At 33.2% G+C, this 140815-nt stretch overlaps 18 protein-coding genes and 1 pseudogene across 30 annotated transcripts; 10 read left to right on the top strand and 9 right to left on the bottom strand.

Annotated features, from left to right (window-relative positions):
- Positions 1-365: 365 nt before the first annotated feature.
- Positions 366-3274, top strand: LOC25481900 (endonuclease V). Its single transcript, XM_013610308.3, has 8 exons — positions 366-492; positions 576-819; positions 1015-1077; positions 1158-1197; positions 1700-1764; positions 1930-2046; positions 2238-2366; positions 2922-3274. Exons 1-8 carry the CDS (start codon positions 431-433, stop codon positions 2979-2981), a joined length of 780 nt encoding a protein of 259 aa, XP_013465762.1. The 5' UTR covers positions 366-430; the 3' UTR covers positions 2982-3274.
- A 3457-nt stretch (positions 3275-6731) lies between these two features.
- LOC25481899 (glucan endo-1,3-beta-glucosidase 5) lies at positions 6732-10271 on the bottom strand. Its single transcript, XM_013610307.3, has 2 exons — positions 9595-10271; positions 6732-7930 (listed from the first exon to the last, which is right to left on the bottom strand). The coding sequence occupies exons 1-2, from the start codon at positions 9933-9935 to the stop codon at positions 6841-6843; spliced, it is 1431 nt and encodes a 476-aa protein (XP_013465761.1). The 5' UTR covers positions 9936-10271; the 3' UTR covers positions 6732-6840.
- Positions 10272-14777: 4506 nt separating this feature from the next.
- On the top strand, positions 14778-16237 carry LOC25481898 (uncharacterized). The gene is made up of 3 exons (XM_039826915.1): positions 14778-14858; positions 14964-15184; positions 15640-16237. The coding sequence occupies exons 1-3, from the start codon at positions 14778-14780 to the stop codon at positions 15908-15910; spliced, it is 573 nt and encodes a 190-aa protein (XP_039682849.1). The 3' UTR covers positions 15911-16237.
- A 5770-nt stretch (positions 16238-22007) lies between these two features.
- LOC25481896 (protein starmaker) lies at positions 22008-27439 on the top strand. Of its 2 annotated transcripts, none has more exons than XM_024775227.2 (3): positions 22008-22168; positions 22354-22716; positions 24686-27439. In XM_024775227.2, exons 2-3 carry the CDS (start codon positions 22382-22384, stop codon positions 27066-27068), a joined length of 2718 nt encoding a protein of 905 aa, XP_024630995.1. In that variant the 5' UTR covers positions 22008-22168; positions 22354-22381; the 3' UTR covers positions 27069-27439. The 2 variants fall into 2 exon arrangements, with proteins under 2 accessions (XP_024630995.1, XP_013465758.2); XM_013610304.3 differs by having other exon boundaries at positions 22015-22173.
- A 1008-nt stretch (positions 27440-28447) lies between these two features.
- LOC25481895 (uncharacterized) lies at positions 28448-32436 on the bottom strand. 8 transcript variants are annotated; one of them, XM_024780409.2, is made up of 8 exons: positions 32280-32436; positions 32005-32116; positions 31001-31237; positions 30230-30338; positions 29682-29727; positions 29320-29405; positions 29087-29145; positions 28448-28843 (listed from the first exon to the last, which is right to left on the bottom strand). In XM_024780409.2, exons 1-8 carry the CDS (start codon positions 32281-32283, stop codon positions 28684-28686), a joined length of 813 nt encoding a protein of 270 aa, XP_024636177.1. In that variant the 5' UTR covers positions 32284-32436; the 3' UTR covers positions 28448-28683. The 8 variants fall into 8 exon arrangements, with proteins under 8 accessions (XP_024636177.1, XP_024636183.1, XP_013465756.1 ...); XM_024780415.2 differs by having other exon boundaries at positions 31001-31233; XM_013610302.3 differs by having other exon boundaries at positions 32032-32116.
- A 648-nt stretch (positions 32437-33084) lies between these two features.
- LOC25481894 (ribosomal RNA small subunit methyltransferase H) lies at positions 33085-36917 on the bottom strand. 2 transcript variants are annotated; one of them, XM_039831890.1, is made up of 5 exons: positions 36646-36917; positions 35476-35718; positions 35145-35213; positions 34487-34679; positions 33085-33688 (listed from the first exon to the last, which is right to left on the bottom strand). In XM_039831890.1, exons 1-5 carry the CDS (start codon positions 36826-36828, stop codon positions 33276-33278), a joined length of 1101 nt encoding a protein of 366 aa, XP_039687824.1. In that variant the 5' UTR covers positions 36829-36917; the 3' UTR covers positions 33085-33275. The 2 variants fall into 2 exon arrangements, with proteins under 2 accessions (XP_039687824.1, XP_013465755.1); XM_013610301.3 differs by having other exon boundaries at positions 36493-36916.
- Positions 36918-42866: 5949 nt separating this feature from the next.
- Positions 42867-44876, bottom strand: LOC112419296 (uncharacterized). Its single transcript, XM_024776754.1, has one exon. It carries the CDS (start codon positions 44874-44876, stop codon positions 42867-42869), a length of 2010 nt encoding a protein of 669 aa, XP_024632522.1.
- A 1192-nt stretch (positions 44877-46068) lies between these two features.
- LOC25481893 (guanine nucleotide-binding protein subunit gamma 2-like) lies at positions 46069-47223 on the top strand (annotated as a pseudogene).
- Positions 47224-47740: 517 nt separating this feature from the next.
- LOC25481892 (ubiquitin carboxyl-terminal hydrolase 26) lies at positions 47741-58542 on the bottom strand. Of its 2 annotated transcripts, none has more exons than XM_024775225.2 (14): positions 58454-58542; positions 57531-57631; positions 56854-57450; positions 55647-55902; positions 54221-54957; positions 53935-54043; positions 53190-53368; positions 51895-52179; positions 51615-51813; positions 51251-51322; positions 50911-51141; positions 49462-49725; positions 48197-48344; positions 47741-48115 (listed from the first exon to the last, which is right to left on the bottom strand). In XM_024775225.2, exons 2-14 carry the CDS (start codon positions 57608-57610, stop codon positions 48021-48023), a joined length of 3252 nt encoding a protein of 1083 aa, XP_024630993.1. In that variant the 5' UTR covers positions 57611-57631; positions 58454-58542; the 3' UTR covers positions 47741-48020. The 2 variants fall into 2 exon arrangements, with proteins under 2 accessions (XP_024630993.1, XP_013465750.2); XM_013610296.3 differs by having other exon boundaries at positions 57531-57602; positions 58454-58535.
- Positions 58543-60569: 2027 nt separating this feature from the next.
- Positions 60570-70820, top strand: LOC25481891 (pre-mRNA-splicing factor ATP-dependent RNA helicase DEAH1). 3 transcript variants are annotated; one of them, XM_024775222.2, is made up of 21 exons: positions 60570-60706; positions 61693-61797; positions 61912-62039; positions 62160-62372; positions 62487-62558; positions 62931-63017; positions 63511-63544; positions 63662-63716; positions 64293-64352; positions 64527-64598; positions 65013-65076; positions 66288-66367; positions 66818-66885; positions 66997-67054; positions 67255-67312; positions 67388-67462; positions 68244-68331; positions 68413-68513; positions 69539-69601; positions 69695-69746; positions 70503-70820. In XM_024775222.2, exons 4-21 carry the CDS (start codon positions 62190-62192, stop codon positions 70565-70567), a joined length of 1335 nt encoding a protein of 444 aa, XP_024630990.1. In that variant the 5' UTR covers positions 60570-60706; positions 61693-61797; positions 61912-62039; positions 62160-62189; the 3' UTR covers positions 70568-70820. The 3 variants fall into 3 exon arrangements, with proteins under 3 accessions (XP_024630990.1, XP_039687812.1, XP_024630992.1); XM_039831878.1 differs by having other exon boundaries at positions 61912-62372; XM_024775224.2 differs by lacking the exons at positions 60570-60706; positions 61693-61797; positions 61912-62039 and having other exon boundaries at positions 62242-62420.
- A 4565-nt stretch (positions 70821-75385) lies between these two features.
- On the bottom strand, positions 75386-78363 carry LOC25481890 (pentatricopeptide repeat-containing protein At5g24830). Its single transcript, XM_013610293.3, has 4 exons — positions 78202-78363; positions 77923-78112; positions 76982-77152; positions 75386-76872 (listed from the first exon to the last, which is right to left on the bottom strand). The coding sequence occupies exons 2-4, from the start codon at positions 78081-78083 to the stop codon at positions 75435-75437; spliced, it is 1770 nt and encodes a 589-aa protein (XP_013465747.1). The 5' UTR covers positions 78084-78112; positions 78202-78363; the 3' UTR covers positions 75386-75434.
- An 895-nt stretch (positions 78364-79258) lies between these two features.
- Positions 79259-85207, bottom strand: LOC25481889 (uncharacterized protein At2g24330). Its single transcript, XM_013610291.3, has 5 exons — positions 84669-85207; positions 82865-83009; positions 82120-82229; positions 80570-80993; positions 79259-80015 (listed from the first exon to the last, which is right to left on the bottom strand). The coding sequence occupies exons 1-5, from the start codon at positions 84951-84953 to the stop codon at positions 79567-79569; spliced, it is 1413 nt and encodes a 470-aa protein (XP_013465745.1). The 5' UTR covers positions 84954-85207; the 3' UTR covers positions 79259-79566.
- A 6689-nt stretch (positions 85208-91896) lies between these two features.
- Positions 91897-95781, bottom strand: LOC25481888 (putative RNA methyltransferase At5g10620). The gene is made up of 7 exons (XM_024774516.2): positions 95556-95781; positions 95440-95474; positions 95116-95258; positions 94719-94785; positions 94317-94394; positions 92616-92761; positions 91897-92219 (listed from the first exon to the last, which is right to left on the bottom strand). Exons 1-7 carry the CDS (start codon positions 95620-95622, stop codon positions 92180-92182), a joined length of 576 nt encoding a protein of 191 aa, XP_024630284.1. The 5' UTR covers positions 95623-95781; the 3' UTR covers positions 91897-92179.
- A 1114-nt stretch (positions 95782-96895) lies between these two features.
- Positions 96896-101304, bottom strand: LOC25481886 (probable plastid-lipid-associated protein 8, chloroplastic). The gene is made up of 4 exons (XM_013610288.3): positions 101040-101304; positions 99163-99286; positions 98081-98260; positions 96896-97375 (listed from the first exon to the last, which is right to left on the bottom strand). The coding sequence occupies exons 1-4, from the start codon at positions 101250-101252 to the stop codon at positions 97188-97190; spliced, it is 705 nt and encodes a 234-aa protein (XP_013465742.1). The 5' UTR covers positions 101253-101304; the 3' UTR covers positions 96896-97187.
- A 5662-nt stretch (positions 101305-106966) lies between these two features.
- On the top strand, positions 106967-112391 carry LOC25481884 (glycosyltransferase BC10). Its single transcript, XM_013610285.3, has 11 exons — positions 106967-107313; positions 108513-108986; positions 109226-109324; positions 110295-110395; positions 110489-110560; positions 110699-110789; positions 110927-111007; positions 111169-111231; positions 111316-111438; positions 111642-111680; positions 111811-112391. Exons 2-11 carry the CDS (start codon positions 108585-108587, stop codon positions 111937-111939), a joined length of 1200 nt encoding a protein of 399 aa, XP_013465739.1. The 5' UTR covers positions 106967-107313; positions 108513-108584; the 3' UTR covers positions 111940-112391.
- A 3220-nt stretch (positions 112392-115611) lies between these two features.
- Positions 115612-120328, top strand: LOC112419293 (selenoprotein H). The gene is made up of 5 exons (XM_024776751.1): positions 115612-115627; positions 115726-115873; positions 116813-116912; positions 117942-118003; positions 120241-120328. The coding sequence occupies exons 1-5, from the start codon at positions 115612-115614 to the stop codon at positions 120326-120328; spliced, it is 414 nt and encodes a 137-aa protein (XP_024632519.1).
- Positions 120329-123974: 3646 nt separating this feature from the next.
- LOC25481883 (fasciclin-like arabinogalactan protein 3) lies at positions 123975-124866 on the top strand. Its single transcript, XM_013610284.3, has one exon. The coding sequence runs from the start codon at positions 124024-124026 to the stop codon at positions 124828-124830; it is 807 nt and encodes a 268-aa protein (XP_013465738.1). The 5' UTR covers positions 123975-124023; the 3' UTR covers positions 124831-124866.
- Positions 124867-132092: 7226 nt separating this feature from the next.
- On the top strand, positions 132093-132956 carry LOC25481882 (fasciclin-like arabinogalactan protein 3). Its single transcript, XM_013610283.2, has one exon. The coding sequence runs from the start codon at positions 132093-132095 to the stop codon at positions 132954-132956; it is 864 nt and encodes a 287-aa protein (XP_013465737.2).
- A 6204-nt stretch (positions 132957-139160) lies between these two features.
- LOC25481881 (fasciclin-like arabinogalactan protein 3) lies at positions 139161-140024 on the top strand. The gene has a single exon (XM_024776734.2). It carries the CDS (start codon positions 139161-139163, stop codon positions 140022-140024), a length of 864 nt encoding a protein of 287 aa, XP_024632502.2.
- Positions 140025-140815: the final 791 nt, after the last annotated feature.

The following is a 140815-nucleotide window of genomic DNA, read 5'->3' as shown; positions in this document are numbered from 1 at the left end:
AAATATCATCTTTTTTTTTTGTGGTGGATGAGTTTGAACCCCGGACTTGCATATATTATGAATTTGTCTTTATCAACTAAGTTAAGCTTACGAGGACATCTTATTATAATATATAATATGTGCATTGTGTTTGATGTCCATAATAAATAATATAAAATGATGCAATTATCCAAATGTATCCAATTATATTTAATTATTTTTTAATCACACAAAATGTTCGAGTTAGTATTATGATAAAAATAATATATAACATTTGTGAATTTTTTTCATCTTAAAACCATATAATTTTTTTATAATAGTTTTTTTAAATAATATAAAATAACTGCATAATTACCTTTCAAAGTCCTCTATTTTGGACAAATTTTTCAAGAGATATATCGTCATAGAAATCATTATTTGTGTTAGGTGTATCTTCATTTGAAGCAAAGCAATGGAACAAAACGAAGAAGAACCATCAACTTCATCGCAACAAGATCAACAAAACTGGATAACGTAACCACATTTCTAAATTTCAAACTTTATAAGTAACATTTATTTCATATTCATCACCAATCTATTTTCCCTTTTATTTTCAGCGAGCAAGATAATCTAAAAGAAAAACTAATAACAGAAGATAATTTCACATGGAAATTACCATCATCATCACAAGAATTAAGATACGTTGGTGGCGTTGATATAAGCTTCTCAAAACATTATCCATCATTAGCGTGTGGTACTCTTGTAGTCTTGGATTTTCAAACTCTCCAAATTCTTTATCAGGATTTCTCTTTCGTCACTCTTCGTGTTCCTTATGTCCCTGGCTTCCTTGCCTTTCGAGAGGTTCTATTCTACTTTTCTCTATTTTCATTTTTCTTTTTATTATCCACTTAATATATATGTTTACTTAAAATTAAATTAAATGTTACTTGATGAACTTATAGCTGATATATATTTTGTAGTGGATAAGGTAGCAGATGGATTTTGCAGTGTTTGTTTAATTAACCTGTTATAGTTTGATTGCATCTACGATTGTAGGCTCCGGTTCTTCTAGATATTCTAGAGAAAATGAAAAGGAGTGGCAGTCCTTTCTACCCTCAGGTAATTGTCATAAGAGTTTGATGCATTGTAACTGATGTTTTCATCATCTGATAATAAGGTTATTCTCATGTTGTTGACAGTTGTTAATGGTTGATGGAAATCGAATACTTCATCCCCGAGGCAAGTGTGTTCTGTATAGAAACATTTTGCACAGAGTTGTGCACTGTTTATCAATTTAAGTGATTCATGATTTTTTTCTTTTCGTTCAACTTAGCTTTAATGTTAGGAGCCATGTTTTTTGTTGCTGTACTGTTAGAACAAAACATTTCAGAATTTATAGAATGGCTGGCTGTTATTTCAATTTTTGATCAACATTGAATATAGCAATTGATGTTTAATGTAACTGAAAATGCTGTGAACACTGATTTCACCCGCGATAAAAAATTACCCCGATTGATCAATGCCATTTCAGGCAATACTAGGTAGTTTATACATTTCAGCCAAAGTACTTTTTATCACTCAATTTCCGATATTAAAACTTCTTATTCAGCATAACTATCCTTTGAAAGTTGAAGTCGTTTTAGGTTCTTTACATATATTCATAATTGTTGTGACAATTTTTTTTTAACATGCTAATCCGCGTGTTTGACAAGTTTTGGCTTGCAACCTTTAACTTTTGCAGGTTTTGGACTAGCTTGTCACATTGGAGTTAAAGCCAATCTTCCAACTATCGGGATTGGAAAGAATGTTAGTTTAATCTCACTAATCTATTTTGGAAAGACTCATGTCACTATATAGATTCTCACATCCTTTTTCTTCAATTTAGAGATTTGATTCTATCTGATGTTTTTGTAGTTAAGAATTAAGAAGTACTGAGTAGATATCTAAGTTCTTAAGCCGTATATTTTGCAGTTGCATCATGTGGATGGTCTCCATCAATCTAGAGTGAGAAATCTTCTAGAAGCCAAAGAAAACTCTTCTAAACACTTTATTACTTTGACAGGTTGCTCTGGGCGTACATGGGGAGCGGTAAGAATTTGAATTAACGGCACTTGTCCTTATTTGAAAATAGTATGTGCCATACTCATAAAAAAGCAAGTTATAAAGCTTGAACTTTAGCTGCCAAAATCTAGTTCCATGTGTTTGTGCACTTTTTTTATTGATATATTGATTCAGCATGCTTAGTTTTTTTTCATCCCTTCTTTCCAAACCGCTATCAGGCCATGAAATCTACGCAGGGATCCATAAAGCCAATATACATATCAATCGGCCACAGGATATCACTCCAGACTGCCATTGCGATTGTTCAGATGACTTGCAAGTATCGTGTCCCTGAGCCAATTAGGCAGGTAAAACAATTTTTCATTTGAAAGAATTTGATATCTACTTTATTACACATACATCTACCATCACATTCACAGCTTATCAGTTATATTTCAAGAAAAGCGTGAACCAGAACACAAAATAGAAAACGCCTTTTTTTTCACTTTTAATCCTCTATCTTTTATTAAGGTAGTATTGAGTATTGACTCCTCTCTTGTTCAGAAGTTGTTTGTTGCCAATTTATTGTAAAATGCCACTTTTGTATTTTGGGACTCATGCAGCCTTAGGTCATATTGTCTGGAGATATAGTGGTATTCGTCGTACTTGTTCTCCTTCACTTAGTAACTGAGCTCAAAATATTTATTGCAAAGTATCATGTTAATGCTCCGTCAAATTTATCTGTATCTCATTTATAATTAATCCTTGTTAGATGTTACGAAGGTTTAGGTGTTGATAGCTAGATTGATTTACCACAATTACTGGTTTTTCATCAAGTAATTGTTCCATAACATTTTTTTTCTCTAATAAAAAGGCCTATGAACCACTGCCACGTTTTCAATTTTTCGTTACTTGAACTTCAGGCTGATATAAGATCCAGAGACTACATTCGAAAGTATGAAATGAATGCTGAACTGAAGTAATTTAACTGATATGGTACACTTCTATCAACACCTAAAATGATGCTAACACTTACTGCATGCTACTATGGATTAAAGAAGACATTTTATAGTATTTATTGTTTATGTTGTCAAAGCAATGTAGAATTTCAAGTACAGAGATGTAAGCAAATAAACTCAAGATTATGAATATGCTTGTCATATCATATATTTGATGTCAACGAATGTATTATAATACCGGATACAATCTAAATCCATAACTTGTATTTGTACAGCCTTTTCATCAGAGATTAATGTAGTATACTTGCAGTACTGAATCTACGGTAATATATATTCACATGGAAGAGTATTCAATTGATTTTAGGAGTTTGTTGTTGAGTCAAACTCTGTTCATTGATGTTCTCTACCTTAATTTCATTACTCACTTCATTGATGCACTATACATGTATTTCAACTTGTCTTTCGTTTCTTCCAACTTCTCTTCCATTTCATTCACTTTCTTTGCCAATGCCTACTTATTATCTTCATATTTTTCCAATTTACTCTCAGCATCTGCAATGAGGTTCTTAATATTGTCTGTCTCCACTTTTAGTTTATCGCAATCTTTCAGAGTGAATCATGCATGATTTACGTAACATAGTTAGCCTAGTGCTGAGCATTTCACATCCACATTCATAATCTTGATTTCCAAGTCACTTTCTCTGATTTGGCTAAGTTTCTTTGTTTCAAAGTATAACACGACTGCACAAATTAACTCCAACAATGATGAACGGAGCTCCGCCGACTTTGACAAAAAATTCTTAACAATATCTCCATATTTTTTCAAAAAAAAAAAACGTTGGTATACGTTTCAACGAGATTGTGTTTTAGAATCAACCTCATCACCGTTGTCATTTCTCACCATGGCAACAATTTCCTCAGCGTTATTTGAGGGTGGATTAGAAAACATAGTGTCCAACTTGATTTGAACATTCCGACAAATATGATTATCCTGATAGATTAAATCTGAACAAGATATACACATTTATTATCAACTATAATTTAAATATGAAAATCGTTGAGACACAATATGACAATCTGTTCAACTTGATTTTGCTCATCAATTATAATATACACATACTGGGCAATCTAGATATGCTTATCCTGATAAATTAAATAGTTGATTTTGCTTATAATTTAATCTACAAGTATGATAATCTGAACATGTAAAATTTGTTCTATAATAACAGTCATGAATTTTGTATAACAAATGGAAGTTTGTTAAGGTTTAACAGTACAAAAACTGTATAATTAAAGTGATAGATGGATAATTAGTAAAAGTTATTTATATAGTTAAGGTCATCATGGTAAGCCTAAGTAATTAAAATTACAATACAATATCCTATCCTATAATTCTAAACAGAAGAAGGAATCCATCACTCTGTTGCAATTTCAATTTTTTTCTCGTTTTGGCTTCTTTTTCTTTGGTACAGGAGCTTACATTACATAAGCCTTATGCCTTTATAAATGATGAATTATTGGTTAGAAGTTAGTGTTGTTTGGTTGGTTGTGAAGGTGGTTGAAGGGAACTTGGATGACTCATTTGTATGAGAAATTTTAACAATATTCATCAATAATAGTAGTAGTATGCACTAGTGTCCAAGGTTCTTAGACTCGCGAGTCCACATAGATTCGAAAAGAGTCTGTAGACTTAACTAGAAACCTTTATTGAGATGCTTAACTATCATTTTAAAAGGTAAATTTGAAGGTAGTAGTAGGAATTAATCTTCATTTTCAACAAATTTATTGCTGTGACACATTTATCTTATAAAACTAGATAAAAGTAATACAATACATGAGACACTATCACCTTTACTTTGCCATTTATATTATCACTGCACATATCTTTTCTATTCTCAAGGGTTTTTGATGGACAAGTTAGGTTGAGTTATATGTGACTCGAATCCGACCTTAACATTAGTTGGAACGAATTTTAGATTCAAATTCGATCCTAAATTATATCAAACTTGATGAGGTATGAGTCCAATAAAAACGAAATAATTCCAAGACAATACCAAATAGATTGATGTCAAGACAAGTCATCAATACATAAACATTTTTTAGAAAAGGAATTAATCATAAGACAACAACATAATTCTAAGAATCACACATTTTCATTAGCATAGTATTCCACTTGGCTTAATATAGCATAATATTCTATTAGTATACACAGCAAATTTTCAGAAATTGGTAATATTGGTTGGCTTAAATGAGACTGTTTTTCTATCAAGATCAAATCCAATCAATTTGGTATAATTTGAATTTGTTGTGTTGTTCAGATTATCAGAGGACACCATCATATCATATATTCCAAGATCAAAATTCAAAAAACACCAAAATAATTAGGAGTAGTAGCAAAATTGATTTACAAAATAATTCCCAGTTTGCATCATCAAATAAGGATTTATCATTTTTTTTTTATGCTAGTTGGCAAGATAGTGTCTATCTGTGGCATAAACTAGAAGATATATAACCAAAATGTTACATACGATGGAGTCGTAAAGAAGCAACATAAAATCAGATTTAACACGAGACATTTGAAATATCAACAATTTATCTCTGCAAACGGTGGCTTGTATCCAAATGAATATGTTGAATAAGAGTCATTCTTATTTGGCATTGAAAGGCGACAATTAGCATTGCATTGGAGATTTTTGATGAAGAAAAAAAACTTCTTAGAGCATCCCTAATATGAAACTCTCCATTTTGATTTTTATGTAGTTCTACATGTACAAATCATTTTGTTTCAGATTGAACCTAAAGACTCCTTTATTTGGGAAACTTACGAATTGGAGAAAAAGAAAATCACGATTGTTGTCTAATGACTATGCTCGAACACCCACACCCTCCAAAGCAAATACTTAACTTTACCTCAGGAACACTCTAGGACAAGAGTATAGTATAAGAGAGAGAAAAATCATATACAAACTTAAAATGTTTTCGACCTGTGCATTTTGCAACACATAATTAGAGCCTATATATAGTATTGGTCTCGCTTTTCCTTTACAATTTTTAGCGATGTGAGACTTCTTCAACCTATATCTTTTCAATCTAACACCAATTTGATAAAGTATAATATGCATCTTTCATAGCTACGTAGTTGTGTGGGAGAGATAACGAGAAACCTAAGAGATACAAACTTATTTTGATCTTTATAAACTTTGTTTTAATTCATTTTTACTGAAAAATGTTTCATTCTTTCTACATATATATATGGTTAACTTAACAATGATAATCTTCTCGTAGTTATGTTACTTGGAATTTTTTTAAAAGCCTTTTGAATCAAGGAGGATTTTCGTCTTGAAAACGGTGTGTCTTCACACGTCTCAACCATATTTTTATTTTATAGATAGTATTTTTTAGTATTGTGATTTGTGTTATAGATTTATTGCATGTGATTAAAGATTTTTTTTTTGTTGTGGTCAGGGTTTGAACCCGAGACCTTGCATATATTATGCGTTGTCCCTACAAACTGAGCTATGCTCACGAAGGACGATTGTTTGTGACTTGTGGAGTTGGTGGACAATAATATTTTCTGATAATCTCAAGGATTTATTCACTAAAATCTGAATTCCAAAATAAAACTCTTCCCGTGATTTAAGGGAATGTTGCCAACAATTATTTTAAGTTGCTACATTTGCATGTGATACTAGAAATCTGAATTCCAGATTTTAAGGAAATTTTGTCAATTATTATTGAACACGCCAATAATCTTCTGCTGTCTTCAACATGTAGTTTTCCTTTGGCAGATACATCCAATTTGTTAAATATGATAATCAAAATAAATACAGTTTACTTTATCCAAAAATGAATTAAAAATCCAGAATCTTTATAGTATTTAAGATTACAAAAAAGCAACAACCAAAAAAGCAAACAGTACTATTCTAAGAGACCCAATTTTTCTTGCAGAATCAGTTTGGATCATGATTTGGAATGTGCAATCCTGAGTTGAAGGATCTCTGTCAGTGACCGTGGAAAGACCGGGAAATTTGCAAGCGCCATCAACCTGATCATTCACCTGATAGTAGCTATTAAACGCATATGAGATGTTACCGCGGATATCTAAACCACCACATGAAGTTCCATAGCCAAGACTAGTGCAATCTGCATTTTGGCAAGCATAAGACACACTCGGTGCAACTTGATCACTGTTCAGGTTCGCTGAGGGTTTCAAAATACACCACTTCTTGGGCAAATGTGCTACTCCGGTAGCACCTACTAGTCCGTTGGTTCTTGATCCAATGGTGAGTTGGTATTTCGGTCGTCCATCGTAGTAAAACAATCCCCAATGACGTTCAAAGTTGCCCGGTTGAATGCTTTTGTTGTCTTCATCTACTAAACTAAACAAGTATGCATCCATAGGACCAGGTCTCAATGGAGTCCCCTTTCCGGCAATAAATCGAGTCATGAAACCTTGGTTAAAACGTTGCGCGAGTTGAAGATTTCCGTTTCTGTCTCCGTCTGTAGGCCAACCGATCTCTCCAACAATTATGGGCATGTTACCAAAACCATTCTTATTCAACGCCCATACTAGAGTATCATAGTTAGCATCAAAGACATTGTCGTAGATCTTCCCGTTGTCGTTTAAAGGATCACTAAAACCGTTGAAAAATGCATAGTCAACTGGAAAATTGGGATCTTCATAGAGACTAATAAAAGGATAAATGTTCACTGTAAATGGAGCATTGTTCTGACTCAAAAACTTGACAATCTGAACCATGAGATCATGGATGTCTGTCCTAAAGTCGCCATCGGAAGGGTTACCTGATGAGCTCTGATACACATCAGCATTTGAAGGGACGGTGACTTTGATTGAACTTCCCAAACCAGCTTTTATAAGAGCGTTTTGGATATTTACAAGAGCTGGAAGTGTTGTGGCTTCAAAGGTACCGTTGTAAGTTGACAAGAAAGGTTCGTTTCCAACAGCAATGTACCTTGAAAAAAATTGCATGAAATAAAATTAAAGAAAAATATAGACAACTGCAACATTGAAATACATATGAATAGTCATTTGTTTAACAGTTAAGGAAATGCCATCAGTCCTAGCAGGTCAAGAAATGGAAAACATAGCAAGAGCAGACACAACGCATCACATCACAACCGCATTTGCTCGTATTTTACCGCATTATAAAAAGGTTTCCAGTATTACCGCAACTTAAAACCATGCAGTCAGCCCCCTAAAAATTGCAAAGACATAACAACCTGTAGACTTTACACATGCAACAGAGTAAATAATCATATATTTTATCTTACCAGCTAAGTATGAACTTTGAAAATATGTTTTACTTTCAGTCCTCGTTTAATTAAAACACTGACAATAGGTTGATACTTGTACAAGTGGACAAGGATTTAGGCTCATATCTGAATTTCACCCTTTTGCAGCTAAATTAATCAATTTAATCCACTGAATTCAGTTCAAGCAAGAACGCAAAGATACAATGTTGCCAAAAAAATAGTTGAAAGAATCTTATGTTGCCAAATATTCTTCTATGATTTGTAGATGAAGAATCAAGGGGCATGTCCTTTTTGGCAGAGATTATAACTATAATGTCATTCATAAAAAAGCAAATAGAAAAACCAGCAGGATATATAAATCCTAGTTAATGATTCCAAACACCTTGCAATGGACTCAGCTAAGCATTCCAAAGGAACACCGAGTAATTTCCATACATTGGAAGTATCTTCCTAATTGCAAAATGCTATATTTCTAAAATTGCTCAATACCATTACTCCTCAAAAGGATTGAATCACATAAAACAGTCTTTTGTGCAACAAACTTGCCAAACTCACAGCAAGACAAACATAACGATATTTTCACCGCGTCAAATGCAGAAGAGAGAGGAGCAACTATTTTAAATCTTACATGAACCATCCTATAAAAAGTTCCTGCAAAAACTTTCTAACTGAATGCTTATAACAGCGTAAAATGTAAATTTTCCCTATCCTTCCAATAAAATACTCTCCTCCCTTGTGGACCAAACAGAAAGAGGGTTATCTTTCCTCTCCTTCCAACTCTTCTTCTAAACCAAACAAAAAATCTAATAAAATCCCTTTACTTGCATCTATTTGATGTGTTGAAGATTATTGACATTAATAGAATGTGTTTGTGCCTGTCTATGTGATTGTAACTGCAGAACCTATTACTTTACTTGTATATAGATGGTTAAATATGATTTTACTTACGGAAGGGCCCTTGTAATTTGGTTGGCCGTCAAGAATCGTTACAACCAGGAATCAAACTCAGGTTCTCTTGAACGATTCGTCTTTGGTGAAACTAATTAACAACTCGAGCTCAATCCCTTGGTTAAATATGTCTTCACTTTTCTTACTATAAAATTTTTAAATTTTCAAGTTAGTCCCTACATAAATTTTGTCTAATTTTAATCCCTATTTTGCTTTTGTAGGGACTAAAAACACTCATTTTATGTAAAAAGTTTTACTTTTTATGGTAAACCACTATAATTTCTCACCTCTCCTAATTTGAAACAATCATAACAACCAAAATGCAGAATAAACAACAGAATCACTCTATACAAGAATCAAAATCTAAACCAAAGATTAAAAACTCAACACAAATGAAACAAAAGAGTTTACCAACCTGATATCTACACCACCAGATGAAACATGAGCTGAAACATTCTTAGCAACCCATTTTTCAGCAGCTTGACGACTATTAGCCATAGTATAAAGCAAATCATTTGGTATACCAACCATAACTTGAATCCCAGATTTCTTTAAAGCATCAAGAATATTTGGATCAGCATCAAAAAGCTTAACTTTTTGAATACCATTATCTTTTAACATTTTCACTACTGTAGATGGTGGTAATGGATGTGTTGACTGTGTTCCCCAGTTAACTCCAATTCCACCCACTTCCAACACTGATGTAGCAAATAACATCATAAGAACAAAATATATCCTGAATTTTTTACCCTCCATCAAGAATTCAAAGACCAAGTTGAAAAAATCAAAACTTTACTAACTTTGAATCAAAATGAAGCTAAAAAAATGGTTTTTTTTTTTTTGTATTACTTGTGAAGATAATAACTGGGTGAAGCATGTGAAGTAAAAGACTGAAATGGAAATTTTTATGAAGAAAGAAAGTTGAAGAAGAGTTGGAAAGGGTATCTGAAAAGGCAGAGAAAAGATAAACAGATCTCTTTGGATGGCAGAGAGGGACTTTTATATTTCAGGGAACTTTTGAGGTGATACTGATGAAGCATACATAGAGACAGAAAAGGTAATTGGTGAATGAAGTAGGCAGGCATTATTGAATGATGAGAGAGAATCTTTTTATTGTTAATTTTTTATTTTTTCTTTGGATAAAATACTTACACTCTAAGTCGTTCTTATAGACAAATATCTATATTTTAGATTTATTATAAAATCGCATATATCATTTAATAAATAAATTTAAAATATTAATTTTTATATATAATAATGATCGAATAATTTGAAATTTGACTCCCTTAATAAAAAGATTAAGTGCATTTTTAATAACTAATAAGTATGTTAAGGATATTGTTTAAGGAACCTATAATAAGAATTTTTTTTTAAAATATAAGTCAAACATATATAAAAATTATAAATATACAATTTCCAATGTAAAAGTTGCTACGTTTTGATGCTTAAAACAATGTTCTAAAATCATTTGTTAGTATTTCAAAAGATTAATTATGATGGGCCAAAAGTGCATCAAATACAAGGGAAATGTTACGATCTTGATAAACCTTTGTAGTCCGATTCATCTTTAGCTTTATATATAAGGGAAATGTTAAAGAAAAACAAGTGTGCAGACAAGCATTCTCAGGCTAATGGCACCAACCATGCTGCTTATTCTAGAAAAAATATAAGAAATCCCACTTGTCATGGGGGAGTCATTTACATGTACAATATAATAATACAAAAATGTTTATGTTTATTATAGTGTTTTTTTCAAGTTTTTTTTTTTATTATAGCGCGTTCTTAGAAACAAACATTTAGACCAAGAACTTAGCTCAAAAGGGATTATAAATTTATAATTTCATTTCTTACCAACAGCAGTTGTTTTATCAGATTTCCTTTCGAGTATAGATGGATGGATCTATAATTCCAGAAGTAATTTCTAGTTTCTATCATCAATAATATCAAAATCAATTAAGTGTTTGTTTGGATTTAAATTAGAAATCAGGTCACATTAAAATATCGCATCCCAAAACGGCGGAATCGTGAAAATTGTGAAGCTGCTATTTGAAGCTTTTTGATGGACGTGTGTTTATAAAAAAAAAAAAATGTGTATAAATCCACCCTAGTTAACTTCAATGAATTTTAAAATATTTTGAAATATATATAATACAGTTAATGGTGGATCAGTGGTCCAGATGCTATAGTGAGAAAGTCTTGGTTGGACACATACCCAAACACTTCAATTTTGAACGCATACTTACATAAAAACTAACAAAATTAAACAAAAAGTATTTAGTCACATCAATTGATATATTATAATTTTATATTTCTTTAATTTTTTCTTGGTTTTGTGCGTGCGCCTAAAATTGAAGTGTTGGGTATGTGCCCAACTAGAAAATCTTTCATAGATACAATCACAAATAAATATTGTTTAGACCCTCTCTCACATGAAATGAAAAAAAAAATTAAGAAAAAATATTAGTCAAATCAATTAACATTATTCAATTTTATTCTCTTTTCTTTTTCTTTTAATTTTGTGTGTGTGCCCAAACATATTGATTTAGATTTGTGTCGAAGCAAGTATGTCTCTATGTTCAACCAAGACTTTCTCCGCATTTGCCAAATAAGTACACAATGGTCTTTAGTTCACTTGAGATGTCAACTGATTCATTGGTCCAACCAATATTTGATTTTTGTTCATTGCTTTTACTATTTCTTTCTTTTTTATTAACAAATTGATTGATATGCTGTAATGACAAGTATGTTTATTACTCCCTCCGTTTCATAATACTTCCTCTATTCCTTTTCTTTTGATGTTTTAGAACTTTAATTATATACCAAAACTTTTGATGTTTTAGTGAATTTATTTTAATGAATAATTTTGTTTCACAATACTTGTTACTTTTAAGTTTCAATGCAACATTAGTTATTGCAGAGAGAGAAAAATAGAATAAAATAATAAATGGTTAATGCTATTATAGAAAACACACATATAATTTCATCAAAAATAACAAAATTTATTTGATTTCTTGATTACTGTGATTTTTTTTAAATGGAAATGTATTTTAAAACGGATCGAGTAATTAATAATATTAAAGAACGATAAGAGGAACAAAAGAAAGATCACGAGAAGCTTGATGGCATACTTTTGAATTCTATGATATCAGAATAGACTTGCTAGCTACGTGGATACAGAGTCATATTCTTAACGTTTAAGACTTTTAAGTTGTTTTCCAACGCATCACTGTCCCATTGTTTTGTTCAGCTTATCCAATATCCGAACAAAAAGTGTCTTTGCTCTAATCCATAACCCCCCACATTGGGTTGTATTTCCAGCACATCCACATGCTCTTTTTTCCTCTCCCACTTGGTGTGTGTAGGGGTGTATCAAATTGATGATTTGGTTCAGTTTTTTTTTTATAAAGAAAAAAAAAACTATCAAATGAATAGGAGTTTGGTTTCGGTTGATTTTACATCTATTTCTAACTAAATCCGATTTCCAAATCAAACAACGTTAATGGGGTGGATCGGGGGTGGGTTTAAGCATTTCCGCCCCCGTTCCCAAACTATATTGGGAGTAAAATTGAACATCCAACCCACCCTCAATGAGGATGGGTCTCCTGGCCCCGCCCCTATCTCCATCCGCGAAAACTCTATTTTTTACAAAATATTTAAAAAATGCATATTTTTTTATTTTTTCATAACAACAAAAAACAATAATTATATTAATAATTAAATATCTAATAAACTTTTTTCAAAAGAGAAAAATAATTATAATAAATATGTTTCTAGAGAGTAATAATATATTAAAATAGGTTGGTACTTATGAAAATAAGATTATAAAATTTAATAAAGTAAATTTCAAAAAGCGGATGCGAGGCAAGGGTGGGTGCGGGGCGGGGCGGGGCGGGTGTAAGCATCCCCTGCCCCCCGTACTAAAAATTTCAATTTCCCCCACACCCGCACCTGCACCTGGTTAAATCGGCCTTTCCCCGTTAAATTCAGGGCGGGGACGGGGCGGGTTTTGTTACATGTCTATATATGGAAATGAATCTGATTTGTGAAAGTGTGACTTATATGTCACATATTGTGTAGAAGAGTGGAGGTTGAACACTTAATAAGTAAAGAAGCTCATAAATTCTTTGTTTTAAGGTTTTTAGTAAAAGTGGTGTCTCTCACTTGTCTAATGTGGACGTCCCCCAAACAAAATCTTCTCAATTATTTTTCGAATAAACCTTCGTTTGAGTCCCTGAAAGTGTACCACGCTATTAGACATGTCCCTGGATCAAGAAAAGCTATTAAAAAGACCTCAAATACTTTTGGTCACGAGTTCAAATTTGATCTCCACAAAATTAAATATTTTGTTAAAAGAAAAAATTTAAAAGGCCTCGTTAATTTTTTGTTTCAAGTCTCTTAATCTGTTGGGTCAGTTTTTTATAAAGTATTTTTTAGTGTTCCTTGATTGGTCGTAAGGGTGGTTGAATGGGTATGACTTGGATGACTCATTGCACTTGTGTTTCTATCCAAAAAAAGCTTTATTATTGTATAAAACTTTCGCAATACATTTATATATTAAAAGATTTTGATGCATTGATGCATTCTATTTATTAATAATTGATTATTATTATTATTATTATTATTATTATTAATTTGAAATATGAAAAGAAAAAAATGGTGAATGTAACCACAATTCGCATCCAAATTCATGGTTGAATTTATTGTATCATTGGTGTCAAAATTGAGGCAAATAGGATGACTTCTTGATATTATTTGCATAAATATCGGTGATTGCTAGCTGCTACCATCTAAACAAAGTTAACTCACCCGAATTCTACGGTCCACTAATCATCAAATCTTTATGCATCTCGTGCAATGAAACTAGCCAGACAAAAAGAAGTAATATGAGAGAGAGGTGAACAATTATTTCCACAACCATATCATCTTCCCCTCCTCTCGCTTTAAGTCTACAAATTTCAAGTATGTAACTAGTTATTATTGTGAATTTCATTGTTTCAACGTTGCTTATATGTTGTTAAATGTTAATTACTACTATTTGTAATTTGAAATGTGTTTAATGCAGAGCATATATAATGGTGGCCACGGTGAAACAAATGGGTTCCATTGTGACAGTGTGCGGCGTCGTGTCTTTTGTTTTAGGGGTTATTGCAGAAAATAAGAAGGTAACGAACACAAGAATGTGAAATGGAATCATAAGTAATAATATATTTGATCATTTAAATGAAGAGATTTTTTTGAGAAGCCTTTAAAAGATGAGATGATATATTTGTTTGATTTGTTTTTGCTTTCTCAATGTAACATCAAAATAAAAAAATTTCCATATGTGTAGAGAAATAACTTATATAAATGATGTTGTTGATTTCGTTCATATCATGTTGTGGAGAAATTCTCACGCATTTGATGCAGTTACATGATTAACCATCATATGCATATTACACACGTTATTCAATCTTAATCTAATGAACCGTTTTAGCAAATGTGTGATCACACATTTGAGGCCGACATTTTATTTTTCAATAACAAAATAATTATGTAAGAACACCGTACGACCAGCCTGGTCAAATATCACTAGCCAAAAACAAGCATATGCAGCACAAGATGGTATCTCAATATGAAGTCATTAGACACTATAAATATCATGTTTGTAATTGTGACCTGATTGATTTCATTCTAAACCATGTATTTGATTTCTAATATTTATGCATTGATAACAAACATTGATTATAATTACATATGCATTCATATGTATACATATATATAAAATTATATTTTATGTTGTGACAGCCTGCAGCTGGAACACCAGTACCTAGTAATGATCGTGTCTCTGTGACATGTCGGTATCCATCTGATCCAACTGTTGTATTGGGGGTTCTTTCAACAGTTTTTCTTATTGTATCCACCGTGGTTGGGTATATGTCTCTGTTTTACCCTTATAAAGGAAAGATTGTTCCACAAGGAGCTATGTTAAAACACTTTTGTTTCTCAGCATTCTTCAATGTTGCATTGTATGTTTCTTCACCCTTTGTTTTTCAAATTTTTATTAAATTTTCAGCTACTAAATCTCAATAAACAAATTTAATTTTACCATTATTTTTTTTGAAATATAAGATTCAATTTATACTATGATCATAATTATAAGTTGGTTCTTATGGTATTATTTCAAAATAAATTTTTTGATTCTGTTATCCATTATGAAAGGTTGTAATTGTTACAATATTTATTAGCAAAACTAAAATCATGAATCCCATTTTACAATAAATTTATGAGCAGTATTCAATAATAATCTTTTTAAAATTAGTATTAATAAAGAAAACATTAATTAATAATCATCATTCTACACCTGTTGTGACTGAATTTGAACATCGTCCCTTGAGATTACATTTGTGAAATGATATTTACTTTAGGTATCTAAATTATTCTCATTTCGGATATATTATGTGAAATGTTCTATTTACTTTAGGTTTACTACTGGATTAGCTGCAATGTTCCTAATATGGCCAACAATCACAGAACAGTTGCACCTTACACGCAACGTGCATCGCGATATCAACTACACATGCCCTACAGCTAAAACCGGACTCTTTGGAGGTGGTGCATTTTTATCTCTTGATTCATCTCTGCTTTGGTTGATTGCACTTATGCTAGCTAATAATGTTCGGGAGGATTATTTTGAAGAACTAGAAGGAAATAAGGGCGGGTCTCATGTTGATGTTGAAGTGGATGTAATGTAAGCGCCTCAAGTCTGTTGCTATAGTAGGAGAAGAACCAATATGTTACATCGATACTTTTGTGATTTACTTTAAATGGTGTTGAGCAATTATGTGAAGATATGAATGTAAAATATTTTAAATGGATGTTCTCTAAGAATACTTATTGCATGGTTGACCCAAGAATAAGGTCACTAATTTTTTTGTCTTAGGCTTTACCTAGACAAGAAGCTTAGGGTTAATAGAGATAGTGATCAAAAGAAGGTTCACATCACATTTATTTACATAGGATCATCTTTGGTTTATTGTGCTTAACCTTATTGCACTAATTTATAGTTGTACATGTTTCAAGAAAGGGTTCCTTAGTTGTGAATATATTATGTTTCTTAAATCTTCGGTTTATTTATCACAAAGGCATCCACAGTGAAGAAATTTATTTTTGATACTTAAGTGGATCATACTTATACACATCACTCATTTATATTTTTTTTAATAGTAGTACTTAATAAACAATTAATCTCTCCAACCCAACACCTCAGATAAATTTCTTAAACGAGATTCAATTATCATTGATTAATAACTCTATATCATTACATTTCATTTTTTTTAATATTAAAGATGTGTGAGTGATCGTTATCGTGTGCGGTCAAAATAATTTAGAAAATACAGTACAAGGTATTTAACCTTGGTCATGATCTATGAGTTAACAATAACCAAATTAAGAGTGACAAAAAGAAATAGGCTTAATTGAACTTTTGATCCCCCAACTTATTTGTTGTTTTTAACTTTAAATTTTTCCCATTTGGTCCCTCAAATCACCTCCGTTAGTAGAAGACCGCTGGATCAAATAAGACTGCTGTATCTTAAGGTGAACCACCAACACTTAATTATTTTACACTTCTCCATCTTGTTCTTTTCTCCTCTTTATCATCATCTTCGTACACATCCATCACATTCATCCTCTTAAAAGGAATCTACCTTATATGCGAAAGAAATTGGTACAAGGAATCTACTTTATTCAGCACAATAACCTAATTTCCGAGACATGCTACATACCTGAAACATGTCTTAGAAATTAGGGTTTTTCTTGGTTTGTGTGCTGAACAAAGTAGATTCCTTGTACCCACATGATTTATTCCTTGTTTATTTTATGGTCGAGTATAGGTGGTTGGACTAAAACTGTCATTTATGTGCGTTTCTGGAGTTGGAAATAGGGAGATATGACTAAAACTGCAAAAAAATATATAGTTTAGGGACGATTTTATTTGACTAAAAAGGTAGGATCATTTACGTGAGTTTGTCAAAATACGAAGACCAAAAGTGTAATTAAGGTTTTTTTTTTTTTTTTTTTTTTTTTTTTTTTTTATCACGTAGAGTTTGAATCCATGCTCTTGCACAATGCAATGTTTCTAGACCGAATTATGCTCACGAGAATAATTTTATATTTTTTTAATATGGATTGTTTTAAGAAAATTGTCCATTATATTTGGACCTAAAGGAAATAAACATTCTTTCATTTTGTCCTTCAAGATACATTGATTTGTTTTAATTTACTTATACTTATCAACGCTAAATATAAAAAAAGCTTAAATATGATAATCATCTATGTAATTTGGGCCAGTTTTGATTTTCGTTCCTGTAAAAGAAAAACTTTGAAATACATCCCTATAAATTTTTTTTGTTTGAAAATGGTCGCTGACCCCACTTCATGTCTGACTTGGCATGTTATTCGCCACGTGGCGCTGACATGGTAGTCCACGTAATTAAAAAAATAAAAAATAAAATTTTGAATTTTTTTTTTTAATTTAAAAAATCTGAAAAAACTTTGAAAATTAAATTTTTGACCAAAAAACTATTAAAATTAAAAAAATTGTGAAAATTAAATTTTCGAAAAATAGATTTTTTTGAATTTGAAAATTATATATTAAAATTTTTTCGAAAATAATGACAATTATATTTTCAAAATTTATAAATTTAAAATTTTTGAAAATAAATTATAATTTTAAAAAAATAATCTAATTTCTTGTTCTTTTAAGAAAATTTTAATCTTAAAAAAAAAATTATTAATTTTTTTCAGAAATTTCTGAATATATATTATTTTGCAAAAAAATTAATTTTATTTTGAAAATTATACAAAAAATAAATCAGAAAATTATTTTAATATTTTAAAATTTATTTTCAGATTTTTTAAATTGTTTTTAATTTTAAAAACAACTTTCATAATTTTAATTTTTTTTTTAAAAAATAATATTATGTGGCACGTCACGTGAGAAAAGTTGCACAGTCAGCAACTGCTACGTGGTCAAAACCATGCCAAATCAGCTGAATAGTGGGGTCAGAGACCTTTTTCAAACAATTTTTTTTTTTTTACAGGAATGTATTTCAAGTTTTTTTTTTTACAGGGACGAAAATCAAAACTGAACTAAATTATAGGGACGATTATCATATTTAAACCTAAAAAAAAAAAATAAACTATTGGAATTGGAACACCTCATCCACGTCACCGATCCATGTGAAACATTTCAATCCATGTAAACCGTCGATTAAAACAAACCAACGGTCCCAAACACCCTTCCAACCATCACACGGATTGACTCATTTACCCACTGTGTTTTTTCTTCTTTCAAAGAAACACATTGCTTACCCCATAAATTTGACCATCTATAAAAACCATACCCATACATAATAACTTCATCATATTCACACAAAAATTACCAAAGTGTTTGAAAAAGCCAATTTATCTTAGATAAGATATGTTGTCTTTGTACCATCAGCTTAAGAATCTCCTTTTTTGCATCAATTGTATGGATAATCTTTTTCCAATGGTTTGTTCCATATCCGGGTTGAAGAAGGGTTGAGTGGACAAGTCATTGGAGGCAATTATCCATTCAATTTATGCAATATAAAGTCCCAAAGGTCATTTTGGAAACATCTTTTCAAGCCATTTATAAGAATCACAGTGTTAATATTCATTTTGATATTTGAGAAAATGAAAACCAATGAGAGAAGTTAATACTCTAGGATCGACTTTGGATCCACTCGCTTTGTACATATTGCTATTTTTTTTTGACAAAAACAAAACAATATTTATTCATTCATTCAAATCGCTATATTACATCAGATATAAACATCGCTAAAAACGTAAAGGGTGAATCTGTGAATAAACTCACATCACCCAAGTTAATCTGTGAATCACTAAAAACAGCAAAATGCCTACAAATAATATGATAAAACCTGTCACCGAAATTCACATGCTTTCGGATCTTCAACGTTGACGCCCAAATCATTGGTTGAATTTGTAATTGATTGATGCCGATCTTTCAATAGGAAATAAACGAACACCACGACAAGACGCGAAATCAAACGTCGCACAAGACGACGAACAACACAACGCCGCACTTAGACGACGAAATCACAAAAAAATACAAAAGAAAAAACTTGATATATGTGAAAACCACTTATTTAGATTGAAAGAAAAGGGGGAAAAGATGGAGAGGGGTGATTCTAGGTCAAAAAATGACCTAAAACCACCATTCCTTGATGAACGAAAGAGAAAGGAAGTTTAGAAAGAAGTTTGAGTTTCTCTCACTAGAAAACTAAGGCCGGCTGAAGAGATTGTACATATTGCTCTTACATCCTATTGCTGTGGTTAATGAAATTAATTATACTAGTTTTTTTGTGATGCACCTTTAGTGTTATATTTGTTCTTTTAAAATATGGTAAAAGTCCACTTTTGATCCATTTTTAAAAGGTTTATATTAGATTGTTCGTAATAAGTAAGGTGACATTTCACATGGGAAAGGTCATAGGAAAGTTTTTTTGAACCATTGGATTGAAAGGAAACAATGATCTTACTATAAGTTGTCTACACTATATATTTTTTCTCATTGTCATTAACCTCTCAATGTCATTCACTTGCTTCTTTCTGCTTCCATTCCTACCATACGACCCAGACAATAAAATCATCTTAAAGGGTAAGATCAGACCTTCAAAACATGAATTTATTGAATGAATCTAAAACATGAATTTTTGCTTATATTTGTGACCGAAGAGTGTATACATTTAGCCTAAGACCTTGGTAACATCAATATAGTTGAACATTTTTATAATTGGTTTAATTAATATTTTTTATTCCTTGACCATGATACTTTTTGTTCTATATTCTTAATCTTAAAGATGTCTTAGCCGTAGCAAAAGTTAACACATTTAATTAGATGGATTTGAAAATCCTCTAACCCTCATGTTCCTCCTTATGTTACAAGGCCATCATTATTTGTAATAGGGTCATTGCACTTGGTTTTAACTTTTATGTTCTCTCCATAACATGAAGGAGTTTGACGGAAAGAATGTGAGCTCATCAAAATTCAAATTCCTTCAAAGTATGGAAGTGACTATTGAAATTGTTTGTATTTAGAGGTTCAGATTCTTTTGATGTTAAATTGTTTTTTTGTGCGTTGTTTTTTGGGTTCCCACTTCCCACTTTTGGTCGTTGAAGTAATAATTCAACACATTTTTTGTTTGGGTTTTTTGAGCCAATGCAAATGCACAAAAGTGACATGTGCATATCGTAATTATCTACAATGCATTGTCTACTCATATCTTATCTTATATTATCTTATTATTATGGTGATTGTTCATGTAGTCCCGCTAAAATGCAATTTTTTTATCGGAAACAAGTATTCGATAATGTATTTTGACAGTTTTGAGCATATAAGAAAGGTAGAAGAGCAATCATCTATTGTTATTTGTTACAATTTTACCGTTCAACAGAGACGGTTCAAACTTGATATATATAAAAAAAGGATATTTCCTAAAAAAAAATACTCAATCCATTTCAAAACAAGTGTCGTTTTAGTAAAAAAAAAATTGTTTTAAAATGAATGTCACTTTCAGTTTCCAATGAAATAATAACTTTTTATTTTCAATTGTACCATTCAATTAATACTACGTTACACTACTTCCAAAACATTATTTTTTTCTTTAATAAAAAACAAACTAATAGTTGATTATGATAATTTGGTAAAATTGTTATTACATTTGAGTACTTTATTCCATTCTTTAATATGCGTGTAATTGGCTAAAACGACATTCATTTTGAAACGGAGAGAATATATTATATTTTTGGTCCTTTAAGTTATTTTTAAGTTTTCTTTTTCGGTACCTTGAATTTGTTCCGTTTTATTTTTATCCCTTAAATTTTGTTTCAATTTTTCCATTTAATATGAGAGTGCTCAAATATTTTTTATTTAAGCTTGTGACCATAAAAGAATTTTCCTACCCTCCCTCACTATCTCTCGCGGTCCTGACGTTCTTTTTAACAAAGCTAAAATAAAAGAGAAAAGGGGAAATAAAAGAAACCAAAAGAGAGCTACTCTCTCAAATAAGTTTCAGCTGCATTATTCTGAAAGTCCTCCCCTCTACTCTCAGCACCAATATAATTTAAAATTTATATTTTTCATCACAAAACAAAAATAATTTTAATTTCTTAAAAAATGACAAGAGAATTTTCTTAGTCACAAATGTTGCTAAGTTAATTGTTAGTATGTTAATATTTTTTTCCTCTTTGTCAATACTTAAACCTTAGACTTTTAATTTTTTCAACTTTTTAATTTATTAGTTCAAACCAGTTAAGTTACTCAACTTATAACAAAGAGAACATGTTGTCGCAATTTTTTTTTTTTTTTTAAAGAATGTTGTCGTGACTCTTTTTAAAATGAGTGTTTAATGAATATATTTTGTTAGTCCGAATTAAATTTTCTCCGACATTTAATAAGAATCTATTTTTCTATATTACACCATTAAAATAGACTGAAGTGATCTGATTTGACATAATACATGATTGTTATTAGATGAAAGTTCAAAATTATAAATATACTAATTTAGTTTGTTACACTTTTTAAATAATAAAAAAACAGATATGTGTATATTCATATCGTGTTTGTTACATTTACTCTATCTATTTATATTTATTACATGTATTATTTGTATTGAAAATTAAGAGTATTTTTTAAAAAAGAAAAAATCAAACAAAAAAAACTAAGATATTTTCTTTATTATAGAGTGTATATATACATACAGAATGTATAAATGTATAATTGTATGTGGTGTATTAACCAAAATAGCGGTGCAAATAGTATTATCCCCAAAGTAATATCTGAATCGGCAGTCGTGAAATATCAACATTGTCGCTATCGGAATCACTGCTTCATTTCTAGCCTCTTCATTTCAGCGTTATAATCGCTTTCCGAACGGATTATTCTCCTCTCTTCTTTCTTTTCTACGGTAAGGTAATTTTTTTTATCTCTTCATTTCCGTTCTTATAATTAGGGTTTCTGATTTTGTTCCTTTCGTGTTCTACGTTTGAATAACAACAAACTCGCTCTTAAATTTGCATCAGATTTCTATATAAGATCTATGATTTTCTGTTGAAATTAAGGTTTCTGATATACTTTTTTTGGGGTTTTCAGTTGCAGTGTTTGATTTGTTGCGAACAATATGTACAACGGAATAGGGTTACAAACCCCAAGAGGGTCAGGTACCAATGGGTACATTCAAAGCAACAAATTCTTCGTGAAGCCGAGAACTTCGAAGGTTGCTGAGAATATGAAGGGGTTTGAGGGAGATCAGGGTACTGCTGGTGTTAGTAGAAAGGCTAACAAAGAGATTCTTGAGCATGATCGAAAGCGTCAGATTCAGCTGAAGCTTGTTATTCTTGAAGATAAGCTGATTGATCAGGGTTATACTGAGGCTGAGATTGCGGAGAAGCTTGAGGAGGCGAGGAATAACTTGGAGGCTGCAGCTGACGAAAACGACGGATCCAATATGGATAAGTGAGTGTTTTGGATTTTGATAGTTGTGCTAGGATTGTTTACTGATCATTTATTGTTTTAGTTGATGTGTGAGTATGAGTGATGATTTTATCTTTAAGCTGTTTGTTGAATTGTCGATGCTCTCTATGAATTGTTCTTTAGCATGATATTCTTTTTGTCATATGAAGCACGGACACCAAACACCTTGATACCAATAATAATTTAAGAAAATTAAATTTCGATGTAATCACATTTGTCGGTGTCGTGTACATGACACACTTTCAATGAGAAGTGTGGGTGCTACAGAGTGTTTATCTGTGGGTTTAAGTGGTTAGTTTCATGTTAAGCTGTTTATGAATTGCATAAATTAATGAATTAATTGTTTGCACGGGACTCTGTTTATAACAAAAAATAAAAATTAGCATGTTGGATTAATGCTGCTTGAATTTGTATTTTTTAGACTGGTTGTTGTGTGTGATTTAGAGGCTGAATGCAATTAGACATAGTTTCAGGGGGTAATGTTAAGGGCCCATTTGGTTAGGCTTGAAAAAAGTGATTTTAAGGTTGTTTAAAAATGTGTTTTTTTTTTTGGGATTTGTATAAAGAATAAGTTTTTCTTTTTGTTTGATTACTACCCATTTTTTAAGAATCAACTCTAAGTAGCTTCCTCTTCCTGAGGGTATGTTTCGATGGAGGGTTTAGGGTGGGAGGGCTTACTTTTCCTTTTTAAATTAGGGACACGATTTTTTTTTTTAAATCAACTAAGTCTGATTGAACTATTATATGATCATAAATCATATTGACTTAGCCTTCCCAAACAGAGCTTAAAATAATCATAAAACCTTTTTTTCTTTTCTTAGAAGATTCCAAATATTCTAAATACTTATACACAATAATTTTAAAATGACTTTTTTTTTTCATGAAAAAATATCTGAAATATACATGTTCTCATTGCCTGCAGTTACTGATCATTGATTGTTTTAGTTGATGTGTGAGTGATAATTTGATCTTTTAGCTGTTTGTTGAATTGGGGATGCTCTCTATGAATTATTGGTTAGCACGGACACAAACACGGACACTGAACACCTTGATACCAATAATAATTTAAAAAAATTAAAATTCAATGTAATTACATGTGTCAGTGTCGTGTACATGACATGCCTTCAATGCGAAGTGTGGATGCTACAGGGTTTTTGTCTGTTGGTTTGAATTAAGTGGTTAGTTTCATGTTAGGGGCGGTTTATGAATTGCATAAATAAATTAATTAACTATTTGCACAGGACTCCGTTGATAAAAAAAAAAGATTAGCATGTTGGAGTACTGCTGTTTCAATTTGTAATTTTTAGACTGGTTGTGTGTGATTTAGAAGCTGGATGCAATTAGACATAGTTTCACGGGGTAATGGTAAGGGCCCATTTGGTTAAGCTTTTAAAAAAGTGATTTTAAGGTTGTTTAAAAACGTGTTTTTTTCAGGGATTTGTGTAAAGAATAAGTTTATCTTTTTGTTTGATTACCACCCATTTTTTAAGTATCAACTTTAAGTAGTTTCCTGAGGGTATGTATGGTTTTGGGTGGGAGGGCTTACTTTTTTCAAAAAGAAATTAGGGACACTAAAATGTTTTTTTAAATCTACTAAGTCTGATTGAACTATTATATGATTAATCATGAAGTTCTTTTAAATTTTTTTTAAATATCAAATATATGTTTAAGATATTGACTTGGCCTTCCTGAACAGAGCTTAAAACACTCATAAAACCTGTTTTTTTTTCTTTCTTTTTCAGATTCCAATATATTCTAAATACTTATGCACAATAATTTTAGAATGACTTTTTTTTTTCATGAAAAAAATATATCTGTAATATATACAGATTCTCATTGCTTATAAATGCAGTTACAGAAAGGCTTACACTCATAACTATTGTTTTTGTGAATTGTGTTTCCAAAGTTAATACCTAAGTATCACTAACAAAAACTTATGTGGATTTTTCAGGATTTCTGATACACAGAGTCACCAAATTGCTGCTAGAAAGGAAAAACAGATGGAAACATTGAAAGCTGCTCTTGGCATAATATCTGAAGCTGATGAATTAAATACAGATGGGAATGATGAAGGGGCTGGAAATGAAGGGAAAGATGTTTCTTTTGCTGATGCAAAACATATTTTGAAACCTGAACATTCCTTTTTGGACAGAGATTTCAGTCGGAAGAAACAACTGGAGGAAGTTCAAAAAGAAGAAACTACTAAGAAAAAGAGTGTTAAAGACACAAAGCGCCACAAGAAGGGTGGAACTCCCAAGAGAAAGTACAAGGATGATTCATCTGATTCAGATAGCAGTACGGATGATGAGAAAACAGGCAGAAGGAAGAACAGTAGAGTGAGTACCGACAGTAGTGATGAATCTGATTCTGATAGTGATGCTAAGAGGAAGGTCAAGGCTAAAAAGAAGCAGAGCACATCTAAGCACCGCAAGAAAAGCAGGGTGGATGACAGTGATGATACTGATTTTTCTTCTGATAGTGAGGATAGCAAGAGTGCAAGAAAAAGTAATAAAAAACCAGTAAAGGCTAGTAAGAGGCATGATTCAGATGGAGATTCTGATCATCATGAAGGCGTGCCCAGGCGTAGGACTAGTGAAGTGAAGAGGCACGCAAAGACGAGCAAACGTCATGATTCTGAAGAGGAATCTGATGCTGATAGTGAGAAAGAGAAACATGGAAGACTTGAGAAGCAGAAAACAAGGAGGTACGGTTCTATTGATGAGGACTCTGGTAGAGGCAGTGTTAGAAATGCTTCAGGACAAGACAAACATGTTAAAAGGCGGACATACTATTCCTCTGATGAGAGTAGCAGTGATAGTGAAACTGGCAGCAGTGATAGTGATCACAGGTATGGAAGAACTAAAAAAGTTGGGTCTGTAGCGAAGAGAGGCGAGCCAAAGGAGGAAATAAATGACAGAGGTAATGCTGCAGGAAAAGGGAAAAATAGTGCTAAGGTTGATGGATTGGATTCTTTAAGAAAATCATATGGGAGAGACTATAAAGAGGGTCCAGATTCTAGAAGTCAAACAATGGCTAAGGGTGAAAAGAAAATTGATGAAGATAGAGATAGAGATAGGGAGACTGTCAACTTTGCTAAGCATGATGGACAAGATAGGAAGTTTGGTAAAACAGAGTCTGAGTCAAAATCTCGAATTTATCAAAATGAAAATGAAGAAAGAGATGGTTATTCTAAATCAGCTAGGATCAGAGGGAATGATAATGAAACTTCTGATCAGAGAGGCAGAAATTATAACAGGGATGTTGAATCACAATCTGTTGGACGAATTGATCGGAATAGGGAGGATTATGAAACAAGAAGGAAGGGAAGAAATGATAATGATTATAAAAGGGATCAGGATAACCATGAAGAAAAAAAACATGGAAGGAATGAAGATGATTCAAGAGATGGAAAGCATAAAAGGGACGAGGAAGATCGCCGGGAGAAGAAAAGCTTAAGAGATGAAGATGTTCGTGGAGAGAGAAGGCATGGAAAGGATGAAGATTATCCTACAGGAAGAAAGCACTTGAGGGATGAAGATGATCACGGAGAAAGAAAGATCAGAAGGATTGAGGATGAACATGCAGAAAGGAAGTCACTGAGGGATGGGGATGATTATGGAGAAAGAAAGAACTTAAGGGATGATGTTGGCAGTAGAGAAAGAAAGAACTCTCTGGATGGCGATGTCCGTGGAGAGAAAAGAAGCTCTAGGGATGGGGATGATTATGGAGAAAGGAAGAACTTAAGGGATGGCAATGGCCGTGGAGAGAAAAGGAGCTCTAGGGATGGGGATGATTACGGAGAAAGAAAGAACTTAAGGGATGAGGGTGGCAGAGGAGAAAGAAAGAACTCTCAGGATGGCGATGGCCGACGAGAGAAGAGCTCTAGGGATGGGGATGATCTTAGAGAAACAAAGACTAGAAGGATTGAGGATGATCGTACAGGAAGAAAGACCTTGAGGGATGAAGATGATTTTGGAGAAAGAAAGCACTCAAGGGATGAGGGTCGTCATAGAGAAGCACAAAACAAAAGGGATGGGGATGGCAGTGTAGAAATAAAGAACTCTAGGTATGAGGATGATCGCAAAGAAAGGAAGAACTCAAGGGAAGAGGATGATCGCAAAGTAAGAAGGAACTCAAGGGAAGATGATGATCACAGAGAGAGAAAGAGCTCAAGGGATGAGGATGTTCGTGGGGAAAGAAAGTACAGAGGGGACGATGATTATCATGGAGAGAGAAAGCGCAGCAGAAGGGATGATGATGATGGTCATGGAGAAAGAAGGCATTATAGAAGGGATGATGATGATCGTGGAGAAAGAAAGCACAGAAGGGAGTAGGAAGAGCGGGAAAATAAAGGCTGTAAGAGGGATAGTCATGTGGATTACTCCCAGAAAACCAAATACCATGTTTCCAGTTCAAAGGAGAAGCATGAAAACCAAATACTGTGGTCCAGGAATTGAGCATGCTTGTTTACTACTTTAGCCTTTGAATGTGGACGTGAGTATTGTTTGTTGTCTTATGTTTCTGCTGTTTAAAGCATGTAATTTTGTGTTTGAACTATTATTCATGTTTGCTTAGATTTCAAGTTGAGTTCCAACTGGTCAATTTTGTTGGTGTGTTGCCTATTAAGAAAGTGTTAAATGTTCCAAGACTGGATATATTGATCCTGCTATTTTCATGAATGACAGTAGACATTTTTGCTTGATGAGATGAAAAGTCAAGTAAAGGCCACCATAGTAGGATGGCGGTAATTCATAAATTTCATAATGACAGATTTCTGCAACTCAAGCAATCAGTTTTTTTTGTATTTTTGAATCAAAAGTCCTGTTTAGTAGCTGTTCTACAGGAATGATAGAGGACTGTGACAGTGAATCAAAATAATGGGCTGAACCTAGTTGTTTTCTGCTGAGAATGAAAAAAAAAAAAAAAAACTGATTGGGTTCAAATATGAATATTGAAAACTGCTTGTTACTTTTTGTTTGAAATACCATTTGTTTGTTCGTGTAGACGGTAGCTATCAACTTCAGGCCTGAATTGTACTTCTGGTTAAATGAAAACTTGAATGTGATACAGATTTTCCTCATAGCATTAATTTACTTTGATCCTGATTTTGATTCTCATTTGGAATTTCAATTTCACCTCTGATTTAGGAAATATTGAATAAATATATTGAGAATAACATATTTCAAATCATATTTAATAGAGATTACTAAATTTGTACAACATTTTAAGCATAAATGATTAAAATAATTATTTAGAAGGTAAGGATCATAATAAATTTTGAGCAATTTTTAAAAGTCATGTATACTTGAGTTTTTTTGTTCATAACCCTCCCAATATCACTTGAAGGCCACTGCTGCTAGCTACCTTTGCTAGCCCCTGTCCGGAACATACAAGTGTATCCTGATTAAAAATAATGTAGACATATATCAAGCTAAAATATGTTGTATGTTTCCTGATTTCATAATATTATTATTGATTAAAAAATATTTAAATGATAAAGTTACAAAATAAAATTTTAAACTTTAGAGAGTAATAATATATGTCTTTCTTCAAGCATGCCTTCTCACTTATCCAAAACAGGTGAGTTTAAAGATGGTATATAATCAATTTAGACCAATAACTTTTTACATAAAACGACATTTTTCAATACTGCAAAATTTCTGAAACTATTTTATATATTATTTTTTATATTTCACCATGAATAGCTCACGTGTTGCACTGTTAACAGTTTTTTTCTTTGCCATGTACATATAAAGGTAGGCTGCAAAGCTCAGATAACACTTATAAGTTTATAATAATGTAATTCCTTACCAAACTAAAAATCAATTTATTGTAACCAAAAAAATAAGATACTTGCAGAAGAGACATTACATTGACAGTCTTAACACAAACTTCCTAAAACCAAATGCTTGTACTTAATCATTTTCTTCTCTCCCTATTTCATAAACATCAAAAGGTTCTCCCTCCCTCTGTTGTCTCTACTACAAAATTTCCTTCACTAGAAGACTGGTTTAGATGATACGTTTGCTTTTGAACCCATTCATCATAACCTTGTACCATCTGTTGAAGTAGAAGTGGCACGAGCTTGTCCACCAAAGCTTGCATCATTCTGCACATAGCCACATTTTCTATATTATAATATCTGATTCTAAGTTGCATAGAATCATATAATATCACAAGGAAAAAACTACAGCATCGAAAGTTAAAAGAAAATATTTGTTCTCAGACAAACCATTCAATCAAATTTGGTAAGAGTTAGTTGTAATGTAATCTTCCGTTTTCAATGTAATGTCATTCAGTTGATCAGTTTTTACATTGAGTTAGCTGTAAGATTATGAACTAAATAACTCACATGTTTCCAGGACCTTCAACAGCTGAAATAGGCATTACAGTGAATGGTCGTGTGTAGATCTGCAAAACAGAATATTTTTTAGATGTAAGAAAAATGATAAGTACAGTAATATTAAAAAATGTTTACATTATATGCAGATAAGAAATTGAAATAGCAAGGATCAAGCAGGAATCAAATATGAATGTGAAAACTGACAATATATGCTATATTTTTAGTTTGAGTATAAGAGTAACCTCAAGTGTGAGATTCAACTTCACATCAACTTCCAAAAATGATTCAATATCAGCGTCACTCCATGTCATGTGATTTACCATAAATGCTGCAAATCCATAGAAATGATTAATAAACATTGCTGCGACACGGGAAAATGTGGTTGGTAGGAAAGACCCCACAAAAAGTGGACTTAGATATCTTAAGCAACGTCTCAAGTTCGAGCCTTGTGGATGGAAAAAAAATTTGATTGGGAAGAAAGACCCCACTAAAAGTGGTCAGACAAGCTCCCCAACAGAGATTAGTCATCAGCAAAGTTGATGGATGCTTTGCGCGAATAATATGGTATCAAAATAAATAAAAACTATGCACACAAAGCAGATACCTGAAAAGTGGTCGTTTAGCTCTTCCACAATTTCTGAACCCTCAAACTGCAAAAAAAAATATAGTGAAGTATTCGAAAATGAAATGGGATAAGTGGCTAAGAATGTTGCAAAGATGCATGTTCAATAAAACTGAAGTTTATATCACGTTTATCGAATCTTAGGGCCTTAGTTAAACAAATATGCATGTTTTAGGAAAATTGATATATTGATGCATTGAAGAAATTTAAGTCTTCATTTTAAGAAAAGGAAATCAACAATTCTTCAAATCAAAATGGTAATATATGTTTATTTGATTTAAGATTTAAGCTCATTATATGTGTTACAGCATGAAAAAGACATGCTTTGTAATCAGGTGACTTCATGGGAGAAGAGTATATATTGAATGTGATTCCATTTTCAAGAATGATGATTAAGATTTAATACACAGGGATGAGTTGCATGCATGTCAATGCATCTCATCGTGTGTGCGCATATGTGTGTTTCATTCCATCTGTTGCTCTACCGAAAGGAAAAAAATTAAAGCTGTAAAATCCTGTAAAGGGAACACCTTACAAGAAATCATTTCAACCAAGCAATCTTCATCAGTTGAGGTAACACGCAGATCTATGAAAGGAGAAACTTCAAACTTCAAAAGTTTAAGTTTTGGAAGTTCACACCTGCATATACAATAAGTAATTATTTCTATTTCAGATTCAAACTTCTTCCACAGCACAAGAACAATAAGATAGTTATTAATTGCTAGAGTTCATAATATATATAGTATATTCAGAAAAGAAGTTTTTGTTGTCTAAACTCTATAAGCCAATCCAAATAAGCCTTACATAATCAATTGTCACAATTGATTATGTAAGGCTTATTTGGATTGGCTTATATAAGCTTATCTACAACCATAAGCACTTGTGAAAATAGTTTAAGCTTATCTACTTCATTTGTTCACATAAACTCTCCAAGATTGCTTATGAAAATAACTTATAACTTACATGAAATAGTTTGACTTTATTTTATCTTTGGTTAAAAAAATAGCTTATACATAAGCACTTCGCTATAAGCGCTTCATTTAGTTGCTTACTCATACAGGGCCATAGTCACACATTCCAAATATAAGGAATAGTATTTTCGACCAATTTTGTATATGGTGAAACTGAGTTTATCTGCTGAACTATTTCATCTTCAGTACTGACTATAGAAATAGAATTATATATATACAGCCAATTGTAAACTATTCCTGAACATCACTTTACTTTAATTTCAATATTTAGATGAGTGAAACTATTTGCATTCTCCAAACCACCAGAAAAGAATTAAAGATGTGTCAGACCTGTATGTGTTAGCATCAAGAGATTGAAATGATTGTAAGACCTTTGTGTTCAACACTGCTGCAATTCCACTAGGCTGGCTTAGAAATTCACTGATGTGGTATTCCTTTCCTCCAAGAACATCATCATCATCATATGTTGGTAGTTTAACTCTTTCCTTTTTGGCAGCAAACAAATTTGCTTTCTTTGCATTTGAATCCGAGGAAGTCACCGCCTTCACCTTGATGTCCATTTTCTTACTAAAATAAATGAATCAAATTTATGAACAAAAGTAACAACTCATAGAAAAGATCAAAGTTCACAAGATTTGAGACCTACAATCCAACAGGAAAAAAATGGAAGAAAAAAAAGATACTTCAATCATTTCAGATAGAGCAGAAACAAAGGTGCTACATAGTACACAATTAGTTCTCAATTTAGCAAATAAATCATGTATATCCAAGTAAAAATGTCTTTGAAAAAGCACACACAAAAAGTGTTAAAAGAAGTTCTCATCATTGGATAAATAATCATGAATACAAATATCTGAAAACAGGAGACGAAGTGAAAAGAAAGTGACAAATTTGTCCCTAAAAGTGAGTATAGTCCCATGACAGACAGTAGCTTAATTAGTGAACTAAGAGACACAGAAGGCGTTGTAAGAAGGAGGTCCAAGGTTCAAACCTAGGACACTAGCATAATCACTAACTTACTAATATTTGTCTATCAAAAAACTAAAAGCAAATACGATTATGCTTTAGATCCTGCTTGGATAAACAACTTAATTTACAGCGTATATCATAAGTTCTTATCATATATATAAGCACTTGTTACAAGCTATTTCCATAATAAAAGATAAAATAAACTGATATTGTTTTCGTATAAGCTATTTTCATAAGCACTATGAAGCATTGACACGGACACGGCACAAAAATATGAAGGAAAAAAATGTAAATTTGCATATCTTATCTATACTGCTACCAAATTGGTGAAGGTAAAAGTTGTTATGTGTGTGTAATATGCATACCAATGTAATGAAGGTAAGTGAACAAACCAGTGGGTGAAATTTTGGAAGGAATGTGTGGCCCAGAATTGTTGTCCATGTCCATACCATTTGTTACACAAAAGGATTGCTTTTGCTGCAAAAAGAAAGAACCAAACTATTAATGGAACATAAAAATCAGCTCCAATAACTGTGAAATCTTGAAATTATGGAATATTTTTTAGTTAGTAATGATAATAATTTGATTGCAGAGCTAGTGGAAAAGTGAAGGGAAAAAAAAACATTGGTTACATAATCACCCATCAATCAATGAATCTGTGTGGTAAGGGAGACAGACAAAAAAGAGTTGAGAGTTGATCTTATCTCTTAAATGCCACTGTCACTCACAACTCCCCCTAACTGTCACAACAAGTGTGTGTGTATATGTTTCCTTTGACAGTAAAAAAACAAAACAAATACAGGTTGTTTGCTAACCACTCACTAGTATGCATGGTTATTCGCATGCTAACCTGTTGAAAATTTGTCTCTTTAATCCATATATTTAGACATAGATAAATAAATAAATAAATGACAGAGATTTCCTTTATTAATTGTTTTTAATCTTAATCATCACTGTTTTTTTAGTATAATATTTTTATGATTTTATTTAAAATTTATTATTTAAAAAATACAGACAAATTATTTGTTTGAATTTTGAAAATTTAGACAAATTATTTAGTAAAAAGGTAAATATTAAGTCAATTGACAGTGTGACATAAATTCATTAGTAATTCTTAATTTTTCAAACCAATTTAAATAAGCTGACTTTCAAAAATCAAATGAGTACAAATGACATTTTCATTGACCAAATTGTCTATTTATGTTTAAAAAGTTGCATTTACTCAAGTTAAAAATTCTTTAAAATGTTGCAACCTTATGTGCAAGTCATTCAAAGATGAGTTGTGTTATTTGAGCAACAAAATACCGACACCTTAAGTGATATCGTGTATATTTATCTCTATATCTCTCGGACATTTCTAATATATAAAAAAATACACATATATCTCTCTTAAAAAAAAATACACATACCTCTCTCTTACTTTTCATGTATTTAAAAAATACACATAAAAACCAAAAAAACGTCATACTTGACATCAAATATGACATCAATTTTTTTATTTCAATATCGTTTTTCTTCAAAAACCTAGAACTTTTCTACTGATGAGTGAATATAATTTCTAAAGCAAAGATACGGACAAGTTTATGAATACACATATTTCTAAGAGCTCTACTCCAAACAGCAATCTTATGAATCTTCAAAGCTTTTGAATAACCCTGAGCTTTGCACTTCTACTTCTGCGGTTCAAGTTCTCTTCATCTTCTGATGGCGTGATTGGTCTTTTTGTGAGAATAATTCCATTTGATCCAGGCATTACTTGTCTTATCCAAGCTTCTTTTTCTTTGATTTCATCAATCATCTTCCTAAGATCACTATTGCAACTCTCCCCTTCTCCCATGTCTTCATTTCCTTTAATTATATTAAGAAATGTCTGCTTCACAATTCTGTCCTCCAAACTGTGAAAGGATATGACAGCAAGCCTTCCACCAGGTGCAAGACAGTCAAAACAAGAATAGAGAGAATCCTCAAGAGTCTTCAGTTCATCATTGACAGCGATTCTCAATGCTTGAAATACCCGGGTTGCTGTTTTTATCCAACCTTGTCTCCCCCCTGTTACAGTGTAATCAAAATTTGCATGTTAATAATTACAGTTCGCAACTTTCCATGAAAAACTTTGTGGCCTGAGGCCTGAGTCAAAGCTCACGACACGAATCGTTCATATGCCAGAAAACATGTAGGTCAAGAATGGCTTTGAAAAGAAAATAACATGTTAGATCGTGTAATCTACTAGATGATAAAAAATCCACTTAATCTTGATCTATTATTAGTTTCAGTTTTAGTTGCCATTGTCCACTACTTGCATAAAATATTTTATACTTCAAATGAGAATCCAACTACTACATTTCTCAAATGCAAAATATGGTATCAGAGCTTGGTAAAGTAAACAACCAAAGGTATATCAGAGCTTGTTTCAAGGAGTAAAGATCAACATGAAGTTGAGAAATGCAGACAATATCCCCTTGGTAGTCATAGTCAAAAGAGTGTGTCTTCCTCAAAAAATTTCTTGTTTGAACCACCTTTGAAATCGAATTTGTTCTTGGTCTGTAAAGTCATCGTCATAGCACAAGCCCAACTATGGTATAGTTATGGTCTTCGAGAATTGGGGACAATAGTACCAGGTAGGAATTTTCATTAGGAGAAAATGTAGTAAACATTTGTGGGATCTGGAGTAGCATTTGAATATGAAGGGATAGTTACGGTGGAGGGGGGAAAATTTTACCATGTGATACCATATTATGAATTTGAAAATTGTAGTTCGATCATTAATGGCATATGCATGAGAAATGATGCTTATAGTCCTAGAAAAAAAATAGAGCTGCAATAGAAAACTGGAGAAGGACAACAGACCTTTCATTCCAGGAGTCACACGCTGAATGAGATCCAGCAAGTCGGTAGTGGAATGTAATCCACCTTCTAAACGGGCTAGGACAATTTTCTTCTGCAGAGTACGCCAATTACTCTCTTCCCCATAATCCCTTAGGATACGGCCCACTTCAGTATCTGGCCAAGAATTTAATATGTCTTCTGCTTTAAGGCTTGCCTGTCATAGGCCTGTCCATCAGTTTAATAGGAAAGATAAATCATGTATTACTCTGCAGTAAGCAGGCGAAAAAATATGATGCAACGCGTAACTTATTTACTTAAATAATCAATCACTCAAAAATATTACAATGAGGTGCAAAAGGAAATAGGCATATCTCATTAGCGTGAAAGTTCGAAGATTAGAATTTAGACAGAAGCACAAGTCAGGCTATATATCCACAAAACTGTATTATAGAAATAGCAATACATGTCTTCAGTTGGAGTTGGACCATTCAAATTAAGAAAAGAGACTACAAAATAAAGCACCATACAATGCTACAACATTTACATGATGCCAACACTTTTTACTCCTAGTAATCGATCAGAAAGCACTTATTCTACAGATAAATAATTTACAAGGATATCTATTCTTTCTCCAAAGAGCGTAAATTTTCATTGAACTCCTAAATGCATTAAAGTCTACCTGAGGATCCATGCGCATATCAAGGGGTCCATCACCAAGCACACTGAACCCTCTTTGAGGATCATCCACCTAAAACAAAAAACATATACGGAACAAACAATAAGAAAACTTCACGTCATTCAAGACATGATGAAAGATTCAACTCAACCACAAATTCCAGCACCATAAGATAAGACATAATCATGGTTTTGAACTACATTCTACAGCCACAAAACATAGCATTTCAACACGTCTTTAAGAAAAAAATATAACTGCGATATATAACCATGAATATGACACAACACAAGAAAGCAAGTCAGTGTATGTTCCTATATAAAGCAGGGAAATGAACCTGCATAGATGACATGCCCAGGTCCATCAAGATGCCATCAATAGACGCAGCCCCTAAGTGCTCCTCGCCCGTTCCTCTAAGCACAGATTTGATGTGCCTAAAATTCCTTAACACAGTAAACACTTTCACACTAGACTCCCTATCGTCCAAAACTGAACTGATGCGGGATTGAGCCGTGTCACGCCCCACAGGGTCCACATCCATCCCAACAAAATACTTCAACTCCGGATGACCTCTAATCACCTATTCCATTCAACCATTCAATAGCAAGAAATAACAGAGAAAGATGAGCTTTGTGCATAAGCACCACTAATAAAAAAAAATCTAACATGCATCGAAATCAACATTTTTACATAGTATTTGGTTGAAGAGAAATAGAGACGAGGAGAGTAATAATTTTAAATCTTTATTGTGTGATTCAATTTCTTGAAGGGAATGGGAGAGTCAAAATCCTCTTATAATGACATGAAAATTTATAAGGATATACAAAGTATATTTTTTTATGGTCTTAATCCCCCAGTTTCTAGGGCCCCTAGTAATTTGGGGATTGGGTGGGGATGGAAATGAAGTCTAGCCAATAATTGTTTCAGCTAGGAATCAAAGTCAGATACTCCAGATGGATTCGACTTTAACTGAAGTTCATCAACCACTTGATTAACAAAGTACATTAAGTTTAAGAATTATGCAATGTAAAACTCTAAAATCAGATTTCACCATTTTAGCTATATAATATTCTGTTGATTGGATAATTGTGTTTTACAATGTGAATGCATAGAACTTAAGACATGTTTGTATAAACAACTTAATTTGGAGCTTATAGCATAAGCAGGTATGTATAAACTATTTCTATAATAAAAGATAAAATAAGTTGAAAACAACTTAAGAACATATGATAAGCTATTTTGACAAGTTATCTTAGGTCCCGTTTGGATTAGGCTTATTTTGAGCAAAACAGCTTATCTCTTCTACTTTTCTATAATTAAAAATTTCTACTGATGATTAGTTTATGAAACTAACATTTGTAGAGTGACCAGCAGCACCAAGAGTACAATCAACAAAAGAAGTTAAGGAACAATTTGAGAAAACATCTAAGACTTGAGAAAGCATAACAGGAACATGAAGATGAGAGTTATTGTTGTAAAGCTCAATAATTGTCTCCTGGTCGAGTTCTTTGTCAGAACGCGTTCTTCTCTTTTCCTTGGCAAGTGCTGCTTCTGTTTTCTTGGTCTTTGTGATTCTGGAAGAAGCAGTGGTGAGGGTTCTGAGATTAGAAGAAGGAGAGAGGATGTGGTGAATGAGTTTAGGTTTGGATGAAGAGAATAACAGTGACGATATCTTAGAAATCGTTGCCATTTCGTTTTTCCAGACCTAAACTCGCTGTGGTAGTAACAAACACTTTCTCATTTCTCTCTAACCCCAACCCAACCCAGAAGAGAAGAGGTTTCATTCATTTGTGCTTCTATTTATTTTTATTTTTTCATTTTTAATTTAATTTCATAATATTTTTTATTTTTTATTTTTCTCTGTATCATAACAAAAAAATCATAAAAGTTAACAATTAAACACAAATTTAGGAGTGGTAAAATGGGTCAACCCTTCTTGTTATGTCTTCATTATTAAATCGTTCAAAGAATATGGCAGAGTAACTAGAGGTATATGATTGAAAATTTTGACACCACTCTTTTCTATGAGATGTTTGTTGTTCATGCACCAGGTTGCTCAACTTGAAAAGGAAAAAAAATGCCCATTGGATCTTACATTTTGTGAAAAAGAAATGATATATGTACATCCACTTTTTGACAATTTTTGACAACTTTCTCTCTCATACTTACATTATATTCTTAATTTCTCTCTTTCTTTTTCTCTCTATTGTTTTGGACCAATAGGAAGAGAGTAAATAAAAGTTGCGATCAAAGTTGTTAGATATGGTTGTACAAATATCATAACTCTTTGTGAAATTTGTAGCAAAAAAATACCTATTAAAACATGCATTGTGAGATATTTTCACTATCCGAAGTTAGCTTCGGATAAATGAGGGGCTTTCCAACAAAAACGGAGGCTTGTAGAGAAGTTACCTTTCCATGACATGCTGGTTAGTTAGCCCATCAATGTTGTTTTCAAAATTTATCAATTAAAATTTCACACCTTTAACCTCATTTCTAAAGTTTTGAATTGCAGACTCAAAATATCTCAAGATCTTTTTAACCGTTTGTTGAGATGTAAGGTGCGACATATTCATCGTCTAGATGAATTATGCGCCAAATTCTTTTGCATAGTGTGGTCATAATTTACTTTTGTCTAGTCATATTTTTTATTTTGTTCTCAACTTTACCTCTTATGCCTTGTTGGTAGATTAAAGGTTTGTTGACTCTTGTAGTAATAGTTAGTTTTTTTCAGTTTTGGGCTTGCCCCATTTTCTTGAAGAAAAAAAATAATCCATGATATTAAGTTTTTAATTTTAATGCTTAACAAAAACATCAAATGAATGATAATGTTAAGACAAATCAATATATACATTGTTGATAAATTTCATACTAAATATTTTTTTTCTCAAGGTAAATGTGTTGCCTGCCCCGACTAAATTATTGTTATGTTCTCTAAAATTTGGTGATTCACAATTTTAAGCCTCCCATCGGTGACCTAAAACTATTCAGCCCTTACCAAATACTGGAGATCATCAAAGAGAAAAGAAACAAACATATATAAGAGAAAGATTATGGTTTTTCAAAGACTTTGTTGGGAGAATCACCTTTACCTAATGCATCTCCAATTGCCAATCAATTAATTAACGTCCAAAGCTTAAAAATGGTGCCTCTAGTACCCTTGGCAAGCAACACTTAAAGGAGCAGTAGCATAGCATTAATAAAGTAATAAGTACTTAAATACTCGTTTATTATAATCATATTTGTTAAACCACCCGTCATGTGTCCATGATGGATTTTATCATTAGATATCTGCGGGCACGTTTCTTTTTTGCGATCTCTATGTACGCCTCTACAACCTTTCAATCCTGCGGTGCACCTAAATTATCCTCTAGCTAGGTGGGAAGCCCATCATATCGAACTCTAGGACGGATCGTGTAGTGCGTTGCCGGTCACTAGCACTAGTACAACGACAATGAAAGCTACTGGGAGTAGCCACTAGCCTGTGATTAATTTCATATTTGTAATCTACAGGATGTTTTTTGAATGTAAAAGCTATGATATTTTAGTTGAGTTGATTGAGGGAGACTGAACAAGAAGAGATCAAGATGAAGACAATGTGGGTTGGGTGGACTAGTGTTGTCATGTTGTGAACATAGCAATCTACGAAGAATAAAAAAACTATTAATTAATATAAAAAGTATACTAAAATTAGTACATGTAATTCCCCACACACGCGCACGTGCTCGTGCGCACACACATTTATACATATAATTGAGCCAATTTATGAAGCAAACGAGTCGAACTATATAATTTAAGTTTATTTCATCTAAGTAATGAACGTGTTCAACGAGTTAATTATCGAGTCAAATTCCAAGCGTCGTGGCGAGCCCGTGGTTCATGTGTGTTGTAATCGGATTTTTGAAAGAAATGTCAGCGATATTTAGGGGTAACGACGGTGGTTGAGGGTGAGGAGGCGGAGGGGGAGTTCGGAGATACATAAGGAGATGCTATGGTTGATTTGCTTTTCATGGAGGTAAAGTATTGAACAACATGCTAAGACTCGCATAATATTGCAATAATTATATAAAAAATTAATTATAAATATTTTTTTAAGGGGAAAAAATAATTATATTGTAAAATGTTTAAAGATTAAATAAAATTATCAATATTAAATATAATGACAATGCGTCTCCAACGACGGCGGCGACTTCGGCATTGCTTTCTCACCAGCTCACATTTCCAATTTCATCTCGGAAACTGTCGGAAGGTGATCGGAGAATCGCGGCGAGGTCGAATTCTGAAGCGAAAATGGTGGAATGGCAGAGCCGACAACATGAGAGGTTGGTAAAGATAGAGGGCATGAACGGAAAGCACCCATATTAACCACCATCGAGAGCCTTCTACCAACAACCAATGATGAATTTACAATGAACATTGTTTGAGAGAGAGAGAGAGAGAGAGAGAGAGGAGGCGATAGACAACACGCGAGGCAGAAGGTGGGAGAGGTAGCGTTGTCGACGGGGTAAGTTTAGAGGCGGTGTATTAAGGCTGAGGCCCATGCCATATGAGGGCGGAGGCGGTGGACAGAGAGAGTATGCTTGAGGAAGAAGAGAGAAATCGGTATTGAACACACTCAGAAAGAGCCTTGGAAAATACACGCTAGAAGGGAAGTAAGTCATGTATTGAGCGGTGTGCATAGTAATTGTCATATTTTTCCAATGCATTTCAAATTTCATGATTAGATGTAGAAATTAATGGCGCACTAAGTGATTAGATCCAATGGTTTTAATAACAATTGGCGCCTAAAAACAGTAGAATTAGGGTTGGCAGCGTTAATTGGAGTGTTAATTAGGATTAGGAATAAGTTAGATACCTTAAGGACAATTGTTAACATTTTTTTTCTTAAAAGGAATTTATAGTTTTAGAGGGAGAGAGCATAACTTATGTGTGGACTTCGGGAGTTAGTGAGAATATTCGACAATGGTGGCAATTAATTGAAATTGTATTGATGTGCCAATAGTAAACATAAGACCTTTTTATTTCCCCTGGATGCGTTGAAACCAAGTAAAAGATACTCCACAAAATCCAATATGCAGACAACTTAATTGGAAGACTTTTGTGCATGTAGAATCAGGATCATCTTTCATGTTGAGCCTCTTTTTTTTTTGTCAAGTAGCCTAACGGCTAGAATTCACCTTTTTTAAGGTGAATAAGTGAGGTGTCCGGGGTTCGAAACCCGGCCCCTGCATATAACAATGCATGTTCCTACCAACTGAGCTATGCTCACAGGGACATGTTGAGCCTCTTAACTTATATAGAAAGGGAGTTTCTCATAAAACAATTTATGCAAATTTAATGTTCACGCATGTGTGTGTGGGCGCGTTCGATTACATGCATACGTATATATGTGAGTGTGGCGCGTGCGTGCGTTCATGCACACGTGTGTTGAAATGGAAGAGTTTTTTTTTTAGGATTCTCTAAAAAATTGCACAGTTGTATATTGTGACAGTAGCTCATTTGTAAAGTTGTCTAAGAACCTAATAATGTATGGAAAGTGAAAATACTTTGACTTGAGGTACCATTTCCTTAGAGATTTGACTAAAGATGGTTTGATAAAATGGTGCAAAGCAGCTCATAGGATCAAATTGCTGATATAATGACTAAGCTATTAAAACTATAAACTTTCTGCAAGCCTAGATTGTGAACTATACCTTGGAAATCCATTCTGAAAAGGTTTTTAAAAAATAAAATTAAACAAGATTATTTTTTCTTAGGGTGGTGGTTAAAATAATGAGAAAGTAAGATATTTTAATATACTTACTGCCGTACTAGTGGTGGCATTCCTGCCTAGGTTGAGGATTAGAATGGTTTGTGGGCCAACCCATGAATATAAAATTTAGTATCTGTATTTTTACCAAGCTTGCAAGGGTTAGTTGAACAAAATGTGGGTGGCCATGTTCGGGCTAACTTCAAGTACTCATATGCACCATTACTTGAGATAAGGAACAGTGCAAAGATGACCCAAAAATTCTGCAAAGTAAACGACATTTTCATGATTTGGAGATAAATAAATAACTCAAAGTGTTAACTGAAAATACCGAAGAGACTTCCAATGCCTGCTTGGATACATATAAGAGTGAAGGTTGTTTGTTTCTATGCAAGTGTGAAGGTTGATTCAATCGATCAATAAAGTTGGTGCATGAGTTGGCTCGATTACATGCATATGTCTATGTGTGTGGACGTGAGCGCATGCGTGCGCGCGTTTGTGTGGAAATGATCAATATCCAAATTCATTTTATATTTTCCTGAGTTAGAGATTTGGGGGATCATAATCTAGTTACAAAATCAATATATGCAAAAATTGTTAACAATAAACTAACTTCTATTATAAATTAAGAATGTTCTTTTATGTCGTTTTACATAAACAAATGTCATAATCGAGTAAGATGCAATGAACGCATAACCCCCTGCTAAATTTCATAATCGAATAAGATGCAGTGAAGGCATAAGCAAACCAACCAGCACAACATTGGAGATGTTTTTCCGAATTAAGACTGAACCAGCAGTTTACATGTTTAATTCCTACAAAAATAAATACTTCATTTTGGGCAACAATATCCGCCAAGGACGAGCACCGAAAGAGTAATCAGAATGAAACTCTGAGGAAACTTAAGACCAGGTATGCACACAACAGAAATTCAAAGACTGAAAATCCAGTTTAAGAAAGACTTAATTATCTTGGAATACACTTTAATGGAACATGTAGCGTAATAATGTATAAAATGGAATTTCTGTCATAGTAAGAAGCTCCATATAAAGGCTCATTACTAAACATTTAGAATGTCAGCTCTAATATCTTACTAATCAAGAAAGGTTCACCAGTCCCAAATTCTAGATAAGATGCCTTGCCTCTCGGTCATTCATCAAGGTATTTTCTTCATACCCTTTATTTTCAAAGCAATTTGTAGGATTTCATTCTTTTGAAATCAATATCAAGATAATCGTAAACCTGATATCTACAATGACAAGTACAACTGAACAAATGTTAAATAAACATGACACTTTGAAAATTTGAAAAGGGTTGAGTAAAGCAACAAAGTAGATGAGAAGAGACAGCTACTTTAGCAGCTCATACACTCATAGCAACAATGACTGTTAACATTATATGAAGTGATACTCTCGATTACACTCTTCATATAACAAAATCAATATCTTCAATGACTTCAATATTGCCATGATCTGCATAACAGCCTCTAGTTCAGTCCCTTCACATTTAGTCACCTACTACTATTTACTACCAATGAAAGCTGTTATGTAGCACATGTTGTACAAGAAAAAAGGCATTGATATATAACAGCAGAAAATCATATGAAAAATACAAGATGATACAGAAAGAAATTGACAGCAGAGGATCTAGAAATAAGAGCTATGTTAACTTACTCATGATGAAATTAGGAAAGAGTTATGCTTCACTTCCGTTACAAAATTGCTAAGATTAGATTCACTTCATGATTTTGTTTTCTGCACTTCATTATATGTTCTTTATCACATAGCAAAATGTCTTAGTCATGCAAATCCTACTTATAGATAAATAATAACACAAGCATATCAGTTAATAAAAATTTATACATCATAACTCATTAAAACTAATATTACTTTCTCCTTCATTTGTTATCAACAAAATGAAGAGTATAAAAGAGCATCAATGTCATGAGTTTCATAAAGAAAAGTCAAAAACAAAATTTTTTAAGGAAGAAACGATGATGGCTGTTGATTCCTCAAAACACTAGTGAGTAGTTGCCTCAACTCTTCATCCTTCTTCTCCCACAAACCCATTAACCGTAACATCTCTTCCTGTTGTCTTGCCAGACGTGCGAGCTCCTCTTGATTCTTCATGCATTCCTCTTTTAACAAAACCATAACTTCATCATCTCTTGCTTCCCTTTCTTTTTCTTCAGCTGTTTCTTTAGCGTCTGCTTGAGCAGCCATATCCGAGTGAAACTGAGAATATTGCTGCGCAGCAGTTACATTGTTGTTCGGAGTAACTTTTTTTCTGATAGAAAAGTTTTTGCATCTTGCTTCTTCTCTCCCATTTGCATCTTCAAAATCTTCCTCCAAACACCTTATTGAAAGTTCGATGTTATCTTTTGAAATTGACCTCTTCAGTGGTAATATCTTTTCATAACCAGCTAAAGATGACGAACATTGGTTATTTAAATGCTTAGATTCATGGATTATGCCACCACACTTGTACCTAAGAGTGTCAACAAGATTGGGAGGAAATCCAGGTGGAACACCAACATCATTACCACTTTTGTTAGCTTTTCCTACATCAGCTCTAGGTTTCGTTGAACATGCACATCTCTTCTGCTGCACACTTTTCTTAACAAAATCGTTGCTGCCAGATACCAATTGCTTCCACCACCTTGCATAACGTGAGGTAACATTTCCCTCAAAAAATCTCGATGGAAAATACATTTTTTTATCAGATATGGGCCTGCAGTAGTGTTTCCAAGCAATGGATTTAGCCTCATTGAATCTAGGCACATCACTTGGAACATCTTGATCCATTCCAAATTGCATAGCAACTCTATGTGGCAGATACTGCTCTATAGAGTCAAATCCAACAAGTTCAGATACTCTCAAGCATATAACAAATGACAGCATTTGTTCATCCACCAAATCTTTCTTAAATGGTACCAAAATTTCATCATATGGATAAAACATTCCACGCTTATCAGCATATCTAACATATGGACGCCAAATAAAATCATCAATAGCTGAGTCTAATGTCAACCTAACATCTTCAATTTTCAAGTCTTTACTCATACGCCACCTAAACCAAAAAGGGTCTCCGTGGTTGGTCATCGTGGTTTTTAGTTGTGATTGTAAACTTTTGAACCTTCCCAACACCCAAATTTGAACCAAGTAAAAGGGTGATTGAAGACTAACCTCCTTAGAAAATCTATCGCCACCAACAGGATATTTTGACAAACCAACTATTGTTTTCTTAAACAAAGTTAAATCCTTATATATGCTAGCTAAAACAGCCGGTGCCAAAGCAATAGGATTTCCTCTAGCAAGATGAACAGCAATAGGAAACAAAGATTTTTTCACCAAAGCTTTATGAGGAAAAACATAAACCGACAACCAAGTAGCAAGAAATGCTTCATGTTCAATTTCACTACCTTTATCAACAAAAACATCCATCCATAATGTTGTTCTAGGCCTACCTCCTTGTTTCCTATAAAGTTGTTCTCTTGCAAGGATCAATTTATCTTCAATCTCTTTCATTTCTTGGTCTTCAAGCGAAACGAAAACAGGATCACCAATGACAGGGTAATCCCCTAAAACCATAATATCCTCCAAAGTGATTGTGGCTTCACCAAAAGGAAACACAAATGTATTTGTCTCACAACACCATTTTTCAACAATCCCATATAACAAGTTTTGATTTTTCTTTATACGACGACACTTGGTGCTCATTATAGCTTCAAAGATGCCAACTTTCTTCCACACTGTTTCATGTTTGAGTTTAAGTTCATCAACCCACTTATCCCATTTTGAGTTTTGTTGGCGCCACCCATTGAAATGGATTTTCAAAGGCCAATCATTTGGTTCAGAAACAAAAGATGATGAAATCTTTGAAGGTGGTTCATCAATAGAGTTTGCTGTGGGTTTGAGAAAATGGGCTGTTCTGAATGTTGGTTCATTCTCACAACCAGGTGAAAGCATGAAATCTTCCCTCACCTCCATGATGGTGTCTTTGTTCATCATGGGTTTGAGTTTGACACTATTCTTCAAAAAGCTCAAATCTTTGTTAAGAAACTGAGAATGAGAATGTGAAAAATGGTTGCTTTGAAAACTTTGAGCCAAATTTTGAGTAGAAAAATAGTAGCTTCACAGAAACATTGTTGTAACTAATTTGTGACGGCCTAGGTATATTTTGTTTTGTCGTTTGTTGGTATTGCTATCATTGAGGTGAAAAACGGCCAGTACTGTACTAACATTGTTTGTTCTTCCAAATATAACCCTTAAATTGTAATTACTCTATTTATATTTTGCTACAAGATTATTTATCATAGTCAATAGTCATGTTATACAGACAAGGACAAAAGTTGAACAATCGAATAGACTCAAATGTTTAACGAACTCTCCTTATTAGTGACGGGTTCGGAAAAACTCAAGTTTTTTTTTTTACTCAAAGCCATAAATGATTGACCAAAATTTCATTGAAAAATATTTTCATGGCATAGAATTTATTCTCGTCTCAATCTGGTAGTAGTTGGATTTCCAAATTTACTTTAAAAAATGAAAACTCATTTGGTTAATAATCATGATTAATTATGTTTAAAATTTTAATAGATGGCTTTGTCAAAAACAAAAAATTGTAATATATGGTTAATGTGTTGCAATACTTTGTTGTATTCATCGAGCATCCACCAAATATAATTAACTATTGGTTTAAATTGTGTTAACGTTAACTCGTAAATACAGTTCAACTGATAGCTACCAGAGATATATGAAATGGTCGAGTTTATATTCTCTATTTCTTCATATATAATGTGTGTGAATCTACTCATTAGACTATTTAATAAAAAATTATATTAACCGTTCAAATATCGTTAAAAAATGTACTTGCTCTGTAAATAAATTGAGTTTGAAGTAAGCAGTATTTTTAAAAATAATAATACTAAATAGGGTTGAATTTAACAAATTTTTCTTATATTTGAGACCACAATTTTGCTGATAAATAAGAATGAAGGGATTACTTTTTTTTTTTTTTTGCCAAAAGAGAGACTACTTCCACAACCCATCTTGTTTCTATTTTGTTGGACCCACAAATCCGATATTAATATAAACTATTATTGTCCTACACAATAAAATAAAATAAATGTAAACTAGCTAACTCTCACAATAATCAAACCCCTATTGTCCCCTTCCCCTCTACCTCTTTTTCATATAATTTGGTTATTTAATATCTATTTGGTCCACTCCCACTTGAAGTCATGTTCCACCCTCCTTCTTTGACCATGTCATTATTAAACCTTTTCTCAATTGCTTTATGGAGTTATAAGATGAGTTTGATTGTAGAATTAGGTAGCCTTCTTTCATAATACTAGTAATTACTTAGTAACAAGGTTGTGCCATGGATAGACAGCAATCAATAGAAGTAACAGATTCAGAAGATGGAAGAGAATCAGAAGAATTCATTGAAAAGAAAGAAAAGGTTCCTACTCCATTTGCACAAGTTGGAACTGTTTCTTTCCCTGGCTTCTACGGAAAACATAGATTGCAAGCTTCCATATCTAACCTTAATAACCAAATCAATATTCTCCAGGTCAACTCTTATCTCATTTATATTTTAGTATTATGCTCTATTTTGTTTAGTTTGCATAATTATATATCTTCTTGGTATATCTAATTTACATATATTATATATTGAATAAGTTGATTCCCTCAAGAAAAAAACTAGAATAAATTGATATTGAATAATTTGAACCTATGATGCAGGAAGAGTTGGAAAAACTTGAAACAATAGGTGAATCTTCCACAGTCTGCAATGAGTAAGCAAAGCAAAAACAAATACTTTTTAAATTAGATTTGTGCTATTTTTCATCATTGAATGGTCCATTCATTGTGCTTTTAATTAATTTGCAGTGTCATTTCAAGCGTTGAATCCATGCCAGATCCTATGCTTCCATGGTAAAATTAAGAACATCTTGATTCTTGATACTCGCAATATTACATTTTCTTTTGTTACAACTCACAATATTACATTTAAAGGATTCAAATAATAAAGATTAATACACACACATGTGTATATTGTCCTAACCATATGAGTTGATAACATGTAACATGGTTGCAGGATTAAAGGTACAGTTGATGCTGGTTCTGGTTGGGATAGATGGTTCGGAGGAGCACACAACTCTCGAAATCATAAGCGCTGGATTTAGAAAATGTTTTTTAGTTGTATACATATTTTTGGGGTGATCTATGAATTCATTCATAATTTAACATTTTATAACGATAAGAGGAAATATTGTTATAGATGATAAATGCTTTGTTTGGTAAGAAACATATTTGAGCTTATAGCTTATAACATTTTTGAGCTAATAGCTTATAAGATTATATGACTAAAAAAGAAATCTTTGATAACATATTTGAGCTTATAGCTTAAAATCAAAAAATATATATTTGAGCTTATAGCTTATACACATTTTTTTCACAAGTTTATAAAGAGTCTTATCACTTCTTATCTCAATTTTACCCATGCAATCATAAATGAAAAAATAAATTATTAGTTAAATATACTTTTTTTTATGTCATTTCATATTTATAAACTACTTCAACGGTTAATTTTACCAAACACTACAAATTCAATCAGTTAGCTTATTCGTTAAAAACTATAAACTAACTTATAAATCATCCACTATAAATTGGCTTATCAATTATCTTCTTTTTTTACCAAACAGAGACAAAATAATTAAATTGTGTAATATGCTACGTTTTCCTTGTCAAAAAATTACTATAGAAGAAGAATTAAAAGTCCACCTTTACTTGTGAGTTACTCCACTCGATAGTTAGATTTGCTACTGGTTATTTGCAGTAGGTCCTTATTTGTTTTTGAAAAGGAGAGCCTCTCCCCCACTTGAAATTTTGGTCATATATAAAATCTAAATATAAAGAACTACTGAACTACATTTCAAAAATTTGCCATTACTATGGCAATAAGACCAAAACATCCAACACTAGGTATGCCGCCCCAGGCACGAGGATTTACATGGTTGCATTCCACCAAACCATTTCTTTTCTCATTCAATTGGTTTTTTCCCTGAAGTGTATATATATACATACAATAAATGTCACAATAAGATGATACCAATGAAAGAGTGGTTCCTACACAACCTGAGATGAAACATTTGAAGTCAAAAGTGTTCCACGAAACCCTCCCTCGGTATGCTGTGTATCCTTTTTCTCGTTACACAGCTCATCTGCAAAAGATGGAATATGTTCATTTCTGTGCATAAGAGGAAAAAGATAAAGTCATCAAGTAAAATTATCAAATAGCTTACCAGCAATATCTCGATTTTCATGGATCTCAGAGTCCCTCACAATAATCTGATCTCCAGCAAATATGTTAACGTCCACAAGTGTAGTATTTTCGTCAATGTGATCGATTGTTATATCACCTTTTTGTAGTATCTGGTTTTCTTTGACAACCTGAGCAATTACCAGATATGGGAATAAAAAATTAATTACAAAGCACTGAATTGATTGCAGCAATAACAAACTAGTGCATGGGAATTTTTAAAAGAGAACAAAATTTACACAACCACGTCTATTTTCAGTTTATCAAGTCATCCCTAATTTATGTCTACTAAAAGTCAGTTTAGGTTCACTGTGATATGATGCTTTCACGCAATCACACAATACAGAGGGAGGAGGATCCGGGCAGCTGTGCAGGTAGAATGTGAACAGGAGGAGAAGGCAAGAGACAGGAGAGCGAGCAATCCAATATGGACAATGAATAATAAAGTTTTGTAATTTTGCTTAATCTAACGGTTTTAGAATGTGGTCCAAACAGAGACTACGTATAAAGGTGGTCCACCCTACAATCTGCCCTTTTATTATATGATGACATGAAGCTGGCATGAAGCACTGATCCTATGTTTAAGAGCCTTATAGATTTAGCAATCAGGGGCTTAAAGATGGTTTTTATAACGCCCTAAAGTAACAATAACCTGCCAATATAAGCTCCATCTAGCAATATTGTATGTGCTTGTGTGCACACTAGAAAAAGATAGACAGAATTTTCACAAAATTCATTGGTTGTTGGATTGAATAAAGATAGACGTGGCACCCACAATGGTCGACACGTAGCACCTCACTTAAGGGATGTGGGTGCCACGTCAGCGAAGACTAAGTCAAAAGTGGCCTTGGGGGCTAAAACTGCCAAAGATCCAATACATAGGGGGCTGTTTTGTATTTTAATTAGTTAGAGGGCCAAAATCGCAACTTTTGAAAAGATAGGGGGTCAAAAGTGCAATTAAGCCTTTTGATTTCCCTAATTTGTAATTATCCATCTTTTATGTGGTTTTTGGCTCTATGTAGGAAGAAATTTGCAGATTTTAACATAATGGAGTAGAAATGGTGAGAGAAGGAGAAATGGGGCACTCACTCACTCTGGTGTTACGTGCATCATAAGATCACATGGAATCTCTCAATCCAATGGTTATTAGTTGTGGTTCACCATGAACCACTTAGTTGCTAGTCCACCTTAGACGTCACTAACATTTAAACTACAAAATAATATCAATACAGAACAAACTTGGCTTACCCCAAATGATTCCCATATCATCATTTTCAGCTGGTAAATTGTTGTTGAAGCAGACACTTTTAGATTAATTGAACTCCCATTTTTAATCTTCCTGGAGCGTTTAGAAACCCGTCGATCTGCTTCAACAAATCCCTTTGAAGCCTCCAAGATTGATCTAGGGACCTCTTTTCCGCGTACAAGAATTACACATATATCCTCATTGGAATAATTAAGTTTATGCACTAACTCGCAGCTTTCTTTTTCTCCAATGCAACTTTCACAAACCTGCATGTGTCAGAAGGGCAAAAATTATAGTTCAAATAAAATTTTTATATATCATCCTATAAAGAGAATACAAACTTGCCAATAAATTTAGTTCAAGAATATACAATGGTTTAGAATAAATTAAAAAATTAACTGAAATAAGTTGGTAATGGAATTTATGTGGGTGAACAGAAGGGAGTGGATAGTGTAGATTCAGAAGAAGAAGCTACAAACAGTCAAAATTCACACTTCAATTAAACTATCATGCAGACGCAGTACAATATCTTTTGCACCAAGTTACATATGCACACACCCGGAAGCAGCTTTTTTAAGACATCATCTCTTTTGTTGAGAAACATGCAATACAACATTACTGTTTTTTCAGACTAGTTATTTTACTATGCATGTGATGAAAATAGGAAATAGGAAAATTAGAAAAATCAAGGATATAACTTCTCAAGTACAACTGGAAGATAAGCATGAACATTTAGGCTCTGTTTGGTAAAAAATAGCGGATAGTTGATAAGCTAATTGTTAGCTGATAGCTTATAACGGATATTTAAAATAGCATCTGAAAAATAGCGTTTGAAAAATAAGTTATATGCTTGTAAAATAAGCTATAAGCACATAATGAAAAAGTTGTTACCAAACAGCGCTTTTTTTGTCATACGAGCTTATCCGTTATGAGTAATGCTAAAGATAGCGAATTATTTTCCCACGACATATGTTTTTTATTGCTTTGACCAAACTTATAGCACAACCACCGCTTTTATTCCACCAGTTTCGGAATTTATAACCTATCTCTATTTAGCACATCAGCATTCGTGATTTTTCACGATAAATCCTTCGCACTGTATAGCAGTGTCATCCGTTATAAGCCATAAGCTAGCTTATATGTCTTACCAAACAGACCCTTAGCTTCATACAAATTAAGAGGAAATGTCATAAAGGATTAGTTGTCTAATATATGCATATATGTAATTCTGATTTCTGAAAGACTTGAGCTAGCTTATATGTCTTACCAAACAGACCCTAAACTTCATATAAATTAAGAGGAAATACCATAAAGGATTAGTTGTCTAATATATGCATATGTGTAATTCTGATTTCTGAAAGACTTGGCTTCAAAAAACTTAGGCACAAGAAAATCAAGATCAGGGCATGAAACAGCATATCCAACAGAATGTTGGTAGCGTTTTAGATTACCTCGGGACAAGTCTTGATCAAAAATTGACCATTCCCACTTTCATTATTCCCCTTATCCCAGTTGGCCAACTGGTCCTCACATATTGCCATCTCTTCACAAGATCCAGCTGTAGCATTCACCGAATCATTAATTTTCTCAATCTTTGCAGATACTCCTTGGGTTTCAGTAGCACCCCATTCTTCGCAGAAACATTTCCAATCATTCTCAGATATGATGGTTAAGCCACCTGCCTAGTATCCACAAAGTAGGACAGAAGTAAGACCGAGAGAGTTAGAAAGAACAAGCTTTTAGTCAATGATATTCAAAATGACGAAGGGAAATCTTGTTCCCCCAACTTACAGAAGACTCCCTTGGAATTATAGCACCACGTCTGAGAATCAGTTCAGGAGGCCTTTCAATGAGTCGTGAGTGCTGAGAAACAAGGGAAAAGTAAAAATCCATTCTGAAATTGCTACAGGTTAAATTTGATGTTGTGTCATATATGTGAAGACCAAGCATAGAAAAATGAAATGGCAATTGAAGAGTTAAGAATCTAAATCTGCAACTAAAATCCTTATCAAATTGCATAGAACAATTTTTCAATAAGTGCAAACCTGAAAATTAAACTCAAATTTAACCAAATACTAGTACACTAAACTGAAACAAACAGAACTACCACTTAACAATATGCTAAGTGTGATTGAAGATTAAATGAACAGTGTACCTTTTCGCAGAGCAGTGCACCAATCACCACATTTAATGTTTCAGGTGTGTCAGAATTCTTGACAGCTGGGTTGATATAAGTTCTCCATTTTGAAATCCAAGAGGAAGGAACTAAGAAATATGTGCAATCTAGAGAGAGAGGCATACTTTTCCCATTGAACAGCTTCTCATGACTCTGACGCTGCCTTTGTTTTAATAACCTACACCATGAAAACAGAATTTAATTTAAAATCTGTCTACATCAGCTCTATATATCAATAGCAATTTACAAACAAAAGAACCTCATAGAGTCCTCCATGCAAAACACTTCAGATAATTCACTATTGCATTCAGAGCACTCTTTGGAGTCTAAAGGAAACGTAGGGCAGACCAGAAGATCATCACTTTTCACAGAAGTTGCATCTTCATATAAGAAGAGCCAAAAACCCTCAGGAACAAGCACCCGCTTAGCACCAGTTGCTTGCTCAGGCATAAGTTGTCCATGTGGACAACTAATAGCCGCTGTTGGTCCAGAATCAGCTTCAGATGGAGCATCGACAACTTTTCTTTTCCACCACTGCTGCAACCTACAAAAGTAAACTCAGCTCAAAAGGCTTTAGTATAGTTTCTTTTGAACAACCCTAACAACTTGATGAAGTAGATGATACAAAAAAAAAAAAAAATCAAAACTGATCAGAACAGATAGTTAAGTTTTGGAATGGATTTAAAACACCCTTGCAAAACTAACTTCTGAGGTGAGGATGCCCACCACTTAAAACCACTATTTAGCTCATGTCACTATCCAATGTCAGACTCTCAACACACTTCTTACACTTAGGAATGAGCATCTGGAGCATGACTCAAGTGGCCCAATAGATTTAGGATGGGAAATGATACCATATTAGGTATTGGGGTTAGGTCTAACTCAGCCCCACAAGCCTAACTTGTAAGATGAGAGATGACTGACAGCCACTATCCAGGCCACATCACTATCCAATGTAAGCCCCTCACTAGCTATAAATTTTCTTATGGGTGGACATTAGTGTATATGCTCACATGTGATTTAATACTTTACAGTGTTAGTGTGTTTGTTTAGTTGGTTACCAGTTAGTTTAGTTTAGTATAGTATCAGCTAGTTAGCATGTACAGCTGTCATCACAGCTCATCCAAAACAGAACCAATTGACTGTTGGAACACACAGTCTACTAATGTGACATCACAATAATACAACACAATTTTCAATATTCAATTCCCATGCTATCCAATTTTCTAGCTCTTTCCTAGTATAAGCATTATCTTGTATTGGACATCCTGTTAAGCATCGATGTGTATTTCCCTTCTGTTTTGTTATTAGTCTACTGTACTATAAAAATTTACTCTTTTCAAGCACTTATGGTGCTTTAATATATTATTTGTCTGATCTAAAAAAATTCTCTGCATTTTTTCCTTCTCTCTCAGATCATACATAATACTGGTCCCATAAAGCTTAAAATAAAAACAATTTCCAGAACAATAGAAAATGGAATGCTTAGCTCCATCACCCCTTATTCCTTTCTGAAGAAACAGAAATGACAAGAGAAAAGATTTGCAATCATACCATGATCTAGACACGTAGTACTTTCCATCTTCGTTTTTTCCATCAAGAATATCCCGTGCAAGTTGCTTAAATGATTCTCTTTGATGCCGATAAGTGTCTGCTGACACGACATTCCGAGCCCCATCAATCAGACAGTCCAAACAGCAGTCCTCATGAGAAAGTGTTGGCCCTCCACCATACTGTATTTTATGAAGCATAAAGGAAAAATGTATAGACGTACTATTAGCAACAATGACATAATAGGAGATACACACGAATAAAACATGACAAAATCAAATGCTTATGAATCTCTCAATGGAAGCTCAAACTTCTAGTTATTTTTATGTACACTGTAATTCAGTCAGCAATGTGCACTTTATTCTCCTCACATCAGCACAAACCCAAAAAAAAAAAAAAAAAAACTCCGGCATAAAGTTATTGCCCGCAGGGTAACAGTTTGGATATTGGATACGAATATTCTTTGTAACGCAGGCATCAGGACAAGTACTATATAGTACCCTACTCAGACCCTACCCATTGCCATCTCACATACTCCTCACTCTGATAAAAAAAAAAAAAAAAGGTCATCTATCATACCAGTATCACAATACTTAGAATAGAACTTAAAAGAAGAAATCATTTTCCAATCTATCCCTTCTCAAGCCCCATTACCAATTATAAAAAATCTCAAGCAAAATTTTTCATATTGATTTAAAAGGAGCACCAAGATCAAATGAATGGAATCATAACAACTAAATACATTTACCTTAGACAGTAACTTATCCCATGCTTTAGAAGACAGTCGTTTTGTCGAAGTAACCTTTGACACTGGGACTTTACCGTGTGAACATTGGATAGATGTGTTGTCAATAGCACTGCATTAACATTAAAAATTAACTATCCCATAAATCATGTGAAATAACCCTACCCTAGTAAATGATACAAGGAATGTGCCTCAAGCTAAGGCAAGGAAAGAATTTAGCCACACAAATAAAATATAACAAACTATTGATGTGCTCTTGGCCAAGAATACATAAAGCATATGCACTAACCTTGGAGTAACATTCTCCGCCCATTGGCGAAGCCAGTCGCTATAAATCCAAAAATACGGTTGCTCCAGTGGTTGAACAGGAGCTTCAGCTAAAACAGATCGAACTTCTTCTCTCCTCTCACTGATACGACTCAATTCTACCTCTTTCCTATGGTTGTACTGCTGGCAAGTATCAAGATATGAGGCATTGAAATTTTGAATCTCTTCACAAAAATGAGAAGGAAGACAATCATTATCTTGTGCAGTAATTGGAACATCGACTGTTTCAGTATGATTAGCACTAGTTTCCATTCCCCCGTTCTCACTAAAAATTTTGGTATGCTTAAGATGGTACATCAACATATATGCATCACTAGATGAAAATGTCTCCATGGGTAAAGATTGTGAAACTTTTACATTTGAAGCACTTCCATTACTGTCAGCTACCCTTGCTTCAGAGAAATTAGAATGATTCACATCATTCTTAACAGATTTAGAAGCAGAGCATGAAGCTTCTTCGGCAAATGGACAACGGCCCAAGTTAGTAACAAGCTCATCATCAAATTCCCACCATTGCCCTGTGTTCACATCCTTGATGTGTGCAATGTAATGACCACTATTAGCTGCAGTTCCCTTGTGTATCAGAACAGCTGACAAGTCATATATCAATTCAGACTGAGATGGCTCAGACAATCTGTGGTGCATACTAAGTTCAGCGGGAAATGAAAATGGAGAAGTAACTTTCTTCTTTGTTGTTGTCTGCCAGAGGAAACAAAATAAAAGGAATACATCCATCAAAAAATGACCTAGTGATGCAGAAAATCAAAATATACTACATAGAATGAAGCTTGCCCAGAGAAAGAAAAGGCATGTAGCTACTAACATAGTTTCTATGTTCAGAAAACTCATGTGATCACTACAAGCAGGTTTACCAAATTAGCCATAATACACCAGACAGTTTTGCCAAGTAAAATAATGGTCCTTCTTCTGTATAACCATTAAAATTTCTTTCTCTTTTATAAAAAAGTTAAAGCATAGCTCACACAAGCCACGTGTGAAACACAAATCAAGGCTCATGTGTTGTTCTTTCTGTAAGAGCATTTAGACCAAGATATTTGATTTGAACAGTGATACGCACACTGGGAGAATTATTTATGTAATTTGATTTGAGACTTTTGCATAGATAGAAAAATTTACCAAAAAAAAACTGACAGTTTTCAGGACTATGGTACACATCCACAAAGAGGATATCTAATTTTCTAAGTCCAAAATATATATACTGGAGCATGCTCTGAAAATTCTTGTAATGTTTGTTGATCTCTTATACCCCAAAAAAAAAAGAGAAATTGAACCAAAAAAATGAAGTAAACAATGAAAAACACAAGGAATTTAGTTGTTTAATGCTTACAACAACACAACGATAATAAAATTCAAACTTTGTACAATACCTTTGGAAGGAAGACATAGCGCTTAAGCTGAAAATTAAGCACATCAGGTAATGTTCGCAGCTTGATGCTGCGAGTAGCATCAACCCTTGTTTTACATGACTCACAAAAATATTGATTGTCTCCATTAAGCTCTTCAACAGTGAGGTAATCATCTAAGCTCTCGTCTAAACTTTTCAATCCCTTGACATTCAACTCCAACTCATAGAAGTCTTCCATTTTGGAAGAAGCTTCAGAGTCTCTTCCACATTGTGAGCACCTTCATAGTAAAGTGAGAAAATTTTATTTGAGAACATTTGAGCATAAAATGCCAGAGTCAATTATGACCAGTGAAACACAAACACTTCAAGAAAAGGCTGTGTGTTGGACTTGGAAAACATGTCGGACACTTCAGGTTAGGCACAGCACAATGGGACACTACAAGATAGATGGACACATCCAATATTGTTGAGCCACCATGTGTGCGTCAATGCCATGTCAGTGCCTATGCTTCTTAGCTTTTGACCAATAATGAGAAAATGAGTCCGAACAACCAGTAAGGATAATTACATTATCAATACTAACCAGCCCTCAAAGATGATGCAAACGACCAAACGTCATTTTAGCACAAAATTATAATTAAAACATCATTTGGTAATATCAAAAACATTTTTGCACAAAAATAATTCAAGAGCGCCCAACAAACAAAGGTGTTATCTTATGCTTTATTTGTTAGAGACACTTGCATCATTCTGAAGATGTTGTTCTCATCTTTTTCTTTTATACTTGAGTATGTAGTGAAGAGGCAGTAAAAGGGTCAAAAAATTTAAAAGGATTTCTCACTATGAAGCACGGATACGGACACCGACACACCGACACATCTAATAATTTGAAAAAATCACATAATTCAGGGTAATTACAAGTGTCGGTGTCGTGTCAACGTGTCCGACACCGAGACACGCCTAATCCAAGGAGTGTCCATGCTTCATAGATTTCTCATATATTTGACGATAACAACAACAACAACCAAGTCTTATCACACTAAGTGGGGTCAGCAACATGGATCAAATTATGCCATGATGTTCTATCATATGTGACTTATTTGACAAAAACTATAATATTTCACAGCCCCGTCCCCGCAAAGACAAAGATTTATAATGCAATAAGCTAGAAGAAGAAGAAAAATCGTATTACATAAGTCAAAAAGTTTCGAACAGTCAATGATTCTTACGTTGTCACGTGAGACACACTTCCCCGGAAAAGATCTTGAACTATCGTTCTTGCCTTGGAAATTTCGGAACGGCTAAGGCAACGCTCAAGCAATGATAGAAGCAATGTCAGGAACTCATGGCTATCCTGCTGAACTTCATTGTCCAACTCCAGCGTTTTTACAAATGGAGAAGAATCTATGAAAGCCTTTTTACTTAAATGCAACTGAGCAAAAAGCCGAGCTAGTTGATCTAACACTGGTTGTTGCTGAAAAATATCTGGTTCTACAGAAAATAATCCTTCTCGAAAACGTTTATTCATATACAAGCATTGGAGTATGCTATTAGCATAACACGTTGCTCCAAGATTTGTGAGTCCTGCGGGTGAATTAGCAGATTCACGAAGTTCCGTGTTTGGGTCAAAGCCAAGACTATCAACAAAATCAGATATCTTCTGCCATATGCCAGACTTCCGCGTTCCACTTGGAGGCGGAACCAATGCACAGAAGCAATTCGGATTGTCTTTAGTATTAACACGACAACCTGAACAGACTGGCTTTGTAATCATATACAGTTTGTTCATATCATCATCAGTTGCTACGCCTGTTTTGTATATTTTCCTACACAAAGAAAGTACCAATAAGTTCTAATTCCATTTGATAAGTTAAAAAACAAGAATGCCATTATCAGCTTGTAGTACCTCAATATTTCTGAAGTTCCGGTATCATCATCCCCTTGTCTCAGTCTTTTATTTTTACCCCGAGTCGTTGTTCTGCTCATTGTATAATACAAGACTTAACCCTAAAGAAAAGAAAAAAATAACACAAGAAACTAACTTCATTTAGAGAGAAAAAAAACTAAATGAATCAACACTTCATTTCCACACCCATTACTTAAATCAAATTACAGCCAAAATAACCAAGCTAAATTTAGTTTCAATTAATGTTAAACTAAAACGATGAAACATTGTCACAGGAAGAAACATCAGACATGACACTGACACGGTCACGCAGATCCGTCCCTGAGATTTTGGGTGCCCTGTATGAACTTGCTACATATTCTTTTTACAAGTCGCGCATGCCATCACAATCGCAAGCACACACTTGCCACACTATTTTTTTGCATCTCAACAAGTGGGGTCCGACAACTTAGTGCCCCTGAAATGCCGACAAGGGTCGGACACAGGACTCACCTTCTATCAGAAGTGTCGGTGTTACATAGATGTAAAATGCTTTCAATAACGCACATTTAATTGTGTCATTAAATGGTAAAATAATCACTTAAAAACGAATAAAAACGCAAATTTACACAGAAAATTATACAAAAATGCAGTTACAATCTTAATGTCTATGAAAACACATTTTCACAAGTTCACACTATGGTTATCATACTCATTGTACAACAGAACAAGTAAGAATCTAATTACACAAGTTACGAAAAACCAAAACCGAAGCTGAAAAAACCCTAGAAATTCCAATCAGCAAATTTTTGATTGAAAAAATAAAGCAAAACGAGAATTAGATATATTTCAACATAAATAGCATTATTTAATTAAATTAAAACAACAAAAAAATGATCGAAACAATGATATTAAGATAAAAATAATGGAAGCAACGACATTACCAGAGAGAAGAAGGAAAGACGAAAAGCTTGTTTGAACTGTGCAAGATGACGAACGAACGAATGAGTTTGGATTCTGAGAGAAAATGAAATAATAGAGTTTATGTTTATTTATATTAAAAAAATAAATAATAATAAAGTTTATTGTTTTTTTATTTTTTATTTTTTATTTTTATGGAAAAATAGTAAACAGTAGCTTTTTGGAGGGAAAGGGAATTTTGGGAAAAGAATGGGGGGAAGAATGGGAAGAGACAGTCAAGTCAGTCAGAGTCAATGAATAAAGCTGTTATTGATATAATTACACAATTTTTTGATATAAACTTACCAATTTTAGTATTTTAATGTGGTAGCATTCTCATTGTTTATTTTAAGAGTTTTTTTATTCACATCCTATATATTTTTTATTACACCTATTTTTTATTTTTTTTTTGATAATATCAAAATTGTCATTTTATATAAAAAAATTTAAAATTTTGATTTCATTTATTGTCACTCTAAAATTTCACTCTCTTTCACCCACCAACAATCAAACAATCTTGATGTTCAATTAATTTCTATGGAAGATTAAAGAATGAATCAAAACACCTTTCATTCATACTCGATTGCGTATAAAAAAGTGAAATTTTTTTTCTTTTTCAATAATGTTGGTTTCAATTTTCTTCTTCTTGTTCAACTATACTGTACGACATTTTAAGTTTTACATTGTTGAGGTTAACTTAAATTCAGTTTAAGTAGGTTCATGTAAACATAGTTTACATAATCTACTTAAACATAGTTTACATGACCTGCTTAAACTAAGTTTACATGTACACACTTAAACTAATAGTATAGATAATGAGTAGTTTGTTGAGGTATTTATGCTACATAAATATTAAAAATAAATTAAAAACTTAAATAATATATTTAGTTTTTTTTACAAGAGATAATATATTTATTTGATAAAAACAAAGTAATATATGAAGTTTGTTGAGATATTTATGGCAAATAAAATATTAATTTTAAAAAATAAAAAATAAATATTGAAAATTAATGTGGAAGCGACATGTGACATAAAAAACCTTACGTTATATATATATATATATATATATATATATATATATATATATATATATATATATATATATATATATATGTGTGTGTGTGTGTGTGACTTTTTCTAATTACACCCTTTATATTCCTGGTTACAGTCTAAAATGATAAAAATTACCCTTTCATAAATTTTGTAAAAAGTCTTTTCCTTCTTTTTTGGTTACATCCCAAAACTCCTCTTCCTTTTACTGAGTTTAAGTATGTAATGTAAATTTAGTTTAAGTAAGTCATGTAAACTTAGTTTAAGTAGGTTATATAAATTTAGTTTAAGGAGGTCATGTAGTCTTAGTTTAAGTAGGTAATGTAAAGTTAGTTTAAGTAAGTCATGTAAACTTAGTTTACATGAACCTACTTAAATTGAATTTAAGTTAACCTCAACAATGTAAATTAAAACCATCATAGAGTACCGTTGAACATGAAGAAAAAATTGAAACTAGCATTGTTAAAAAAGAAGAAATTCATTTACTTGTATGAAATCGAGTATGGATGAAAGATAATTTGATTCACTCTTTAATCTTCCATATAAATTGATCGAACATCGGTTTGTTTGATCGTTTGTGGGTGAAAGAGGGTGAAACTTAGTGATAATGAATAAAATCAAGGTTTTAAGAAAATTTATATTAAATGACAATTTTGGTATTATTAAAAACTATTAAGAAAATTTAGGTGTAACTAGAAATATATGGAGTGTTAATATAAAAAGTCTATATATATTTAGGTTAATATATGTTTACTCCCTGTAATATTAGTAATTTTTGGTTTATCCCATGTAAAAATATTTGTTTAGATTTCAACCCTGTAATTTAAAGATTTTTGGTTTAGGACCTTCATGAATTTTGAGCGTACAAACTCGATAATATAGGAGAGGGTAACCTTAAATATCGATGAAATGACAGAGGATAAACCAAAATTCTCTTAAATTACGGGAGATAAATCGAAAATCGCTAATATTATAAGGTAAAGATATATATTAACCTATATATTTTAAGGAAATATATATTTTTAAGGTAATCTTTATATACTTAGCACGCACCCGTCGAAACCAAACTGATCAAAACCACAAATTGGAGACGTCGCTTCGCCGGAAACGATAACTACTCGCCGGAATACGCAGCCGGAGCCGTTCGCCGCCGCAAAGAAATCATAAACCGTGAGAAACGCCGCCAGGTATTGCATTTTACTCTCTTTCTTCTTCTTCTTTTCCTTCCCACTGTTAACGGAAATGTACCAGAGAGAGTTATAGTTTGTTGATTGATGTTGTTATCTAAAGTAGATTGTCGACTTAATTACATTTGAAGTTTGAAAGATATTAGAATGATTGTGTTGAGATTGAAACCCTATACATACGCTTCTTTTCACAATTTATTTAAATTTGGGTTACTAGCACCTATGGTAGAAAAGAAAAGATAATGGAAACTTGGCTTAGGTAGTTTTGAGAGTGAACATGTAGATTCTATATTAAGGAGATGAAATCAGATGGAGGGTAGTCAAATCACTAGAGACCGAGGAAGACCTAAAATAATTATAAAACATTATCACGTCATTTGATCCATGTAGCCGACCCCACTTGCAATTAGAGCTGATAATATGACATGTAGCAGTGTTTTTCTTGGCTTCTGTTTAAAGGGAATAGTCAAAGCAGCTCATGCTTCCAACTTATATGTGTTTTTAAGGAGTCTTGGTTCTTAATCTTAACTGGTATGACCTTTGTGAATGATTGGTCATGAATTCTTATGTATTTTTCTTGGTGTGTGCTCTTGTACGTCTTGTGCTTGAGTCGTAGTTATTATTAATAAATTTCGACTTTTCAAAAAAATAAAATAAAAATCATGTAAGAATATGCATAATTTTAAGTATTATTATTTTTATTTTTAAAATAAAAGTTTTAGTTAATCGTGCCAGCCCGAAAAAGCCGTAGCCCGCAAAGAGCCGGGCTTGGACACAAATTTTTAAGCCCTTTAATCATCCGAGCCTTCTTGACAGCTCTACTTGCAATGGTTACATATATTTTACATTCTTTGTTTCTATTTGCTACTGCTGATTGAGTTCTATTTAGGCTGATAAACATTTTTTAACATGATGGTCTGGACCACTTTTTTTATGCTCCCTGACTTCTTATCCAAAATTAGGCTTATTTATTTTATTCCTTGCAGTGAAAATGGCGAACAATGACAATTTAAAGACATGCGTATCTGATAAGTTGATGTCACTGCTTGGATATTCTCAACCCACAATTGTACAGTACATCATTGGACTATGTAATTCATCCAAGATTGTTTTATCACCCTAAAAATTATTATATATAATCATTTTGGAAACGTTGTTTTGGGATTCACGTGCTATATTTCATTAATATCTTTTTGGTTTTGCAGCCAAGCAAGCTACTTCACCAGCTGATTTAGTGGGAAAGCTAGTGGAGTTTGGGTTCTCATCAACGGACACCCGTGCGTTTGTGGAAGAAATTTTCTCTAGAGTTCCTCGTAGATCGTCTGGCTTAAATGTGAGTTTTGATCCAAGACACAATGAATATACTGCCATTTTTTTACACTACTATCCAGAAAATCCTCTTACAGAAATAATTATTGTCTGCGGGCTATTGATTTTTTGTGCTCTATAATAGCAATATAAAAAACAATAGAGAGAAGCTGCAATGCTGGCAAGGAAACAGGGGACTTACACAATTTTGAAGGATGATGACTGTATCGATGATGACCATATTGTTAGCGGTGATGATAAATCGTCGATAACTACTGCTTCTACATCTAGAAAGCCAGACAGTCATAAAAAACGTTTCAGGAAGAAAACTGAAGTTCAAGATGATCAAGAAGATGAGGCAAAGTGTTCATAACCTATTAGATTCACTTTCGTATTCATGCTCATTGTAAGTTGCCGATCAATGTTTATTGTAACAAGGTTTGACTTATTTTGACCAAATGCATCAATGCAGGTAAGTTCAAGGAAAGAAAGGGAAAGACAAGTTAAGAGAAGAATTACCGTCAATGAAGATAGTGGTTCAGAGGTACCATTTTCTTAATGTCTATTTGTGCTTAATTACGACACAGTTTTGCAGCTGGTACCAATGATGAAATTCCTACTGTATCCACTTCAGATTTATATTTTTTAGCTGCATGTTCAATTCTATTGATCACTGAGTTTCTGCTTCTATTTTCTTTTTTTGTAATGAAATTTAATATGATTTATGTTCTCAAAAAGAAAAAGAAAAAGGATTTTGTAATAGTTTAATTTTTGTTGATAATACCAAAGAGTCCTTTGTTTGTTAATTTTTCTTTCTTTGCATATAGAACTCTCTTATTAATCAGTTTTGTAAAAACTTTTTTACTATAATATCCATCAATTCTCTTGATGTGATTACTTGTCTATTTGCAAACAGTCAGAAGAAGAAAGATTGAAAGATCAAAGGGAAAAGGATGAATTAGTGCAGCATATGAGAGAAAGAGATGCTGCAGCGACACGGAAGGTACTCATTAGAAGTCGGATTTATTTGGTCAATTGTACTTGAAGGCTTTCTTTTATGAAATCTGCTGTTTATGGTTGATACCATTATGCTCAAGTTGGTGTCTTAGTAGTGTCTGCATTAATGCTTTCTTATGGATAAAAGAAGAAAATTGGTTTGAATGAATGGGTGAAAATGTGTGGAAGATGGGGTTTCCATTCTCACAGTAGTAGCATGGCTTATCTTTGTTTCATCTAATATGTCTGATTATATAACTGTAATGGATGTTATTTAACTTTTGCCTCTCCCACCCATTAAATGTTTCTTCTAGTGTTAATATGCAAGTTGTTTTGGCTTAAGGCTGACTTAGATATTAGCTGTATCTTACCTTAAAATCCATGTTAGATCATATCCATTGCCCATAATTTTAGGAACTTGTTTTGCTTTTACATCTAATGAGATTCTTTAACTTTTCTGTTTCTTCATTCTAATTCTTTGAATTTCTTTCTTGTTTCAGTTGACTGAACAAAAATTAGCACGAATGGAGGAAGGTATGTCGGTGGATTGTTGAGCTTAGATACATGCACTTATGCACACACATAAGTGCAAACGTGCCTTCATATCCAAATATTGATTTTAATTTCTTGGTTCAATTTTTCTTCCAACAGACGAAGCAATTCGAAGATCTAATGCCGCAGAACATGATGATATGCGCTGTTTGAGGTTTGCTATTTTGTGGAAATATTATTTTTTTAGCAGTCATAAGAATCACAAAATTCTGCCTTTTGCTGGATAGTTGTTAAGATAAGGGTTCAGAAGAAGAAATATATTTTTGGGCGCTATTTAAGAGGTGTACCACTGAGTATCTTGTGGACTGATGCTTTAAAAATCTGACTAGTTTCTGAGACAGGAGTAAACTGAAGATAACAAAACTATTTTCATAAATAAGTTTGTGAACGATTCTGTTGTTCTGTACAATGGAGGCAACAAGGTTTGAACCTAGAACCTCGTGCATACTACCCAAACCCCTCACCACTAAACTAATTCTAGTCTTTACAAATCCTTATATACTCTCAAAAAATCGTCTAGGGCATGGTTTGGAAAAGACTTCAGATGGAGTTGTTGAAATTTTGGTTTTTGATATTACCCGTCGGTGTCATGTGCCCAAATAACAAACAACATATAGTGCATAAGGCTCGGTTGTTTTTGACTTTTTTTGTTTGTTTAAATAAGATACGATTTTGATCGCGTAAAGTTGGTTGCAGTGTCACTTTACTTATTGTTTTTCTGCTGTTTCAGAAAGTATTCACGACAAGAATACTTGAAGAAAAGAGAGGAAAAGAAATTAGAAGAACTGAGGTATGATTCTACTTCCGTTTCATTTATTTTCTTATGGTTGTTTTTAGTTCTGATTTTCTGTCAATGAAGAAATTAATATTTGATATCTTGGACATATCTGTTATGTATTATAATGCTTATTTTTCCTTAATCTTCTATAGTTGTATTTGATAATCATTTGCACGATTATTGCAGAGATGATATAGAAGATGAGCAATATCTATTTGAAGGTGTGAAGCTTTCAGAAGTGGAACAGCGTGAGTTAAAGTACTGGTTGCTTTATTGAGTTCTTAAATTTTTCTTTTGTCACTTTATGTTACATTTTTGTTTCTTAAAATCGTTTTCTCTATAAAAAGTAGTGTCAAGCCAGTTCTGTAAAGGAAATGCTTGCTTTACCCAACCTCGGTAATGGAGTTAGAATAAAAGAAAGACTATGGTACTGAGGTTGGGTAAAGCATTTCTACATGTGACCTTCCATCATTATGCCTCTTAACAAACAGGTTTGAAATCTAGTTAAATAGACAAACATGCATGCTTGCGTATTCTGCATTTGTACATGAGAGCTAGAACCCTTCCATCATTATGCAGAGTTTTTAAAGAGCTGCATATTCACTAATAGAAAAGATATATCTTATGTATCTTTAGAAGGAAAAAGTTCTTAAGTTTTCTATTTCTCCCCAGGCACAAGAAAGAGCTATATGAACTTATAAAAAAGCGGTCAGAGCATGCGGACAATGTGAATGAGGTAATCAATAAGTTTGTATTTTCTTAAGGCTGAAAATATATTTATTATATCTCATTACGTGGGCAGAATGTACATTATATAGGCAGGAGTCTCCTAGCTAATCCCCAATCAAGATAATAAATAGGGAAGATAAAACTAAGCAGTCACAACTTTTCAATGGCTCAGCATATTTTCATGGAGAATGAGTGTTAGATCAGGATCAGATAAACTGTTAATATATACTTGTAATTATATACATGCTTGTTTATAGTATAAGCCTTGTCTAGAAAAAGAGAAAAGAAACATCTGTAAGGTTGCACTTTAAGTGTATTGTGCTTCATATCTGTTTACTACTCCTAGAGTTTATGTAAACACTATCTTTTGTAAAAACAGCTTGTTGTATCTCTGGATTGAGATTAGAAAGTCCTCAGGTTGAGGCAAGGAAATCTAGGACAAGGTTGTCTTAGTGGTATTGTTGTAATCAAAATTTGATTATAGTGAAAAATCTATGATCCTGATCTAACACTCGTTATTCAAAATAAGCTATTTGCCAGTTGTTCTTGTTTCAGATAGGTCCTTTCTATCAAATCAACTTTGGCTTAACGGAGGTTGATAGAAAGGACCTATCTGAAACAAACTCGAAACTTAAAGGACCTATCTGAAACCTTAGAAACTTAAAGGACCTATTTGAAACAAACTTCAAACTTAAAGGACCAATCTGAAACCTTAGAAACTTAAAGGATCTATCTGAAACAAACATAAAACTTAAAGGACCCGGGGAGGTATTTGGCCTAAAATTTTATTCATTTAGTCTTTGTAAAATACAAAAATTATGCTCTTAATCTCTTCTGAGAGACTACAAACATAGATGTTTTGTTAAATAGTGGGGCTAAACGCGAATGAAATTTTATATGGACTAAATTTCAATGGTTCTTTTTTTGTAGGGTTTAAAGACATATTCAACCTTGTATATTTTTATATATTTGGTTATGCTTTTGCTTTCTGTTGATGATTACTTGTTTAATGCCTTGACTGAATTGTGTAGTTTTATAATATGGTGGTTCTTTCTTCTCATTTGTAATGGAATAATGTATAAAAATATCACACTCTCTTAATTTTTTTTGGAAAATTGGGATAGGATCCTCGGCAAAGGGGTCATTTGGGATTGTGATAAGCTAAATACACATCTATACATGTCTTTGCTAAACTCTTATGTTCTTCTGGAATTGTAGTATAGAATGCCAGACGCTTATGATCAGGAAGGTGACGTTGATCAAGAAAAGAGGTTTTCTGTGGCTATGCAGCGTTACAGGTCTTCACTTACCACATATCTCCAGTTCCACTACAATTGACAATAATATAAAAAGAAAAAGAAAAGGGAATCCGATTGAACTATTAACAATATACCATTTATAATGTATTTTCTCTGATTTTTATCTCATGAATTTCCAAAAAGTACTTGCCGTTATTAGGAATATACAACATAACTGCTATCTTGTATTAAGAGTTAGGCTTTGGCTCAACACTCTAACCTCCACCAATCAGAATTCTGTTAGAGATAGTTAGCAACATCTGACATACAGTCGATAGTTCTGTTAGAAGTTAGTTACATCTTTTTATACTATAACTATATCATCGAACTCTACACATTCAGATTGAATATTCATGAATAATTCAGATTAAACTCTGCTAGATTTTCTCTCATTTTATTTCATTCTCCCTTTCTAATACCCTTATCGAACATTAATTTTTTTATCAATAGGGATTCAAATGCTGAGGAAAAGATGAATCCATTTTCTGAACAAGAGGCATGGGAGGAACATCAAATTGGTAAATATCTCTTTACTATTGTGCTCCTTATAATATCTAATTTTCGAGAAAATAAATCCCTGTTCTTTTCGTTTGTTTTCATATTTGTGTATTCTTAATAATATCTTCTAGGAAAGGCAACAATGAAGTATGGCTCCAAAAATAAAAAGCAAGCCTCTGATGATTACCAGTAAGTTTGTTCATTTAAAAACAATTGTTGTGCAATGTTATATTCTAATCTGGTTCTGTTGTTACTTATCGGATGACACTGAAGTCTTAGCTCAGTGTGCTTTTATTCTTTAGGTGTAGCATTGAAGGTGATTCATCATGTATCTTTCTTTGAGTGCACACATTACTGGTCATTAACTTGTTTACAATTTATGTATGTAGATTTGTGTTCGAGGACCAAATCGATTTTATCAAGGCATCAGTGATGGATGGAGATAAGGTATGTTAATGACTCAACTTGACTCATGACGTTTAATGGTGATATTCTTGTTTTTGAGCCAGACTTGCTTTGCAGTTTGATTACCATGAGATGGCAGATTCAATTGAAAAGTCCAAAGCAAAGTCGGCATCAGAGGCACTTGCAATTCAGGTAGCACTTCAATAATTCAATTAATAATGGCTTTATTAAGTTTTAGTACCTCTACAGGCACTGCCTTGCCAGTCAATCAACATTTTTTATTTTCTGAAAGTTTCATCCCATAAATATTTAATAGTTATAATGAAATGAAATTTTTTAATACTTTTTAATTTTTAAAAATAAATAAAATGAATGATGGAAAGTAGAGCTTCGAAGAGCAGTTTTTAATTAAATAAGGACCAGTTTTCAATTAATTTTGTGGCAGTCAGGCACCTATAAATAATATGTATATTAAGAAGGAGTGCAGTGGATCTAGTCTCTCCTGGAGGGACTGGTTAATGCAACAGATTGACATCTCCAAGCGGGAATGACTAACAGATAACAAAGATAATCAAAGGGGTATTGAAGGAAATAATGTTTGACCCGTATTAATATACTAGGGGAGAAGAAAGAAGGGTGCCAAAAAAAAAGGGCTGCAGGGGCTTTGAGATATTCAAAAATGCATTAATAACAGTTTTCCTGCGGTCATTAAAAGGTTGACTCATAAACTGGTGCACCTTATCAATACTATAGATAGCCTATCTCAAGCCCAGTCACAGTGTCATTCTGTTGATGACTAATAAATGATTTATAGATTGAGAGTTATTCATGTAATCAATCACCTGCAAACTTTTATAGCTCTCATCCGCCTAAAACTAGTGCAGATACCTTGAGCTGCAGACATGTCAGCATCATGAAGCAAATCCCTTGTATATTTTTGAGTGAAGTCCAAGCCCATTTAATTGAATTGCAGTGGCACTCAACAATTATGAGTATAGCGCATCCTGGTGCACTAAAAGCTCCTGCATCTGCCGGGTCTGGGAAGGGGTCCCACCATTTTGGTGAGCTTTAAAAACTTGTAATTATCACTTGCATTATGAATTCTTTTTCATCCTGCTGATTCAAATTTTTAACGACTGCAGGATTTTTTCCACACACTGCAAAATTGCAAAAAAACGGATCATATTGGACACTTAAACATGTACAGACTGTTGACATACATCCTAGCTCGGGGCTGGCACAGGTACTTTGGTTTTGTATCTTTTATATTATTTTTGAGTATCTTAGATCTCAGGATTAAATATCTTATAACCCAAAAATAGAACTAACACAACTTGAATATCTAAGATTTGTGTCCCAACCAACCTCATAAATCCGGTTTGTAAGATAAGGGTTGTGATGCCGATGCATAGACCTTAAATTCCTTTATATTGAAGTCGCAATTGTGAACCACAATTTAAAGCAATGGTGATGACCTCAACTCAATTTGAGAAGTGCCAACAACACTCACTCTAACACACTTTTTTTGAGAAGTGCCAACAACACTCACTCTAACACACTTTTTAATACACCCTCTTTCATTGGTTAATATTCACTCGGATCGCACTAAATCATGCGGATCCCATATAAATTTGGTGAGACCCCTATTATTAGAGAAGAAACTTAAGTCTAGTTTAGTTAGACTTAGAACTAGTTAGTTAAGGGATGCCAGCTGGACACAACTGGCACTTAACAGCTGCTGTTAACTGACCGATAACTGTCAGTCATCCATAGATCAACCTGTTATAGCCGGGTAACTTTCAGGCTACTATACATGCTTGATTGTAACTGATTTCAATCAATTATTTTAAAACAGAATTTTAGATCAAAAGTTAGTTATGCAATTCTCTCTGAATTTTACACCTATGAACTTTAACCAATAAAAGAGCGTGTTTTGGTAACATTATTCTTTCAATTTAGATAACCCAAATGGAGAAGAATGATACTTGAAGAACCGATACGAAAAACGGAATCAAATTGTATAGACATATTTAGAACATAGGACATTATATTGTTGTTTTATCTATGGAGCCATCACAATTTAGTTGAAAAGGGTTTGGTTGTTGGAGTTGTTTGTTTGTGTGTGTGCATCTGGATGTCCAATTTAAGGCAACTTGAAATGAAAAGATTCTATCAATGTTTTGTTGCGTGAACGTTCATTTATAAAAAAAAAAACATATCCAAATTTCTCTCTTATATATTAACTTTCCACTTTGTTTATACTCGAAGGTTCGTCCAAGATGCGTCGTGTACCATGAACTAGTGCTGACAACCAAGGAATATATGAGACAGGTATTCCCTACATTTAAGTAATCCAAGTGTTTTATGAATTTTTTCAATGGATGCTCGGGAATAGCTATAACTATATGTATATTCTTATTGCAGATCACGGAGTTAAAGTCACAGTGGTTGTTGCAGCCCAATGATCTTGAAGACAGTATGCTCTCTTTCTCTTTATTTCTAATGTCGTTGTTCTATGCTGCAAGGAGTCGAGCACAATTCCCTTAGGTTTTCCTAATTTGGTTTGAAATATTGACATCCTTTTACAGGCCCTCAGGTTCCTAATTGAGTTTAAAATATTGAGATCCTTTTATAGGGAATGAATTAATCTGTGTTAAATAGGTTTTTCGTCCCTATAAATATAGCGAATTTTGATTTTAGTCTCTAAAAAATTAAACTGAATGTTTTCATCCTAAAAAAAAAATGATTTTGTTTTTGGTCCTTAATGACCACTTTATGTTCATGTGAATGTAAAAATTCTAACACTTTTGTGTTCAAATTGTATCCAGATTATGTTCGTTTATTATGTCCAATCTTTATATATTCATTAGGGACCAAAAAATAAACCAAAATTTTTTGTGAAGATGAAAACATCTCATTTTACATTTTAGGGACTAAAATCAAATTTTAATGTATCTATAGGGACGAAAAACTTATTTAACCCTAAATCTTTTAATCTACGTATGTTTCTAATGGACTCCCGGTTAGTGTATTGCCATAGGAGTACTTAATAGGAACTTTTATTAAAAAATTCTAAATAAATGAGGTCTACATATAGCGTATTGACAGTTTTAAATTTGTTGATTATTATTTAGAGATCACATTCTTGATTTATGCCATTAAAATTTGAGACTAATGTGAATCAAACTTCTCCGTTCATCTATTTGAGTTGTTGAATCAAATTTTGTCGCAGCTATCTCAAAGAAAATGCCCCATGGAGAAGGACGCGCAGAGAACCACAGGAAGTACATTCGTTAGAAAGTGGTTTTGCTGGAGGCAAAAAAATGTTGCTCTTAAAGTTGGAAGAAGATGCATTGTAAATATATTTCTTCTGTGAGCTGTGAAATATATATATATTATGAATTTTGTTTAGAGATTAAGCAGTATACACTTATTTTTAGTGTAAATTAGCTTCAAACTTACACCCAACAGAATATCTTTATTTTGCCACGTCATACTATTTATTTAAAGATTAAATTATAAAATTAGAGATAACATTATTTTTGAACTTAAGTCACAGATGGTGTAAGTATAAGACCTAACCATTTGTGTCAACAATTGTTAATCATAAATCTTCTCTATATATTAGTTGTCTTCATGCTTGAGTTGGTATCCATCCAAGATCAACCCTGCAAAGAAGCAGAATAACTTATTAGTTTGCATCCAATTCCTGTTATTTGTAAATTCTTCCCTATTTATGGCAGAATGTATATATTAATAGAGAGAAATTAAAAACATATTATGAGTATGAGAGAAAAAGTTGTCACAAAATGGTTGTACAAATATTATTTCTCTTTAAAATTTATGTTAAACCGTCTAAGAAAAACAATTTCATAAAATACAATTGTTTAGTATTTCTTTTCTTTTTTTTTTTTTTTTGGGTCAAGATTGTGTTAGTATTTCTAAAACCACAATAAAATAAGACTATTCAAGGATACAAGTCAAATCAAATGTATTTATTAAAGGAGAACTCTAATATATGGAGCGTATCTGACGTGAACTCTTATCTATTATGAGAAATGAGAACTATGAATTAGTACCAGATGATTTAATTTAATGGTAAAGATTAAAAATAGTATCAATTGTAACCCACTTGAATTGGTCTGGTGGTATTGGCTTGGGACCTGGGAGTCTGTTCCTCCTTGAGGTCTCAAGTTCGAGTATCAATTGTGTTTGTGTCCATCTAATCACCCTTCGTTCCTTCATTAATATTTACATTCTAAAGGATAGTAAATTTCACATTGTTTTGTTTGTGTTTGTCCAAATTGCTTTTGTTTTTCAAAAGTTAAAAACTGCATTGTTTATCAAAAAATGAAAAGAATATTCAGTATTTTTTTTTTTTTGAAAGACAAGAATATTCAGCTATGTCCTGGAAAAATAATGCATTGAGATAATGAAGTTTATAAATCGTCATCTCTGTGTTAACGTAAATTTATTCTGTGATTGTATTTTACCATCTTTTTATTGGTGCAAGCAAGATTTATTGGCAAAAAATTGCAAGATTTGTATACTTTCCCATTATTTATTTTATCATTTTCTTTCTTAAAAAGAACACGTTCACAGGACTCTATTTTCCTTATGACAAAATGCAAAAGCAGAAAATATCATGCATATAAAATACGTTTAGAAGATGAGTCTAAGATAACCACAAAATTAATATTCGAATGAGTAATATTATATGAACATTTATTTGTGTGACAACTATATAGACAACCATATTTTTATAAATAAAAGTATGTGTTGACACAAAAATCAAAGTAATAGAAAGAAAGTAAATATATAATGTGAGTATGAGAGAGAAAGTTGTCACAAAAATTGTTATAAAATAGTTGTACAAATATCATTTCTCTATTCGAATGTATAAGTATAATTCTTTGTAAAAAAAAAAAGTATAATTCTTTTAACATATCTCTCTAAGCATGTTATATATTTCCTCATCATGATCCAATGGCGTATCTACTAACAAAACAATACTATTATTCATGCATTCGGGATATCTAATTTTACGGTAAGTATCTATCATCAATCAATAAAATCTTTGGATTGAGTTAATCACAAAAACATTGTACTACCAAAAAAAAAACAAAGAAACATTGATCGTTATTCCCTCCGTCTCATATTAGATTTTTTTTTAGTTTTACTTTTACATGATAATTAAGAAAATTATTAATAATGTTAATTTCAATGATCCCCTAAAAAAATATTAATTTCAATTCAATGATAAAATGTGTTTCATTTACTAAAACACCTTTATTTATTTTTGAAGGAGTTAATGGAGTAGTTAAATAATTAAAATGCAATAAATAAAATTATGTTAGTGAAAAAAATAAATAAATGATGTGTTGATATTATAAAAGAGATAAATAATTTGATAAAAAAAAAATAGTAAAGATGACACATAATTTAAGATGAAGAAAGTACGTACATTCAATCGAATCTACCTATTTACCGAAAATTAAAAATATAAGTCTTTTTTTTCCTTCCATGTGGTAGTAATCTAGAATTTCACCATAAATACACATTAAAAATAGAAGTGTTTTTTTTTTTCTTCCTTTTGGTAGTAATCTAGAACGTGAACTTGCAATGATCCTTCACTATGCACTTAATGTGTGTCTTGCCACTAAGTTTTTTGAAACAAAAAAACACGAGAATTGGAAACATATATTTAAACACGGATGTAGGAGCTATTAGCATCTATACGTTCATCATTTGATACAGTGTCTAACAAAAGAAGTGATAGCTAACATAATGTGGTTTGGTGTAAAGGAAAAGGAAACTTACATATTTGGCTACGTGGTTAAATCACTTCTTTCCTCTTTAGGCTTTGTTTGGAAGTTTGGAGGGGAGGGGAGGGTTTTGGAAAAAAGGAAGGAGCAAGTGGAAGAAATAGAAGACATTGGGAGGAGAGGGCTTTGGAGGTTAATTTTTTACTCATAATAAAAAATCCCCCTCATTTGGGGAACTCAAAAATTGTATTGGGGGAGAGTTTTGGGGGGTTATGGAGGGTTTATATGAATTTTTCAAATTCAATTTATGTTGCTATAATATTTTTAAAATTAAAAGTATATTAATCATAAGTATTAGTTTATCATTCTCTAAAAGACTGTTCTTTCAAAAAATGTGAATTTTTTGTTCATTTTTCTATATATTTCCAACCCCCCAAAGCCCTCCCCTCCCTTCCCCTCCAAACTCCCAAACAACGCCTTAAGGAATAAACACACTTTACCCCCAAAACTTGATTTTGGATAGGATTGAGTTTATGGGAGTATCTCTCTGCTCTACTGTTTTCCTCATGGCTGCTTCAATGAAGTTACCTCCTCTGCTCTGATGTGCAGACATGCCAGTCTGACCGCAAATTGAATATTTCAGATTTCTTGACATAGCTGATTGGGAAGGATCTAAGCTCCCCCAAGTTGTATTTCCCCTCTCCTTTGCGCAAAAATGCACTTCGCTGTAAAAAAAACAAATAAATAAATTATGAACACTAACACAAGGTCAAACATAAAATACGACAACCAACTTCCACCTTTTAATTCATCAGCATACAATTTTGTTTTACTGAGTGGCACTCATATGTATTTAAGCGTGAAGCTCACCAAAATTGTATTTTTAGTTCTATATGGTTAAGGTCGGTATCAGTCCTAAACACTTGCTAAAATTTCTCATTAATGTATTTGACTCCTCTAAAGTGAACAATTCACTGAGAATGATATCAACCGTTGCTTAACAAATTAATGGTTGATACTAAAATTTATATGCACATGCATAACAAATCAAGTTGAAATGTAACACGGTTTTCTCAATTTACTAACTACTCATTTTAGGGGAGTCAAATATCTCATTAGTACTAACTAGAACATACTCTGATATACAGTGCATGTAATTTGTCACTATAGATCAACTTGGGATAAAAAATTAGTTGCTCCCCTCCCAATAGTAAATTAAATATGCAAGTTGTTTCCATTTCATGCAGTAGTAATAACCAATACATAGATAACCACAACTCAAAAATAGTAAATACTGCCTATTACATATTGTGAATATGTGACTACTTGACCTGAGTCATCAAAGCATGAGCAATGATTCAACCTCTAAGTCAATGTTATGCAACTCAGATAAAATATTTTCACAATTTAACAAACTAATGGAAGGGGCTAGATTCCCACAACATGGCGAACCAAGGTTCAAATCTCGGCTGGGTGAGGTACCACACTGGTGCTTGACACACCTCAAATAGGATTACCTCCTGTGGAGGAAACCAACGCGAAATTAAAAAAATTAGAATTAATAGGTTTTAAAACCCAACCTGAGCAGAAAAATAACGAGCCTTGAACTGGTTTTACACTTTTACTTTTATCTGCTGATAGCATCTTCTGAAAAGATGCTGCATCCCATTAAAAGACATAAGGGTCACTGCACACAAAAAGAACAAAGCAATCTCAAAATCATTAAAAACACATGATCCAAATTTCAGAAAACAATTTAAACATGATCGTCTCAAAATTTAGAAAAGCTCTAGAAACAACAACCTGGTTCATTACCAGCATAAACCAAAAAAATAAGGGCACATGCTAAGGTGCTAAAGATGGAAATTGTGTCAATTTTTATTTCTTAAACTTTTTATAATTACTATTTTGCAATAAATATTTACTAGTTGTGGAAACCTTAACATGTGCCATGAGGGCACATGTTAGCAAGACCCAAAAAATAATATCCAGTAACAGAAGTACAAAGTTCATACTTGGCATAAAGAAACTTCCAATTCCAAAAAGACATGATAACAGAGGAAGACAGATTAGAAAAGATGAAAATCAAAACTTGAAGTTTTACTTTTTTTTTTTTTGTGTTCTGTCATTCCTCTTCTATAAGATCAATTACAAAGTTGTTCAACCTTCCAAAATGATATTTATCCAGAATCAAGCGACTAATAGATTCAGGAAGTGCAAAATATAAAACACACAAACCTGGAGAGTTCATTAGTAATATGTGCCACAACTTGAGAACGACCAGCATTTGAATGAAATGCCCGAAGGTTAGGACAATAGTGACTTTCGGGAAAACATGGCCTTTTTTTTCCAGAACTTGGCACCAAGTGATGTCTAAAATCATAAGCATTATAGGGGCTTCAGGAACAATTACTGTCTTGTTTACTTTTCAGCCAGTCTTGATAAAAGTTAAATGCCCTTATTGGCTCCCCCAATTTGCAGTATTTATTAAAAAGAATCTGAACTGGAACATGATCGCTCCATAAACCAGATTTCAGTATTCTAGCATAACGCTCTTCTGCTTCTTCAATGTTACCAATGATACAATACCCCCTAATAAATTCAGTACAAGTTATTAAATCTGGTTCACGCCCCCTCTGCACCATCTCATCACATAGTTGATGCGCTAAATCGAGATCTCCTATATTAATAGCACCGCCTATCAACAAATTATAAGTAACCACATCAGGACGAAGATTTTTTGTGCGCATCTCTTCCTTCAGAGAGTGAGCATTGTGGATATTTCCACTCTTCAATTGTGCAAGAATTAAAGCATTATAAGTAAATACATTGGGGAGAACACCAGAAGCCAACATCTGATCTCTTGTTAAAAAAGCATTTCTAAGATCTTCACATCTTCCATAAGAGTCAATGATTAGGTTCCATATTATAGCCTGGGGCACCATAAAATTATTCAACATACACAAAAGCAAGTCTTTTGCTCTCAGAACATCTCCATTCAAACAAAGGCCATGAATCATCATCTTGTATGAAATTTGGTCAGGTATAATTCTCATTTTAGACATAACTCCAAAAAGGTAGCAAGCTTCACTAATTTTTCCCTCCTTGCAAAGAGCATGAATAAGAATATTGTAAGTAAAAACGTCAGGAATTAAACCTTTCTTAAGCATCTCACATGCATATCCATATGCAAGATGCATCTGTTGATTCCGGCAAACTCCATTGATAAGAACATTGTAAGCAACAACATCTACTTTTGTACACTTTTGAATCATCTCATTCCAAAGACCAAGAGCCTGATTACTTTTCCCATTCTTAAAGTAATTATCCATAAGTGTAGTTGAAGCCACTAAATCAGGTGTAGCTTCACCGTTATCATCATTTAGTATTTTATCAAGCATGTTTCTAGCTTTCTCTAGATGACCTTTCTCACACAATGCGCGTACAATTATGTTACATGTAACCCTGTTTGGCTGAATACCAGTATTGGACATGGTTCTGAACAGATCATCAGCTTTTTCTGTATTATGGACAGCGTAATAGCCCTTAATTAAGGTGTTGTAAGTAATGCAGTTGGGATGAGGACCAGATTTTAACATCTGTCTAACAAGAAAATCTGCATTCTCCATACGCCCATTTTCGCACAACCCATTTACAATATGGTTGTGGGTATACACGTCAGGGAGAACACCTTTTTCCATCATTTTTATCCGAAGCCACCAAGCAGCTGCCAATTTACCTTCCAAGCACAAAAACCTAATGGTGGCTGCATTTTCAACATTGTTATATTCAAATGCATATCCATGAAGACCTATCTTTACCAAGGATATATTTTCCCTGCAACATTCATGTAATAACCAAAAGTGTCATTGGGTTCAGAATCTGTAACATCTTTCTTCTGATTACTACTAATATACTCTTCAAACTTAATGACATCAAAGCTAACCTCATAATCTTGAGACGCTCTAGACTAGACTTTAGCATCGTATCCAACACATTGAAAACAGCACGCGGGCCCTTCTCACCACCAAAATTCTTGGCATGCGACGAACAATCTTGAGCGTTCAGCTGGCACTTTCTCCCAATAGCTGACACTGTATCCTCGTCGTGTAATATCCTACATCCAAACATTAAAAACACCAAATGAACATCACTACGACATAAATTAAATCAAAGGTTCTTGAAAAATTTGTGTTCAGAATAATAGTAAAATGTAGTATTAGAACTGACTACTTTGAATGAAAATTAACTTCACCTCCGAAGTTGGACTAATTGTATATTTGGAACACAAAGGCATCATGATTTTGTTGAAATTCTAAAGTGTAGATTTTGCACGGCAGCTCACCTTGATTTTCTCAAACTCAATATGAATCCAAACACAAACTAAGTTTTCGGGATTGACTTATTTACAGCTTATGAACAATGTCATAGGCCATTCTTCCAAAGTCTCACAAAACTTATGTCAGTAGATAAGCTCAGCTCAAATAAGCCAATCCCGATAACTTAGTGCATGTTTGGATTCATAGTGAGTTTGAGAAAATCATGGTAAAATGTAGTATTGTTGAGAAGTTTGTCAAGGTAGTTTATGAAAAAACAGTTTATAAAACTACAATTTTCGTTAGCAAGAACTTATGAATTACCATCAAAGGTTATTTATTAGCATAAGCTAAAAAATAAGGCAATACAAACGGGCCCTAAATTGGCAGGATTGGCTTATTTGAGCTGAGCTTATTTACTGACATAAGTTTTGTGAGAGTATTTGGGGGAGAACTTACGAAAACGGCCTATGACATTGTTCATAAGGTGTTTTGATAGATAGCTTATGAAAACAACTTATAGCTTAAACACAAGTGATTATGATTGTAATTAAGTTAAAGTAGCACATACCTGACATGTTTGATGTCTTGGTCTTGAGAGGAGAAAAAGCGTTGATTAATAGATTGAATAGTGCGATTAATAAATCTTAGAAATGCGATATGTGTCGTTGTCATCGTTTGTAACCAATTCGGTTCTCCGCAAGCAGCAAATAAAATTGCACTCGTTGCCATTCATTCAATCATATAGAACTTGACACCATCTGTATAGAATAACAATAACAATGTGATTTCATGATAACATTAGATTCGTAAATATGAATGTACCAATTCTAACTAGGATTCATAGTACCTGCTTTCTCCACCACTATGTTTCCGATCGATCCCACCAAATCCGATGAGGTTTGAATCAATCAATCTACGACGGTGCGGCGGTAACAAACAATGCGTATTCATTCATTACCCGCAGTACAGTTCAGCAGTGTACACCATTTTCCTTTGGGCCTTTCTTCTTTTTTTTTTTATTACTATGTGCACCCCTTTTATACATTCCAACTAGCCATATCAGTATAATCAACAATATTGCTTCATTTATTCTCACCGGCGGAACTAACCGTCTAGACACATTTTTTCCTCTTGTATTTTTCTGTATATGTGTTTTATGGTGGAATATTTACTTGAATTTAATTCAATTTTTGTGTTCCAAATTTTAGTTTGAAAATAAAATTAGATTATTATTAAGGGTTAATTTGTATCAACTAAAAGATACACCAAAAAGATTTAATTCAATTTATGTGTTCCATTTTCCAAATTTACGGGTTTTTAGACTTTCTATAACTTTGGAAGTAGAAATAGATTTAATAAGGGTAATTTTATCAAGAAAAAGGTCCAACCAAAATGTACCAGTTAATTGATTGATAGTAACTCTATAATGGTATAGACATCATCCTTCCTCTAGTCCCCAACTCACGTCATGATTTGTCCTCAAAGTCAGAGAAAAAAAGTGTTTTAGTCCAAAAATATACTACATCTAAAGGCAGAAAAAAGAAGCTCCAATGCTCGACTACAAACAGTTTCCTATAGTCCCACACAGGCTAACCGTGCGAATAGCACATGAGACAACTTCATCTAATATTGTTTTAACTTAACCTTCCATAAACTATCAGTTTCAGCGAATTATAAAGAGTAGTTAGCCTATTCTAAACTCTCTAAGCTTTTCACCATTTCCACCAATTAAATACAACAGCACGGCTAAAAATAAGGAGTACAACCTTGGCGTTTGACCATTTCCATCAATTTTGAACAGATTCTTTAGCATTTTTTATACCAACCTGATTGTTGGATTCAACAAAACCGACCGATTAAACCATTTAGCGCCCTATTCTGATTTTCAAAACTATGGGATTACTTGACGCACAACATTAACTCTAATAAATCATTTGACTCTTACATACAGTTCAACTCTTTATGACCGTCCTAGCAAATAAAAAATACATCAACGATAAATCAAATCCCAAAATTTTCCATAAATCACATGCAAGATATGCTATCCTACGTATTACTATTTATATATTATTACAAGTTTCAAAGTAATACATCAACACTATTCCTGTCACAACTAACTGCAAAGTTGCTCTCTTTATAGTTAGTGAGTCTCATGGAACAAGGGGCAAGACTAATGTATTCAAACAACCCGAGTCCAAATAAAGATTCTTTTTCAGCTTTCTTCTTTCCCTAAATTAGTCCACCCTTCAGATATTTGCTCGCACTCAGGGGTAGCATCTACCGGTTTAATGTTACTGACCAAGCTATCAGAAGAAGCGCAGATACTAGCATCTTTAACTGCCTCTCCATCTTCTGTTTTTGGGGATCCCGTGTTTAGTGAATTAAAACCAGAGTCGTGGTTTGTTTCTTTCTCTAAATCAGCTCCTTCAGATATGTGCTCAATCTCAGGGGTAGCCTTTACCAGTTTAATATTTCTAGCCAAGCTGTCAGAAGCATCGATACCAGCACTTTTAACTGCCTCTCCAGCATCTGTTTTTTGGGGCTCCGTGTTTGGTGAATTAAAACCAGAAATGGGCTCAGCCAATTGCTTTGGTTTGTTCAGGGCGTGACAGTGTGGGCAGTAGTAAGTGATAAATGGGTAATCATCTCTCCGAGCAAGACCTGCAGAGAAATAAAGCAAATAAAAAACACTTTCCCTGCCAATCCATTCAAACACAGGTGCGGTGGACACACTTATAATATGTATGTGTCTATGCATGTATCAAGTAAGAAGGGTATAGCTTCTTCAAAAAAAAGTAAGAAGGGTATAGAATGAAAGGGTTAAACATTGATCATTAGATCTTATCATGGTCAAAATTCTGAGAAAATATTTTGTAAAGTGATCATGTGATGAACATTAACTAGTAATCTTCCCTATCTATATATTGTTGCATAGTCAAAATCTATTTCTCTTATTATTGAATAAAATGCCATCTCGCTAGATATATCCTCCCACACACAAGAGAAAGTCCATATCAAGTAAGAGCACACAAAGTGAAAGGACCTGGTATTGACAGAACAAGTATATATGGGATGGTCAAGATCGGTTATGCTTAAACTTAATTTTAGCCATCCATATATAGCTGTACAATAAACATCAAATTCTCTCACCCTTTCATTTACTGCAATAGATGTAAGAGAACAAAAGTCTGTAACATTAAACCTATTCCACTTACCATTATGCATATAGCAGTTACCACATATGAGTGCGTAAGACTGCAGCGGATCCTCACCCACAAGCAATGCTGCAATTTGAGCAATCCATCCTCCAGCATACTTATTTGAGCTTTGAGGTTGGTGATGCTCAACAACTACAGGCTGTTTCTGCACACGAGTCTGAGTTTGATCACCCCCAGAAGCAACTAATTGCTGATCAGTGTGATTTGGGGTAGTTGTCCCCAGATTAGTGGATTGAGTTTGCCCTTGTTTGCGATTTCGAAGTCCACTAGACTGCACAGGTTCAACATTGTTGGCCTTTCCTGCTGGAGCACCAGATTTAGATTCATCTTCCATATACAATTTCAAACCCGAATCTGCACCCAATTTGGATGCCAAACTAGTTGCAGCAGCTGCCTTTGCTGCAGGGTCTGTGTCATATTTCTGCAATCACAAGTAAAATACACTAATATTTAAGTAGTTGCAAACAAATATGCCTTCCAATAATGCTATTCAAAGCACAGGTCTCTACTCAGCTCAAGATGAAAAAAATAATCCAGGATTCTACTCATATGTGATTTCAATCATTTTCACTGCTGAGGAAAAAGTTCTGAAAGTTACTGATTAACAAAATAATCAGGCTCAAGGTGACGGAGAATAAAGGATTTTTTTAGGGAGGCTGAAATGAATGTTCCAAATTTATCCTTTAACTAGGTCGTGTTCCATTAAAAAGTAATTTGAAATATTTTATATAACTCGAACAAACACTTATAATACAGTGATAAACAAGCACTGCAAGAGTTCATTTTTACATAGTCAACATAGAAGAAATAGTTGACAATAAATCTAAAGGTTAATATAACAGGGGAAAAAGATTTTTGGAATAACTAGTAAACATTGAACAATGAGCTAATAGAAAACATTTATCGGAAACGTAAAAGATTGTATGTTTGTGTGTGTAATGTATAACATATCAGGAAAGACCATGCTCGCATGAGAAGAATAATAGCATAGTGAATATCAAATGAAGCTCCCTGCACCCTCGTTCACATCATCGACTATTCCCCCAACAAAAAGCAAGCAAAATTAGATTAAGAACGCAAAGCAGAACAAATTTCAGTGAAATCTGGCACGAGTTCAAAAACATATATGGTATACTGGTTTTCTTTATCTTTTTTTTTTTTTTTTATGGCCTCTATGTAGTAAGTTGAATCTAGTGCTTATAATGAGGTGGTGGTGGATGACTGGTGGCATTCACAGCTTGCTGCCAGTGAGTGGGATTCAAATCAGCACAAGGGCAACATTTTCCCCTTAGTGATTGATATCAAGTGATGCGGGAGTGAATGTTAGGGTGTCAAAATGTTCAACTGGATTTGATTATACCATGAGATACCAACATATCTAGTTATAGCAGCATATAATTAAACTAAAAGATTCTCTCCATAAAATGGACCAAATGTAGCCTTAAGAATGCAACCCCAAAGATATATTGGCTGGTCAATAACAAGGAAAGAAGGTGATACATTGAAAACCAATAAGCCATCTAACAATCATTGCATCGAACAATCACCTGAATGAGTTGTTGAGTAACGTAATAATTTGTCCTCTCCTTGAGCTCGTCAATTTTTTCCTTCCTTTCAGCTCTCAGCCTATCAAGAATTTTCTGGTCCCTGCGATCACCTATAAAATCACATCTTCGTATTAAAATTTCAACTGATATTATTTGCACCTGGCATATCAAACTCTAAACAAGGGCTTCCAGTCCAACAAACTGCACCATTAAACTGAAATCTAATGTTGCAAAAGCGTATTTAGAGTCAGGAATCATAACAAATTTCTTTGTTCAAATACTGCTCCTTCAAGCACATTTTTATTTACAGAGAAGTTTCATCGGAGGTATTAGTCCTAAATTGCATCAATTATGAGCTCCTAATAAATGTATCGACACATGAAAACCACGTTTTTATTGGCATTTACCGCAAAACTACGCCGTGGAAATCAGAGATTCTACTTTTATTGGCAGAAAACCCACTTAAACAGATAACAACAGAAATTCTACTGAAAATGATGAAGTCTGAACTATTTCCGAACACTTTAGTTAACTGTGGCATATATAGGATGACTAACACTATGCCAGACCACAAATTTCATACTAACAATGACAAACAAAATGAAAGGTTTTATTGACCTGGATGTTGACTGAAAATTCAACAGAGCAGCCGACATGATAAAGAGAAGGTGCTCTGCTTTATAAAAAATAAATAAACTAGCTTCTGCAAGATATGTGTATTAATTAAAAATTGCCCGACACCTACACATCCTTATGAAGCTTACAAATGTTGAATATGCAGCAGATGATAAGGCAGGCAAAAGAAACATCGGCAAAACTCGAATCGCCCTCATTTTCCAATTCATATCTGTGGATCTTGTGGTCATAATCGCATAAGATACAGCAATTATCTGAAAAAGTTGAAACTGTTTTAAGCAAAATATATTTTTCCAACAATGCCAAAAAAATTAAACACTTCGTAGGACAATATTCATATATGTTAAAATAATTTGTAATTTGAGCAAACCCCTTGGATAATTATACATTAGTTATAAACATCACAAGTATTACAAAGTTTAGTCTTTTATCATTAGTTTTGTAACCAAAATGTCATCTTCTTCTTTTACTCTCTCTTGAAAGATAGTAAGAAAGTTAACAAAATGATTAATGGGTATGTATGAAATTCCAGTGCAAACTTATTTTTGGGTGTCCAACTAAACAATATAGATACTTAAGACTAAAGAGTCCAAATATACATTCTCATAGTTTCATATTTTCAGATGTAAATCAAACATAAACTAAAAGATGGCAGCAGTTCAAATTATCACCAGTCTAAATCAACTCCAAAAATCTTCCAAAAACCAAGAGATAAAATGATTGCATTTTCAGAGCACAGAGAACAGGGGTTTAGAAGTCTAAATTTTAATTATATTATTTCTTCTTGAAAACGCACTATAGTGATATGACCTCATTACTAGTAATTATAATAAGTACCAAGAGAATACATCCCTTATCTTAGAAGACAATTTTTTTAGGGCTAAATTAGACATTTTCTAAATCTAAGATTATACCAGTCTACCTAAGACCCGTTTGACCACATCTGACCTGTTATCCGGGCACCTAGGCCGCACTTCATCTAGTCCTCGCCAATAGGGAGTGCTCAAATTTCACATAGTAACATGGTCTAATGAGTAATCACTGGTGTACAACCCTAGTTCTGTGGAATTGAGATAAATCCAATATTATCAATGACAGCTTATGGCGGCCATCCAAAAATCCGCCATATAAACATGGCATTGCGACTATGGCCAAAACACGATGGATATGGCCTATAGCAGCCAGCACAAAATCCGTCATGCTATAATGCCATGGCGGAAATTTGACAACACTGGTTAGGTCCAACCTATTTAAATTTTCTTGGTTAAGTCCAGCCTAATTTATATTTTCTCCGGGAATTTTCAACCCAACTTTTTTTCATACACTCCTTCTATTTGTTACTACCTCCGCTCCTTTTTAATTGTCACATTTTGACATTTTACACAAATCAAGACAATCAATAATTGATACTACTTTTAATGCAATAAGCTATACTTTTACTATATTGACCTTATTCATTTAATATCTCATTTCATATATTTCTCTCTCCGCAATAAATAATTAAGGATAATATTGGTAAAACAACATTTAATGTTGATAGTTAAATAGGAACAAAAAATTTCTCCAAAAGTGACACTTAAAAAGGAACGGAGGGAGTATAATCTTTATTTCAAGGCGTATTTGATAATGTAGTATCTCTTGGCCGAGATTCAAACTTGTTATCTCCAACCTAAATTTATTTAACTTTTTACAAGTAGCCTAGGGGCTAGACTCACACGTGAAAAACCCCGAGTTCGAACTAACACCTAAATATGAACGTCCTTGCAGCCATGGACTAGCGTTTCTGACCTAAATTCTAGCACTATGAATCATAATAATTAATTTTTTTTGCAAGAGTATTAAACAAAAACAATTAACAGTTAATAAACACATAAGAGTAAAAATCGGAATGAAACTGAAAGAAAAAAATATACCTCAAATAAAACAGAAAAAAGAATAATGTGGCGAGAGGTTCGCCTCCAAGAACGGGATCTGTTATTCATTCTAGTCATAACAGAAGTTTCTTCTTTGGAAATACACTGAAGCCTCTTCTCAAAATCATCTTTATTAGACCTAAATACAAAATTCCAAATTCGAGAAACGAAACCTTTACGCTTCTTCTTTCCATTTCCCGCCGGAGAAGTAGAAGAAGTAACAGTGTCACTCGCCGTCGATTTCTTCTCGCCACCGGCGGTAGTAACCGTTTTCTCTTCCGCCATTACTTTGCGTTTCGCGGTTGTGATTGATGGAAGGAAAATGAGTTGAAATGAAAGTGAAAGCGCGTTGAATGAAGTTCGATCTGAGATAGTTCTAGAAGGTTCGGTCACGCGCGGGCACGTGACAAAGTTGACGAATTACGAAGTTGGTGTGAGATATAATATTGGAGGAAGAATCAATCGATGAAGCGTAAACATCAATAAGGATTCAAATTTAGTTGGGGGTTTTCAGTATTTTAATATTTTTTTCTTACATCGATTTTTTTGTTTTGAAGGGAGGATCTTACATTCATTTTTTAATCATTTTTTCACATTACTCTTTCAAGTACTATTTTTTTATCATTTTTTGTCGGCACCCTTTCAAAAAAAATAAAAAAATGTCAGCACATTGTAATTTTTTTTTATCAATCCTAAAGTGGTTGAGTTCCACCCGATTCCCATGCGGGTTAAGGCGATATGCAGTTTTAGGGTCGTCGGTCTTAGAGTGATCACGCACATATTCACTCGTTTGCAGTGTGGTATTACTTTCTTAAAGGTGATTAAACAGAGGAGAAGAAGATAAATTCCTAAATTGTCATCTAAAGGCTCTTATTTATCTATAAATCTTATAAGTATATCAACATATCATATTTTACCTTAGTAATTCTACAAACGAGCAACCATATATTGTCTACTTTACCAAAGAGAAAATAATAAAATAACTATGCAACATTTGGAATATGGTTTCATCGGATTTCTAAGTTCAAGCCTCTTCCCTAGATATGTCACCTTGACAGGTCTGATGAAAGTATTAAGATTTTTGCATAATAAAATTAAACAAGACACATAAAATAACTAAATAAAAGACTTAATTAAAATTAATCCAACAAGTAAAATGGAGATTCGTCTTAGAACCCTACGGGGTTTAGCTACTCATGGTAACAAAAGACAAATTACAAAAGAAATAAAACATACCATAGAGACTAAGGTTGATGAGAAAGACTTTTCCCTCGAGGCTTCTAACGTTTGTCTTCCTTTTGAACCACTTCGTTCTAAATGAGAATTTGTGAATGAAAGGATTTGTATTTATAGGTTGATTCCCATGTAGGTTTTGGGTTGAAATACTGAGCCTTTTTTCTCAAACCTGCAGGAGAAAAACAACAAAAAGTTGTTTTTTCCTAGATGGGATGCGCCCTGCGCATGGATTAACACTCGGGGTGTGCCAGTGCATTTTCTACACACCTGGGACACGCAACATCTTACCTGAGGCGTCCCCCACAGTCCATCAGTGTGTTTTCGCCCTTTTCTTCGTCATTAGAGCGTTTTTTCCATGAAACCGGTCTTGGAATTTGAAATCGAGTTTCTCCTCTCTGTAACGTCTTTAGTGGCTTTTTGAATCCTCGTTCGTTATCTTCCAAAATTCTCTTGAGGTGTTTTGCTTTACTTATTTGTAGGCTTACAATATACTCCATATCATATGACTATACTATTGGGAATCATGATGGATTCTCCTTTCCCAATCAATTTTTTTTCACACGCTTAAGGGATTGACCGGAGATATGACTACTTGTTTAAGGAGTCTAAGTCTCATGTCCCTTAAACCGATTTATTAAACCGATTTATTAATGATACTTTAGTCTTCTTATTACCAATTAACATTTCAAACTAATTTCATACTCCCTCCGTTTCTTTTTAAGTGTCTTTTTAGGATGAATTTTTCGTTCCTTTTAACTGTCGTTTTAGTATTTTAAGGGTACGATTTGTCAATTATACCTTTGTCAATTATTCTTATATTTTTCAATAAAACTAATTAATGTTATATATTTGAAAAACTAAAGTTTGTTTTTTTGGTTTTAAAATAAAATTTGTTTCTTGTTATCTTCAAATTTAAATAAAATTTTGTTATCTATGATAATGGTTCCATGAAAAGTTAAAATTCTATAAATAAGATGAGTAATACTTGTTAAAAATTTCAAGTGCAAAGTAAAAGAACATATCTGAGAGAAAAAAAAGACTTCATGAATGTTTAAAAGGAAGAAAGAGTGGAAGACTCATTGGAACCGTTGATGATAGGTGAAAATGGAGAAATAGTTGAAGACTCGTCAATAGTACTAATGGATTTTGATTTAAAATAAAGTTTGTTTGTTATGACATAAAGATAAAACGCGCAAAAAAATAGGAATTTGTTGAAGAAAGAGAGTAGTAACTAACAACCGTTTGTTAGATATTAAATTTATTGAAAAGATAAAATGTGTATAAAAAAAATAGGAAATTATTATTGCATTAAAATGAGGATATGATAGAAAAAATGTACAAAAATACACTTTGTTATTTTTGTGTTAAAATTCTAAAACGACACTTAAAAAAGAACGGAGGGAGTAAATTGCAAGATGTTGATCCAATTGTTCCTTTATTGCTAGTATTTGCAATTTGAAAGAGAGATGAACTAATCTAGTAGTAATAATTATAACATTTATGATTTTATAATTCATTTTAATACTCCCTCGGATCCTATTTACAAGAGACAATTTATTTTTTAGATACATTAAATAATTTATGTATTTGGTTTAGGTTCTTGACTAAATACATATATTATTTAATGTATCTAGAAAGTCAACTTTCTCTTGTAAATAGGACCGAAGGGAGTATATTAATAAGGTAGATAACTAAGTATAAGGTCACGACTCATGAGATGACAAGATTAAATATTTAGTCGCTGTCAACTGTATTTGGTTTAAGGAAAAGGTAACCAAGCTTGGGGCAAAGAAAGTGAAGTGATGAATATGTGTTATGAATTATGAAGCTCAATCAATTCAACCACCAAGAAAATAACAACACTATAAACTTTTTTCTTGTAGAAGTTGGTTATCTGATGGTACTGTTATGACGTTGAACTTGACTTAAATGCAAACTAATTCTCTGACAGAAACCATGTGAGGTGACTTACTGAACTTTGAAAACTCTAATAAATGAAAGACGTAAAGATTTGAATCTAGATTTTCATGTTTGTGGCAAAAATTGGATGTTAAAAATATTTTTCTACGCAGAGATTTGAAGAGGATGTACATAGAGAGATTTCATGTACACACTTTTTTCCATACACACATTGTACCATTTCATGTAAGAGTGTATGAGAGACAATACATATGAGTTTTTTTGTATGTAGGGGAACCACAAGGACACTTATCAAAATTGTGTGTGGGTGTACAAGTGGTACATGCCACCTAAGATGGTCTATGTATCACTACTCATTGTCCCTATCCATGTATATTCATCATTTGTTATATAAAATACAAGTTTTTAACAAGTTTGATTTGTTTTTCCTATTGAATACAATTTTCTACAACATTGAAATTTAACTTTGTTTCACATGATTTGTTTTAGAAGTGACAATTTTCTTGAATTAAAATTCCTATCCTTTTAGTATATGGTTTTGTCATTCTGGTGAAAAACTCTTGGATTAATTATTTAATTAATTTATTTATCGATTGATAATTATCAATTATTGGAAATTATTCTCAATAAAAAATATGATGTATTATATTAAACATTAATTAATTGATGAATATGTGTTGGACTTTGTTTGGAATGAATTGTGGTCAGTTAGACCATTTTTAAGTTAAATGAGAGGTATATGCTCTCATTCGTGTAACTACTTATATGTTATTCTAAAATATGATTAAATATAAGGTGAAAATCTAACTTATACAATTAAATTCGGACGACAATTAAGATAGTTTGTTTATCATATTGTTATCTCGCTATGTGTCATCGTTATCCTAAACATGCACAATTTTTTAATCTATTGTTTATGTTTATGATGCAAATATGTTATAATTTGTATCTATGATTATTGGTTAAGTATTAAGCTCCAACATTCTAGAAAACATTGCGTGTAATTTTTACTCTTTATTTTATTGATTTTTTTCCACGATTTTATTTCTTTTACTGATTAACGATTTAAATGGAATACATGTTCTTTTTTTTACGGATAAAAGGACAACATGATACTATTTCATTTTTCCTTAAATTAAAATCGAATACACACAAAAACTAAAATGTTCCGTAAAAACTAAAATATATGAATAACAAGTACCATTCAACTCATCCTTTAAAACCTTAAAAAAAAAAAAAAAAAACTCATCCTTTAAAAAAAAAAAGTAGCATTCAACTCATGTCAATTATTTTACTCTCTCTCAATAATCCATATTACTCCATCAATTTTTTTTTGACAAACACTCCATCAAAATTATTAATCATTAGTTTATATGTTAATTGCATTCAATCCTTATAAGTCAGTCCATTAATCAATTTACTCTGGTTGAAAACTGCTCTTTGTTGGCTCATTGGTGAAAGAATGAGTTGCAGCCTGCTACCTTAACTCTCATATCAACTTCACATTCTATTTTCATCTCACCAAACCCAACTTCACATTCTATTTGCTTTTCAATATGAAAAAAAATATATATATCACACCAAATTAAACTACAGCTGCCCTAGACAAAGGACATATTTATTATCCAGATAACTGTGATGCCCATGTGAATGCATGCTAGTTGTTACGCACACACCAACTGATGACGATAGCTATAAATCTTTTAACAGTGCAAAGGGATTGGTTGTGTTTAATATTAAGTTTTTTCATCTATATAATTTTTGATCAAATATCAATCTATCATCCATTTTGTATGCCATCCAATAACTTGTGAGTGCAATGGAGAAATTATTAATTTTTTTCACAAGAAAAATATAGATATTTATTTTTCTTGTCCCTATTATACCACAATAGTCAATGAAAGATGAATTCGTTGGTATGAGCCCACTAATCAGCAAGATTGTGAGCTCAGCCTAAGAGCTTTTTCATAGTGTGCTTCTTAAACCCAATCTACGAGCTTTCTCATAAGCGTAGATGCAACCTACAGTACAATAAAAATCAAGATCACCAAACACATGATAACATATAACAAAGGGTTGAGTATCTCAATTGTTTTGAGCGAAAGAATAAAGTGTCGTAAGTTTTGTGTTTAAGCCCAAATAAAGGAAAAAAAATCAATCTAACAACTAATTATAACACTATGTCATTAAAAAAAAGGAATTCTGCTCTTCCCCCATCATAAAACACTCGCGTCCAACATGATTTTCAAATATACCTCTGTATGAGTTAAGTCACGCAGCGTGACTTAATTCACGCACCTTACAAGTTTTGCAGGACTTAAGTCACGAACCACTGAGCCTCTGCGCGAGTTAACGCACGCAAGTTGGTCGGTGGTCAAAACTGAAGAACAAACGTTTTTGGACGGTGGTCAATGCTTTTTATTGATTTTTACATTTATTTTTTTAAATTTTTCTCACGTTTTTGGACCTCATTAAGTGCTATGCTAACTTAAACCACCTACAAGTACCCTTACAAACTTCCTCTTTTTCTCACATTATCTCATTCCACTCACTCCCCCTCTTTCTCTTCTTATTTTTTGCTTCTATAGTCTCTAGGCTCTTTATACCCCTTTAGATAAATAGCAGTGGCTTTTTGGGAAAGTAGTGGTCCGTCGGGTTGAGAAAAAGACATAATCTCTTGAGGTAAAATTAGATTTGCATCCTTTTACTCCCAAGATCTTTTTACCGTAGGAGACATGGTGTTTTTTTTTTTTTTTTACAAAATGAATATGAACCATTAGATAAGGATTAACCAACATTTAGATTAAAATGTTTACTATACACCTCCAACATCCAATTACTTTCTTTTATTCTAAATTACTCTTCTCTTTCCTCTCTTCCATCAGATCTTTTATTCAGACCAGATCCATCTTCTTAAGTATGTTTCACTCAGTTTTATCAATTTATTATTGTTGTTATTATTATGTTTCACTCTTCTTTGTGTTCTTTGTTTTCAATCTGGTTTAAAACCCAAATGCACACTGTCATAAAAACTAAGAAACACGTAATTCACAACCCCAAGAGAGATTCAACAAGACCCCAAAATCAAGCCTTATGCACTTTGATGAAATTATATATGGTATCGTCAAAATGTCGAAAATTGAAATTGAAAGTCTTTTCTTACTGTAAATTAAAATTGAAGATAGCATAATTTGGAATTTTTATAATCATAAATTTAAATTCAATGATTGAAAGGAATAGAAAGGAAACATAGAGGAAAAAACATTCGTAAATAACTGCAATGGCAAAGAGATGGTGGAGATCTGCAATGAAGAAAGATGGATGTATGAAGAAGAGGAAAGAGAATAGGAAAAATGACGGTAAAATAAAAAGTATTGGGTGTTGTTGGTGTATAATAAGAATCATATGATTTTACAATTTAATGGTTAAAATTTGTTTTATTATTTATACCAAAAAAAATATTTGTTTTGTTCACTCACTCACGGTAGGAGACCTATCAAGGTCTCCCACCTTAGACTGAGCCTGTAAATTGACCAAAAACATCCCAACAGTAGTTAACTACCGTTAACTTATAACTAAAAAGCCGACAACTTATAACTAAAAAGCCGACAACTTATATTAGAGATTGAGTGACTTTGAGGCCAATATTGATGACTTTTTATCTATTTATCTCGTGATCAATAGTCCTTTTCCATCAAATTAATTTACTTTAGCATAATGTTGATGAAATGTCCTTGGCATTAAAAAGTTTTGTAATTATTTTTCAAATAAAAGTAAAAATTTATATTTTTAAGACAAATTTTTTATTAATGAATTTGTTTAACCGGTTAACAAAACCTTTTATTAAGGAAATGTTAAAGAATACTCATAGATATTGGTTAAGAGGATAAATATAAAAATATTGCATTGAAAAATGGTAAAAAGTGATTTAAATTTTTGAAAGTTAAAACATGGGTTTTTCTATCGCAAATTTGCACATATTATATTAGGCCTCACAAAATTAGTTAAAACTAAAAAAAAAAACTAAGAGAATAACATTCGACTGAAATGATCGACAAAGTACAATTTCATGAATATTTTTGTCAATTTTTAATTTTAGTGACAGCCAGAGCACACCCTAAAATTTGAAGACTATAAAAGTTTCACTTGAAAACCCTCAACATTATCTAAACATGAGAAAATGGAGTTTCCGTCGTTAAGTGTACACTCATCATACATTCTATTATTCATATTGAGCCCTCAAAATTCAAAAGAAAAAAAATCTAGGAAATAGAAAGATATAAAATGCTTAAAAGAAAATTGGACAGATCATCATAAAGACATAAATGAAAGATAAACAAAATAAGACAGAATATCTAATGGTGGTACTTTTGTCCCCTTAAAATTGTCCATGACCTACAAATCAAAATTGAAGAGTGTGTTAGCCATTTAAATAAATAAAATAAAATACAGTTTTTTTTTTTTGAGGAAAAAATAAAATACAGTTGACACCTAGAATTTGTATAATGATAATATTTTCTTTTGAGAAACTAAAACTCCACGGTTCTGAAAAGGCTGGAAAATTAATTGTGTTCTAATCTTTCTTGTAAACCAAAATTAAGCTTTTTAAAAAGTGGCATTCAATTGTCCCCACAAAAGTCTTTTTTTCACTCGGTATCATATGAAGCAAGCAAGCAGAGCAGGCCAATAGTATGGTCCAGGTCAAAGTTATACTACTATGTTGCTATCATGATGCTGCATTAGGAGACTAAGAAATTAAAGAAGAAAACAGAATGCTATAGGAGATGTTACCTGTAAAGCTGTTCTACAAGCACAAGTAATGCTATTTGATGATTTAAGACCATTGAAGATAACTTGATTGATAAGTTAGCACGTTCTCTTATTTTTCTTCCATGACCATAGGGTCCACCGATACAGAAAGATATACGTGAAGCACCCTATAAGAGAGCATAAATCAATAAAATTTATTTTCATTTAACAGAAAGCATTATTCAAAACAAAACTGGGGTATTCGCACACCATCCGAGAGAAGACATAAATATAGAAGCATAAAACGACTTAAGCAAGAAAACAATGTGAACAATAAAAATGATTGCTGAACACCCAGGTATGGTTTTACAAAGTTCAATCTAGATTGATATTTGATGCGGGTTAGGGTTTCCCATGTTAGTGATTTCCTATGTAGATTTAATAATGGATTTGGATGATTAATATATTACTTTTTTGGGTTGGTTGTAATGTAACTTTGCTTGGTTCTTAGTAGGCCAAGTGAAGTTGGCGAGATTAAATTATGCACGCACCATGGAAGTTTGTTTGTTGGTCAAGCAACCCATATATATATGCAAGGGATATGTCAGGAAGAAACCAACTAGGGGTAGTACGAGATTGTGCATATGGTATATGAAAAGTATATGGTATATGCCTTCTAGATGTTATATAAGCAACATGGTAAGGCAATTGAAAAATGAGTGAGGTATACTGGTATGTTGATGTATGCAAAATATGTATAAGGTTTTCAGATATTAAATGTCTGTTTGGAGAATCTTATAAATACCCATGTTTGATTAATAATGAAGGGCAAATTCAGAAGGGTGACACCGAGACTGAAAAAGTTCTCATAGAAAAAAAGAAGAGGTGTTTGATCTTGATGGCTTGGAAGGAAGCTGAGAGGGAAAATTACGAGATCACAAGATAAAATGCTCCAAGTCAGGGTAAGCATGGAATTGGAGGACAGAACCCTAATAGTGAGGGTTGTACTGAAGAGGTATAAACGGATGAATCTGACAGCTCGGATGATTAAGTTACCCCCACAGCACAATCATAATCAAACGTGATGCAGGTAATAAAGGTAGGAGGCCTGTTCACATATGTCTATCTACATCTCCATAGTTCTATCTGCAAATCTTTGTTTACCCTCATCAACGACACATCTTTCTAAACCTGGTTGCTCTCCAACTCAGCGGCATTGCTGTCGTCAAGAGGTAGGTCGCACAACAAAGGAGGTAGCAGAGAAAGTGGATCGGAAAACCCGCTTCCTTGGAGGGGAAGAGATCCAAAATGAACCCAAGAAGCTTCTATTGTTTGACTCTTGAATGTGCATTGCTACAATTTGACGACCAGATTGTTTGCCAGCTGCAGGTAATCACCAGCTTGCAGGGAAGGGCTGCTTCATATTGGCAATTACTAAGGTGTGTTTCAGAAGAAATTATTTAGGAGAGCATACATCCAATAAATCTGTCTCACCATTTCACAAAATTGTGTCCTCTCCCGATGAAATCCACAGTGACCAAGTTTAGGTGGGGAAGAAGAAGAAAATCTGAAAGGGATTTGGAGTTGGTACGAGTTAAAACCTTTGGTATGTTTTTCAGAGTTAGTTACAGTAAACATGAAACATCAGCATCATTTCTATTAGTGTGGAAAAATATAATGGTACATGGTGGATCAAACCTATATAACGAACCATGGAAGAGATCATTTACAATATCTACTTACAGTATTTCCTGCATCAGCCACCAACTCTGCCATTTGCTCAGATCGTAAATCCTGCCCGCGCTCATCCAACATCACAACCTAAAATACAGTTATGTGACAGACAAAGACAAAACTTAGTTAAGAAAAAAGAAAAGACCAATTCATGGCAATAAGACAAAGACCTATAAACTGGTAACTCTTCTGCTATATCTTGAAAGTATCAGTTGGTAGTAAAATGGATTTCAACTTTCAAGCAAGGACTTAAAGTGGACACAATAGCAGTGAGTTATACAACAATCTTTGCAAAATGAAACTATGTCAACCATAGTAGTTGCAGTTAAAACATTATAAGACATAGTATCAATAAGGAGCACAAAATTATTTGTTAGTGTAATCTAAATTCATGCATGTACAAGACTATACCCAATCATCAGACCTTATAAGATTCATCACTGCCATGTCTTCGTCATCAACCTGAGCCCTATGGTCACTGCAACACAAAAAATACAATCCACCGTTTCAATTAGACAATTGAAAAAGCAATTCTTCGTGTGCATGTTTACGTTTATTCGTCTGTAACAAGGTCAAGTGAAATTTTAACATGACAAAATCCATTTAAGTGACATGAAAGCACGGGCGGTTACCAAGTTGGAGAGATTATTAGCTGGCCAACATGTATTATTATTATTACATGAATATTGTCCTCAATAACTAAAATTTATATATCCATCTCAGAGCGCATAAAAGGTTGCAACATACATAAATAAATCGACAATGCAAGTTTGAAGCAGGTGAAACAAAATTGAGAAAGTGAATTCACCGTGCATTTCTAGGATTTGACCGAATTTGAACATCCTCAACACTGCAATAGTATTTGATCTTTTCAATATACTCGTCAACCATGAGTTGTAGTCCAGGTGATCGCTTTTTTCCCACGGATAATATACGTATAGGAAGTGCTCTCTACAAAAACCCAAATAAAAAAAATAAAAAAATACATACCTGTTAAATTAATATTTGAGTTTTTTGAAGAGAAAAATGATAAGCTATAAGCTAGTTGAATTAGTTTATTAAAAAAGCCAAACACAATAAGCTAGCTTAAAGTAAAATTAGTGAAAGGATAATTGAATTGTTAGTTACTAACCACTGATTGAGGTGCAAACTTGGAATTGGAACTCGCTGAAAAGATATTGGAGAAGAAGGTTTTAGTGAAGGAGTTTGGAAAATGAAATAGAGAGTGTTGAAATGAAACAAACTTACCTTGAATGTGAACAAGATTGGTACCGGTTAAATTTAAACCGGCACTAAGCTGAAATGCACTGCCCATTTCGAACACAACCACTGGTCGGAGTGAGGAGTGAATTGAAAAGATTTTATATATTTTAGAAATAACTAGTGATAATTTATCGAACCAATTGATAGTTTATTCTTAAAACTTATACAAAAAAATTGAATAGTCTCATGAAGTATGCAGGAGTGAAGATTTCAACTTCAGACACTTTTTTTTTTTTTTTTTTTTGACAAGTTGATTATGTGACAAAAAATATATAAATTTAAGAAGTTAGAAACAAAGTCAAAATAATGGATTGATTGATCCAAGTGATAGGCGACTTAGACATGTGGTCATGGGTTCGATTCTTGACTCTTGTGTATGGAAAAAAATCATTTGAAAAAGAAGAATCCGCCTTATGTGTTGCACAGGATCCCCGATAGAAATTAGTCGCTGTTATGCGATTGGTGACTGAAGTTATATGTGTAAGATGATTGGAGAAAATAGAAATAATCGTTTTTTTGTTACCATGATAATATTGACTTCTTTTTTTTACTTTTTTTTTTTTTACCAATATCATGGTAACCATTTTCTTCCTTAGTTTTTGCTTAGTTCTTATGAACTAAGAAAAAACATATTTAACCTTAATTTTATGAACTTCGTATGTTTCACTTAGTTTTTGCTTACCCATTTTCTAACAATTTCTAAGTTTGACAGTGTCGACGGATTTATGAATGGCACTTGTTTTAGTAGTTTACATCTATTTCTTTATTGTTTGTTAGTTGAGGTGCTCTATATTGGTCAATTCATTGCCCATTGTTGAAGTGATTTGCAGAGCTCATACATGTAGAACAACATTATTTTGGGAGACATGCATTCATATTCTGGTATATATGGTTTGGATGTGCAGGAATTTCTTTATTGTTTAGTTGCTATAATAGAGTGAGTGCTAGTTTAATTTTTACACATTTTTGCATCTTGAAGTTCATTTATACTTTGTTATGGAATTTAGCTCATTTTCATCGCATCTAATGCACGTTTGTTTGGATGTCGGCTGGTGTTGCATTCGTTGTTATTTTCAGCACACCTAACCATGATGAGACACAAGTGATTTACTTGGTTCAGCAAACTATCTATCAATCTCATGGTGGTTACCACAATCGTGGCACTCAGCACTGCGACGGATAATCAACCATGGCAAGTAAAATAGTATTTTGAGTTTCAATTTGTAAAAAGCTTAAATATAAATCAGTCACCTTATGCCGGTTACCCAAGCATTGTTTCAATGAAAATTTCTGATTACTTGAAATAAAAGAAAACACAGCATACAAAAATAAAAAGAGCATACCTCGCATTCCCTAAATTAAATAATCTTGTCAGATTTTTTTTGTCTGAACAACAAGTTGATTACACATTTACACCACTTTGTAACTATAATATAGCACCCTACTAGTGCATTTTGAGACAAACTCTGCAGCCAAGGGGTAATGATGTCTTGGAAAGTTTTTTTCTTTTTAAGTTCTAACAAATATACACTCACAAAATCATATTATACATGAATTTGTGCCAAGTTACAAACTTGCCAGAATTTTCCTGAAAGGAATTTGAATTCGAATCCAAATTCATATTCTTCGAAAAACAAACAGCGAACCTCTGGATCCCAATCCTAACCTGATTTTTTCATCTACATAAGTGATTCGGAGTTTAACTTCACTCTGACCTCCATATTGTCCTTTCCATGATCCTAACTTCAATTCAGGCGCTTCAAATACAACTTGAATCCATTCAGTATCTAGAGCTTTGAGTGTTCCTGTTTCACATTTTCATACAACAAGTAAGCACAGAAGTTTGGTAGTGAAAAAATAAAACTGAATCACAGACAAGATACCCTTTTTTATTGCTTTTCTATGGATATAGAAAGAACTTAAGCACGAACAAGAACAAGTTAGTCTCTAAAATAAAATAAAATAAAAAAACATCCTTCAATTTGTAAAATGTTTGTCATTTTAGTCCCTTCTGTTAGCTAACATTTCAACTTAGTCCCTATAATTAAATACTTAAAATCAAATATGATTGTCAAATTACTCCTCCAATTTGTTAGTTAAGACTCAAAATGCTATCCAAAGAGGTTTCACTTGATATTAGTATTAGAGACATAGTTTGTTATTAGTAGTTACTAACCCCTTGACGTAACCATAACATTGTCATTACATACTATTAATAAACCGTTTACTAACTAACCATATCGCTAACCAACATGTTGTTGGGAGAGTTGACAACATGACTCTCCCCTAGGAAAAGAACCCGAGTTTGACTGCTAGAGTCGTCCTTTTGGGAGGTAGCCCAACCCTGATAAAAAGCCAGAAATCCAGCTAATGACTCGATGATCAGTCCCACGGCGGGTCCAGAGGGAGTAAGCCGTGGGGATACCATCGGACGCCTAATGGGGGTCAAAGATACGAATTACGGTGGGTTGCCATCATACATATTTGAAATGATTAAAAGACGTATATACCTTTTAGAGAAACCTCTCCATCCAAAAAGCCTAAAGCAGTAAACGCGATTTTGTTTCTCACAACATCAGGAGCTTCAACAACCTGAACCATTTCCTTTGTTTTAAAAAAAACTCTGCCCAATGCACTCCGGTACCCGCCTCCAGGTGATGTTGGCTGTGAACAGTACACCACATCCCACTCTGGAAAGCAATTTTGTCAGTATGTTGAACAAGGAGGAAAGAAAATATTTCAAAATCATTTATGATGTGTTATTTTCACAAGCTCCCCAAGATAATTTATAAAACAGTATTGCAATTTGTCACAAAATTATTGCTCATGAACATCACAAAGCCAAAAACCACCGATTACTAGGCCAAGTAAACTATAAAATGTGGCATTTGTGAGTTTCCAGATAACAGTGCTTAATGACATTTAGCATTTTTCTTTATAAAAACAGTTGATACATCATACAGAGCATGTGTGGAGTTTCCCTAATGTCCTTTTTAATTGTAAAGAAATTACTTATAAATGCTTCAAATAAGCGTTTCTTAAGCTGTTTACCCAAGCACTAGACTATGGATAAACATAGCACATTGTTTTCAACTTGGTTACACTTTGTTGTTAATTGTTATTCACTTGTTCATTGCCAAATTCTTGAAAAATGCCAACAAATAAAAGGTAACATTTTATAATTCTTAATTATGAATATAAATTTGAAAAACACAGTTAACAAATCAAAAGCACCATGCGATTTATTTTGGTCTATTTAGATTGGCTTATTTGAGCTTATCTACTAGCATAAGTACATGCGAGACTATTTGCGAGAGCTTACGGAAACAACTTATGACATGTCCATAAAATATTTTTAGTTTATTTTCATAAGCTCTCCAGAATTGCTTATAAAAACCGCTAATAGCTTAAACGAAAAAAGTTTATTTGATTTTATCTTTCGTTATAGAAGTAGTTTATACATAAACACTTATATGATATGTACTTATACTACAAGCACTTTATTAAATATGCAGATAGGCTGGTAGGGGTTTTAACTTTTAACACAATCTCAAGGTTAAGCAGCACAAATAAATGCATAATGTGGATTCACCTCCAAATATTAAAGGGCATTTCACCGGCTCTTTCACACAATACTTTTGCAATTCCTGAACTACTTCAGCCACCTCTTTGTGTTCTTCCTTTTGAAGTAAAACTCCTCCATCTGTTTGCACCACCTGATTAAAAGTTAAAATTCAATTTTCAGTAAGGAAATAAAGATTTAAAAGTACAGTATATGTAAATTAAATATTAAATGTAATGAAATGGAAGGAAGTAGTGTAATTCATAACTATCTTAGTTCTGAAAGAATAGAATAGCAATCATGATTCATAAGTCTTACTATAAAGTCTGGTACTAGATATCACAACTTTACATGAAAATTCGTATCGTAACTCCAATTACAGTCTACTCTTGTGCTCTTGTTCAAATATTTTTAGCAGCATCCATAACTGAGTACTACCGTATAGTATATTAGCAATTACATTGTGAAATTTTCAAATACTAATCTACAAGTGCAGCTTAGAAATTCCATTTTATTTCATGGTTCCTCAATTATTTTTCTAAAATGTCAGAAATAAAGAAAGTGAACGATCAACTCACTCCATAGTCATTGTCCTTTGTGTTGTAGTGCAGGGGTTAGCACTGTTGGGACATGAGTGTGGGTGCGTGGGTTTGAATCCACTACGCCTCCTTCCCCCTCCCCGTTTGATTGTGCATCAGTTGACCATTAAGTCAGCAGTAACAACCAAGTTTTTTTCCCACTAAGTGGGGTCAACTACAGTGATCAATTTACGCCAAAATGTTCTATCACAAACCACATTTCGGTCCAACTCGTTAATTTCTAAATCTTTCCTAATAGTTTCTCTTATAGGTCTTCATCTACCTCTAGTGATCTAATTATCCTCCATCTGATCAGCTCTCATTACTAGAATCTATAGGTCTTCTCTCTACATGCTCAAACCATCTGAGCCTATTTTCCACCATCTTTTCTACTATAGGTGCTACCCCAACTCTCTCTCAAATATTGTCATTCATTTCTAATCCTATCACATCTAGTCTTATCAGACATTCAACACAACATCTTCATCTCTGCTATGCTTATTTTATTCTCGTGTTGGTTTTTCACCGCCCAACGCTCTATCCCATACAATATCGTTGGTCTTACTGCTGTCCGGCAAAATTGACCCTTTGACTTGAGCAGTATTTTGTATCACCAAAAACACCCGAGGCATCACACCAATAGTAATCCTAGAGTATGTTTTTTATCAATTACATTAGTTCCCACTTCACCTATTTTGATGATTAATTTAATTTATATCTTTATCAGAAAACACATCATCAAAGACTTTAAAATATACTGTAATTTTTTTTTTGTCAAGTATCCTAGTGGCTAAAATTCTTTTTTTTTTCAAGGAGAATGAGTGGAGTGTTCGGGGTTCGAACCCCGGCCCCTGCATATAATAATGCATGTCTAGCTAAGCTCACGGGGACTATACTGTAATTGGGTGTTTTGTTGATCAGCTATTATCACGGCGTTGAACATTAATACAAGGACTTAGCCTCTCTTTAGTCAACTTTTACATTAAAAAAAAATCAAGACATCTCAACCATTACTAATATTTTAAGACATTAATCAAATACTAAGTGTTGATTATCAATGGTTGACATTGAAGTCAGATTAAACATCACATGATGACAGCATTAAAATTCAGATAAATACATAGTTTAATTAAGCATTTATTAAATAAGTGATTACCATAATATAAAAAAAAAAATGTAGCATGTTCAAGGTATGCTACATGTAAATAAAAAGAGAAGAATAATCATCCGTGTGTATAAAATTCTTACAAAACTAAATAAACATTATTTGAATATTTAGTAAAGTAAACAAAATAATAAATAAGAAAAAAAATATACGTAGTAGAGTACCTTTGAAAGAAGAGAAGCTACAAGATCATTAGGACCTGTTCGGACATCAGTGTTAGAAATAGAAACGGAAGCAGAAACGCATAAGCTGTTTTTACGGCGAGGGAAACGGATGTTAAATGATTTAGATGTTGGAAAGTTATTATTGTTATGGCTTCTGATTTCGAATGAAGATGGTACTAAGCGAAACGCAGAAGCAGAAGTTGTTGCAGCCATGACGGTATACTGAGCTGCGCTAAACCTCACAAACAGTGAACAAGTTCTTTCTATATTTGACTAATCGTTTATTGGTTATATGGTGCCACGTCGGATGAGAATCGAGTTTATTGGGTTTTTGTGATGCCACGTCTGCGTAAAGTCTTCTTTGCCTTATCTTCTCGGAGTGTAAGCATGTTTGGTTAGTGTTGTTTTGAGCTTGAACTTAAATTGTTTGGGTTTTAGTATTTTCACTCAAATGCATTTTTTTTTTACAATCTTACTTATTCGAAGTTTTCATTATCATTTAATGAAGTATAATTGATATGTTCGGTGAGAGCGGATGAGAGGCAACGGTGGTGGAAGTTGCTCCGGTGAGGTAATGGCAGTTTTCGGTACGGCCGCGACGAATCTATACGGTGGAACGAAAGGTGTCTACATACACGTTATCACTCCAACGCTCAAGTCAATAATGGATCTGAGAAAGAATGTGTAAGAAGTGTTGTGAAAAGTGAGAAATATCTTGTGGGTGGAGCAAGTTCACCCTTATATAGGTGTGCCTCGAGTCTAACCGTCTCCGTGAAATGCGGCTTGTTATTAGGGCAGTTATAGGACACGTGTAGCATGATCCTCGCACGAGCGCGCGCTTCTATGTGATGCGGTGCACTCGAGTTGCGTGTTCCCTTGAGTGCAAAGTCTTTAAGGCGACATAAGTAATGCCACGTGTCAACGTGTGATTGGTCTTCTGACCGGTTCAGAACAATAATAATTTTCATCAAAGAACCAATTAGGGTATACAATAAACTTGACATTTGATCCGCTACAAAATTCATCAAATTCATTTATCACACACTAAAGTGATTTGATTCTGCATGATGCGAGTGAGCTAATTTGAATTATTAAAAAAAAAAAGAGTTTTTGATAGACTTAAGAAAACAAATTACCATTAAAATTACAACATTTCCTTTAATTTTTTTTTGCAAAACTACCCACATTTATTTTTCTAACACTTTTTTTTTGTTAATACTCAATTTGATCACTATTATAAATAAAATTTCATTTTTTTAGATACATTAAATAATTAATGTATCTAATTTCATTAATTTTTCAATGTATTTAAAAGGTGAAGTTTTTTTTTTGTCCTTAAAATAAAATTTTGTTCATAATAACGACCAAAGGGAGTAACATTTTTTTCTTTTTTGTTTAAAGAATAATTACACGCTTTTATATATTTTAAAAAAATTACACGTTGTTACTTCATTATCTTTTTCAACTCAGTCATTAAAAAGTAGTGTTGGAAAGTTAAAATTCATAGATGAGATGATTGTTTGTCGAGTGTAATTCTTTCTATAAATACTATTATTTTCAGGCAAATTCTATGGTACACTCGATGAATTTTGGTGTATCGGTACATCAAGTCGTAAAATTAATAATAAATCAGTTGTTTTTTTGAAGAAAAATAATTATTTTCTATCATTGACAATTAAATTTTATTTACCAAAAGCTTCGACGAAATAAAATTTAATTTTTAAGAATTTTTATTACTCATAACAATTAATATTGATTATTTTTTATGATAAAATGTAATTTTTTTAATATAATCCACATAAACAATGAAATGATGGTTTTTCTTATGAAATAATGTTTTCTAAAATATAAATATTGACAAATACCTTTTTATTTCATTAAAGTGTTCGTTAATTTATAAATTTTGTGCAACAAGAATACCGGTACACTCAAAATTGTGGGTGTACCATAGAAGTTCCCTTATTTTCAAGGCAATAGATTGTATATTTTTTTTTTAAAAAAAAACAAACTCTTTGCAACACTTTCTCTAACACAACTTCTACCTAACATATTTCCACTTCCACCCCTATAATTAATAAAGAATAACTTAAACATCTTAATCCTTCTTTCAAAAAAAAAAACTTAAACATCTTAATCCCGTTCTTAATCAAAGAGGGGATAATAAGGGGCGTTACATCAACCGTGTGATCTGAGAACAATTGAATGATGCTAATCGGATATTTTGTTCTTTTAGTGTTGTGATATCTTTGGTTATTTTGGTATAATGATATATGGCCCCTTTTTTTTGGCTGTGTATAAATTAACTCATGATGATGTAATGACTTTCTTATGGTACTTGTTGCCACATTTTCCATAATATGTTATGTACTTGAACCATTTACTCTATAATGTTTGGTACATTATCATTCTACCGGTGAACCATTTACTATATCCAGGTCATACAGACTGAATTGATATTAAGTTTGGTAATGCATGGAGTGAATTGATAATAAGTTTAATTATTCAGAGAATAACGTGATATATTCTGCACACAAAAGAATGCTTTACATTCTATATATGGTACATGTCAACCTAAGGACTGTCTTGATATCAATAACATTTAGGACTAAATTATTAATTGCGATGATACTAATGTTTTAAGAATCGAATCGGAGATCAAACCAGAGAAGACTTTAGATCATGGTTCAATCGATTGAATCAGACGATTCAGTCCTGTTTATATTAACTTTCATGAATCATGATTGGTTCATGTTAACTTTGATGATACGAAATTTGATTCCAACGATAAAAATCGATCAAAACAATAACATGAAAGTTAACATAGAAGGACACTTCAACATTGTTTAACGGTTAAACTTGACAAAATGATTTATTTGATATAAGTTAGAAAGTTAAAGGGCTATTTAACTATTTAAAAAAATATGAGGATCAATTTGATTGACGGTACAAATTGAAGGATCAATAGGTTAGTTTACTCGAAAATCTATTCCCATAAAGAGGTTTAAAAACATTATTTTTTCAACGATGTCTGTAAAACTAATATTTCTCTTAGAAATCAATGTGGTTTTCCAACGCTTTGTAAAATGACATTTTTTTTTTATTATTACAAAGGAAAGGGAGGCAGCAAGAAAACAAAATGGAAAAAAAAGCCTAACAGAAGCTAATTATTCCCTAAGGAAGAAAGTTCCATTAGCATCGCTTCTAATAAGATTTAGCAGTCCATACGGGGGAGAAACGTAAATAAGGAGGTCAACATCCGAAGAAGCTCCAAACTTTGCCAAAAAATCAGCACATTGATTCCCTTCTCCGAGAGTGTGACAAACAGTGATATTACTCTGATGAAGAAGCTATTTTATATCTCGTATAAGAACAACATAGACATGTTGATTTCAATTTTTACAAAACGGGTGATTCATGTTGATTTCACTCACAAATAAATGTAAAAAAAAAGTTACTAGTACTCACATTCCCGTTATTAAACTCATTTCAATTTGACAAAGAGACATGTTATTTGAACAATTATTATTTAGACAACAAAAAAGCATACAAAAAAAATGTAGGTGTTGACACAAAAATCAAAATAATAGAGATAAGAAAATAAAAATAAGAAAATGCTACTAGTGCCCGCTAGTTAACGAGATTAATATATAAATTATGCATTATAAATTGGTGAAAAAGTGGAATGTTTAAATTTATAAAAGTAAAAAAGGTGTTGTTTTTAATAAAATTTTTCTATTTTTAACATCCTTAGTCATTGCCCTTAGGGCATTGGTTAGCAAAACCCATAAAAATATCATATGAATACGAGTCTTGCTAACAAATGTAGTAGGGACATTGTTTAAAATATCCATAAAAAAGAAAAATTTGTCTCGAAAATACAAGTCAAATACATGTAAAAGTTATAAATACACTATTTCAAATAAAAGTCAAAGAAATGTTAACCAGTGCCCTCAGGACATTAGTTAATGACCTTAAATAATAACTTTTTATGAAAAATTGTGTATTAAAATGCATTGGAAATTGAAAATTTTGACATTTTTAAAAAATAATTATTTAATTTAAAATATTTAAAAAGTGTCTCAGATATACTCGTTAACGAAACCCTAAAGTTGATATTTTTACATGCTTAACCATGCCCTAAAAACATATGTTAGCATTTGTGTAAGAACATAAGAGAGTTTTTTTTTTTTTTTTTTTTAAGAAGAACATAAGAGAGTTGTCACTCAATAATCGTATAAATATCACACGTTGAGGAAACTTCTATTTAGATGTTTTTTTTTTTTCGAAAATTGTTGTTGACACATTTCATAAGGTTGAGAAACACGAGTAAAATATGTTTTTGCCCCTCGACAGCTGCTTAGGAATTCAAAAATCGCCTGCAGTTAACTGTCGAGAAAAACCTCGGTAGTTAACTGCCGAGGAAAACATTTATGCAGACAGTGGGTTCTGCATAATTGTTAAGCACTTTCAAGCCATTTTTCGGCCAGTTTTTACCTGTAATTTAATCAGAGCATTTCCAAAGGCAATATAACTTATACAACATTTAAATTTAGTCATAAACAAGTAAAATACAATATCTTTTACAATTGTCCATAATTAAATCAAACGGACATTTGGTTCAAAATACACAAAAGTTTGAAATTCATCAAATCGTTACATAGTATCCATGCATAAACAACACATTACAACTCATTACACATCATTAAATTAAATCATTACTTACATTCAACGCAATTGCATATGGAACGAACATACATATATAATATATTATCTTCCACCATATTCCGAAACATAAATCCGACGTCGCTATCGTCGCGAATAAGCCAAGACATATAGCTTGCCGTTTTCCATGCGTATTCATCTCTATCTTCTCCTAGGTCCATGCATGACACTTTACCAAACAAGCGACATGTATATTGATTTTCACCAAGATGCTCAAAATAAGTGTTAAGTTGTGCCTTCAAATTATCAAGAGAGTCAGTCGGCGTTATCATGACCTTAATTGTCTTTTTAAAAGCGGAGTACCTAACACGACCTTCAATTTTTGCAACCTCGTACATGTTTCACTTGACAAAAGCTTTAAGAAAAGAATCATATATTATAACAAAATTAAATGAAATGTAATAATGAATAAATCAAGTGCGTAAACATTAATAACGAATAAATAAATATTGCACTAGTTTTATCACATAAAAGTCATATTATCATATATATATCAATATAAATTACATAATTTTAATTATATATTGGCCAAAAAAATTGGCGTTACAATTTCGACCCCAAAATATACGTCGGTGTAATTTCTACAAAATAAAAAGGACTAACACCAACAAAAAAATCACTCATTAAAGATCAAGTGATTGGGGAAGATCAAGTGAATTAGAATCTTCCTCTAATCTTCCGCAATAACTTCAAATTGTTGCTTTTGTTTTTCGGGAGTGTCCAACAAAATAGGCGCCGCTTTGTTTGACTCCTTTTGTGGTTTCGGCGGATTAAAATGCTCAATACCAATTTTTTTATGTCAAAAGTGTGTTGATACCTCCTATGCTTGATGCTTGAATGATTTTGGATCAAGATTTGATGAAAAAAAATATTGAATTTGGGGATTGGATGGAAGTGGTATGGAAGTTGATGATGAAAATAGTGTGTAGGGGGAGCAGGTAACTGTTTCATACGATGAAACATAATTCTTGGCAGTTAACTGCCGAGAGGATAAAATTGTATTTCACTTTTGTGCCTCAGCCTTATGAAATGTGTCAATAAGAATTTACTTTTTTTCTTGAGCAAACTTATGTTTTAGATGTTATGAAAGAAGAAGAAATGAAAATGAAAATGAAAATAAAAATAAAAATAAAAATAGGTTGCGTTTACACATAAATACTTAGGTTGATAAACGACATGGTACAAGAAAATACTAGATTGATAAACGACATAAAGCATAGTGTCCGGGAGTAAGACATGACATGACAACCTGCACTTAGTAGCACAACAACGACAGAAGAAGAGAGAGAGAGAAACTGAAAACCCAAATACAAACGCAAACACAAACACAAACACATTGTTAAACTTATTATTTATTTATTTATTGATGTAACAAATAAATAAATAAATGTTGAAAAACACCTACACTGGTATCAACGTTCTCCAATTGGCGTTGCAAATCTAAAAACCACCGATCCAATCCAAACACGACACCACCCCAAACACACAACACCAACGTTGACATTGTTTCTTCATCAGGGTTCTCTCTCAGATCCCTGCATTCAATTCACAGGTATTCATTCATCTTCGTACTGATTAAGATTCATTTTCGAATACTTATGTGCTGCTTTAGTTATAGTTAAAGATCTTTGTGTTCATAATGATAGATCTCTGTTCTGTTCATGGATCTTGTTGTTTTGTTCTGACATTTTACTTTTCTACTTTTTTTTTTTTGTTTGAAAATTTATACTCTTTGTACTTTTTAACTTTTTCAATCTGGAAATTGCAAGCTGATTAGGAAAATTGAACGACTTTCACATTTCTTCTTAAACTTGTTTTTGTTATTGTTTGAATTGAGTAAAATTACTACTCACTCAAACTAGTGAAGAATGAATTGGGTCCGGATTCTTAAATTCATTTTCTTACGATATCTTATACGTTTTATCTGCAAAATATTGCATCGCTTAGATTTGTGTGGTATATTTGGATTGAGGTTTTAGGAAGGACAAGTGAAGGAAGGGTCAAACTTTTTACTATGTCGTCTCTTCTGCAAATTGTTATATACAATTGGTTGTATCATTTGCACGCTCGTTCTGTTTTCTTGATTTTACTTTTGTACTTTTATTTTTTTATAATTAGGCTTTAAAAAATTAAGGTAGGAGCTGTCTAGGAAGAGGTATGTGATAAGATCTGAATCATGTTTTTTTTTTTCCCTTCTTATGAGAGCATAATGAATGCTGTTTTTGTTTTTTATTTGTCTCAACCATCCGATTTCCTGTTACAAAAGGCCTGCTAATCCAGAGTTCAGTCAGGAGATAAATAAGTAAAGTCTGATTAATTATTGTTTCAGTCGTGATTTGAACTCTAATTGTGTTATTTATGAGTAAACCACTCAAATAGATCGATGATATTATCAATATTTCGAAAAGTCCCAAACTTTGTCGCATTTTACTCATTACTAGTTCTTCTGAGAGTATGCTAGAGACTGAATTGATAGTAAGTTGTTAAATTACAGGGGCGTAATAGGGGTCAATTTGTAAGTTTAATAGAGTGAGGGACTTATTTGAGAGCTACCTAAAAAGTCAGGGACTAATTTGGTGGTTTATTTGTTATTTATTTATGTCTCTTGTTTTGCATACTTGAAAACATGGTTCTTAAGTCTTTTATGCACTCGTGTGATTCCATCTACACTAGAGTAAATTGGTTATTGGTGGTTCTTATATTGAATGTTTTTTCTTTCTTTCTGTCTTGTGTTTTTTTGTTGTGAGATAGGGTTGAATGTGAATGAATGTTGTTGATAGACTACATGCATATGGGGAAGTTGAATCGGTGCCTTGAACTTAAATGAAGAAAGAATTTGCATGGCCACAATTCACAAAAAATCTTCTGATCATGGTTGGATCAAGACACAGATCAAACTTAAAGAGGCCTACTTGGATTATCGTTTTAGTGTTCATAGTCTGCTTTTTTCTGCTTGCTGCTTATATTTATCCACCGCGGAGCTCCGCTTCGACGTGTTCTTTGTTTAACTCTCAAGGTTGTAGTGTTGGTGGTGTTGGTCGTACGTTTAATAAGCCACCACCCGTACAGACTCGGGAATTCACCGATAAAGAGACTGAATCTCGGGTTGTTATTAACGAAATTCTTAAGTACTATGCTGTTCAAAGCACGGTCCCTAAAGTTGCTTTTATGTTTTTGACTCCGGGCACATTACCTTTCGAGAAGCTCTGGCATACATTCTTCCAGGTATATGACATTCCTATCCATAGACCACACTCTTAGATTTCACGTCTTCTTTCAAAATAATGGGTGCTGTCTTTTTCATTTATTATATTGTTCTAGAACTAGTAATATTCTCAAGTATTATCTCATTTATATCAATGCTTGTCATGCTAAATATAATTATCAAGTGCTATTTTTTTCGGTTTGAATGTGATAGAGATATGCTACTTCCTATTTATTTGAACTTTACTTAACTAATGCAGGGCCATGAAGGAAAATTTTCTGTTTATGTGCATGCATCAAAGGAAAAACCGATACATGTCAGCCCCTATTTCGTTGGACGAGACATCCACAGTGAACCGGTATGGGGTATAGCTCATCATTTGAATATATACTAACTCTTTATATGGCAGTTTCAAGTTCCAATATAAGCTAAGAATGATATAGAATGTGGTCAATGCATATGATTTTTCATGTGTAATTTTTATAAAACATTTATCAAATGATTGAAATTTGAGGACATTTATCAAATGGTTAACACCCAACACTTTGGAGAATGAATGATTGTCTAAGGCGAATAGTACAGATAAAAACATCTCAGTCATCATAGCATTGTGTGTGTTGTGCAAATGTTACCCAGTTACAAGTAATAAGCATCGAGAAGTAGTGTATCATATCAAATCTACACGAATTAAATTAAATCCTTTGAGCAGAAATTTCCCTGTTTCTTTGGATTTAGTTGGAACTCGTTGAACTAGGTACGTAGAAATAACTATAACTAGAGCCTAATAAAATATTAAGCTTAAGAGAGAAAATCATTCAATCAAGCACAACACTAAGGCTTTATTTCCCCTTCTTTTATCATAGTTGTCCAGTATACCATGATAATTAATAATAAATAACTCGATTACTCTAACTAAGCTTGGGCAGCAAACATAAAACTTTGTCCGATCTCTATCTATCAAGAAGGATGTAGAGATAAATGAGTTGGAAAAGACATGATAGAACTATAAAACGTCGTTCTATTAATCTAGCCGACCCTATTTTGTTGGATAAAGCTTGGTGGTTGTTGTATAATTGTTTATGAATTCCAATGACACTAGCCGCACTACATGCAGGACCTCTCTGATTGCAGTGTCATAAAATTGAGCTGGCATGTAATGTATCCACTCAAATACTAATGTGTTCCTTAAAATTTTACCATTGGAGATGCTCTAAAAGTTTCGACATTAACCAAAAAAATCAAGGATTTGTAAACAGTGCATGTATCCACCATTCAAAAAATCATGCCATCTTTTTCATAGTAGCCAACTGGTTTTCAATTTCTTTCAGGTAACTTGGGGAAGAATTTCTATGGTTGAGGCAGAAAGGAGACTTTTGGCAAATGCACTTTTAGACCCTGATAACCAACATTTCGTACTGTTGTCTGATAGGTATTTTTGTTAATTCGTTCTTGGTTCCGTTGCTAAAATTTGGTTGGTTTTTGGGACTTAATCGGTTCAATTGTATGTTCCTTTCTGCTTCAGCTGTATACCGGTGCGCCGCTTTGATTTTGTGTACAACTACTTGTTATTAACAAGTGTCAGCTTTATTGACAGGTAAGAAATTATAGAACCTTCTACAAATTAGATGATTAAATTTTAGAAACTTTTTCCTTTCATTGAAGATTCGACATATTTGTTACATGGAAATTTGAACTAATCTGTCTTTTATTTTAAATTTTAAATAAAAAAAAGTTATGTGGATACCGGTCCGCATGGAAATGGCAGGTATGTAGAACGCATGTTGCCTGAAGTAGAAAAGAAGGATTTTCGAAAGGGTTCACAGGTATATTTTTAAAACACAACCATACACCATTCATTGAGGTTAATAAGATTTGGATGAAAATTTGCTGTGTCCAATGTACGAAACCAATGCGTAGTTTTTCTGACGTGCATCTGAATTGAATCTTGTCTGTAATGCAGTGGTTCTCGATGAAACGGCAGCACGCTCTAATAATTATGGCAGACAGCCTCTATTTTAATAAATTCAAGCATCATTGCAGGGTACTATGTTACTAATAATCACCTGTGATTTTTCTTGCTGACCAAGTTATTATAGTCAGTTATAGCATCACAAATGATGGTTTCGTTAATCATCTACATTTTTTCCTTTCTATGCTTTTTGTAACAATTTTTTGAAGAAAGAAATGTTTTAAATTTATCAGCCGAATATGGAGGGAAATCGTAACTGCTATTCTGATGAGCATTACTTGCCAACCTTTTTTAATGTAAGTGCACCAATCTTTTCTCATTAAAAGTGATACAGGGTACCCATCTTGCTCTCCCTGCTAACTTGTTTGGTGTATGTTTAGATGCTTGATCCAGGCGGTATCGCAAATTGGTCGGTGACATATGTTGATTGGTCCGAAGGAAAATGGCATCCTAGGTCATTCAGGGCTCGTGATATTACTTATAAACTCATGAAAAAAATAGCGGTATGTGACACATTTTACTCTCTTTCCCTTCAAATGTTTTTGCACTCTTTACAGCACTCTTTACTCCTGCACCTGTTAGCCGGACCTCTTTTTTAGCTTGCACACTTCTTTTTTTTCCCTTGTCTTTACCTTGTTAATTTGCAATTTTCCAAAACAGCTTTTATCTTCAATTCTACTTAACGACACATTTTTATTCACTGCAGTACATTGATGAAAGTCCGCATTATACAAGTGATGCAAAGGTGTGTAATATATTTCATTCCTCTAGTTTTGGTTCAGGTCTCCTTCCATATTCTGTGATATTGCTTCTATTCCTGTTAAAAGAATGCTTATCAGCTTATGATTTTGTTATCATTTTCACATGCCTTGCAGAGAACAGTGGTGATTCAACCTTGCGAATTAAATGGCTCAAAACGATCTTGTTATCTATTTGCTCGGAAGTTTTATCCGGAAACTCAAGATAAATTGATTCACTTTTTCTCGAATTCAACTACATTCTAAAGTATTTATAAATACTTCTTCATCATTCTTTAGTGAATCAACACCATATGGTCCCCAGAACCATCTTTCGCACATACGACATATCTTATTTTGAGAAGTTCCCGACGGCTGAGTCTGGTGGATATATTTCTTAAAAAGACACAGAAGATGATTAGATCAAATTTTGATTTCCTGGGGCTTGATGAAATGGAACTTCTGAGCTTGTCTGGTTGGATAATATGGTGTTCCTATTCTACAATATATTTTGTGTTGTATTTGAAACATCATAGATTATTAGATTATTCTTCTGAGGGTTGAAAAGTTTTGGTATCCTTGATAGGATAGAGAGGGAGGGATAAGGTTTGATCTTGATATGACTCTAGAAGCTAACTTTATTATTTATAATAGTTCATCTGTTATGCAGAATTTGTCACAATATTTTGTTTATACATGCAGAAATCTTTGGTTTTACATGACGATTCATTTTAAAAGATAATTGTTTTGAGCGTATGGTACTTTGTTTATTTTTATACAATAGCTGGTTTGTTGTGAAAAGTAAAAATGAATATGCAAATAAATTTATTTGTCAGTTTGATTTAGTTGCATAATGCAGAGTCTAAGTATTGTGATTGAAAAATATAAGGGTAATGGGCGAGGATATTGAATGATTGACAAGTTGTGGATACAGACACTCCTTTTTCATAACTAAAAATGACAAAGAATCAAGAAAGATAAGCACATGCCCATCACAAATTTTGTACTTTTTAACAACATCATATAGTAATAACCACACATCACAAAAATGTTTTGAAGCCAAAATTATATTCAAATAAATATAAATATCGTAACACAAGACGTGTCAAGAATAGAAAACAACAAAAGTTACATACAACAATTGAAAGGATTCCTCTTGTTAAAACAAATAATCAAAACTAATCAAAAGGTAGAGTAGTCTAAACAATTTGAAGGATTAAACCACCGTCGATTCAAATCATAGAAAATTTTGATTCTTTAATTTTAGTGACCACTCATCTACACTTTGATTCTATTAAGAATTTGCACCTCGGTTGATTCCTTTTGTCAAAGTTGCCGATGATTTCTTTCCTTCTAAAACCTCAATGCAAGTCATCCATATAACTTGATAACACTCTCAAACCTCTTTCCATAAATTGTAAAAAAAATACTTTGATTAAAATAAACCATTTTTTGTTGGTGAAAATACATCGTAAGTGATACTCTGTACCATGGCTCGAGCTCACACATTTTAAATATGAACTAGATTTTTGACCTGTGCTCCGCTCGGGTTTATTGTAAAGGGATTGGCATACGAATAATAAAATGCAATATATAATTGGTAATGGTGAAAAAAAGAAGTTGTAAGGTCACGTCTTTCCATTTGCAAAGCTCTAAATATCAAAATATATGATTTTTGTGTTGTGTATGAAATTTTAACACGGTTTAGAGTTTTTTTTTTTGGAGAGAAACACGTTTAGGGCTTGGTATATATAACCAAGTTTACATGGAAATTAGGGTAGCCGAGTTTGCATGGAAATTAGGGTATTTTGTTTGTAAACGTATTAAATAAGTGCAGAAAATATTGTAAAAAAAAAGGCAACATGATAGGAATGAAATAAAGGCATGAAATTGGTTAAAAAAAAAAAGTGTACAAAATATGTAAAAAAAAAGGCATGAAATTAGGGCGATGAATTTTTCTAGTATTGTGTACAAAATATTGTCAAAGAAAAGGCAAGATGCTAAGAATGAAATTGATGCGATCCATTTTTTTTAGTATTAAATAAGTGTACAAAATATTTCCTTAAAAAAGAAAGTGTAAAAAAATATAAAATAGAAGACATCAAATGTGATCATTGATATGCTCATAGTTTCTAGAACAAACGTGCAACAACAAATAAGTGTAGAAAATATTTCCTTAAAAAAAAAAAAGGCAAGATGATAGAAATGAAATTGGTGCGATTCATTTTTTTAGATGAAATTTGTTAGGTTAAATAATTCCAAACCTAATAAAGCAAATGAGCAGAAAAAACTTAGGTTAAACTGCTGCAGACCTAACAAAATTAATAAATAAGGATAATTCAATTTATCTAGTGTTATTGAGGATATTTTTCCTAAACTCATCATTCAATTTCTTATTTTGTTTATAACCTAATATAAAATAGTCAAAAGTGATAATTATTTTGGAATGATAGCTTATCTATATTTTAACTCTCACCCTCTACCTTCTTCCTCCCTGCTTCCACTATTTTGACTCTCACCGTGCAACCTAAACTCATCAAAAAGCCTTTTAAATATTTTGTTTTCAATGCTAGCTTATCAACGACGAGAACTATTGGTCATGACTTTTTTTTACGACTTTGTTTTGAACAACGAGAATGACTATTGAATTCATATGCTATATTATTTGACTAGTCCTTGTTGTCTTAATACTCTGTCAACAATACTTGATTGATCCAACTTTTTCCTTAATAATTTACAGTCAAGGAGAGATTGCTTTGGGATACGCCAGCAAGATGGCCAGACATTCATTAGCCTTTTGGTAAGTCCTGCTCTCTTGTTATCAACATGAACATTTTTTAATTGGCAAGCTATATCAACCTTTGTTCTTTTTCTATTTGTTCATATGCTATAGTTGAAGTTTTTTGGATATATTAGCCATTATTTTTCAATCATTGTTCTTGCTCATAAAGTAATAATAGTTTTTTGATTGTACGTTGTATTAAGATCTTATTCTCTTCAATGGATGATTTCATTCACATGAAAATATTTCTTTTCTGTATGTTTTAAAGAACTTCAATTTCTTTATTAGTTTAAAGGTGTAACGTCCTATTTTATTATTTATTTAATAAATATTATGTTATTTGGTGTGGAAATATATATGTTATGTGATGTAGAAATATATTTGTTATTTGGTGTAGAAATATATTTGTTATTTGGTGTAGAAATATATATGTTACTGGTGTAGAAATATATATATTGTTATTTGGTGTAGAAATATATATGTTATCTGGTGTAGAAATATTTAATTTTTACCCCTCACTCCATCTGTTTTGGAAATTGGAACCGTTTAACAGTCCGAACTTTCTTTCCTCATTTTTATTTTATTACTATATTTTACAACTTAATTTTTATGCAAACTAATATACACTTACTACCTTCGATTAATCCATCACACAAATAATCTCAACCGTTCGTTCAGTACGCAAAAGCGCGGGAAAATCCAAAGCGTTGTTAAAAGAGAACACTCACACGGAGAGAGAGAGAGAGAGAGAGAGAGAGAGAGAGAAGAGAGAGAGAGAAGAGAGAGAGAGAGAGAGAGAGAGAGAGAGAGAGAGAGAGAGAGAGGAGAGAGAGAGAGAGAGAGAGAGAGAGAGAGAGAGAGAGAGAGAGAGAGAGAGAGAGAGAGAGAGAGAGAGAGAGAGAGAGAGAGAGAGAGAGAAGAGAGAGAGGAGAGAGAGAGAGAGAGAGAGGAGAGAGAGAGGAGAGAGAGAGAGAGAGAGAGAGAGAGAGAGAGAGAGACACAACGCAACACAATTTTCAGAGAGAAACCGAAGAGAGAGAATTTTCAATTTCAAGAAATTGCACCAAAATGCAAGGCTAAAACCGCCGCTAACGCTTCTCCGGCGAAGGCGGCGGCGCCGTCGCCGGGAGGAAGAACACTTCGTTCAAACTCCAATAATGCTAGGCTTGTCTCGTTAGATGAAATTCAGAAGAAATCTCTGGCGAAGAAGAAGCAGAAGAAGGAGAAGAAGAAAGCTGAACCGAAGGATAAAACAAATAAAGCCGCTTAAGGTGAAGGTACTTCTGGTGCTGATGCTGACCCGAAGGGTAAGGGAAAACAAGCTGCAGCACCTGAAGGTGGAGATGTATCTGATGCTGCTGATGAACCTGAAGACGAAGATGATGATCCTAACAGGACTGTTATCGTCGTCGAGCATTAGTATTTCACTCTTTCATTTTTTTTTTACCATTTTGCCCTTTTCTTGCTTTCGTACAAATGCACGATAATGAAGGAGAAATTATTATTCGATTTTGTCCGTTAATGCAAATTTTATATCAAACCCTAATATCTTGGAACTAACCGAGAATGGTGGATTCTGTATAAGCTATTTTTCGCTTTTCTTGCTTTCGTAATAATGTCCGTAACGATGATGAAAATATTATGCGCTTTTTTAGTTTTTTTTTGTCTTTATCTTTATCTTTATCTGTTTATTTTGTTTTTATATTAGCTTAATCAAGATTTGAACTAGTTATGAAAACAATTTATTTTAGTGAGACGAAACCCTAATTTTTTGGAACCAACCGAAAAAATGGATTGAAAATTTTGTTAATTAGAGTGTAATAAATGGAATATTGAAATGGATTGAAAAATTTGTAGATTAAATGAATCTTTTGTTGACAGGTTATGTTTTGGTGGTAATCTTGACAACATATATTTAAATGGAATATAAATAATGAAATGGATTGTATAAATTGAAGCTTTTGATAGATTCTTGTTTGGTGGTAATTTTTTTTGGATAGTTTGGTGGTTAAATTTGATAGTATGTGTTTATATATTGAATAGAGTGTAATAATTGAAATATAAGGAATTGGATTGAAAAATATTGTCATTTTTTTGATGAGTAATTCATGCAGATTGTTGAAATATTAATGATATTATTTCTTGATTGATTATAATGACTATCTAAAGCAATGAGGAGCTTGAAAAATAATTTGCTTCTTTTGATTAACGTGGAATTTTGAAATAAATTGACAGTGTTGTTGCTTTTTGGTCCTCTCCATTATATACCTCAGTGAAGTTATTTTTACTATTGCTGATTTCTCTCTCTAACATTGTAACTGTTTATTTGTTCAATCCTTTTGTCTTAATTTTCCTTAGTACTCAATGCAAATCATTCTTGAGGAGAGCTACTGAGGTGAAGGATGGTCTGGAGGGTAGTCAAGCTATTGATGTGGTGGTGAAACTGAACCCTGAAAAGGTATTCTAAGATTTTGATATTGTATTGTGTTATTAACCGCTCTTTATTTATCATTTCTATCCACTCATGCCTTCTGCTATTATGTTTATGTCAATGATATCAAATATATATATACATGTTTTTTCAAAAAAAGCTATACATGTGTTTTAAATTAATCTTTTAAAGTGATGCAAATCTGTATTAATTTAATTAAGTATTTTTTATGAAAGTGTCTTGTTTATTCTGCCATTGATTATTTTACCTCTTTACATTATGTGTTATAATACAATCAAGAGGTTTTGAATGATTAGTTAAAAGTAGAACTAGGAAGAGGGAAGGAGAGGGGGTTGGTCAATAGAATCTTCTTATTTGTTTGTCGACGGAGGTGTGATTTTAATAATGAAAATACTAATTCAAAATTTACTCTTAAGTTTGTATTTAAAATATTTATGCAATTCATGTTCACTGTTTTATTCATCTCCGATCTCCCCCTTTGAAATCTTCACAATGTTGGAGGGGGCTAATGTTTGGTGAAGAGAGATTTTTCACATCTCTTTATATCCATTTCCCCCAAACAAATACTAGGTAAGGGTTTATGTACAACTTATTGGGGGGTTTATGAAAATAAGTTGACAACTTATTGACATATTATAAATTATTTTTAAAAGTACTTCCACACACATTACACATGCATATTTATATGATATAAGTTCAAATAAACTCTTTACAAACATCTGCTTCACTTTAGGTGACATCTGTACTAAACTCTCACCCTCTACCTTCTTCCTCCCTGCTTCCACTATTTTGACTCTCACCGTGCAACCTAAACTCAATCAAAAGCCTTTTAAACATTTTGTTTTCAATGATAGCTTATCAACGACGAGAATTGTTGGTCATGACCTTTTCTTACGACTTTTTTTTGAACAACGAGAATGACTATTGAATTCATATGCTATATTATTTGACTAGTCCTTGTTGTCTTAATACTCTGTCAACAATACTATGTCAACAATACTTGATTGATCCAACTTTTTCCTTAAAAATTTACAGCCAAGGAGAGGTTGCTTTGAGATACGCCAACAAGGTGACCAGACATTCATTAGCCTTTTGGTAAGTCCTGCTCTCGTGTTATCAACATGAACATTTTTTAATTGACAAGTTATATCAACCTTTGTTCTTTTTTCTATTTGTTCATATGCTATAGTTGAAGATTTTTGGATATATTAGCCATTATTTTTCGGTCATTGTTCTTGCTCAGAAAATAATAAGATGTTTTAGATTGTACATTGTATTAAGATCTTAGTCTCTTCAATGGATGATTTCATTCACATGAAAATATTTCTTTTCTGTATGTTTTAAAGAACTTCAATTTCTTTATTAGTTTAAAGGTGTAACACCCTATTTTATTATTTATTTATTTTATTGAGTTTATATGTCTTTTTATAATTTAGTTGATTTATTTTGAAGAGTGATATTTTGTTATGTTATATGTTGGTATATATTAGTAAAATATATTATGTTATTTGGTGTTGATATTTTGTTATGTTATACGTCCTGTTTCATGTTCTTGCGTATTTTTCACACGTTTCTGTTTTGAATTGGCCTTTGGTGTAAACATGAAAGTTTTAGATAATTGTGTTAACTTTCCAATGGCTTTAGTTTGACTTGAATGATTTTTGGTTTTTGAGTTATGATGAAAATACGCCAAGGAGGTCTTAGTGAAATTTTATGAAAATTCCGCATAACTATTTCTAGGTCAACCCAAAACTTATGGATTGTCTCCAAACTTCAAAACTTGTGTACTATGAGTTCAATTAAGGTGTTTAAGAGTATTTAACCTATGTTTTGATGGATCTAACTTGATTTGACGTGAATATCTTTGTTGGATGATTTAATATCTATATGAATGTATGTTGATGAATATGATGTTATATGATATTGTTTATGATTGATGAATATGATATTTTTCATTATTGATGAATTATTATATGAATGTATATGTTTATGAATATGATGTTATATGAAGTTGAATTCTTATATGAATGTACTTGTTGATAACTATGATGTTATTAATGATTAATGTTGTTAGTTAATGTGAAATACATATATTATGTGAAAATGTATGTTATAGAAAATAATGTTGTTATATCATTCAAGATGTTATTGTTGATGCTGCTATGTTGTAAGATGTTTATGTTGTTGTCTCTGCTGTTGTTGAAATCATTATTGTCATTAAGTTGCAAGAGTTGGTCTAAGTTGTAAAGTTCTAAGATATTAATCCAAGATATTGGAGTCATATAAGTTGTGGTGTTGTCTAAGTTGTACATTGTGGAGTCCATGGATACTCATTTGAAGTTGAGAGCTTGATTCCCTGTGAGCTTTTGCTCTTACGTTGAGGGCTTGATGATCTGTGAGCTTTTGCTCTTTATGTTGAGGGCTTGATGCCCTGGTTGGTACCACATGCATGATTAAGAAGTTGTAGTTGCATTGTCGAGTCGAAGTCGATGATGTCGCATTGTTGTTGTCGTTAAGTTGTCATTTATCAATGAGTTGTTAACGAAGAACTATGTGAAGTATTAATATTTGTTAATCGTTGTTGTTTATGTTGTTATATGATGATGTCTATGATGTGATGATTATGTTGTTATATGATGTTGTTTATTATTGATGGATTATTGTATGAATGTATATGATGTTGATGATGATCAGAAGTTGATTGATGATTTAACGAAGTACTATATGAAGAATTATTATTACTATTAATTGATGATGATTAAGTTGTTAAATGCAATTGATGAATTTTATGCTTATTATTATTATTGAATGTGCAATCTCACCCTTCTGCTTGGAAATGTTGCCTTTACAATTGGGTAACTTGCAGGTAATCAAGGTTAGCTGTTGAAGTGAGTGACTCTTTCACGTGTCGTCTTAGGGTCACTCTGATACGTAACGGGATGGGGATCTTGTTTGTTTTCCATGTGTTACGTGTTTATTATGAATTTATGTTGAAGATTTGTCTAGACTGGATTTTAATAAGTTGTTTAAGTTAATGCCGTTGTGCCATTACGATATTAAATTTAATTGTTTTCCGCTGCATTGATATTTAAATTGATGACATAAGATGACTGAAATAAATAGTAACTTTACTATATTTATATTTTAAAGAAGTGTAGCATCTTGTTTAGTTGTTTTACTATGATTTTATGCAAAAAATTTCAAATTGGAAAAACGGGGTGTTACAAAAGGCATCCTACTGGCAATTTAAATGATATAGGCATACATTTAATTATATTTTTTTTTTGATATTCTGTTTTAATACCAACTTATGAAATACTACTTAACTGCGGAACATGGGTCGTCCATTCAAGCCAATGAAGGATCTTGACATGGACAAGATCATCTCAGATATCGTTGATGGGTTATCAAATATTAGTTGACTATAGTTGTTTCACAGTTTCTCTTTTGGCTTGACTTATAGCTGAGTTAGATAATCTGATTATACTGTAGAAATGCTTGGATAGATATATGAAACATGGTATTAAATGTTGCCTTTGTGGTTGTTATTTTTGGATGAGGCAACTAGGAGTTTATGCAGTCATTTTGGATATGTGAACTGTCTCTAGTTAGTACACCATTGATTTTGGTTTTAGGAAACCACATTCAGGTTTCATTTTGGATAATCAAATCAAATTCCAAGATGTATATTTTCGTCACTTCTTACTGCTTATTATGTCTTGTTAAATATCCACTGTTATATTATGTTGCTGCGTAAATGTCAGGGAGATTTGATTTATCTTCCCTTAGGAGGTAGCACCTTAAATATCCACTATTCTCTCTTTAAAAAGACCCATGGAATGAATAATAATGCTCTCATGTTATGATTTTGCTACATTTAACTGTTATATAGTTAGTGTAAATCACATTGCGATGGTCTTGCAAAATTTAAAGAATTGATGTAGATAAGACTGGTTCGATTTCTCCCTCAATCAGAAGATTGGTATTTATGCATTTGAGTTTACCCGCAGAAGCTGGTTGGTAACTTACTATGGCGTTTTGATTGAGACTTAATTAGCAAAAACCGTAATCTACGTTCCAATTACCGTATAACTCACCTGAACTAGTTTAGCATCTCTATGGTTATTAGACAAATGACAAGCTACAAAAAAAGTTAGTAACTAGTATTTTGAATTATTGGGAAGTATACATAACTCTTTTAATCATTTGATTAAATAATTAAACTGTCACATGTATGAATGAATTGATTAAATAATCAAATTGTCACATGTATGAATGAAAAACATATAGTATTGAGAAATGTCAATTCTATATACAGATTTCAATTACGTTAAGAGATTAATCTCCATTGTTTTCTTTTGTTGGCTTAATCTCTATAGTTTTATGCGAGAGACACCTTGATTTTTTTCTTTTCTTCTTTTAAATTTCATGAATTAGATGCGATTATTTTTGAACGGTTAGATTCAATATTATTCTCACAAATCACATAAAAAAGCGATTCAATTATACTTTAAGGAAAATGGTAACTTGTACCCTAAAGGCACAAGTTTAGAAGTTAAATGTAGAAACTTAATTTTAAAAATTGTGCATTCAATGTCTTGAAAGTTTAAAAACTTATTTTTTCAATACAAATTTTATTTTAATTTCTTTTTTACATCCTTAACTTTTGCCTTAAGGCACAAGTTACCATGACCCATATTTTAATCAAATGATTGAGCCCAAACTATCAATAAGTTCTATCAAAGAAGCCGAACTTCGCTTTATTGTGACCGCTTTCTCTTAAGAATAAGATAGTTAGCAAAAAAAAAAAAGATCCAGTTATATTTTTATACATAGTAGATATCAAATTTAAAATCTCAAGAAATCCAAATTCAATAGATTCTATCAACTATTTTTTTAACAAAATACATTGTAACGACTTTTATGAAGTTTCATGCGAATGTCACTCTTGAACCCTTGATTTCAACCCTCATCTACAAAAACAGACTCACGCCCAAATTTAGGTTAACTTTCATGAACTTCCACAAAAGTATATGAGCTGCACAATTATATTAGCCATTGTTGCAAAAATTTGTACTTGGACCACTTTGTGAGCGCACTTGTTGACATGGATCTCTTAGATGAAATAAGAGGTAAATTTTTGGTTGAAATATAAGGCTCTGTTTCCTTTGTGAATCTTGAATTCAAAAATTTATCTAAATTTTGTACTAATTGCCAAATGGTTGGTCGAATGACCGCTCATTGTCGCAAAAATTCTCAAGTCGTTAAAAATAAGAAATTATAAGCGAGAGACCCATAAACCTACTACTTTAAGATTTTGGGTTATAGTGCGGAGTCATCATCACTTATGTGGTTGATTCCCTAGACTATTCTCACCATCCACCCGTGATATCAATGACGTGGTTCAACAAAGTGTTTGATCAAGCTCCTTGTATTGAAAGTTTTCTTGGCAAGTTGTTCAGGCGGCATGTCTTGTTGAGAGAAACTACAACAACTGTGCAAGCAAGTGGTGTACGGATGAAAGAACTTTTGTTTGAGAGGCGAACATGATGAATTGATGGACTCATACTTGACCACAGAGATTGTTGTGACAAGTGTGAGTTAGAAATCATACATTGTTTAAAAAGATGAAGATCAAACACTTTATAGATCTGTCACACTTGTATAGTTGCTTTTGATCTGAAGTGGTTAATCCTCCGAACTATCTCATTATCCAATTGATTCTCTCACATTGAAAAACATGAAGGGTTCGTGTTTTTAATCTCTATATCTTTTAATTCATCTAGTTGTATTTTTGAACGAGCATTCTCTCACATCCAAAATTCAATACGAACAAAATTGAACATGCGGAACCCATTCTTGCTTGCAAAAGAGCGGTAATTTGTAAGGGTTTTCTCTTCCCTCCCAAATATATAAAAATAGGCGTAAACGAAATGAAAAAATGTTAGACTGAACTCACAAAAGAAACAAGGCAATACTGTGCAACATTGATCATTTAACTTTATTTAATACTTCAAATATATTAATTTGTTTTTTCATGTAAAATTAACAATATAGTTTTAAAAACATTAAAAATGTTATTTTACTTTACAATTGTATCATCAATTCGTTAAGATTCCTAATCCTCCAAATTTTCATCCAAGCCGCCGCCGTCATATTTTTCTATAATCATTACGGAAGACAACCACAAGTCATTGCACATTACTTGATAAAGGCCAGAGAAGAGATTCTACTATGAATGTTCCTGAAAATATTCCTGCTACTTTCGTTTATTTATCTTTCGATTAAATTTCGGATTATTATCAAAGGGTTAAAATCAAAAAATGATATTTTCAAAATATTTTCAATTATAAATGGTTGGCATTCGATTATTTATTTATTTTTATTATAAAGAGGGCCGAAACCCATTTGATGTTCAATTTTTAATGATGATAATTACATTTTTTTTTAAATAAATGTGCTGGCACACACATCACACACATTTACACATCGATTTAATAACTTATTTAACAAAGATTTATACTTGCGGAGAGCTACAAATTGTCAATATATATAAGATTGCTAACTTACTTCCATAAAAAAAAAAAAAAAACATTTTATTAGAAGAATTTATACTTTAACCATTTTATTAGATACACTTGGGTCTGGATCGAGGTTGGGACCTCTTCCATCCAAACCTGATTAATAGCCACCGGAGAGATTAGATTCGCAAAACAATTTTACCATTAATAGCCACTGGAGAATTGTATGGCCTTCATGATTCAATGCAAATATAGCAAAAAACTTCTAATAATAATTTTGGAAAACCATACATTTGTTGCGTTAATTAACACCAATCATGATCACCCTAAAAATACACATTAATTTTCTTATCCTTCCCTTGTTTCATTATGCAAACCATTCAAACTCGTTCTAATGAGAGGTTCACAAGTCACCATGACAAATTTGGATTTCAAACACAAACCTCAAAATAACTAAACCTTAATTAAGCATAGCAGGTCACATATATAAACACCCTCACAATCCTCTCAATCATCATTCATCAAGCTTGGTTTCGGACATAACATCCGAAAGAAAAAGAAACTAAACACAACTTTAATTAAGCTTGTGTGAAAAGATGGGTTTCAAAAGCTCTTCTCTTCTTTGCTTGGCTCTTTTCCTTGCAGTTTCTTCTTCCATTCATGCACTTGACATCACAAAATTGCTAGGTCAGAATCCTGATTTTGCCGCCTTCAACAAACAACTGACCGAAACCAAGCTTGTTGACCAAATCAACAGTCGCAATACCATCACCGTCCTCGCCGTCAGTGACGGCGCCATGTCTGCCATATCCGGGAAATCTCCACAAGCTATCAAGGCTATCATGAGCACCCACGTGGTCCTCGACTATTTCGATGAGAAGAAGCTCAGTGAAGCTGTGGGCAGTGGCATACTCTTGACCACCCTTTTCCAAGCCTCAGGCCAAGCCAAGAACCAACAAGGGTTCCTTAAGGTTAAACTCATTGGTGAGGGTGAGATGGACTTTGGATCTGCTGTGAGTGGTGCTCCAATCGACGTTGCCCTTGTGAAAACCGTTGTCAAACAGCCTTACAACATTTCCATTCTCCAAGTTGCCAAACCTATCATCTTCCCTGGAGTTGATTCAGTATCTACTGCAAGCGCTCCAACTGCGGCAAAGAATGCAAGCTCTCCTTCGGCTGCTAAAGCTGATGCTCCCACAGCTGAGACTCCTTCAGAGTCCGCGACTGCTCCTTCACCTTCTAAAGAGCCCGCCACCAATGCTCCCGCTGAAGCCCCAACAGCCGAAGCTGCAGGCCCAGGTGGGGCTGCTGCCGATGCTCCACCTCCTAGTAGCTCTTCAAGGACTGTTGTAGGTTTGGTTGGAGCAATGATGTGCTTCGCTTCTCTCTTGGTCGTTATGTAGAGTGATGCAGAAAACACAATGTTTAATAGTCTATGCATTTTAATTGTAATAATACACGAAGAGGAAGGTGGATCCTTTAAATAAAAAAATAAAAAAAAGCACAAGCTAGGGCTTGTTGTTATTGAAACTATTTGTCAATTACATCAAAGTCTAGTTTGTTTTAGTATTCGTGACGGTTTAATGGAAAAAATATATATGATATGATCATATATTTGGATTGAGGTTTTCAATCTTATTTCATTTTCTATTTTTGTTTTTCATTGTTCTCTTGATATTAAATTTGATTTTTTCCCTTCTCTACATTTTCTCTGCATGCAATGTTTTTTAACTAAATACCAATATGTTGATAACAAAAATAAATGCGATACCTTATTCATTTTGCTCCCTTTCACAATAGAGTTGAACGATAAGAAATTTTCTACCTCCTCATCCCACCAATCCGTCGAATTCCACCACACACTCAATCAAAACACATATCACACAAGCCTTGAATACCAAGTTACTCATTATATATTTTAATTTACTCTCAATTTCATGTTATTCCCCCTTTCATCTTGTTCTTCACGCACTAAGCAGCACATCTCCCTTTCATCCTCTTCTCCACAGTCTAGCCATCTTTCCTATATATCTTCTTCAGTTTTTTACAAATGTGAACTGCATTATATGTCAATATAGTTTTTTAGGGTTAATTATTGTTTATCGCCTTGCAATATGAGCGAATTTCGGTTTACCTATTGTAAAAAAAACTTTGGAAATCCAACTCTGCAATATAAAAATTCTTTGGAAATGAACCCTAATGATGTCATTTGACGGGTTTAAAACGTTGAAGTGGCACGCTAATTGTGCAAATAATTATTTACTTCTGTGTTTTACTTTAGTTTATTTAAAGCCTTAAATTCTTATCTTTGTTATTTGTCATTTTGGATTTTGAATAACTAAACTTAGCATTTGGAAATACACAGAACTTAACCACTTCAATCTTAACGGAATCGACACTCTACTTGCTCTTTATTTACTTATTGTGAAAGTGTATACTAGCACTCAATATGTATTGAAAATAATCACTGTTTACAAAGATGGTGAATGGAACACTAGTGGAACCTATCATTCCCGGTAGAGGGCTTCACCCGGGTGACCCGATTTCACCCTATATATTCATCCTTTGTGCGAAGGGATTGTCCGCCTTGATTCATGATGCATAAGGTCGAGGCGACATTCATGGCACTCTTATTTGAAAAATGTATCAGTCATGTCACATTTATTATTTGCGAATGATTTCTTCCTCTTCTCTGGAGCATGTGAAAGCAAGGCGGTAGCAATAATGAATATTTTAGCCACGTGTGAAGCAACATTCGGGAGTTAATTGCAAATACATTGCGGGTTTAACAAGTTCTTGGACATGCGAGTATTTGGGATTTCCATCTATGATTTGAAGAAGTAAAAAGGCTACCTTCATTGTTGTAAAAGATAGAATTAGGATAAGATTAATTAATGGAGTAGTCGTTGCCACTTACAAGCAGGGAGATAGGTTCTCATCAAATCATTACTTCAATCTATACATTCATATTTGATCAGTGTATTCCTCTTGTCGAGATCCTCTTCGTCCTTCAAATTTCTTGTTTGTTTATGCGTGTGGTCAAAAAGAGACAAGCTACACTCTATTCAGAGGCTGAAAGCGATCTTTCTCTAGAAGACGACAAATTGGTTAGAGGCTTCAGATGCTGGTAGGGCTTTAGATGCTTGAGGACTTCAGAGGCTCTGCTTCTTCAGATGCTTCTGATCCAAAAGTTGACTTATGGTTGATTTTTCTTCTAACTTTGTTCCAAGTCTTCAGCTTCTCACTTGCTTCAGATGCTATTATATATGTTCAGAACCTTGTTCTTTCATAATCAAAACTTGATTTGATAATATGAATTTAATTCTATGCTCCTGCACACTTGAACACATATTAGCCTATCCAATTGTTCACTTATACCTTATTATCATCAAAACTCTGGAGACATTGTACAAAACCCCATTTTGATTCAACATATTACTCCGTCAACGACATTATATACCATGTGGAACGAACTAACAATATCGCATTTGTTGTGGCCTAACACCAAGCAATATTGGAATACAGATTCATCAACTACATGTTCGACAAAGACACGACTAGGAAAATTTACAACACGCCGCTGCTGTCCTCGGTTCGGCAAGATTTGGATACTTAGAGGTTTGAGAAAGATGGTAAGCACCCAGTAGAGCGCATACCAAGACATTATTAACAATGACAATGCCTCTCTTCAGCATAAAGTGGCAGGTTATTGGAGCATTATTTGGAAAATCAAACTCCTGCCGATCGAACATTAAGAACTTCTTATGGACAGTCTATCACAAATGCTTAATGATTAGATTGCATCTACAAAACAGAGGACTACGATGTCCCACTGTATGTGATGTCTGTACAGAGAAAGATGAAGATTGAACCAATGTGTTTTTAGGTTGTACCAAAAGCATTAGGTGCAGGCAGGGTATAGGTTTATGTAACACCATTCTGCATGTACTACATTCTGCTACCTCATGTGTTGCAAATATGTTTGCTATTCTTAAAATTGTATATGTCAAGCAAAAGAAAATATTAGGTGTCACTTTTTGGAGTGAAATAACAAAGTGTGGAATAATGTGAAAATAACCAAGACATCTGTTAACCAACTGGCAGAATGCTCAAGTTACTCGCAACACAAGGGCAAGTCCAACGGGTTGTGGGGAACAAGTGCAATGGAATAAAACAAGTGTAAGTCGTTATAAATGCAATGTGAATGCCTCCTTTTCCCATTCACTTAATAAAGTCGATATTCGAATCTGCATTCGTGATGAGGAGGGGCGGTTTGCGCTCAGCTCACCAAAATGGAAAGGATTGCACCATTACTTGACGTAGAAAGGGGAGAAGGTCTTGGTCTTTTATTAGCCTTTCAATGTGCTAGGGACATTCATTTGGTGAACACGGATTTTGTGATGGACTCCAAAACAGTAGTTCATAGTTAGGTCGGACTTTGGGGTGTGCAAATCACTCAATGAAACTGGGCCTCCTCAAGGTATGGGCCTAAATAAAAATTATAGCCCAATATATGGAAACTATACCTAAAATTCTAATATAAGGCATATAATTAAATGGCTTATCACAAGTCAACGGTGTTGCTTATATCTTATCTAGGTTAGCCTTATGGTATGCTAGTTTACAACTTTTTGTTGGCATACATGATGTATTTATACTCTTATTATGAATGAAATGTGGTAAGCTTATTTCCATAAAAAATAATAATCCAACAACTCATTTACTATGGATTTGACTCCTAAAATTTACGAAATTCAATTATTTTTATTGAGAAATGTTAACTAGTGCCTCCGAAGTACTAGTTAAGAGCACAAAATTAGAAATATTATATTGAGAATTGTGAAAACGTGAGTATTTAACTTTTTAAAAGTAAAAAAATTGGTGTTTCCAATAATTTTTTTTCTATATTTAACTTCCTTAACTAGTGCTCCGGGGGCATTAGTTAACAAGACGGAAAATGTTAACTAGTGCCTCCGGGGCACTAGTTATGAAAAACAAAGGGCGGTTTTCTCTCATATTAAGAAAAATAGGTATTACCAAAAATGAAAAGAAAAGTCTATCATTTATTTTTTTTAATAAAAAAGTCTTATCATTTTTTTTCCTCAAAGAAAAAAAAATAGACACATACAAAATAAAATATATTTTTGGTTGGAGTGCCAAATAGTTTGAGACGTATGGAGGAACAACATTCATCAAACCTTTGTACGAAAAAAAATGAACAAACTTAAATGGAGGAGAGTATTATCTTCTCCTTTTAAGGTCAAAATATACACTCTTCTTCTCAATTATGCAAAACATATTAGATAAAATTATATTTTTATAAGAGAAATATGAATTACATTTTTCTCCCTTATGTTAACACTCTCGTTCCTTGAGGAATGAGACTAGTATCCAAGGTTCGGCTCGAATGTAAGTAAAGTATGGTAAAAATGGTTATAGTTAGGAATAAAATTCCGGTTCTTCTCCCCTCTTATGTTTTTTTTATAGGACCTCCCATTTTAGCATGTATTAAGTGAGTGAGTATCTATTGTGAGAGATAAGAGGACTCATTAATGGCCATTAAATTAAATTATGTGGCTCAAATTAAAAGCTTCATATTAAATTAATACACATGATTCATCTTTACTAAGTTACCCCTTCCCCTTCCTCATTTTCTATCAATTTTCTCTTGTATTCTCTTTCTCGAACTCCATTGCTCACCAACTTGTTGCACTACTATACACTCTAATAATTAACTCTACTAGCGATGTAATAAAAGAATTCTTTTCAATGGTCTATTAGATTTAAGGGTTAATGGTGTTTAACCCCCTGTAATATAGGTCATTTTTTGTTTTCCTCCTGTAATTTTTTTTTTTTTGAAATACCCCCTAATAGGTCATAAAAAAACTTTATTATTTTTTTTTTGCAGAATTCTTTTCGTTTTTTTACAGGGGGATAAATAAAAAAAAATATTTTACAGGGAGGAAAATAAAAAATGACCTATATTACACGGGTAAAACACCATTAACCCTAGATTTAATTTGTTATACCATATAACAAATTTGTTATACCATATAACAAATTCAAGAAAAATGAATTTTGTATAACTCCATTGCTCATTTTTCTCCCGTATAACAATGGTAGTGATTATGGTGCTCAAACCACGCATCAATGGTAATGTGAGGATTTTGTTTCTACTAATTTTAAAATGATATACAATTAATAAATTAGAAAAACCTGATGTTTTTAGAATAAAAAAACATAATTTTGGGCTTTGTTATATGACCTTATAAATTAATTTTGAGAGACATAAAATTAGGGATAGGAAGGCTGAGATATGAATTGGAGATGAGTTTAGTATACATAATAAAAAACATGCAGGAAAAAAAACAAGTAGGGTTGGTTTATGGAAGAGAAGAGAACTTGCAATTTTGAATTGCATCTGTTTCCAATGGAGAAGGAAGAAGAGGAAGGGAGAACCGGTAAAGATGATGAAGGAGACGAGGAAAAAAGAAGGAAAAAAATTATGTGTAGTTAATTTAATAAGGAGCTTTTAATCTGAGTCACATAATTTAATCTAATGGTTATTAATGAGTCATCTCATCTCTCACAATAGATACTCCTCTCACTTGACCTCCCATCTTATGTAAAATCTACATTTCTTATCTTAATTTTATTTTAAAAAATTCTAATAGTCTAGCAACGAAAATATAAGACAGAACAAACCAATAACCCATATCTTGAAACAAGCTACTCCTTCTAACACCCTAAACCACCACTCTTTTAAACCACCACTCAACCCCTAGTACGCGGAGAAGACACAATAACAAGGCAAAAATCTTGAATTTTAAATCTGACACTCCCGATCTCAAAGCAAAAACGATTGATCCACCAAAACCTAGAAACAGATCACAAAAATAGTCAACAATTCCATAAATATTGAATCTAGCATATGACTCCCAAAACCAGATAGAAGGCAGAAACAAATCACTAAGGCAATCAACAGTGGTGATTTGGTGACAAACAAAACCAGATCGGAGGCAATCATAATGGTGGTGTGGTGGTTCAAACACAACCTGAACAAAACAACTCCATACCACTCCAATATCTTTGACAAATACCTCCATTAAAACATATCTTAATGTACATGAAAATATAAGATGAGACCAAATCCATCCACTATAAAACACAAAACGAGCGCCTTCCCACTCATTGATCAAGAATAAGACAACAACAAAGAAGAGGTGAAGGTAGATCAAAGAAGCAACAACTCAACAAAACTACAAGGCTACAACCCAACAACATGACCTGAAATACAAAGCGAACATTCGACAACCCATAAAAACAACCATCTTGACGACCGAGAACATCCAATGACACACGACCTTAGAGAACCAAAAACTCACGTGAACCCAACAAAACGAACAAAAATACAAAAAAACCTCAACAGGACGAACAACAACAATCGACGAGCACAACATTGAAATAAACATTGGGAGTGACGATTGAACAACATTTGAAACCAAATCCATACTTTGACCTAGAACAAATAAAAAAACAAACGATGGAGAGCCTCAAAAGAACAACCCAAAAAGGTTGTCATCAACAAACTAACCAATTGAAGCTTGAAAAGAAAGGTAGAAGTGAGAAATATGGAATAAAATGAACCGATCTGCGACGACAAACCAAACTCAATCATGTAGCGTCGACGACTGGGGCAAGAGGTGGTGTTATTATTATGAACACATGATCACCATCCTACACACCAAGGACAAATGTCTACATCTTGTTGAAGATGATACACACACATACATACATACATATACACACACCATCAAATTATTATTATTACTACTACAAATAACATTTAATAGTTGTTATTTTTCTTTTTCAAGGTTTAACGTGGTTTTAGATTTAAAAATAACAAAATGGAAAATGATGTGCATATTATTAATTAGATAGTAAAATTAAAATAAATCAATTAAAACAAAATTAAAAGTAACCAACAAAAATAACATTTAATAGTCTTAATGACTATATTACATTGAACTAGACAAAAAAATTATACATCGAATAACTAAGGTATTTCATCTCTTGATACACTATAAATCTTTTTGTACCATAACATCATCACAACTGCGTGAAGAATTGTCTACGGAAAAAATTTCATTTTAATTTTTCAATTTTGTTTTAATTGATTTATTTTAATTTTTTTAAGGATGATTTATTTTAATTTTAGTATCTAATTAGTAATATGCTCATCATTTTCCATTTTTTTAATCTAAAACCGCGATAACCATAAAAAAAAATGAAAACCAAGCTAAACCATTTAAATTTGTCATAAAGTAGTTGCATAGAGAGAGGTTCACATGTCACCATGACATAAATGGATTTCTTCAAATATTGATTTTGATTTTTTTTAAATCTAAAACCATGCTAAACCAGGAAAAGAGGAAAAGAAAAATAAAATAAAAAAGTGAAAACCATGCTAAACCATTCAAACTTGTCGTAAAATAGCTGCATAGAGAGAGGTTCACATCTCACGATGACAAAAATGGATTTCAAAGACAAACCTCAAAATAACTTATCCTTAATTACACATAGTCGGGAACATATATAAACACCCTCACAATCTTATCAATTCTCAAGGCAGTCTTGGTTTCAGGCATAATATCCGAAAGAAAAGATGGGTTTCAAAAGCTCGTCTTTTCTTTGCTTGGCTCTCTTCCTTACAGTTTCTTCTTCCATTCATGCATTTGACATCCAAAAATTGCTAGATAGAACCCCTGAGTTTTCCACCTTCAACAAATACCTCAACGAAACCAAGCTTGTTGGCCAAATCAACCGTCGTAATACCATCACCGTCTTCGCCCTTGATAACGGCGCCATGTCTTCCGTATCCGACAAAATGCCAGAAGCTATCAGGGCTATCATGGCCACCCACGTGCTCCTTGACTATTACGATCCAACGAAGCTCATTGGAGCTATGCGTAAGCGCGAACTCTTGATCACCCTTTACCAATCCTCAGGCATCGCCGTGGACCAACAAGGGTACCTTAAGGTTAATCGCACTAGTGACGGTGATTTGGCCATTGGATCTGCTGTGAGTGGTGCTCCAATCGACGTTAAGCTAGTGAAAGTTGTTTTCGCCCAGCCCTACAACATCACCATAATCCAAGTCGCGAAACCTATCTTGTACCCTGGACTTGAAACACAAACCTTGGGTGCACCATCGAATGCAAGCGCTCCAGCAGCTGAAACGAATGTAGATGTTTCTTCGGTTTTTAAAGCACCGCCGGCAAAGGCAAAGAATGCAAGCGCTCCTTCGGCTGCTGAAGAGCCCATCACAGAAGTTTCAGATTCTCCTTCACCTTCCGATGAGCCCAGCGAATCTCCCGTTGAAGCCCCTGCAAAAAGCCCATCTTTGGCTCCCGGTCCAGGTGGTGATGAGGTTGCTGCCGATGCTGCACCTACTAGCAGCTCTTCAAGGATTGCTGTAGGTTTTGTTGGAGCAGTGATGTGCTTCGCTTCACTCTTGGTCGTCATGTAATGTAGAGTGATACATTCAGAAAACATAATGTTTAAGAGTGTATACATTTTAATTATAATACATGAAGAGGAAGGTTTTTTGAAACATGAAGAGGAAGTTGAATCTTTCTACTGTAGACTTTAGAAAATAGATTACCACTTAATATGCTATTTCATCCATTTTCATTTTTCATTGCCTATGGCTTTAATTTGTGATACGTTAGCCTAATTAAGGTATTTTTTGGCCAAATTAAAATCTTATACAACTTGTGTCCATTATATATATATATATATATATAATGACTATCAAATTTAATATTATTTTTTTTACAAATAAAATTTAACGGTCTTACACCATATGCATTGAATTATTGATAATATATAATCTTTTTATATACTATACGACCTTCTTCTTTTTTGTGAAGGAAACAACTCAATTCATTTCATTATCAATCATGGACAAAATATACGACAATACATCAATATAGAGATACGATTTAGTATTACATGAGGCTACCTTTACTATTTTATGGGACATCCCAGTCACTTTCTTTTGACTAAATTCAACATGAGAATTTTGAAATTGTTGTGAAACAACTTCTTGCATATACTTCCTTTTCTATTTTTGTTTTTCATTGTCATGTTCATATTAACTTACTACAAATAATAAATTTGAATTTTCCCTTTTTATATATTTTCTTTGCATGCAAATTTTTTAACTAAATTGTTCCATATAATTTTTTAAATATCATAATGTAAACTCAATTTCATTCCGTTGAACCCACACGCTTGCAAATTCTATTTGCAAGCACTGTTGCACTATAGAAGCCTTGAATACTAAGTTACTCACACACTCAACCCGTCTCCTTTTCATCCTTTCATCTTCTTGCTCACGCACTCAACCCCCATCTCATTTTCATCATCTTTTTCTCCACACTCTAACCATCACCTTATATATATATATATATATATATATATATATATATATATAGTTTTGCTAGAAGACACCTTTTATAAAGATGTCTTTTAGCAAGTTATTCTATGAACATTTGCTAAAAGACACAACTAACTTTTATGAAGGTGTCTTTTAGCAAAGTTATAACTAAAAAGTGGAAATCACACCTTGAGGTGTGGGTTACTAAAAGACACCTTCATGGGTGACTTCTAGAAAAACCCATATATATATATATATATATATATATATATGTATATGTATGTATATATGTATGTATGTATGTATAATTACGGTTATGTATATTATAATTGTGGTGTATGTCCTTACAAATTAGAGGAATGTGAATAAAGTCTGGGTACGAAATAAATTTCTTTTTTGATTTTAACTATTCGATTTGATAGGTATGTAAATAAAGTCTGGACACTGAATGTTCCAACCATTAATTGCAATATGGACTTGGGCATTTTCATCGCTGGCTTGTAAAGTTACACCATAAGCCGGAACATTTGGCATAACCAACATCTTTTTTATTTGTTCTAATACTTTTTCATCCATCTCATTCACCATAATTTGACCCCCAAGGCAAGTAGTGGCAAACGTATTCGGTGGAATCATTGGTAAATATCATGCCTAAACAAATTTTGGCTGAACTTGTCATAAAAGTTATGCCTGAACAATGTACAGTTGAACACGGGGTAAATCTTATGCATCAACACATTGTTATTGTTGCTGTGGAGACAAAAATATGATTTGTGAGTTCACCTTCATGGTCCCACTCACTGTTCAATTTGTTTTCATCTTTCAAAATTCTCTCTTAGCCAATTAGATGTGTGATCTGCTGATGTCATGACAACATTGTTGATTTATGGATTCTTCAACTGATAAGATGATATTTATGATAACTTTCACTTGAGACAATTATCCACTTTTAGATCAAGCGAATATGTTGATAAAGAGACTTCGTTTCTTAGTTGTTGGTTTCTAGACTACTCCAAAAAGCGTCTAGTGTGGAAGCATGAACTATTACATAAAAAGACAAAAATAAAGTAAAGGAAAGCTATAAAGGAATGATAAAAGTATATGTAAAGATTTGTTTGATTTGATGTGTGTGTTGAATATCTTTACAATGGTATATTTATAGACTTAGAACAACTAAGCACCTCCGCTAACATTGCTTGCCACATTGTTGACCCACTATCTACCACTATCTACCACATTGTTGCCACATATGTAAGATTAGAGATAATGATGACAATTAATCATATTGTGTTTTTAGCAGTGTTTAGGAGTAAGTTTAAAGGCTTTATAGAAAGTTTTCATTTCTTTTAGTTGAATTTGTTAGTAAATCAATGGATGAGCATGGAAGAGCTATTAAGCGTACAAGATGTTAGGTATTTGTATTGGCTGCATTATTGCTAAAACAAATATCCTTGTTTATGTTGTTGGATACAATATTCCAACATGTTTTATGCATTTCTGTAAGATGTTGGATATGATGTTCCAACATCCTGGAACAGTTCAGTGTGCCTGGTTTCATGCCTACTTGTACGCGCGCTTTATCTTTTTTAAGGAAACCACTTTCCCATATCTTGCTGACCAAGCAACGCGCATATCTATACAAAATCAGTTGTGCTTTTATTCCCAAAAGAGCAACAATAGTTTAGGGAATAATTGGATATGTTTGGAAGTTCCGAAAAACGTTCCTACTTCTTAGGACTTTCCTTGTTTGTTCTGATTCGTGTTTTGTAGATCAGATGGACGATCTACTTTGTTATGAAGCCCAACAAGGTTATTTAGCCCATATTGCTTCAGTATAAAAGGAAAACTTCAAGACCTAATTGATTATTCAAGCCGTCATTTCTAAAAGTCTAGTTTTAGGGTTTTGAGTCTTTGTGTGTCTACTCTTGTATCGTGTTGATGCAAGTTTAGTACTGTTTTTTTATTTTTTATTGTGAGGCTTGCTTGTATCTCCTTGATACATGTTAAGGACTATTTATTGAGTTGTAAACTCGTGTCCTACACCAAAGCTTTTAAGCAAGGTTGTAGATTGTGTTTGAAGGTAACTTCACCATTTATTAAGGTTATCACAATGGACCAAAGACTTCAAATACGTACCTTGCTCAGAAACAGACCCATGCTTCACTCTGGATTCGATTCGTAGAGTTACCGCAGGAATATTGGCAGGAGAGAATTTTGAAGGAAATAGCAAGTGTGGTGGGTACCCCGATTGACATTGATGGACCGACACGAAACCGTACCTTTGGCCATTACGCAAGAATTTTAGTTAACATTGATCTTTCAAAGAGAGCTTATGATGAAATTCTTGTTGAGAGAGATGGCTTCGCTTTCAAAGTGGAGGTTCAATATGAGCGGAGACCGTTGTTTTGTCATCACTGTTTCGCTATTGGGCACAATGTCTCCACTTGTCGTTGGTTACATCCACAACCACCAAAGGACAAGAATGATCGAGGGAAACAAATTGTTATTGCCGAAGCAGCCCCCCCTAAACCAGCTTGGCAGAACAATGACGTGGGTGCTTCTACTTCAGCCAATGGTATAACTTGGACATGGGTTCCAATTCCGGTTGCTTCAACAGTTACCACCACTCAAAGAATACCAGTTATTGCATCTACTACATCACTGGCTTCCATTACTCTGGACATCCCAGCTTCTACTTCATAGATGGAGACGGTTTCTATTGCTACTTCAGCAGTGGCTACTTCTCAGATGGACGTCCCCGTGTCCGTTCCGCCTTTGTCGTCAAATTCATTCAATGTGTTTGACAAAATTTCTCATGAGGAGTTGCCACGTATTATGCCAATGTTAGATATTGTTTCCCCTATTGAGCACGTTGACGCGCATTTTGAGAGAGTAGAACAGTTGCATCTGACATCGCGGGAGGTGTTGGGGAACCCCACGGTGGATGATGTCACTGTTACGCTTTATGATGATGTGGAACACAATAGTTCGAGCCCGCGGGAGCTGGTCGAGAGTCCCAAGGGTTCCCACGAGCGTGTACCACATTCATCCCCTATTGAGCACATTGAGGTGCATGAGGTGTCTGTAGAATCGGTCCAGGTTAAGCCAGATACTCTTGTTGACCATTATGAGGTACATTCTGGGTCACGCCCCTCCTTGTTGTCACCGGTTGTGGTAGAGCACCCTCTTGCAGCTAGCATGCCCATGACAATTCCAGAGGAGCAAGAGGTTGTCGTTTTACAAAAGCAAGAAGTACATCCTAGCAAGAACATTCAACACGGCCTATATTTATGGGTCCGAGTTCGTGAATATGATAAAAGGTCAGATGCGGAAGACTTAATGCCGGTACTAACAAGGGAGCAGAAACAAAAAATTAAATTGCAACAAGTCTTCGCAAAGCAGCCCACTTAAACTTGTGCTCGGGGTGATAACCATCTGACGACTCAATGAATTTCCTCTATTGGAATGTTAGAGTCTTGGATTACAGTTTGGTTCATCTCATATTTACCGAGAAGGTAACTGCTGTGTGGATAAATTAGCTAACATGGGTCATTCAATTCATGGATGGTTTGGTTGTCTTCTCTCCCCTAATGAGTTGAATGTTGATTTCTTTAGGGATATATGTGGTTTTCCCAACTACAGATTTTCATAGCTTGTTTTTGGGTTATTTTTAGGTTTTTTCTTTCTTTTCTTGCTTTCTGTTTTATTTTGGAGGGTTTTGGCCTAGTTCCCCCTCCTTTGTATTTTTTCCCATTTTTTAAATAAATTTTTAGAGTTTGGCGGTGTAGGATGGAGATTTATCGGGGTACCAACCTAGTTGGGATATTGATGTTGCCTCTTGATGTGTGTCCACTCTCCTTTCTTATATATATAAAAAAAATTAACGCCAAATATTATTCCAACACTCACCACCACTCACCCACAAACGGCTGCTGATCCAACACTATTCTTTCTCCTTCATGCCACACCACCACTAACATCAAACTTGTTGTCCTTTTTTTTGTCTTCTAGAAGAATTAAAAAGGATACCATTGTCTCAATTTTTTCCAAAAGAGTTAAAAAGGATACCACTATCTCATTTTATTTTCACTTTTGCTTTTTAATTTCGACCGGAAACCATCCGGCGGTGGTGTGCGGTGGCTCTCTGGCGAAGGTGCCCCGAAATGCAAGAAGAATTAGAACAATAGAAAGATCTCACAATGAAGAACATAAATCTAATGTATTCTTTTCTTAAGCATGTTATAGGTGGCTGGAAGTGGTGACTGGAAAACTAGTCGACGGTGGTCTGTGGTGGCTCTCTAGGTGGCCGAAAGTGCTATGAAAATTCCAGATATGTTTTATGTTTTTTCAAATATGTTTATGAAATCAAACAACTTGCTTCAAGCTTCCATAGGTGATCAAGGAGAAGTATTTTGAAAAGATCAAGATTGTTGTCACTTTGATAAACCCCATCGTTAACGTTTTGGCTCTTATGGGAATGAGACTCTGGTAATTCAAGGTTTGACGGGAAGGTAAATAAAGTCTAGTAACAAATCCGCTTACTTAGGAATAAAATTGGGGTTCTACTCTCCTCTTATATTTTTTTAGAAGACCTCACATGTTATGTTAAAATCTACACTTCTCATTTTGAAACAAGAGTGAACATAAAGGCCATATTGTTGAACAAATGACTTCAACACACAAGATGAACGTGAATTGTGTTCTTTAAGACGTTTTAAAAATAAGCACTTGAAAAAATGTTTAACCAAATAAAATAAAGAGCTTATAAAAAAAGTTAAAACAAATCAGGAAAATAGAGATGGCGAGGTAAAATAATTTAAGGAGATAAAAGGTCAAGGTGAGAAAAACACAAGAAGGTGAGAAAAAAAATTCCATTTTTTTTGGATCTAAAACCATGAAAAGAAAAATAACATAAAAAAGTCAAAACCATGGTAAACCATTCAAACGTGACATAAAATAGTTGCATAGAGAGAGGTTCACATGTCACCATGACATAAATGAGATTTCTTCAAATTTTGATTTTTTTTTTAATCTAAAACCATGCTAAACCAGGAAAAGAGGAAAAGAAAAATAAAATAAAAAAGTTAAAACCATGCTAAACCATTCAAACTTGTCATAAAATAGCTGCATAGAGAGAGGTTCACATCTCACGATGACAAAAATGGATTTGAAACACAAACCTCAAAATAACTAATCCTTAATTAAACATAGTAGAGAACATATATAAACACCCTCATAATCTTATCAATTCTCAAGGCAGTCTTGGTTTCGACAATAAACCCGAAAGAAAAGATGGGTTTCAAAAGCTCGTCTTTTCTTTGCTTGGCTCTCTTCCTTACGGTTTCTACTTCCATTCAAGCATTTGACATCCAAAAATTGCTAGATAGAACCCCTGAGTTTTCCACCTTCAACAAATACCTCAACGAAACCAAGCTTGTTGGCCAAATCAACCGTCGTAATACCCTCACCGTCTTCACCCTTGATAACGGCGCCATGTCTTCCGTATCTGACAAAATGCCAGAAGCTATCAGGGCTATCATGGCCACCCACGTGCTCCTCGACTATTACGATCCAACGAAGCTCATTGGAGCTATGCGTAAGCGCGAACTCTTGATCACCCTTTACCAATCCTCAGGCATCGCCGTGGACCAACAAGGGTACCTTAAGGTTAATCGCACTAGTGACGGTGATTTGGCCATTGGATCTGCTGTGAGTGGTGCTCCCATCGACGTTAAGCTCGTGAAAGTTGTTTTCGCCCAGCCCTACAACATCACCATAATCCAAGTCGCGAAACCTATCTTGTTCCCTGGACTTGAAACACAAACCACTGGTGCACCATCTAATGCAAGCGCTCCAGCAGCCGAAACGAACGTAGATGTTTCTTCGGTTTTTAAAGCACCGCCGGCAAAGGCAAAGAATGCAAGCGCTCCTTCGGCTGCTGAAGAGCCCATCACAGAAGTTTCAGATTCTCCTTCACCTTCTGATGAGCCCAGCGAATCTCCCGTTGAAGCCCCTGCAAAAAGCCCATCTTTGGCTCCTGGTCCAGGTGGTGATGAGGTTGCTGCCGATGCTGCACCTATTAGCAGCTCTTCAAGGATTGTTGTAGGTTTTGTTGGAGCAGTGATGTGCTTCGCTTCACTCTTGGTTGTCATGTAATGTAGAGTTATACATGCAGAAAACATAATATTTAAGAATGTATACATTTTAATTATAATACATGAAGAGGAAGGTTTTTTGAAACATGAAAAGGAAGGTGGATCTTTCTACTGTAGACTTTAGAAAATAGATTACCACTTAATATACTATTTCATCCATTTTCCTTTTTCATTGCCTAAGGTTTTAATTTGTGCACGTTAGCCTAAGGTTTTTTTTTGCCCATATTAAAATCATATACAACTTGTGTCCATTATATATATAGTGACTATCAAATTTAATATTTTTTTTACAAATAAAATTTAATAGTCTTACACCATATGCATTGAATTATTGATATATAATCTACAACATAATTCATTTCATTATCAATCATGGACTAAATATAGGATAATACATCAATATAGAGATAAGATTTAGTATTACATGAAGCTACCTTTACTATTTAATGGGACACCCCATTATCTTACTTTTGACTAAATTCGACATGAGTTTTTTGAAATTGTTGTGAAACAACTGCTTGCATATACTATACTATATAATCTTCTTGTACCATAATCATCATCACGTTCACGTAAACATATACGATATGTTAGTTTATTTTGATTGTGGTCGCTTCAATATATTATTATTTTTTCAATGTCCTGCTTATATTAACTTACTACAATAATAAATTTGAATTTTCCCCTATTATATATTTCATTCCCTTGAAGCCACTTGCTTGCAAATTGATGGGGTAAATCTGCAAGTGGACGGTTTATCGAAGTAGTAAAAATAAAATATCGTTCTAACAG

Source organism: Medicago truncatula, chromosome 1 (assembly GCF_003473485.1).
Source record: "Medicago truncatula cultivar Jemalong A17 chromosome 1, MtrunA17r5.0-ANR, whole genome shotgun sequence".
Lineage (NCBI taxonomy): Eukaryota > Viridiplantae > Streptophyta > Magnoliopsida > Fabales > Fabaceae > Medicago > Medicago truncatula.
Note: the sequence above shows the minus strand (reverse complement) of the source record. Positions and strands in the feature narration are given on the sequence as shown.

Excerpts from the sequence above, each read along its gene's own strand:
- LOC25481900 (XM_013610308.3), top strand. The coding sequence starts at position 431 with ATGGAACAAAACGAAGAAGAACCATCAACTTCATCGCAACAAGATCAA. Across the intron at positions 493-575 it reads GATCAACAAAACTGGATAAC|CGAGCAAGATAATCTAAAAG; the intron begins GTAACCACATTT and ends TTTTATTTTCAG. Across the intron at positions 2,047-2,237 it reads CTGGGCGTACATGGGGAGCG|GCCATGAAATCTACGCAGGG; the intron begins GTAAGAATTTGA and ends AACCGCTATCAG.
- LOC25481899 (XM_013610307.3), bottom strand. The coding sequence starts at position 9,935 with ATGGAGGGTAAAAAATTCAGGATATATTTTGTTCTTATGATGTTATTT. Across the intron at positions 7,931-9,594 it reads TCTGGTGGTGTAGATATCAG|GTACATTGCTGTTGGAAACG; the intron begins GTTGGTAAACTC and ends ATTTTTTTCAAG.
- LOC25481898 (XM_039826915.1), top strand. The coding sequence starts at position 14,778 with ATGGTATCTCAATATGAAGTCATTAGACACTATAAATATCATGTTTGT. Across the intron at positions 14,859-14,963 it reads TTGATTTCATTCTAAACCAT|CCTGCAGCTGGAACACCAGT; the intron begins GTATTTGATTTC and ends ATGTTGTGACAG. Across the intron at positions 15,185-15,639 it reads GCATTCTTCAATGTTGCATT|GTTTACTACTGGATTAGCTG; the intron begins GTATGTTTCTTC and ends TATTTACTTTAG.
- LOC25481896 (XM_024775227.2), top strand. The coding sequence starts at position 22,382 with ATGTACAACGGAATAGGGTTACAAACCCCAAGAGGGTCAGGTACCAAT. Across the intron at positions 22,717-24,685 it reads GACGGATCCAATATGGATAA|GATTTCTGATACACAGAGTC; the intron begins GTGAGTGTTTTG and ends TGGATTTTTCAG.
- LOC25481895 (XM_024780409.2), bottom strand. Across the intron at positions 30,339-31,000 it reads CTTGATGCTAACACATACAG|GTGTGAACTTCCAAAACTTA; the intron begins GTCTGACACATC and ends TTGTATATGCAG. Across the intron at positions 28,844-29,086 it reads GTTGAAGGTCCTGGAAACAT|AATGATGCAAGCTTTGGTGG; the intron begins GTGAGTTATTTA and ends GGCTATGTGCAG.
- LOC25481894 (XM_013610301.3), bottom strand. The coding sequence starts at position 36,828 with ATGGCAACGATTTCTAAGATATCGTCACTGTTATTCTCTTCATCCAAA. Across the intron at positions 35,214-35,475 it reads TGGGCATGTCATCTATGCAG|GTGGATGATCCTCAAAGAGG; the intron begins GTTCATTTCCCT and ends TTTTTGTTTTAG. Across the intron at positions 34,680-35,144 it reads ATATGCGCATGGATCCTCAG|GCAAGCCTTAAAGCAGAAGA; the intron begins GTAGACTTTAAT and ends GGCCTATGACAG.
- LOC112419296 (XM_024776754.1), bottom strand. The coding sequence starts at position 44,876 with ATGGAGGTGAGGGAAGATTTCATGCTTTCACCTGGTTGTGAGAATGAA.
- LOC25481892 (XM_024775225.2), bottom strand. The coding sequence starts at position 57,610 with ATGAGCAGAACAACGACTCGGGGTAAAAATAAAAGACTGAGACAAGGG. Across the intron at positions 51,142-51,250 it reads TAATTCCAAGGGAGTCTTCT|GCAGGTGGCTTAACCATCAT; the intron begins GTAAGTTGGGGG and ends TGTGGATACTAG. Across the intron at positions 49,726-50,910 it reads TGATCAAGACTTGTCCCGAG|GTTTGTGAAAGTTGCATTGG; the intron begins GTAATCTAAAAC and ends TGACACATGCAG.
- LOC25481891 (XM_024775222.2), top strand. The coding sequence starts at position 62,190 with ATGCTGGCAAGGAAACAGGGGACTTACACAATTTTGAAGGATGATGAC. Across the intron at positions 64,599-65,012 it reads GTGGAACAGCGTGAGTTAAA|GCACAAGAAAGAGCTATATG; the intron begins GTACTGGTTGCT and ends ATTTCTCCCCAG. Across the intron at positions 65,077-66,287 it reads ATGCGGACAATGTGAATGAG|TATAGAATGCCAGACGCTTA; the intron begins GTAATCAATAAG and ends CTGGAATTGTAG.
- LOC25481890 (XM_013610293.3), bottom strand. The coding sequence starts at position 78,083 with ATGGCAACGAGTGCAATTTTATTTGCTGCTTGCGGAGAACCGAATTGG. Across the intron at positions 77,153-77,922 it reads CAAGACATCAAACATGTCAG|GATATTACACGACGAGGATA; the intron begins GTATGTGCTACT and ends GTTTGGATGTAG. Across the intron at positions 76,873-76,981 it reads GAGCGTCTCAAGATTATGAG|GGAAAATATATCCTTGGTAA; the intron begins GTTAGCTTTGAT and ends TGAATGTTGCAG.
- LOC25481889 (XM_013610291.3), bottom strand. The coding sequence starts at position 84,953 with ATGGCGGAAGAGAAAACGGTTACTACCGCCGGTGGCGAGAAGAAATCG. Across the intron at positions 83,010-84,668 it reads TTTTTTCTGTTTTATTTGAG|ATAATTGCTGTATCTTATGC; the intron begins GTATATTTTTTT and ends CAACTTTTTCAG. Across the intron at positions 80,994-82,119 it reads TTACTCAACAACTCATTCAG|AAATATGACACAGACCCTGC; the intron begins GTGATTGTTCGA and ends TTGTGATTGCAG.
- LOC25481888 (XM_024774516.2), bottom strand. The coding sequence starts at position 95,622 with ATGGGCAGTGCATTTCAGCTTAGTGCCGGTTTAAATTTAACCGGTACC. Across the intron at positions 95,475-95,555 it reads CAATCTTGTTCACATTCAAG|CGAGTTCCAATTCCAAGTTT; the intron begins GTAAGTTTGTTT and ends ATATCTTTTCAG. Across the intron at positions 92,762-94,316 it reads TGGCTGATGCAGGAAATACT|GGTGCTTCACGTATATCTTT; the intron begins GTAAGTAGATAT and ends GCTCTCTTATAG.
- LOC25481886 (XM_013610288.3), bottom strand. The coding sequence starts at position 101,252 with ATGGCTGCAACAACTTCTGCTTCTGCGTTTCGCTTAGTACCATCTTCA. Across the intron at positions 99,287-101,039 it reads TAGCTTCTCTTCTTTCAAAG|GTGGTGCAAACAGATGGAGG; the intron begins GTACTCTACTAC and ends ACTTTTAATCAG. Across the intron at positions 98,261-99,162 it reads ATGCCCTTTAATATTTGGAG|AGTGGGATGTGGTGTACTGT; the intron begins GTGAATCCACAT and ends ATTGCTTTCCAG.
- LOC25481884 (XM_013610285.3), top strand. The coding sequence starts at position 108,585 with ATGAAGAAAGAATTTGCATGGCCACAATTCACAAAAAATCTTCTGATC. Across the intron at positions 108,987-109,225 it reads TCTGGCATACATTCTTCCAG|GGCCATGAAGGAAAATTTTC; the intron begins GTATATGACATT and ends TAACTAATGCAG. Across the intron at positions 110,790-110,926 it reads ATTTTCGAAAGGGTTCACAG|TGGTTCTCGATGAAACGGCA; the intron begins GTATATTTTTAA and ends TCTGTAATGCAG.
- LOC112419293 (XM_024776751.1), top strand. Across the intron at positions 116,913-117,941 it reads TGAAACTGAACCCTGAAAAG|CCAAGGAGAGGTTGCTTTGA; the intron begins GTATTCTAAGAT and ends AAAAATTTACAG. Across the intron at positions 118,004-120,240 it reads ACATTCATTAGCCTTTTGGT|CATGGGTCGTCCATTCAAGC; the intron begins AAGTCCTGCTCT and ends TTAACTGCGGAA.
- LOC25481883 (XM_013610284.3), top strand. The coding sequence starts at position 124,024 with ATGGGTTTCAAAAGCTCTTCTCTTCTTTGCTTGGCTCTTTTCCTTGCA.
- LOC25481882 (XM_013610283.2), top strand. The coding sequence starts at position 132,093 with ATGGGTTTCAAAAGCTCGTCTTTTCTTTGCTTGGCTCTCTTCCTTACA.
- LOC25481881 (XM_024776734.2), top strand. The coding sequence starts at position 139,161 with ATGGGTTTCAAAAGCTCGTCTTTTCTTTGCTTGGCTCTCTTCCTTACG.